Raw genomic sequence first — 125,171 nt, 5'->3', positions numbered from 1 at the left:
TTCTGCTACTTGTTTGTCTGTAGTTTGCATTATCATTTGCTTAATATCTTATTACATATTCTTCTTTACCTCAGTCTGCAGTTTACTAACTTTTGCATGGCTTCCTCTGACATCTCAGGTTTTACAAAAAAGTTACATGGGGCCTGGCTCCCATTCTTAAGTGGGTGCTATCCCTCATATGGCTACTGTCTTTTTTCAGTCTGGAGATTACTGGCAGAAAAAAATGTGGCTTCTACCTTTCCTTTTTCATATATTATATAAAACACCAAGAAGTTAAATGGCAGTTATGCACGAATATGACGCAACAGCTGCAATATAAAAGTTACACAATTCTGATTTTTGGCTGTTATCCTGGAAAATGTTAACCCCCCCACCCCACCCCCGCGCACACGCACACTGTCCAGCTGTATTGTATCTCATCTCTGCTCCTGAATGAAAGAAAATGTACACTCAAAGTATGAGAAACAAATCAGACGTCCATTTCTTTTTTTATCAGTGCTGCTCAGTTGCTTAGTGGGGGGCTGCTGTCCTAAAATGGAGTCAGTGTCTCTGTTCTAGGGTTACATTTAGCTCTCCTTGCGTTCTAAATTCTCAGTACAAAATTACATTAAAAGAATGCTAGGGTTGGGAGTCCAACCAACAAATACAAAAGAAGTGGCAAGTAACCAAGCTAAGCAAAGTAAGCTTACATTGAGATCCGTGCTTAATTTGTGTCAGGGCTTGTCAGGGCTGAGCTCTGGCACGTCTAGGCTTGGCAGTTCATAGCCTTGGCACCTCTGGGCTGGCTGCATCAGTTATGAATGTAAAAAAATTGCTTGAGTTCCAGTACATAATTGCTTGATCCATGGCACCTCTTTCATTACAAATGAAGCACTGATTGAGGTGGCATGTCATTGGTCTAGTTCCTGGAAATTCCATCCTGATCTGACTCAAGTATTTTCTATGGTGTTTGGGTTATGCGGACACCTGACTCCTTCTGTACCAGGCAGAATTTATCTAATATGGATGCAGTTTTTATGTAAGGTGTTAAGCAATTTATCTCCTTAATAAACCCTGAACCTTGCTTCACCTTACTCCAGCTCCAGATTAGAACACTTCTCCATCAATGATTACTTTTATCTCTGGTTCATAAAAATCCGTCCAAAGAACAATGTTATTTATTTATTTTATTTATTTTTCCTGTGAAGTGAGCCAGATTGCACTAGACGGCGGATGTTTAAAATATTTCTCAATCTATTCCCCTAGACCCTCCTAAAAAGAATTTATTTTTGCCACATCTTCCTACTACTTCAAATTACTAATTTCAAATACTGTTTAACTTTCTCTTAATGTGGAATTTGTTTTATTTGTTTTTTGTTGTGTTTTGATGTTAAGTAACTTTTAATCATTGGATCTATACATACAGAAACCCTATCTAATAATGTAGTGATAACATAGATTTATACAGTTAAGAATTGTTAGATAATCACATCACATCATTCTGTAAATATGTTGTGTAGTGATATCATAACAATTCCGGGTAAGCTGCATGAGACGTTGTATTGCACACGCATGACATATGATTATTTTGTATACACTGGATGGATGCTCTTTATACTTCTACATCTCAGCCATTAGAGAATTTCCTTCCTCCCCTACCCTCCATGTTCCAAAATGTTAAATTAACAGAATAGACTCATCCTGCAAAAAAAATGTTGTTAATCTTTGATTTTTTTTTTGTAAACATTTTTGGGTGAAAATGTGTATTCGTAAATAATGTTTTCTGTTCATGTAAATGAAGGTACAGTAGAAATAGCTCAACCCAGACACAAAGTAGACAGATGCTTTGCAATATTCACACATACACAGCTCTAAAAGGCTCCTTAGATAGCACTTCCATATACTATTCTAGTCCTCCACCTGACTACCAATGCATGTCAGTCCTGACCTGCCACTTCCCACACCAAGCATGCCTACTACAAGAGCTAACAGGAAGATGTTTCTTTCTGCAAGAGCAATGAGACTTTGGTATTCAATTCAAGTAATTGCTTAATTTTAAAAAAGAAACAAACAATCTGAGATCCCAGGACAGACTGTATGTTTAAAATACACCTCCTAATCTGTAGTAGATCTGTACAGTTATATTCCTGTTATAGAGAGAGCAATTCAAAACAATTTAAAAAAAAATTCTTCAGTCCTTATGGGAAGATTTTATAAAAGGGGCAAACTATCAATATAGGTTCAGTTTAAAGCCTACCAACCTGTCAGTGACCTTTTAAGCATCCTACATTGGAGGCAGTTTATGAGAATTGGCTTTGGAGCCAGAGAGACTGTGGTTTTCTTCTGAGCACTGCCACTGAGTCCAAACCCTATTACATGGGTTCATCAAGTCTGTTCCGATGTTGGACTCTTGGGCCGTCAAGCCCTTGGAGCCGCGCAGGAACGGAACAAATGGCAAACGATCGCTGCAGCCAACTGTTTGGCTAAGCATTGAAGAAGAGAAACTGCCACTGAGTGACTATGTGATTTTGGGCAAGTTACTTAATCTTTCTGGGTAAATTTAAAATGGGATTAATAATAATAGTTAAAATGGAATAATAATTGCGGGGTACTGTATGTAAATTCCTTTATAAATTATAAGTATTGTTACTATTATCATGAAAAAGCACTACACTTTACCTCCAAATTTTAGAACTCTAGCTTAATCTAAAACAAACTCTCAAACACCATCATGTTAAAAATCAAATGCAGACATTTGACTTACTTGTGGTAATGGTGATGTCAGTGTTAATTCCAGCCAGTGGAGCAGAAACAGCAGCTGATTTTGTCAACCCTACCAAGCCATTTCTGAATGAATAGTTTCATTCTTCTGTACTCAGTGACCATGACTTTCTGTGTTTTCCTGCTGCAGTACAGGGTTGAAAGCTTTAAACACAACCTAGATAGATTGAAAATGAAAGGTTTGCTTCCATTGTAGCACCAGGAAAAGAATCAGATTGCAACTTGCTGCAAGAGCAGAGGTTTTAACCTCAGTTGCCTGGCTTTGGGTACTTACATTCTGCCTATCGTAATTACCCATGGAGTTTCAAATGGCAAAGTTATTCTCCACTTCCAGATCTAAATGGTTGGTTAGTTCTGTTGTGCACTGTTGTTATAATTCACCCCAGAAGTTTCTTCTTTTTAGTGGTGGGTGAACTGATCCCTGTGCATAGTGTGTATATCAGTTTGGTAAACACATTGGGATCATTCAGGATGAAAGGTGCTCTATGTAAGCTATTATTATTTATTGTGCAATTTACTTGAGCCCCTGAGAAATGAAACAATTTTTAACTTCTGAGATATTTCAGCAGTAGATAGTTTACAACTGTCTTGAAAGGGAATCATTGTTTTATTATTCTTCTGTATTGTGTTATAAATCAAACAGGGCTAGATTCATCCTTCATGCAACTCCATTGATGCCCTAGGGATGAATATGGCTATTGAAATTCATTAATTCTAATCTGAGTTTTGTGACATGTTTAACATAGCAACATATATGAGCTCTATTGATACATTTTCAACATTTCTCAAAAAGAGTTTAATTTCTAATTAATTACATTTTTTGCAAAGCTTTTCTTACCTACCACAGCTGTGCGATGGCAAGTATGACACAGGCAGACAGACACCTACACAGCTGGCTATGTTTTTTCTTTCTTTCTCTACACCTTGCATCAGAGAAGTGTGCCTTCCCACCCTGACAGAAGTATTGTACTGTGATAAACTGACACAGTGCCACCATGGTGCAGCAATTTACAAAACAATTCCTATTCCGTTAACAATGCTTTCTACAACTGCTGGACTTGTATAAAAATGTAATGAGGCCATGGCTAACGTTAAAAAACAATTGCCAATGTGTTTCTCTTGGGTGATCATTGAAGCTAAAGAAAAAGGGTGCAATTCATATTCTAAGCAAAAAGGTTTTTGCCAGAATATTTTCAGGGAGAAGAAGGTTTCATTTCATTTTGATTTTACAACCTGGTATGTAATGGTGTGTGAACCAGGGCAGTAGGGGCTCCTTGCCATATCGGTAACATATGCTATGAGGTCAGGTACTAATGCTGTTACAGAGCTACACATGCAGATTTCTGCTTTCATAGTATGGGACTTCCATTTATTTATTTTGTGAGGGGAGACTTCATCTCTGTCTCATTTACCTTGTTATTAATCTAGATGCCAGACCCACATAGCCCAGCTCCACTAGATATCTGCAACCCCCTCTCTTTGATCCTGGTTTGCTCCACCTATTTCTTCATTTGAAAGTCTCAAATTCTACTGAAAACCCAGGAATCACCAATGGTGTTTTGGCTGGACTCATGCTGAAAAGTGAAAAGTGGTGAACTTTGGACTTTCACTTACTGGAACACTTGGAAAAAAGCAAAGCTATATCCTACATTCCTTAGTCGCATCAAACAGACAGCTCTAGGAGTTATACCCGAGTTAGGAGTAAAAGGACTGGCTGTAAAAAAAGCTTCTGACTAGAGCATCCGATGAAGTGAGCTGTAGCTCATGAAAGCTTATGCTCAAATAAATTTGTTAGTCTCTAAGGTGCCACAAGTACTCCTTTTCTTTTTGCGAATACAGACTAACATGGCTGCTACTCTGAAACCTGTCATTATGGGAACCAGAATTTTAATTCTGTGGGAAATTCTGCAATTTCAAAATTTGTTTTAGTTCCAAATTGGAACAAAGCAAAAATTTCTTAATGATAAGTTGTTTCAAAATGAAAAATTGAAATGGTCCATTCTGATAAGGTCCTTATTGAAATGTTTTGTTCTGAGGTTTTTTAAATGAAATTTTGTTGAAATTGACATGTTCAGGCAGAAAATTTCAATTTTGATGTGCAGTGAGGCAGTGTGGTTCCCCGCTGCCCCGGAGAGGGACGAGCCCCTCCGGACCCCAAAGTGGGCGGAGCCAGTGGAGCCTGCGCCTGCCCCCCACAGGTCAAGGCGCAGGACAGGAAGTACAAAAGCCCAACCCCAGAGCTCTCTAGAGACCCAGCCACTGGAGAAGCCAGATGCTTGTGACCTAGCTCCCGGTTGGGAGATTCTTGCAATTGGCGACCGACCCGAGGACTGGCCAGACCCCGGAGAAGCTGTTAAGCCTGCCCGTGGCAAGTTACCAAGAGGAGCTGCCAAGCCTACCGCTCGCCGGGTACCCTGAGGAGCTTGATTCCTTGGAGGACACCGTCCAGACTCAGGTACCTCTAGAGGGGGAGGTAGGAAGTAGCCCAGGGGCAGCTAACCCTAGTCTGGCTGCTGCACTCCCAGAGCCAATGTCAGTGTGTGGTGGCCAGGATCCCCACTGACACAGCAGTAGGCCATCTGCCGCTGCTAGGGCCCCGGGCTGGGATGCAGTGGAGTGAGTGGGCCTGCGTCCCCCCTGACACCCAACATGCAGATGGCCGTCTCCCCCTCTCCCAGGCCCTTCAGAGCCAGGGGCTGGGCCTCCTGAACTTATTTGTTCGCTCAGCCCCTGCCTGAGGGCCTGAGCCACAGACTCTTTGCCGCCCACCCTAACACAGGGCCTGGGCTTATTGCTTAATGGTTTGCCCATTCCCTATCCAAGGACCGGAGCGTGGGACTTGCTACTGCCTGCCAACTGGGTGTGAGTAACTGTTGTTTTGCCTCTACCGCTGCCGGGGCATGAGACCTCGCAGCCAGACTAGTTCCCTGGACGTAGGAAGACGGTGTGGTTCTCCTCCGCCCCGGAGAGGGACGAGCTCCGGCCAAACCCTTCTGCATGATGCAACAGCCTTTTCCTACAGAGAAACCTTCTGTTGTAAAATTTTCAACCAGCTCTACTCCTGATGAGGCACACAACTGCACCTTGAACACTAAAGGAACTGAGTCACTTACTTTTCAGGAAGAAACCTTCCCAAAGCGTTGTGTTGACAAAAGCATTGAATTGAATCCAGCAGCTAGTGTCAGGAGGGCAAGGATTCAAAATTAAAGAGGAAAGGAACTTGGTGATGTTAGGTTTCAAAGTAACAGCCATGTTAGTCTGTATTTGCAAAAAGAAAAGGAGTACTTGTGGCACCTTAGAGACTAACCAATTTATTTGAGCATAAGCTTTCGTGAGCTACAGCTCACTTCATCGGATGCATACTATGTAAAGTACAGAAGACGTTTTTATACACACAAACCATGAAAAAATGGGTGATTATCACTACAAAAGGTTTTCTCTCCCCCCACCCCACTCTCCTGCTGGTAATAGCTTATGTAAAGTGATCACTCTGATGAAGTGAGCTGTAGCTCACGAAAGCTCATGCTCAAATAAATTGGTTAGTCTCTAAGGTGCCACAAGTACTCCTTTTCTTTTTGCGAATACAGACTAACACGGCTGTTCCTCTGAAACCTCTCCTTACAATGTGTATGATAATCAAGGTGGGCCATTTCCAGCACAAATCCAGATTTTCTCCCCACCCCACCCCCCCAACACACACACAAACCCACTCTCCTGTTGGTAATAGCTTATCTAAAGTGATGACTCTCCTTACAATGTGTATGATAATCAAGGTGGGCCATTTCCAGCACAAATCCAGAGTTTAACGAGAACGTCTGAGGAAGGGGGTGGGGAGGAAAAAACAAGGGGAAATAGGTTACCTTGCATAATGACTTAGCCACTCCCAGTCTCTATTCAAGCCTAAGTTAATTGTATCCAATTTGTAAATGAATTCCAATTCAGCAGTCTCTCGCTGGAGTCTGGATTTGAAGTTTTTCTGTTGTAATATCGCAACTTTCATGTCCTTAATCGCGTGACCAGAGAGATTGAAGTGTTCTCCGACGGATTTATGAATGTTACAATTCTTGACATCTGATTTGTGTCCATTTATTCTTTTACGTAGAGACTGTCCAGTTTGACCAATGTACATGGCAGAGGGGCATTGCTGGCACATGATGGCATATATTATATTGGTAGATATGCAGGTGAACGAGCCTCTGATAGTGTGGCTGATGTTATTAGGCCCTGTGATGGTGTCCCCTGAATAGATGATGATGTTAGATGGTGATGTTAATTATTTAACAGCTGTAAAGTGCTTTGAAAATATGAAGCTCAGTAAGAGCTCTGTGTAAGCTTGAAAGCTTCTTTCTCTCACCAACAGAAGTTGGTCTGATAAAAGATAATGGCAAAGTTCTTGGTTCAGGCTTGCAGCAGTGATAAAATAAACTGCAGGTTCAAATCAAGTCTCTGGAGTACATCCATAGCTGGGATGGGTATTTCAGTCCTTGGTTCAAAGCTTCAGTGTAGCAAAGTCCCTCCAGAGGTATGAAGCAGGATTGAAGACAAGATGGAGGAGCTGCAGCAGCTTTTTATAGTCTCTTGCTATGTGGTCTTTCTTTCTTTGTTCCAAAGACAGGCATTCCATCACATGGCCTGGAAAAACCTCAGAGTTCTGTCCATAGGCATGTCCCTGCATATCTTGCTGAGTCACAAGGCATGCCTGCCTTCTCTCAATGGGTCAATTGAATATCTGATGGTCCTTAATGGGCCATCAAGCAGGCTAGGCAGAGCTGACACCAACTTGTCTGCAATGTCACCCAGAAGCAGCGCATAAGTTTGAAATACAGACAGTATAGAGCCAATATTCATAACTTCAACTACAAAAATGATACACGCATATAGACAACATAGTCATAACCAGCAAACCATAACCTTGTCTTGGACACCTTATTTGACCCCCTTTATACAAGATTTGGTGCCACTACAAAACCTTGGTTGCAACCATGTTCTATATGGTCCAGTTCAAGTCAATAACGTGACAGTCATACAGACCTGTGCTACTTCCTTAATGATGCATGAGAGCATAACTGTAGTGTTGAGGTTTTAAGCTAAGGTAGGAATACATTGGTCTCAAAGACAAACTTTTAATGATTTGGTTCATGGGGAATTTGGAGTCAGTTTGGGTTGTATGGTTTTGTATGCCTGGAGTTTGCCTTTGAGATTCAGTTTTATCCAAATCCAGTATGATATGGAGACCCAAATTAAAATTGGAGTTGCCTTAAAAGCTGTCATTACATGAGCGCTGTCAGGCTTTGTGAGGTTCATGAGGGTTCATTTGACCCAGAAGCTCTGCCATGTGAGAAACTAATTTCATTACAGAAACAAAACCATGATGGTGGAGAGGGGCAAAGAGTAAGCAAAGCCATGGTTTCATCCCCTTATGCACTGGCCAGGGGGGATGGCTGGCCATGCAGGGGTGGAGAAAGTATATACTAACTTCCTCACTTTTCCCCAGAATAACCCTGAATCTCCTTAGGCCAAGCACATTTGATTTGAACTAATGATCTAGAAAAGCAATGGACACAATAATAATAGACACAGGAATATATTGAGGTATTCATAGACATGGGGGGAAACGAATAGAGGAGACAGCTAGATACGGGGAGCTCATACTACTTCTCCTGCCCTTCAAGGGAGACCATTTGAAAGCAATTTGCTGTATGTATCCGAGGGTAGAGTTAAAAAGCTAGCCAATGCTGAGAGAGAGAGAATGCCAAAATCTGTTCTTAGTTATTTCACAGACTTCAGTGGAGCTGCACCATTAACTGAGAGAATTCAGTGGATTTGCATCTGCTTACCCAGAAGTAAAATTGGTCCATATTTGTTCATACCATTATTTACTATCAATGTCTATTGATTGCATAGGCATAAATATGGACACAATTTGGCCCACATACTGTACAGCAATGAAAGAAATAGAATTGAGAATAAGCTATTACACCAATAAGGAGGAACAAAATAAAAACTAGCTACAGAAGAAAATTCCTACAGAAACCACAAAACTGAAATGGCAAAACAGTGGCGGAAAAGCTCAGCGACTTAAAATAGAAAAGAAGGAAATGCCAAACAATTAGTCATTTCAGAGTAATTCAAAGGTATAAAAGAGTGAAAAAAATAAATGATTAACTCTTGCAGAAGTAACTTCCAAGTTTACTATTTCTAAATAGTTCCTGAAATATCATGTGGTTCTTCCTCGTTGCTTAGCAGTATATATATACAGTACATATATGCACAAAATCACCGGGAGAAAAAGAAAAAGACAAGGACAGAAGACGAGAGACAGAGTTTCAACAAACATCAAATTTCAATATATTTTTACTTTTTTCATTAATGATTTTTAACAGCAGCAAGTTAATAACTACAACTATCTCCAAGCTTTTATTAATTTAGGCTAATTTTCCTTTTATGTTAACTAATAATGAGTGTGTTAATGGCAATGAGAATCCTATATTGCTCCACAGATGTCAACAATGGTCAAGTTTTCTGTAGCTAGCCTTTTGGATCACTTGTATTATAACAAGGAAAGGGAGGAATAAGTATCCCATGTTAACAACAGGTTACACCCGAACACTTTCACCTAGAAACTGTATGTTTAATGTGGAGTAAGCAATACTGTGTTATTAATATTGGATATCTGTGTTATGGCCATACAGCTGTTATTATTGGCATTAGACCTGGTGCCATCAGGGGCATTGAGTGATGTTAGTACATATTCAGAAAACCTCACTCCAAATGGAATTAACTAAATAATGAAACATAGTTCTCCAAACTATACTAATACTTCGCACTTCTATATCATCTTTCATTCTAGGATCTCAAAGCACTTTATAAATATTAAATAAGTTTCCCAACACCTCATCAAAGAAATATTTTATCCTTGTTTTATAATTGGGTAAACTGTTCTGCAGAGAGTTTAAGTAACTTTTGTTTCAGAGTAGCAGCCATGTTAGTCTGTATCCGCAAAAAGAACAGTACTTGTGGCATCTTAGAGACTAACAAATTTATTTGAGCATAAGCTTTCGTAGGCTACAGCCCACTTCATCGGATGCATAGAATGGAACATATAGGAAGAAGATATATATATATACATACAGAGAACATGAAAAAGTGGAGTAAGAGGCTAATTAATTAAGATGACTGACATACAGCAAGTATGTCGCTAAGCTGGGGTAGAACAGCTCATCTGATCCTAGTTTTGTACTTTAACCACAAATCCATCTTTCTTCCCTACCATGAGCAAAGTATAATTTAGTATCAGCATTACTTAGTCTTAGGTAAAATTATAACAGATCCTCTGTTGTTTCCAGGGCCACAGCCTACAATCATTTTTCATATGGAACATCCACTGACTTTGGTAGGAATTACGTGTGCATGAGGAATGGAAGCTCAAGCGCTACTTTTGCAGCACACCAGTAACAATTTCCCAACAGGAGGGGCATTTGGATGTGAATGTGATTTTTTCTTATACCTCAGTGGGGCTATCTTCCTACTGCTGTTCTGGTGTGTGGACTTTGAGCAACATAAAATTTGTGTCCAAACAAATCAGATCCCTTTGAGTAAGAAAATGCAGACATATCATCAAAGACCATTAAAAAATCCTACAAAACCAAAGAAAAGGGAGGTGGGGAAAAGCTGCTTTTTGCAAGAAGATCCATCATGCTTATTAGTCTCTATTGTGCAGAAGATCACAGAGGCCTTCAGAAATCTTGAGACCCAGATATCTTAGGGTCTACTTCTCTTTCTGGCCCCCATCGGCAAATAGGATGCTTCAGCTGAGAAAGACTGCTTTTGGCACCTCAGGTTCAGAGTGTTGTCAGTAGAGGAGCTCTGGCTAAGGAATTCACTGCTGCTAGAGATCAGGCTAAGCCCTAATTTTACAACTTCAAGAGTGTGATGGAAGACTCACCTATTCACACAGATTTTTCGGCATTGATCAAGTTGTAAGTGTCCCTGACAATGCTTTGCTGGAAGTCAACTAATAGGATATGGTCATTATAAGGGACTGCTATAACAGAGGGAGGTGAATAGTGGTCTCATTTAGGATAGAAAGAGGTTTCTCTTAAATTTGAGGGCACATAGATATTATGGTAAGGAAATTATGAGAAATTAATAATCACAATGTTAGCTCAAAAGACAGTTTAAAGCTTATTCCCATGATTGAAAAAAGCTGTGAAACTGAAAAATTGCAGATGCACTGCTCAGTAGTTAACAGCATCAAGATCTGTACAGAAGCAGAACAGGCATCTCCTGAAGGTTAAAGTGCCTAAAATGTCATTGTCTAATTTTGTCTTGTTTTCACAAGCTTTGATACAGTTTTCCAAAGGAAAACAGCGTCTCCTCTACAGCCAAGAGATTTCCTTCCTGAGTCAAAGAACTACTGCCGGCAAATATCACAGGTCCTTCATGAAGTGTCAGGACATGCCAAGAAGATAGCTAATCTAAATAACATGTATGAGCTAAATAATATTCTGTAATGTTTTATAATCAGTAGATGGTGCTGTTGTTTAAATGGTAACTTCAGCTACTCCTGGTGGGAGAGACAAGTCATCCATGACGCTAGGTCTGTGTGTGCAGGTTTTCCTAGCAGATTGAGTGTAACCTGCACTGGGTGAAAAGAACAGGGTGAGGTGAGGGAGACAGGATCAACCTTAAGCACAAACAATAGCTTAAGGTCCTGTGCTTTGGGGTGCCACAGCATACACTAACAGTCCCTGGGCCAGTGAAACTGGAAGAGAAGGCATCTCTGCTGACCAATCCTTTGGCCATCTTGCGACCTGTCTCTTACTTGGGGCCTGCAAACTATAAGGTCACCCCTGGTGGGAGGACTCATATGCATGTGGACAAGTCTTAGTAGAATGGTGAGTTAAACTCTGCAGACAAATTGTTCCTATTTACCGGTTTCTCATGGCCTTCCTACTCCATGTTTCCATGTAGTCAAAAGGAGTGTCCCCCTAATTTTCCCCCCTGGTTATCTGTTTTTGTTGCTTTCGAATGGTAGCAAGTTTATGAAAACTGTAGTGTTGAGGTTTTAGGCTAAGGTAGGAATGGAAACCTTTAAGCTAAGGTAGAAATGGAAACCTGAGTTGCAATGGAAACCAGGATGCACACCAGCCCTCCTGGAGCTCTGCTGCTACCTCTGAAACACATGCAGCCTTGACTACACATAACCAACAGCACAAATGAGGCAGATTTTCAGATTTATGCCTCTATTCAAAGTGTCATTTCCTTGTACGCTACAGAACTATTGGCAGGAGGGCAAAAGGACAAACATATTTCAAAACCAAGTGTACGTTATTTGTTTTGTAGGATAGTCTTTCCTCCCTCCCGACCCTAAGCTGATGTGTAATTCTGTTGTGTACCCTTAATCAGTAGCTGCTTTTCATGACAGAGGTGGCTGCACTTCAGTAGTGGGTGACATCATTTCTGTACGTATGGTTAGTAAATTTTGTAAAGCACTTGGGGATCATTTTGGATAGAAAATATTGTCAAAATGCATAATATTATTGTTATTATTTTTGTTGTAATCCAGCATACTCTATAATGTGGCACCAGAATGACTGGAAAAAATGCGTGGAGCAACCTGTCATGTTAGCATCTGAAAGCTTGGCAGTTGCTCCAGTCTTTGCTAACCATTCAGAAATTAATGCTAATCCCTGTTGGGTTCAGTCCAAGAAATATTTTCAATGAACTGAACAATCTTTTTTATGTTGCTTAGTGCTTGTCTCTTTCAGGAAGTGTAATGTATCAAATAGATGAGTGGCCATCTTGAATTCAGCTCAATGCACACTATAACTTTGTTAAAATAGTAAAGGACAGTGGTGCCAAAGGAAAAGAAATACCATCTGAACATCAATGTTCCTATTGCCTACATATTTCCTAGGACAGGGTACAAGAGCAACAATTAATAAAACAATAAAAATATCCTCAAATTAACTAATTAATCCTTACAAAACTCTTGTGAGGTAGATAACTAAGTGTTATTCCCATTTTCACATGAATAAACTGAATCTTCAAGAGGATATGCAAAAACTACAAGAAGCTGAGATCATCCTTTCATGTATTTTAGCCAGCCTGAATATATTTCTCAATCTCTTGTGAAATCATTGTAATTTTTGGGTCTATTCTGAGCTTGGGTTACATTTCCTTTTGTGTGAGTGTCTCTCCTATGAACATTTTCCTAATATTATAAAGCAAAAACCAACAACTGTTGCTTTTATTCTACTAATAGCATACTGGGTAGCAAAGGGGCTGTGTAGTTTGGACTCCCAGGTTTTATTTGTGACTCTTCCATTGATTTGCTGTATGACCTTGGGCAAATCATTTGACTCCTCTGCGTTTTACTCTGTTCATCTTCATAACAGATATAAAATTACCTCCCTATTTCACAGGGGTTTTGTGAGGCTTAACTAGTTACTGTGTGTAAAGCTCCTTGAACTTCTTAGGTGAAAAGTGTTATAGAAGTTCACAGTATTATTCTGATTGTTTTTGCTGTTTTCTCTATGCAAAGGTAATTAAATAAGGCAACCAACCACTGACTGAGATTTGACTACATCTATTTGAAGGACCTGTTTACCAATGCGGGAGGCGGGAGAGTATTGCTGGTGGCTAGAACAGGGAGCTACGAGTCAGGAATCCTGGGTCCAACTCCCCGATCTGTCACTGGTTTTCTTTGTGTCTTTGTGTCACTTAATTTCTCTGTGCTCTCTACAGAAGGGGATTAATTAATGCTTCCTCGTTTCACAGGGATGTTGTAAGGATTACATCATGTTTTAAAAGCACTTTGAGATCCCTGAATGTGTCTAGCTATAACATATATTATAATTACAGAGGGCTACGTTAACTGTGGTGTAAAGCAGAAAAATATAATCACCTTTTTCTGAACTAAGGTGTAAATAAAATAATTGCTGTTACATTTTCAGAGAGATCAAAGCACGATACCTCAGCAAGTGAAAGAGGAACTCAGGGAACTGAACGCCTTGCAGGATTAAAATTAAATATTGTTGGTTGGTTGTATCATTAGCAATGTGACAGTCAGCAGAGCTCAGCAGAAAGGATTTAGTTGTTTGGCTTATTTGAAAGCCTTTTGTTCCAAGGGGTCATTAAATATTGCTCTTGGGGGTTGGTATAAAACAGACATTGTGGTTCTCTTCTGTCTTGGAAGCCTGCAGCATCTATTTCCTGAAGAACTAAGGGATATGGTTGATCAAGCAGTTTATTTGGCAGTGCAATTGTTTTAAATTCTATTTATATTTAAATCCAATGTGGAATGCTGGCCATCTCTCACAATTTCCATTTGCATGCTCCCTTATTCTTTAGCAGAAAGAACGCTCTGAGCTAGCCTTCAAGAATAGCACTGAAAAAAGGCATGGCCTTTCTCACATCTCATCAGGAGTAAGTGTGTGAAATATGCACGGCATTGCATCTCCTCTAGCTACAGAAGGTGGACTTCTGCACCTACTAGGGTCAACTGCATGGACTCAAAGGACTGAACTTTGCTCTCAGTAGCATCCAGGCAATCCTTCTGCCTTTCACTGGGTTGAATTGGTATCATTGACAGCAGAATTTGGCAAGGATTGAATAAACTACAGAAAGTAAACTACTCTCTCTTCAGTGGGGTAGTCCTTCTGTTTGGGGTTCAGGCACAGTAACATGGCAGTGTGAGGAAGGTTTCCCGTGCCTCTTCCCTTGTTGTAAATGTTCTTTGGATAAGTAGAGATCTTCAGTCTCCACAAGTTTCTATGTCACATCTTTCACAAATCCTGGCACATACAGTACTTTAAATAGTCATTCATTCAAAAAATATACAGTCAACATGAATTTTACAACAGAGAAACAAGTAATATACATATATTTGAAATAAAGCCCTCTACCAACTGTACAAATATAAGGCTGCATTTTTCTTGGGGTTAGTGGTGAGAAAATAAAGAGAGCAATGCGTATGTAACTAGAGCCCTGAGTTTAAAATAGAGCTTTGTTATATGTACAGTTTAGATGTGGTTCTCTCTTTATAGCAACGTCAGAAACATAAAAAGAAAAGGAGTACTTGTGGCACCTTAGAGACTAACCAATTTATTTGAGCATGAGCTTTCGTGAGCTACAGCTCACTTCATTGGATGCATACCGTGGAAACTGCAGCAGACTTTATACACACAGAGAATATGAAACAATACCTCCTCCCACCCCACTGTCCTGCTGGTAATAGCTTATCTAAAGATCACTATTTGGCGTAGATCACTTTAGATAAGCTATTACCAGCAGGACAGTGGGGTGGGAAGAGGTATTGTTTTATATTCTCTGTGTGTATATAAAGTCTGCTGCAGTTTCCACGGTATGCATCCGATGAAGTGAGCTGTAGCTCACGAAAGCTCATGCTCAAATAAATTGGTTAGTCTCTAAGGTGCCACAAGTACTCCTTTTCTTTTTGCGAATACAGACTAACACGGCTGTTACTCTGAAACCTGTCAGAAACATAGACACACAGGACAAGATTTTCAAAAGCACTCAGTGTTGACCTAACTGAAAATCTCACCCATACAGCAGAATTCCCTGTGAGTCAGGTGCCCCCCATCTCCCCTTCTCCCCCACCCAAGAATGGTTCCGGCAAAGGAAGCCCTTTGCTTGAGCCACAGATTTGACTCTATTGGCTCTATAGCTCCAAATAGTTAACACTCAGCCAGTTAGCACATGCCAAAGTACAACTTGTCTTGTTTACACTAGACATTTAGAACCTTTAGTTAGAATGTGGTAGCTAAAATATTCTAAAAACAACAAACAAACAAACAAAGCCCCATCTTGTATCCTAGTTTAGACATATCCTGGCATCATCTTCTGCAACAATATATCATAAATATGGTGCTGACTGTAGTATTTTTTAACAATAGGTTATAAGTTACTAGACATTTGCATTTAAAGTATTTTTCTCAGAAAAGTGTTACTAATTCCTGAAAATGTTTTGCTTAATATATTACAAGTAATTATATTAATAACCATACTTGGATAGTTGGTTAAATTCACTTTACTGTTAGAGTTAATTATGTTTATTATATCATTATTGCTGTGGAAATTAAAATTAAAAATTAAAATTAAAATTAAAAAGAAAAATTTGAAACATTAAATATGAGTCATATAAGAGTATCTGCATTTTTGTTGTATTAACATGCAAATACAGTGGTAGAACTACAAAATATGTCTCCCTCTCCCTCCCACCACAAGAAAAAAATGTAATCAGTTCTGTAAGCAAACTTAAACCTATTATTTAAAAGTAACTTTTCCATAGTTATTATCAAAGTATTCTGAAGGTATGAACTAGAAACTTACATAAACTAAACAAAGTGTCCAAAAGAATGACGTCATTTCCCTTGGCCTACATATGTATGATGGGTAAAGAACTAATATTTGGCGTAGTCTGTACTTTCAGATTTCTGTTATCTTTACAGGACAATATATTTTTTAAACAATGCAGTAGTTACATAAAGCAGGACACATAATTTAACAGTCTCTGCTTGCTACCGTGAACTCTGTTTCTGATACGTTGAATTCCTTGCACTGCCTGTTAAAATAGTTTGCACCATCCAAGCCACTAAATTCTGCCTTTTGCCCTCTTTGTAACTTGAAAGTGATGAAACACTTAAGACAAGACTTTGTTACATTTCAACTTTTAGCTGTTCTGTTGTAGTATATAGCATTTCCTTCTGGATAGTCAAATTACAAGTTTCCTGTTGCAATATGCAATCCACAGAGAAGGGTAGAGCAACATACTCTGTGGGTGGGTTTTAATTATTGTTGTTAGGTTTGTCCCAGATGTCCAGAATGAGTAGGCTGAAGTCAGCCTTTTCTGAAAACTTCAGTTAACAAGACTTGTACAGGTTTTCAAGAATATACTAGAATAAACAGGTCAAAAGAAAAATAATACATACCATTTTTCAATCTTTGGGGTGTTTTAAATGTGTTTTGTGTGCTTTAAATACTGGATAAAAGTTCACAAAAATAATGTCTAATTCAAATCCACAAACACAAGGAAAGTGAAATGTAAAGCTAATCTATACTGTTCCTCATCTCATTTGACAATATGTTGTAAATAAGGTCATGTCTACACTATAAACTTCAGGTTTCAGAGGAGCAGCTGTGTTAGTCTGTATTCGCAAAAAGAAAAGGAGTACTTGTGGCACCTTAGAGACTAACACATTTATTTGAGCATAAGCTTTCGTGAGTTACAGCTCACTTCATCGGATGCATTCAGTGGAAAATACAGTGGGGAGATTTATATACATAGAGAACATGAAACAATGGATGTTACCATACACACTGTAATGAGAGTAATCACTTAAAGTAAGATATTACCAGCAGGAGAGCAGGGGGGTGGTGCGGAAAAACCTTTTGCAGTGATAATCAAGGTGGGCCATTTCACATTTGGGGACAATGTATACCTTCAGATCAGCGGCACTGCTATGGGTACCCGCATGGCCCCACAGTATGCCAACATTTTTATGGCTGACTTAGAACGCTTCCTCAGCTCTCGTCCCCTAATGCCCCTACTCTACTTGCGCTACATTGATGACATCTTCATCATCTGGACCCACGGAAAAGAAGCCCTTGAGGAATTCCACCATGATTTCAACAATTTCCACCCCACCATCAACCTCAGCCTGGACCAGTCCACACAAGAGATCCACTTCCTGGACACTATGGTGCTAATAAGCGATGGTCACATAAACACCACCCTATACCGGAAACCTACTGACCGCTATTCCTACCTGCATGCCTCCAGCTTTCATCCAGACTACACCACACGATCCATTGGCTACAGCCAAGCTCTACGATACAACCGCATTTGCTCCAAGCCCTCAGACAGAGAAACACCTACAAGATCTCTATCAAGCATTCTTACAACTACAGTACCCACCTGCTGAAGTGAAGAAACAGACTGACAGAGCCAGAAGTCTCCTACTACAGGACAGGCCCAACAAAGAAAATAACAGAACACCACTAGCCATCACCTTCAGCCCCCAACTAAAACCTCTCCAACGCATCATCAAGGATCTACAACCTATCCTGAAGGACGACCCATCACTCTCACATATCTTGGGAGACAGGCCAGTCCTTGTTTACAGACAGCCCCCCAACCTGAAGCAAATACTCACCAGCAACCACGCACCACACAACAGAACCACTAACCCAGGAACCTATCCTTGCAACAAAGCCCATTGCCAACTGTGTCCACATATCTATTCAGGGGACACCATCATAGGGCCTAATCACATCAGCCACACTATCAGAGGCTCGTTCACCTGCACATCTACCAATGTGATATATGCCATCATGTGCCAGCAATGCCCCTCTGCCATGTACATTGGTCAAACTGGACATTCTCTACGTAAAAGAATAACTTATAACTGTGAGCAACACAGGGGTCAAAGCCCTCAGAGAGAAAGCAAAGTGCAGGCACTGGCTTATTAGGCAGTCTGGTTTGCTGAGGATATCACAGTGTAAGGCAGAAACGTATATAGCCTTAAAATCCTCGATCAGAAGGGAGTGAGATGCAGATCTCTGTCCAAAAGACAGAATGGCTTGGAGCTGGAAGCTTAACTGGGAATACAGAGAGGGAATACAGGTGCAGTTGCTTTGAAACTGTGACAGTACTCACCAGGAGTGCTTGAGTCGATGTAAAGCGTGGTGCACCATGGGTAGCTATCCCAGTGAGCTGCATGCCGTGGTCCAGTACAATGTCCTTTGTTTTATGGGACAGTAATGATTCACCCAAGGATTTCTGGGAGCTAGGAGTCAAGTTCCCAGAATGCAATTTTTTCCATCCCATACTACCTTCCACAACCCATAATTTTCAGTTTTTTAATATCCCACAACCCTGTGCAGCACTTTTCAGTCTCAGCAAGTATAATGTGCAGTTAATTGTAAAAGAGGCTGGTCTGCAGGGCAACACCAGATGTTTCGTTGCCCTCCCTCACCGGGTAGTAACCCTGGAGAAGTTCCTTCACTTTCATGCTGCACTGCTGCTGATCTCTGTCATGCCCCTTGCCTGTGTCCTCCATGCCTCCGTCTGCTCATAGATGTCCACATTTCTTGGCTGTTCCATAGCTATGCTTGTAAAGCCTCTTCTCCCCACAGGCCCAGGAGATCCAATACTTCTTGCCTGCTCTGAGCAGGAGCATGTCTAGTACCTCTGTGTGCATGGAGCCACGGTTGGCTGGAAGCAAGCAACAAAGGTGAGCTGCTAGGTGTGCTCATCAAGGTGGGGAACCAGGAAAGGGCATTTAAAAAACACACAGGGTTTTTTAAAGGCAGGGGGAGCTTCCTGTCTCTGCAGCCCCTTGGCAGTGGAGTTTAAAATTGTGAGCAAAGCAGTTACTGCTGCAGGGACTGAGACAGTGGCTGGAGGACTGTTAGTGTCAACACAAGTCATGCAGTGTTTACACTCACACCGTGTACCAAAGTAGTTGACTGTAGTTCTATGCTGTTCAGGGAAGTTGTTTTACTGTGTCTCTGTAATGGGGTGCTTACATCAGCCAGAGACAAATTTGACTGTAGACACATGCCTAAATAGGTTGATGCAAGGTGATGTACATCAACAGTTAACATAACTTTGCAGTGCAGACCAAGGTGCGTGTGGGGATTGGATGGGAAGTAATCACAAAGGTTTGAAGAATGAGGAGTACTCTAACACAGCTACCACTCTGAAACCTGTCACAAAGGTTTGAGTTACAAATAAAATACCTGATCTTGCTCCCACTGAAAGAAATGGTTCTGATTTTCCCCTTTGCTGAAAAAGAGTAACTAATAATTTTATCCTAGAAATAGTTTCCATACTCAGGATTAGAATATGCCTTTCAGACACAAGCCCATGGGTTAGCAGGTGTTGGAGACACATTGGCCTAGTGAGTGCTCCTGAAGTTAATGTGCCTGAGCAGGGGAAACAGGGTCACTGCTACAGCCATTGCATGGATGAAAAGATATGCTGTCTCAGTGGTGCACCAACTCTTCTGCTCTGTGCAAAGGCCTTGTTTTCTTCCTTTTGGACAGCCAGTATCACCCTGTGCACTATTCTCAAGCAGGCCTTGTTCTGCCAGAATTAAGAACTGGGGTTGCGTTTGGCCTCTGCACTGGGGCACAAGATAAGGCAAATCATCTAGACTATTCAGATTCTCTCTCCCATAGTATATCCATGGAATCTGAACTCGTCACAGGCTATACCTAAAATGAGGACAGCTACCCCTGAGGCCCCTTTTATACACAACACATGTTGCCTTAGGTATATGTATTGTCATTGCAGCCTTCAGAAGGGCAAAATCTGGATGCCCTATATCTTGCATCTCAAGTGCTGTAGTATTACTTAAATGAATGATTAATCATTTAAAGTACAGAGTCAACAAAACATAATACAATTTACAAAGCAAGCAGCTGTGAACTATTAACTGTGATTTCTGTCTTTTAGTTCTGTGTCAGAGGCTGAACTTTTCATTCACGTTATCTGTAAATATAGGCAACATTGTATTCATATTCCTTGGTTATTATTTCTAACTTGCTGAGCATGACAATACAAAGTGCTGATGCACTTTGCAAAACTCATATTTAGTTTTAACAGGTTTCAGAGTAACAGCCGTGTTAGTCTGTATTCACAAAAAGAAAAGGAGGATTTGTGGCACCTTAGAGACTAACCAATTTATTTGAGCATAAGCTTTCGTGAGCTACAGCTCACTTCATTGGATGCATACTGCTCACTTCATCGTATGCATCCGATGAAGTGAGCTGTAGCTCACGAAAGCTTATGCTCAAATAAATTGGTTAGTCTCTAAGGTGCCACAAGTACTCCTTTTCTATTTAGTTTTAAATGATAATTAACTCTTTTTTCCACAGAAGACAGACAAGGATGTTGCTTCAGAACTAGAATTTTATGCTCAAATATTTACAGTCTGAGCCTGACCTTATCGTATTTGCTTGAGTCACTGAGAGTTTGCCTGTCAGGCCAACTGAGTAGCCAGACCCCACAATTTAGAGATTTTAGTCTTCATCAGAACTTCTTTCTTCTCTGAATTTCCTAAGACCAAATCTTCTACTCTTTATTCAAGCAATATCCCCTTCATCTTCAAGAATTTGGCCTCTGTTTAGGAGGAATCAGTCAAGGGCAGTTCCCTCTCCCCTAAGAGGTCTCAGGCTCTCCTGGGAGGGTTTTTTTCCTTTATTCTTTTCAGCCAGTGTCATGCACCTGAACCTTCATTTTTATGTTATGTGTAAACTTAATAATGAACATTTAACAAAGAATGAATAATTAATAATGCTACATACCTGCTTTCCCTACCAAGCAATGTGGCAGAGTGGGGTCAGTTAGAAAGTTTTTTCCTTTATTCTTCATTAGCTGATGTTCCTGACCAAGACCAGCAAAGATCAGGAGGAATCAGCTGTTCTGGGAAGGATAACCAAACTGTATAAAATAGAAATATTCTGGCAGTCCTGTTTTTTGTTTGTTTGTTCCCCCCCCTCAGTTGTGATGTAATGGTTGAAGGTGTAATCAAGACTTGTGCTGAATTCAACACACAAAGTTGTTAAATAAATCACACACATATGCCTCAGAAGTTAGGATTAGACCCTTGAAACTTCAAATCTAAAAGCACAGTCTGCTGCTGCTTGAACTAAAGGAGGTTAATTAAACTTGTAAAAGGCCCTTTAACATATCTGTGGGTCCAATCACTAGCAAGCAGTATGGTCTCTCTCTCATAGACACACACATCTAAATGTCCTATATAAGTGCAAAGTATTATTGTTCTGTGCCTGAGTGAACAGTTGGAGCATAAGACTTTGTCATTTTTTGAAGTTATAATTCTTAGTGACCTAATGTTGCTTTTAAATTAGCCTTGTCTGCTCAAGCACTGTCTTTACTTATACCACCGGTGACTCATTTTAAAAAGAAAAAGCATATACGTCTTTGTGCATTGTAAAAATGAAACAGAAGGACAAAGACTATATAGGAGCAAATTCCTGATGCAAACAGGAACAATATTCGCTACCCACACTTCAATCTCTTAGACAAAGGAGGTCTTATTCTCTTATCAGGATGACATACAACTGAAACTTGCCTTTCATCTCAATTAATTCATAAAAGTGAAAACTATTTTTTTCAGTTTAAAAAGAAAATATATTTTTGGCAACCCTTACTCACAGGCTGATATGTTAATATGTACAGGAGCAAATAAAATCATGTTTGAAGTCCGGTAGCTTTACTGTGTACCCAGTTACTTGAAAATGCATTTTTTACCAAGACATTACTTTCAGTGTTTGCAATAACAATTGCTTTTTCAACCCCAGAATACCAATGGGCCGCAGCTGGTTCTGTGGCCTAGTTGTAATTTTTCATTAATGATTTGTTTGATGATTAATACTGATTTTTTAAATCATTATTAATGATGTTGACAAGAACGTGTGATCCCTTGTTTTCATGTTCCCAGGGTGCCCCAAATAAGCATGGGCTTTCCAATGCTACCCCTTTTAAGCCAACCTGTGGAAAATCCGCACTCCCGAGCGATGTAGCTATAGTGACCTAACCTGTGGTGTAGACAGTGCTATGTTGGCAGGAGAGCTTCTCCCATTGACATAGCTCCGGCGTCTCGCACAGGTGGATTAACTACGCCGACGGGAGATGCTCTCCCATTGGCGTAGCAGCATCTTCACTAAAGCGCTACAATGGCACAGTTGCACTGGTTCAGCTGCAGCACTATAGGTGAAGACAAGCCCTAAATTTGAAAGCTTGTCTCTCTCACCAACAGAAGTTGTTCTAATAAAATATATGACCTCATCCACTGTATCTCTTTAAGAGCTTTGAGTCATTTTCTCTGAGAAATACCCTCTTGTGGAAATTCTTCCTTGTGTTTTGTTTTCAATTATATTTCTAGTAAAACTGGTTCCATATACAGTACTGCAACATTGGAATTTTTTTCTGTTGCACCTGTGTTATCTGTTTAAAGTTATTCTTTATGTATGTTTTTATACTGTACTCATCACCATAGTATTTGAAGTACCATAGTTAGGGCTTTGACTGTAACAGCTGTGAAGAAAACAAATTGATGGACGTCAGTAATACAAGTTTAATAGACTACCTATCTATCCTTTTCTAATGTACCTATCACAGTGGTATCTGGTTTATATTGTTCATACATATTTTGTATTTATTTTTGCTATAGATGTAAAAAACAAATAAACTTATTATTTTTCATGTAGTTATTTTCAGACTCATGCCATAACCTCTGCCCACATATTCTTGGCAATGGAATTCCAGTGCCTGCACAATGAGAGGCTGAATTCAGAGCAGGGACTCACTGTTTCACAGCTGATAGAGGTCAGTTCATTTTGGGGAGGATTTCCTACACAGCTGTACACTGAGGAAAAGGAATTCATAGGGTCAAAGTAGTTAAAAATGGAAAATACTCAATAGATCTCCTGGAAGGATAGGATATTGCCATGGGATCTTTACTATTAATCTGGATGGGCAGCCAGGATCTCAAATTAATGTTTTATGGGAAAGCTGGATTTGTATCTTATTTATGGTGTGCACCATCATATCTTAAAAATATGCTACTGTACAGGAACCATCATCACAGTGTGTTGATTTATAAGAATACACGTTGGTGTGGTTCTGTATGTCTGAGATCAGAATTAAGCCCTTATGCTTCAATAATTTGGTAGGAATAAAAATTACAGAATCTAGATTTAGTATCAAATGTATGTTCTAACATGCAGAACCATTAGCTCTTTCCAAACTCACTTAAAACCTAGTGAACTTTTAATCCTAAAACTAGTAAATGGAATCTCTTCGCTTGCCTTAATTGAGGCTTTTGCTAAGCAGTCTGTTCATTCTTAGAATCATAAATCATGCACTGAAACCTTGCCACATGGCTGCCCTCTAGCAGCTATTGTAAAAATCTCTCTCTCTCAGTAGAGATGTCACTATTCTTAACAGGTTTCAGAGTGGCAGCCGTGTTAGTCTGTATCAGCAAAAAAAAAACAACAAAAAACCAAGGAGTATTTGTGGTACCTTAGAGACTAACAAAATTATTTGAGCATAAGCTTTCGTGGGCTAAAACCCACTTAATCGGATGCATGCAGTGGAAAATACAGTAGGAAGATATATATACACAGAGAACATGAAAAACTGGGTGTTGCCATACCTGTTACAGTTGGCACAATTGGTTAGGAAAATGAAAGCTCATTATATTAATGTAGATGAAAATGTTACATTGTGTAAATCTGCATGTAGAATCTTTTATATTGTATAATCTGCACTCAGACCATTAAACTATAGGGGGTATTATTGACCCAACATATAGACCCAACACACTGGTCTAACTTGTGTATCCATAGCATTTAGAGCAATCTGAAATCATATTATTAACTCTTGAGGTGCGAATACACTTATTTTACTCCTTCCCATAATACAAGGACCAGGGGTCACCCAATTAAATTAATAGGCAACAGGTTTAAAACAAACAAGAGAAAGTACTTCTTCACACAATGCACAGTCAACCTGTGGAACTCATTGCCAGGGGTTATTGTGAAGGCCAAAAGTATAACAGTGTTCAAAAAAATATTAAATTCATGGAGGATAGGTCCATCAATGGCTAATAGCCAAGATGATCAGGGACACAACACCACACTCCTAATGTCCCTAAACCTCTGAATGCCAGAAGCTGGGACTGGACAACAGGGGATGAACCACACAATACATTTCCCTGTTCTGTGTATTCATTCTGAAGCATCTGGCACTGGCTACTGTTGAAAGACAGGATACTGGGCTAGATGGACCATTGGTCTGACCCAGTATGTCCATTCTTAAGTTCTCAAATTCTTAAGTACTTTTTCAGTGTGCACATATTTGTAATAAGTTTTAAAAATGTATTATTCAGCCATTTAAAAAAGCTTTAAATAACCAAAACCCTTACTAAGGACTAAATATATGTACAATTTCCTCTTAAAAGACAAAAAAGCTTGGGAATAGCAGCAAAAATATTAATAAATTAGAAAACTTCCATTTCTCCCACCCTACAACAGACAAAGAGTGTGGTGGGTAACAAAGCAATCAGAAGACAACCCAGTGCATGTGGAAACATCTCCCGCATCTTTCAGAACTCATATACTAACTCTACTTAGGACGGATGAATGCCTGATGATGGTAAACATTACTCTGATTCAAATTATACTTTTTACTGAAGTAATAATACCGATAATGTATTGCATTCATATAACAGCACTATTGGAATTCTGAAGGAAGGTGGGAAACATGATGTGTTTCTAAGTCATTAATGGCCTTCTAGGTCATGGCTATTTTGAATGCCATAGGTAATTTTCTTTACAGTTTTGTTTGTTTATGCTTTACATTATTGTTACAATAAAATGACACCATTAAGGTTTATTAGACTCAAAATTTCAACTATCAGCTGGATTTTGGGTGTGTGCATATTACAAACACTTTCTCTTTGCTTTATTTCTAGGCACATAAAAATGCTGTTCTTGGTCCTGTGTGATTGAAGGACTGGAGGTTACAGATATAGTGGAGTTGGAGATCTTCAAGCTATGTGCACAGCCTGTTTTCTTAGGGAGAAAGTCCACTTGGTTTATCTTTGTAGGCTCACTCAGAAGAATAATTTTAATTTAAAGTCTGGTTGCAGTAATTGTTTTCTGAAGGGGAAAATCCCATAATTTCTGTAACCAGGAGGGCACTGTGAATGCAAATATAGTTCCCTTTTCACTGGGGGATTCCAGCAGCATCACCATACCTGCCTACAATGGAAAAATGAAAAGTCTAAGATTTTCCTCTTGGCTAACACCTCCTCATTCATCCCCTCTGTACTATTTGAACTTGAGCATTATTTTTATTGTAGTCTGCATGGATAGTCTATCTCTCCACTCAGTCTCTATTTTATTCAGTTTCTTTTTACTCCGTGTAGCACCCACATCCTTGGTGCTGCCAAAATTCCAGAGATTTTCCAGGCAGCACTGATGGCCTGAGAAATCTGCCGCAAAAGCTGAGGTCTGAGTGTCACCCATTGGGACCAGCAAAATGCTATGTTGTGATGCTGCATTATGACATGCTGATTTTTTTAGACATAGTATCATAATTTAATCTCATCATATTGCTGGCATCTTTATGGGACACCATGTTTATGAGTGTTACTCATGGGTCACTTTTAGGGCACAACAGCAAATCATAGTCCCTTTGTGAAACTTCTTGATGTACTAGTGTCTCTATGAAACAATGTATTTGTGTGTTTTTCTTGTGTCCTCTGATTAATTTGTGTGTGTAGGGGAGGGGCAGGGGGAGAAGGGTGAGAAGGTCACACTTTAAGACCCTGGAAGCCATCAGCAAACTATCATTGTAGCATTATGGCCCACTGCCATCTGGCAGGCTGTATTGTTGCTACCTCCTATTGTGAGAGGCTGGTGTCTTTCCATGAGCTGTTTGTGTGGGTTTCCTTGTGTCCTTTCATTATTGTGCAGATGGGACATTTGCTCCCCGCTACCCCAGGGGCCAACAAATGGTCATAAAACACAGCACCTGTCCTCATTGCCATGTGGCCCCTTGTGTCTGTGCTAGTGTTTGCCTCCTGACCCCTTGTTAATTTGTCAGGGTCACTTTGTGTCACACCCCTGAGGCAGTCCACAGATTGCCATGACATTGTGAGGCGGGGTCAGGGCAGGCTGAGGTGGTTTATACCAGATCCCCTCGCTACGGAGCCAGGTAGGGTGACCAGACAGCAAATATGAAAAATCGGGACAGGGGGTGGGAGGTAATAGGAGCCTATATAAGAAAAAGACCCCAAAATCTGGACTGTCCCTATAAAATCGGGACATCTGATCACCCTAGTGTGAGGGCATTGTGTCTCTGTGTGCCACGTATGTGCCTTCAGCCATTTCTTGCCCGGGCACCTCAGGGTCTCCAGCCTCCTCTCTGCACCACAGTAGACATGGAACCGGCACTGCGCTGCTTGAGGCTGCACCGCCAACTCTGTGTGGGTGACGAGCAGCTGTGTCGGGGACACTCTCCCTTGGTGTTTAGATGAGTCCCCGCTAGGGGCCGGAGCCACTGGCTGAGGAGGGGCACCGGGATGGGGGGTGTGGCACGAAGGAGGAGCAGCCGCGCCTGTGGGCCGGGCGGGGATGATTGGCGGCTCACTGACCCAGGCGGAGACTTTTCCCGCCCGCCCACTCGGCGCGCGCCCCAGGCGGCGCGCGCGACTCAGGACGCGCCCGGAGGCAAGAGGGAGCGCGTGACCCGGCGCGCGCACCCCTGCCCAGCACGAGCGCGCGCGCGCTCGCCGTCGCCTGCTTTGGGCACGGCCCGCCGCGTGCGGTTAGGAGTGCCCCGTGATTGGCCCGAGCTCTGAATCCTGCGTGCCGCTTTGTGCGGCCGGGGCCCGTTGAGAGTGGGCGGGGAAACCCCGTGTACAGGACACCGCCATCTTGGATAAGGGAGGGATGGGGGCGCAGTAAAGCCGTCAGAGCTGAGCCTGTGGGAGCCCCGGAGAGAGGCGGAGACCCAGCCCGGCCGCCGCTGCCCAGCCCGAAGCAGAGCCGTACAGCGCCCAGAGGGGACCGGGCTGCCGCCGCCGCCGCCAGCGAGAGAGCCAAGCTGCACAGCCACCAGCTCCCCGAGCCCAGGTAATAAGGAAGCGGCGGCACCTCCTCCACAACGCCGGGCCCAGAGAGCCAGCCCCCGCCCGGTCTCGGCCCGGCCCGGCCGGCCTCCTCCTGAACCCGGCCGGAACCCCTCCTTGCCTGGCGAGTCATCCCAGGACTGCACTCGGAACCCATCTCCTGGCCCCCTTGCCCCGGGAGCCTTTCAGCCCCCGCAGCGGTGCCCTCCTTCCCCTCCCCACAGCCACCCGCGGCCTAGCCTGGTGATCACTCCGTGCCCAGGCCTCGCTGGGACGTCTGCTCCTCCTCCTCCTCCCTTGCGCCGCTCCCCTTGCTGGGAGGTCCGAGGCGGATGCAGCCTGCACCCCGCATCAGGGGGCCCGAAGCCCCCTGTCCCCCGCCTGCTGCCCTGCCACCAGCCGCCTCCCCGTCTGTAACGATGAGGCACAATGGAAGGGGACAGAGCCAGAGCCCTGGGGGCTGGGCCTGCCAGGTAGGGTGAGGCTGGCTGGGCAGGAGCTAGGCCTCTGCTGCGCTGGTTCTCTGGCCTCCGCCTCCTCTGCGCTGCTGCACACTCGCATTCCCCTCATGTATGTGTGCAGTATGTGCCCCTGCGTAGTACGTGTGACTGCACGTGTGTGTGTATCGTATGTGCACTCAGGGTTTGTATACAGTAGGGTATGTGTTTGCGATGTAGGATGTTTGTTTCTGCTGTCCCTAACTTCAATATTTAAAATTTACCTTGCATGAAACTATGATAAAGAATCTTTCATGTAGGAATAATAACAAATCCTCCAAATCTTTGTCTGAGAGTCCCCCAAAACATTCTGTAGTTCACTCTTTTAGGCAAAATTATTCTAGATGCTGCACAGGAAAATGGATTAAAAGACTCATTGTTGTTTTCTGTTTCCATCACATTTCTGAATTGTCTTTTAACGATGATATTCTGGAGTGGGTGGATGGCTTATTTTGGAAACAAGTTTGTGACAACAAAAACACTGGCTTCATCAATTCTGTGAAGCAAGGAAAGGTGTGTGTTAGGCTCTGTCTACAGTTATTTTGCTTTCAAGACTATACTGTTGTGGCCTTTCTTGCTACACAGTTTCTTTCTAATAGTCTTAAATTGAGTGGCTACATGAGGGGTGGAGGGGACACAAATATAGATACAAGATCTTAGAAGGATTTTTAATTGACTATGCTGACAACATGAAAATGGCATTTGTCTACACTAAAAATTGACAGATAATCTAAAATATTATCTTAGTATTGGGTTTTGAACTAGAAACTGATTCTGTAGTGGATGTGTCTTGTGTATTATAAATGTTAACTGAAACATCTTGCATAAAACTACTAGAGACTTTCTAACCACAAAAAAAGTAAACATTTAAATTATAGTGACAGGTTTCAGAGTAACAGCGTGTTAGTTTGTATTCGCAAAAAGAAAAGGAGTACTTGTGGCACCTTAGAGACTAACCAATTTATTTGAGCATAAGCTTTCGTGAGCTACAGCTTACTTCAAAAGATCTTCTACACTTCCCACAGTATGCATCCGATGAAGTGAGCTGTAGCTCACGAAAGCTTATGCTCAAATAAATTGGTTAGTCTCTAAGGTGCCACAAGTACTCCTTTTCTTTTTATTTAAATTATAGTATTACTTAAAGTCTTGGGTTGGGATTTGGTCTATGTTATGCTGAGCAATTTACAAACATAAGTGAGAGAGTTTCTGCCCTGGGGGAGTTAACATCTAAAAGTGTAACTAACTGCATATGAATTAAAAGGAAAATTACTAACTCCTGTGAAGGATTGGGGAAACCACTTAAACCAGAGCTGTGGTAAGAAACTCCAGTCTCCAGGTTTTTATGACTTGTTGGTGATCTTGAAATTGGGGGAACATGGTATTTACAAGTGAATTGGATACGTTTGTCCTGAATGAAGCCATCATTAAAGGAAAAAAGATGGAATTGTTTAACATTAAAATTAGAAGTTTTGAAATTATGTTTAGAAACCTAGTTATAAGTTTTTTATTTCCATACTTCAGTGTATCCAGTGGGCTCTCAAGACTCCCCTCCCATCTTTCTGAACCAATGAAATCGGCACTTTCCCTACTGATCAAGAGTGTATCAAGCTGGTGACTTAAACAGCCCAGTAACTAATTGCTAGAGAATCCTAGGTAACTTTCCATTATCTGTCTAGTTGTTACCAAAACTTTTGGTGTTGTATGTAATTTGCCTGTTCAGGCTTACCTTGCAGTAGATATCTGTGGGAGAATGTGGCTTTGCTGCTAAACAAGCAGTGAAAGGAAATGCCTCATACACAGTTGAATGAATATAAAATTTTCTTTTGCTTCAAGGTAGTTGCTAAAAATGTAGCTTTCTGAAGGTGGTATGGAGTGTTTTTAAGTGACTTGTGTTTTACCTTGGGCATTATCTCTGGTTTTGGTTGAGTGGTCATACTCATAAGCACAAGATTAATTCTCCTAGCTATTGAGACTTCTGTACACAGAGAGGACATCCAGTGCACCTTCTCTCTTTCCTCTTCCCCCCCACCCCCCACTCCCTCCGCATCTGTAGAGTAATATTCTGTTCCATTATTTCAGCGCAATGGGCAATAAAGGCTTGGTTGTTGTGTCCAACACAGCTTTTAGTTAAAGGGATTGCAGGGTTTATTAATTGTTGGTGAATCTGAACAATTTTGATACAATGTAAATGTTAGAAACATTTTTCCTAACTCTACAGTCTCGGCCTGGGTTCTTGCTATATAATGCATATCCATACATACTAAGGTCCTGTAAGCCAACATTGTCTTCAGTGACACCTGTGCATGCAAGTCATAGTCTTTGGGTTGGTTGCAAAGGTATAACTGATACCAGGAAGGAAGAACATTAGTTGCTGTGGCTCTGCAGTGTTAAAGGGGTAAACATAATTGAATTATTTGTCAATAAAATAAACAGATTGAAATCAGAAAAGAAAAACTGCTGTTTCAAGAGTGCTGTCATATGGTCACAGAAGAACTGCACTCTTAATAAACAGGGTTTAACTGTGAAACTTAGACACTGCTTAAATCTTACCAAAAAGCAGCTTCTTGTGGTAGGTCAAGTTATGTGCCTACCAGACTTATTTCTTTATATGCTGCTTTCCCAAAAAGCCTCAAACTTTCTTTATTAAGGAACACATAAGTGCCATCAGTTCAGTACTCATGTACAACTCTACCAGATGAAACCAATTTCTCACTGGGAAGAGAGAACAAACCTTAAACTACTGCTATATCAAATAGTTCATAAGTGCTTGCAGTTTGAGTCCCACTATCGTTTGATGGAGTAGGAGGGGGATGGTGGGTAGAGGCACGTATATAACTAGTAGGCTGGTGGTGGTGGGGGAACAACCTTAAAGAACAGTCTCATAAATACATTTCCTCTTCTAGTTAAGAATTTAAACAAAAATAGCATGAAACAAGAAAAGGAGGACTTGTGGCACCTTGGAGACTAACCAATTTATTTGAGCATGAGCTTTCATGAGCTACAGCTCACTTCATCGGATGCATACCGTGGAAACTGCAGCAGACTTTATATACACACAGAGAATATGAAACAATACCTCCTCCCACCCCACTGTCCTGCTGGTAATAGCTTATCTAAAGTGATCATCAAGTTGGGCCATTTCCAGCACAAATCCAGGTTTTCTCACCCTCTACCCCCCCACACAAATTCACTCTCCTGCTGGTGATAGCCCATCCAAAGTGACAACTCTCTACACAATGTGCATGATGATCAAGTTGGGCCATTTCCTGCACAAATCCAGGTTCTCTCACCCCCCTCCCAAAAATCTCACACACAAACTCACTATCCTGCTGGAGAGTGAATTTGTGTGGGGGGGTGGAGGGTGAGAGAACCTGGATTTGTGCTGGAAATGGCCCAACTTGATGTTCACTTTAGATAAGCTATTACCAGCAGGACAGTGGGGTGGGAGGAGGTATTGTTTCATATTCTCTGTGTGTATATAAAGTCTGCTGCAGTTTCCACGGTATGCATCCGATGAAGTGAGCTGTAGCTCATGAAAGCTCATGCTCAAATAAATTGGTTAGTCTCTAAGGTGCCACAAGTCCTCCTTTTCTTTTTGCGAATACAGACTAACACGGCTGTTACTCTGAAACCTAGCATGAAACAAAACTTAGTGACCATAAATGGCACCTGATCATTAGTAACATAGACTAAGCTGTCATTCTGTATTTTTTTTAAATTTTTTTCTTTAAACAGTCACTCCTGCTTTGGTGCATCCTGCTGACTATTTAATGGGGATTTGATGAATGCAGATCAGGTGACCTGACATACTTTCTGCTGTTTAAGTATAAGACTCACTTTCTCTTTATGGAGGAATGTCTGACAGCAGAAATATAAAATCCTTAGTAGTAGTGAGACATTCCCGTCAATAGAAAAACTAATAGTGATGTTGCTGGAAAATTAAGGGCAATGAAATGTTTTCTGATAAAACTAAGAACTTGGGAGTTGATTCTGATGGCTCTAGGCACTATTCATATGCCACTGTGTAATAATGTGGCATGACCTTGATACTTCCTCTTTGCTCTGAGTAGAACTAGTAAGATTGCAGAGGCAATGTATTTAAAGCTGTTATCTTTTTGCACCTGGCTGTTCCAGTACCACCTCCTGTAAGGATGAGGGGGACGGGAATAAAAAGTGCTTTAGAAACCTCGGACTACTCACATAGTCCCTGGGTAGAGTCAAGGTTAAAAACTGGCACCTTGGTCATCATATCTGTTCCTCTTGTAGTCTCACATTTGCTGACTCCAGTGACAAAGTTACTGCTTGCATTTTACTCTTGTTGGCTGCTTTGGCTTTCAATACTGAGAGCAAGTGTTCTTTTGTTCAATCATGCACATAAGCAGAGTTGTTCACAATGTACCAGTTACTCCCATGCAAACCCATTCAGGGCAGTGGAGTTGTGCAGTTATAAATAAGGGCCTAGTTTGGCCTGCAGAAAGTATTACTAATGGTAGTACACATGATGGGAAAATAATCTTGACACTTTGCGCTCAGGATGAGTTTCCATGACTGCCTGTTTAGCTTCTTGTTTTGTTTTAAACAGATCAAACTCTGCTTGGAGATCAAGAAACACACATGCAAACCCATGATGCCATTTTATGTCACTTTTCAGAGTAGAAGTGCATTATCGTGCTATAGTCATAGTTGGAGGGTATAGTTTCTTTCTGGAGCTTATATGGGTGTGTGAAGCAGGTGTGTTTATGTGACTCTGATGGGAACCTGTACCCCTAGTAGGCACATAATTACTGAGACGACATTATGTCTAATGCACATCAGTTATAACTACTGTTCAGATATACTGCTTCAATTATAGCTCGCCGTAACCTGATTTTATCTAGGGGCTGCTCTACACTGGCAGTGCTTTAACATGGCTTGTGTAGGCATGGCACGGTGCTGCGGGAGAGCTCTCCCCAGCGCTCTTACACCCATCTTAACAAGGGGCATAGCTACCAGCGCTGGGAGCCCGGTTCCAAGCGCTGGTGCACTGTCTGCACTGGTGCTTTACAGCGCTGAAATTTGCTGCACTCAGGGGTGTGTTTTTTCACACCCCTAAGCGAGAAAGTTGTAGCACTGTAAGGTGCCAGTGTAGACAAGTCCTAACATGAGTAACGACTAGGCCACTTTCAGAGTGTAGGAGATGTAAGTAGTAACTACATGTTGCTACACTTATGTAGGTAAAAGGGGTTGGAGTAGCACTAAGTTGTATGAAGACAGGAAGGCATATTTGAGGTTGCTTTAGAGTAGTTTTGTGGGAGCAGGAGAAACAGACTTTACATTGAACTGTGTCCATGTAAAACTACTGTTGATAAATTGAGGTGGTGGAGAGTGTAAATCATCTGTAGACCACTTTTTCCTTGAGGATTTAATATAGAAGATAGTACTCAGATAAGTCATTAAATACATTACTGTTCACTTCTATCCTAGGACTTAGTAAACACTTTACAACTCTCAAATTAAACTTCTCACAGGATTGTAAGAAAAAGCCTTTATGGGTACTTAGTCTTGGATTTTTAATTTTTTTTTTTTTTTAACCATGTTACTGCTCCTGCAGCAGCGCTTTGAAGTACGAGTGTGGTCACGTGCAAGCGCTGGGAGAGAGCTCTCCCAGTGCTCCTGGTAATTGGGGGGGCTCCGATCTCCTGGTGCGCTGAGAGCCTGTTTTCAGAGCACTTTAAAGTGCTAGTGTATTGCTGTGCTCAGGGGGGTGATTTTTCACACCCCTGAGCCAGCAAGCTAGAGCGCTATAAAATGTAAATGTAGCTAAGCCCTATGTCTGTACAGTGAAGTCCTGACCTGCTTATGGCCTTTAGTTACTAATGCCATGTATATGGTGGTGGAACACTGCTACTAACAAAATGTAGGTTAAATAAACTAAATCTTTTTTAGATAAGGGCCAAAGATCTAAATCATGTCACCTTTTAAAAATATTGATTATGCTTTTTCAGTTATAGATAATTATGAATTATAAACATTTTTAAATGCCATTACTTAGTGGGCTATCTTATTTGAATCATACAGTACTGCTATATGCAAAAAACAAAATACTGAAATTAAGGCACTGATCCAGTAAACATTTAAGCAGGTACATAACTTGACTTCAGTGGAACTAATCTTGTGTTTATAGATCAGCACATGCATAAGTGACTGCAGGATCAAGGCTAAAATTGTTTTTTTTTTTTTTGGTCTTAGGGCATAACTATAGCTGAACCCCTTGGTAACAGTGACTATAATATAATTAATCTTGGCATCCAAAATAATACAAAAAAAAATCCACCACGGTAATATTTAGCTTTTAAAAAGGGGAACTACATAAAAATGAGGATGTTTGTTACGTGGAAAGTAAAAGGAACTATCAGAAGGGTTAAATGCCTGCAGGCAGCATGGGGACAACTTAAAAAAAACATAATAGAGGCTCAGACTAAATGGATACCCTAAATCAGAAAGTACAGTAAAAGGATCAAGAGTACCACTATGGCTAAACAGCAGAGTAATGGAGACCATTATAGGCAAAAAAGCATCCTTTAAAAATTGAAAGTCAGATCCTAGCGAGGTTAATTGGAAGGTGCACAAGAACTTGAGAAACAACTTGCTTAAGAAAAATTCTTAATGTGGTTTTTTTTAATAAGTACAAATGGAGTATGTCTACACTTTAATTAAACACCTGCAGCTGGCCCATGTCAACTGAATTGGGCTTTCAGGAACAATTGGGAAAGGGACAAAGTATTATAATGCCTCTATAAATCCATGGTGCAGTCACACCTTGAATACTGTCAAGTTCTGATCACCCCATCTCAAAAAGGATATAGTAGAACTGGAAAAGGTTCTGAGGAGGGCAACAAAGATGATCAAGGGTACGGAATGGCTTTGATCTGAGGAGAGACTAAAAAGATTAGGGTTGCTCAGCTTAGAAAAGACAACTCGGGGAATATGATAGAGGTCTATAAAATCATGATGTGGAAAAAGTGAATAGAGAAGTTATATCTAGGAATGTAAAATATTAAGCAGTTAACTGGTAAGTATTACTCTTACCATTAACCCACTGTAACAGTTAACTGCCTGGTCGTGGGTCTCGAACAGGTTCTCCTGCAGCAGAGAGGCCATTTTGGGATGCTGGTAAGACGTGACTGGCAACCAGGAAGGAGTGGGCATCACGAGAGGTCACTGGGAGCCCTGCCTCTTCTTCCAGGGGCCAGATCAATGATAATGCTCTAGCCCAGCTGCGGGGGGCAGCTAACCAGGCCGGGGGAGCGTGTTTAGATCTGTGGGGGCCCCGTCAGGGGGTAAAGTCATCTCCAGTCTCCCCCATGCCACTGAAAGGGGTTCGGCTGTGGAGGCGGACAGCTTGCTGGTCAGGGAAGGGAAGCTGCTGCTGGGGTGGCATGGAGTGTCTGTGGAGGCTGCACTGGAACAAACTAGGTACCTGGGGCCCCTCTCCCTTTCCTTGGGTACTGAGGATGCAAAGGGGGTACTGGACCCTCTCAACTCCCCCGGGCTCTCCTGGCTAGGCCTGTTGTGTCACCTGCTCACCCCCCCCCCCCGAGCTCAGCTGCTCTTCCCCATCTATCTGGGGCAATGGGGGAGAAGAGATGCAGCATCCTAGGAACAAGGATCCTGCCTGAAATGGAGAGAGAGAGAGAGAGATGCCTGAATTGGTTAACAGATATTCCCACAATACAAAATCCAGGGGTCACCTGGTGACCCTAATATACATCAGGTTTAATACAAGAGGAGCTACTTTGTCACACAATCCACAGTTAACTTGTGGACTATATTGCCATTGGAAGTTGTGATGGCCAGAAGTATAACTGGGTTCAAAAAAGAATTAGATAAGTTCATGGAGAATAGGTCCATTAGTGGCTATTGTCAAGGACGCTACACTATGCTCAGAGTATCCCTAAACCTCCAGCTGCAAGAGGGTGGGACTGGATGACAGTACATGGATCACTCAAAATTGCCCTGTTCTGTTCATTACCTCTGAAGCATCTGGCACTGGCCAAAGTCAAAAGAGAGGATGCTGGGCTGGATAGTCAATTGGTCTAACCCAATACATCTGTTTTTATGTTCCCCTTAATATCTTGCTCTTTTGCCATTATTATGCACAATGACATCTAGGTCTCTCTGTGTATGATTAGTTCACACTGTTCTTTCCAGTGTACACTGATATCTTCATACTACTTACAGAGCAGTCAAGTATGACAATCAGCTAGTCTTGATGAGGCAATCTAATTATATAAATTTGTTCCTTTAAAAAAAAAATAAAAAAATTCTGCCTTAAACTAGTGGTTTTCAACCTTTTTTCATTTGCAGACCCCTAAAATTTCAAATGGAGGTGCAGACCTCTTTGGAAATTCAACTTGTGGTGTGCGGACCCCTAACACAGGAATCTTAGAAAACTGACTGAACAGAATTCAGCTATAAATGTTGCATGTGCTTGGCATGGCATTTGATGTAGCGTGGAAAAGGGTGCTGAACTGTGGACTTCTATGGTGATGACGACAATTCCGTGTTTTGACCTCTAAGTGGGGATATTCACGTACTCTTGATCAGAAAAACAGAGTGCTTCTTTTGGGATCTGAAACTTCATTTTCATAGTCAACTTTCACAGATTCTTTAGACATAGTCTTTGAACCCCCAGATTAAATACCACTGCCTTACACAATGCAAACTTTAAAGAGACCCAATTAAATGTAGAGTCTGACTTGCATGTTGCTCATTCTTTAGAGATTTAAGACAATAAAATGAGAAGGAAGTAAAATGGATGTTTTGTACTTGTTTGTTTAATTCCTTAATTGTTAGTAAAGTTTCAGATTTAATAGATTCTTTACAAAAACAAGTTTCACATAGAATTCTCATCTATGCTGAAGAAAGTTTAGGGCCTTACTGATATCCTGTCTGTTGCATCAATTTTGTGTTGAACAACTTTTCATTGTTAACACTGACATTTCCAAACAAAATTGCTTCAAGAACTGCCATACTGGGTCAGACCATTGGTCTCTCTATCCCAATATCCTGTCTTGTGCAGTGGTCATTACTAGCGCTTCAGGGGGATCATACAAAACAGGGCAGTTGGAAAAATTCTCTCCCCCCCCCACTTTCCCTCCCAGCTTTTGGCAGTCAGAGCTTTAGGGCCACATTCCTGAGCATCTTGGCTAATAGCCATTGATGGACATAATCCTCTCTGAACTTATCTAATTGTTTTTGAACACAGTTGCACTTTTGCCTTGGCATCATCCCATGGAAATGAGTTCCACAAGTTAACTGTATGTTGTTAAGAAGTACTTGTTAGTTCTAGATCTGTTGCCTATTAATTTAATTGAATGACACCCCCCCCCAACCCTGTTCTTGTTATGTTTAGGGGTAAATAACAGTTCCTTATTCACTTTCTCCATACCATGACAGAGGTTTATAGAATCATGATTATCTGCCCTCCTCCCCTTAGCCTCCAGTGGATTGTTTTCTAAGCTGGAAGAGAATATTGAAATCATGCTGCTATTCTATAAAATTGCTGGTACGCTTAGTCCTTTGGTAGTCTGAAGTCTAGTGTACACCTTCCCAAAGAACATAGTAGTAATAGAAAAGGTCCTGGGAATGGCAATGAAAATCTTTTTGAATGGCATTAAAAAGACTAATACTAACTAAACAGTGGACATAAGGCATAACGCATGATAAAGCTGATAAAAGAAAACTAATCTATGGAATGCTGTCTTCATTCCTACTACACTCTTTGCCAACCAACATAAAGGATTAGACATTATGATCGATAGTAGTAGTTAATCTTAGGATAAAAAACTTATGGCCTGACAAATCTTTTGGTATACTTAAAATAGCTTAATTGCTTGGGGTTAAGATTTCCCCTCGCCCATGTTTTATCCACATTCATTATAGGGACTTTTACAGCTTCTGAAGTATCTGATAGTCCACTGTTGGAGATAAGATAGTGGCCTAGTAGGGCACTCTTTTGTGTTCTAAGTAGCGATCTAACTTTTAGTTGTATAAAAGTGACTATATAACTCATCAACAAATTAGATGCTAATTTCAAATTGGAGTTACCTGTATTGGACCAAAACGCTTTCAGACATCTGGAAATGGTTAACTGAACCTGGCTTGATCTTAAATTTGATCTGATAGGCTCTTGAGTGGTCATTAAGATCTTTAACTTAGTATCTCAATTGTACATTCAGAAGTATTAATTGGAATGGCAATTCTTTAGCTACTTTATGTAGTGTACTATTTCAGTATTGATTAGACACTTGTAGTGTTACTGATGTGTAAATGGTGATTCACAGTATGCATCTGAAAGTTTTGTGGCTTCATAATTTATCCATTGATATATTTGGGAATTGGCCCTGCTTTGAGTAGGGGGTTGGACTAGATAATCTCCTGAGGTCCCTTCCAACCCTGATATTCTGTGATAGACTTTTTTGAAGTGATTTTATAGCACAAATGTAAATTGATAAATGCTTTTATGTGTGTGTTAAATCTTAAGGTATATTTTGATCAAGAAATATTTGACTTAGGCTTTGTTTCTGAAATATCTATTCTTGATGAATGCTCCAAATATTTAAAGATTTAAAAATTAGAAGGAGTTATAACTTTATCTCTGGTCTAGTCTACACTTAATGGTTTTGGTGGCATGGTTAGAAGTGTGCATGGGGGGTGGTAATTGCACCACAAATTGATATCACTATGCTGGCAAAAGCCTGATGCCTGATCTACACTTAAATTAGATCAACCTAGTGAAGTTGCTCAGAGCTGTAAAATTTCATGCCCTAACACCCAATATAGACGCGTCTAGGTTGATAGAGAATTCTTTATGTTGTCCCTATATACTATAGTGGGAGAAAAAGCAGTAGCCAAACTTAAATTTATTCTGATCTTGTTAGTTCAACAAACCTGTTAAGATTTTTCTGACACTGAATGGTATTGCTCTTGGGACTCATTCTGCTTCCTTTCCAGCATATAAAACCTGGAAGATGCAGTCAGAAAATCTGCAGCATCAGGGTGTGTCCACACTGGAAAAGCTGCACTGACATTGAACTCTTTATGTACTTGGAGCATTAACATTCATCTGACAGTGAAGTAATCTTTTTCTAAATATGATGATCTTCAGTATCACTGCACATCCAGCAACTGGTGGTGTAAGCCTGAAAGAACTTGAGCCTTTTATGTGAAAGGACAAAGCTTGATGCTGAAGTTATAGCCCTACATCAGTGGGTTGTTTGACTCCCACAATTGCTCTTCTACCCAGTACAACAACAAGAAGTACTGTCCTTGCAAAACTACTGCCTTGCACTGCTTTCAGACAGTCTCTGGAGGGGGATCTAAAGTCTTGTTCTGAGAACTATAGTCTGGGGTGGAAGGGGAAGAAAACTATTGTCCTGACCATCATTTCCTCTCCAGTTCTCTCTCTCTCTCCTCTCCCCTCTTTCCCCCTCCAACCAAAATAGTGCCAAAGGTGCTCTGAGCTACTGCAGAGCATCTCATCGTGGAAACTTGCCTTGCTATTACATTACCAGAATAACTTTGTGCAAAAACTCCTTTGGGCTATCTAGGCTTAGTTTAGGCCTAATAGAATTTAACTTATGATGTTTTAGATAGTTTGCTTAGCTGCTTGGGGTACATGGAGTGGAAGTTGCCTAATTCAAGAGACCTGAGAAAGGTAGAGAAGTGCTGTCTGGTTGGACAGAGGGGAAAGGGGAACTTCCTCTGAATAAAACAGCTGGGGAAGGGGAAAGTCCCTGGTACTACCATATCTTGCCTTGCACACATTAAGACCTTTAAGCTATTCTTACCCCACCCCTTCCCCCCAAAAGTCCCTGCTGGAGTCTCTTCCTTCTGTCCTTCCTGCTGTGCTCTAAACTATTGTCCACACCATCTTTTTGGATTCACACTGTATGCAGTTCCTGTTAGACAGTCAACTCAGGCTTTTTCCTTACCTTGAGTGGTCATTAGTTTGGATTAGTTTCCTTTTTTAGGTGAGTAAGAAGAAGTGTTTACTATGGTATATATCAAAATGCCGTTGAACTGTCAGCATTTCTGTAGTGTTCCCCACTGATTTTACTTGACTGATTCTTTTAATATATAAACACACTTGTCCTATCTCCATGAGTTGAAGTTGCACTAACTTGTAATATGACTTAAGTGGGCTAGAGATCCAAAACCACTAGTTACATAGAGGGATATCTGACATGCGGGGGGTAGGAAAATGAGTAAGTGCAGAAGATGTTGAACCAATGAATACTTAACATTTAGTCATATGGGTGAGCAGCACTATCCTCATTTTAAACGGGTGGCTGGGGTGGGTAGGAAATAAGATGTATGAGAAGTGCCACTAAGGGAATTAATGAAGGGACAAGGCTGCCAAGGAAACATCTGAGCAGGACTAGAACTCCGACATAGCTGTACTTTGAAGTAGTAAAAGGAGTCTTCAGTGAGGCAGAGGAGTCATTCATAAATGTTAAACTCACAAGAACTATAGTTCCAGTTTTTAAGCAGATATTTGAAATTGTTTAGATCCAAAAATTGCATATATTAAAGGTAAATAATGGCAATCTAGACAGAACTAAGCATTCCTTATTCCTATGTATTTAAACTTCCCAGAATAATTCACCTTATCTTACTTAGTATACCATTTATAGTAAAGTTTAAGTAAAAGTTAATTAACAGGTTGATATGATATAAAATGATCAGTTCATGTAAAAGTAGTCAAATTACTGAGGCTTGTTCACTGCTGTCTGGCTGACAAAGCAACAATTATTGCCCAATTTCCTGAACATCTGACCTGTGGCTTAAGCTCTCTCAATGACTGGGTGTAGGAAATCTAGACTTCTTACTCAACAGAGCATGGGGCCTGAAGTAGCCTTCTCTATAAACTAGAGTGAGCAGGTTTAGCTGACTTAAAATATGCAAATCTGTAGTGTTTATCTTTGGAAAACATTCTGTGGTATACTGTAATTTAAGTTATTTGTAATGGCAAAATGGTGGTTATGGCTTTGGTTCAAATCTTAAAGTGCACTTTTTTTTAGAAAAGCTTTTGGGACTTCAAAGGAGGTGTTCTAAATTGTAACTAGCACTGTATTGTCAAACTGAGACTTCTCCACAAATGTGGAAGTTGGAATGTCCTATTTTCTGTCAAACCATCTGCACTAAAGAATCTGATTACACCTCTACCCCAATATAATGCAACCTGATATAACATGAATTTGGATATAATGTGGTAAAGCAGTGCTGCGAGGGAGGGCGGCTGCGCATGCTGGTGGATCAAAGCAAGTCCACTATAACGAGTAAGAGATTTTTTTTGGCTCCCAAGGACAGCGTTATATCAGGGTAGAGGTGTATATTATACACTCCCATTAGTGCCAGAAGCTGCTTGAGCCTTCTGTATGGAGCGGCTAGACTAGTATTTGCACTAGTTAAAATTTGTTCATGGAAGTCCCTGGTGCAGATAGTGCTTCGTAATACATGACATGGAAGGGCCTGTTACTGGATGTCTTGTGTTCTGAGTATTTGCATCTCTTAATCCATTGGCTGCATGGAAATGCAGTAGAAGTCTGAGATTGGAATAAAAGGATAGCTCAAGAAAAAAATGCACTCATTTTATACCCTTCAGGGAGAAGGGATGTATCTAAATCAGCAATACAGCTTAACCATTTAAAACCACTGATCTATTTCTTTTCTTTTTTTTATAGTGCCACAATGGCAACTGCACCTTACAACTACTCTTACATATTTAAGTACATCATTATTGGTAAGTATGAAATTGAAAAATGTTTTTACTTTAAAAACACATGTTGGGATAAATACTTGCTTACAGACATTCTAAAGTGTATCTGAACTTTGGGTGAGTTCCTACTGAAAGGAAATCTTCCTGTTAAGTGTGTATCTAGAGCAATGTTTTTCATTATGTACACTTCACCTTGCATCTCCTATTGTTTCTACTCTTTCTCCAGCCCCACAAAACTTCATCTAATGGAATATTGTGTTTTAAAGTTAAAGTGGTAAATATGCGCTATTTACTGAAATCCACCTTCCTTTGCTTTCTGAGCACCGCTTACCAGGCGTAGTTCTAATTGGATTTCATTGTACCTCCCCCTCAAATTCTTATTTCTAAGGCCACAACACTTAGCTCTAGTTTTCTGGTGCTTGTTAAAAGTTGTGCTGCAAATCACATGAAGTTTAACTGCTTATGGGATGGAGGGGGGAATCTGGGAAACATGCAAACTCATTTCTATAGAGAACATTGAGCCAGTCTGCTGCTTGCTCTGCTTTAAAATTAATGAAGATAATATTACTACAGTACTGGTATAATTGTAGTTATCTGCTTTATTTTTTGTAGCTGGATTATCCTGCTACTGTTTGTTGATATGCACAGTGGTTGCTTTCTAAGGCTAGAAAAGAGAACAGTCCAAACAAGGCCATTGAAACAAAAGCATACTCGGTAGAGTGTAATTGTCTCAGCAGAAAGCACTACACTGAAGACACACTCTTCCCAGCGAAGACCTGTTTGTGAGCTGGTAGTGAGTGCAAGTTCAGTATTCGTTCCCTTAGCAGGGTGGGCTGTATTCTGGTGCAATCTTACAATACAGAAATGTTTGTCAATCCCAAAGGGTTAGTGACTGTAGCCCCCATTTTTGGCTATTCTTGGTCTCCAGTATACGCTTTCACAGTGTAAAGGGCTTGAAGGTAGCCAGATTCTTTGCTTTTTTTCCCCCCCCTCTTACCATGTGTAGGTGGCTGAAGGGTAGAATGACTTAAATCACCAATTTTAATCCTGAATTAAATCAGTGTTTCTTCCTAGATGATTTAAATTGATTTTAATCTTGTTTTGCATCTCTACTGTCAGTTTTCCTAGAGAGGGTTGATTCTCATTGGTTGGCATAATTTGGTGGTTCTCTTGTTGACCAGAAGGATAAACTATAATTGCTTGATAAGTATACAGATGTAGTATAACATGCTTCTCAGATGCTTAGTTTTTAGTATTTTAGAAACTAGAATGATACATTTTTTTCAGTAGATAAATTTTTTAATTTTAATCTAGTGTTGCTGCATTTGGTGAAAATTGGAATTCAATTAAATACAGACATTTTAAAACTGTTTTTATTAAATTACCTTACATATGCTGGTTACCTACTTTTTTTTCTTGTCAACACATTTTACATTTTAAAGCTGCTTTTATTAAAAAAAAAAAAGTGAATTGAATGTTTCTGGTAACTATGGCCTTCAAGATTTTATAACTAGTAAATCTTATCCTCACACCTCATTTTTATTCATAGATGGGAAGAGAGAAAACAAGCTTTCCTGCTTTCTCAACTACAATTGGTTTCTCAACTTAAAACTGAACTAGTTGAATAGACAGAAATGAAGAAAACATTCTCTCTGCACCTGCAGAAGAGGCTAATGCTGCCAAAAGTTGGTTTAGCACTTCAGCAAACTCTGGCTCCAGATTCTTGGCCAGTGACTTCTACCAGTTCAGTGGTTTGACTCTCTTTAAAGCTTTGGAGCAATTGGGTACTGCTTTAACATTGTTTTTATTTAAATGATTTTAATAGAGCATAGTAAGCTTAGGACTTAATCTAGGTTGTCATTTAAAACCCCCCCTCCCCCCATTTTTAAAAGTGTTTAATTTAAATAAAATTAAAATGTTGGGTCTTCTGAAAAATACTTCTTCTTCTTCTTTTTTTTTTTTTTAAAGCCATCCTGGGTGGATGTGGAAAGATGCTGTAAATCAGCTCCCGCAACTGCTCTAACTTGTATTGCAGACAACAAATCTACAGACAGCCCAGAATTTGGGAGGCACAAAGGTGTATCTCCACTTTTAGATGAAAATTTCAGAATTTGGGCCATTGTCTTTTATTCTGATGTAGCTTATCTTTATTAGGAAATTGGTGTTCATCTCAGCCTGGGAGAAAGCTTTTGTGTACTCTGTACTTTTGAGTTCCAATTAAAAAACAAAACTAAAAACTAATCCACAGTCACAGTCTGACTAAGAAATAACTGAAGTGAACGTATGTACCTGCAATGGGAGACTTCCTGTTCACATTTACAATACGACCTATGAAACTTTTTTGTAACAAATACATGTTAGGTACGTTGTACTGCTGAGTTTCACTGAGTGGCATAGTTCCAGGATTGCACAGGCAAACTTATGCAAGTGCATGGTTAAATCAGAATAATGATTTCTATAACCCTCTCTAAAATATGCCGCTGCTTTTAAATGTCCCTGTCTTAAAACTGCAACTTTGTATTTTAAAAAAAAAATAAAAATAAACAGATTACTGCGGGTACCAATGCCTGCAGTGCAATTTATGGGGAAGAGAGGCTACAGTGGCTTTAAGTCTCCTCCTTCATTCTCTCAAATGCTAGTGACCTGGTTCAGTCCTTGGTGCAATTTGGGCAGCTCTGGAGGTTCTGCTCACCCTAATGCCAAAACCTACAACATTCTGCCTATGCTGGGGAAATCCTCCCTTGGCTAAATGGCTCTTCCAATACTTTATGCTGCTGCAGCTGCATAAAAGGGGCACAGTTATGTGTGGGGTATGGCGGGGAGGAAAATCCTTAATGTTTGTCAGTTGAACTTGGAACCCACAGCATCAAAAAACAAATTTTGTTTCTTTTCATTTATAAAAAACGTAACTGAGAGATTAAGCTGCATAGTCGCTGGGGCCAGCTGCTTGAGGACATATGATTGCAGGTACTAGGCCCGTACACTCCTAGGGTGTCTTTTGACTGTAGAGTGTCAAAATTAAGTTTACTACGAGCACCTTATCTTGACCACAAGAGATGTGTGGAGTATTGTGGGTTATCTATACTGTCGCATTTAAAATTATAAGCAAACTAGGGAAATATCTAAATGAAATGACAATGAGGCAGGTGCACAGCTGGATGAAAGACCATATTCAGAATAGTTACCAATGGTTTGCTGCCAGACTGGAAGGACATATCCATGGGGTCCTGCAAGGGTGTCTCTGATCCAGTACTATTCAGTTTCATTAACAACTTGGATGATGGAGAGTAGGCCTATAAAAGTTGTAGACAACACCACACTGGGAGGGGTTGCAAGCACCTTGGAGGACAGAATTAGAATTCAGAATGATCTTGATAAATTGGAGAATTTGGTCTGAACTAGAGATGAAATTCAGTAATGACAATTGCAAAGCACTACACTTAGGAAGAAGAAAGTCAAACACACACACACAACCAGTTTTCCCCTTTGTAGGCAGCAGTACTGTAGAAGAGGATCTGGGAATTACAGTGGAACATAAATATGAATCAGCAACATGATGTAGTTGTGAAAAAGGCAAATCTCATGCTGGAGTTTGTTAATAAGAGTGTTGTGAGACACAGAATGTAATTGTTCTGCTTTACTCTGGACTGTGAGGCCTCAGCTTGCATAATGTGTCCAGTTTTTGGGCATCATACTTTTAAGAAAGCTAGTCTAGAAGAGAGCAATGAAAATATGAGGCTTGGAAAAGATGACCTTCAAAGAAAAGTTGAAAGAGTTGTGTATGTTTAGTCTAGAAGAGAAAAGGCTGAGCAGGGACTGAAGTCTTCAAATAACTGTCCTCTAGCAACTTTTAAGTTATTCATTGTTCTACCCTCGCTAGACGTGGGGAACAAGAGGTAATCCTCTCAATTTGCAGCAAGGGAGATTTAGGTTGGATATTAGAAAAAACTTCCTAACTGTGAGGATAGGTAAATGCTGGAACAGGTTATCAAGGGAGGCTGTGGAATCCGTTATTAGAGGTGTTTTAAAAACAGGTTAGAGACAAAAGCTTATTGGGGATGGCCGAGGTTTACTTAATCCTGCCTCAGTGCAGGAGAATGGACGAGATCAGGGGTTCACAAACTGGGGGTCGTGACCCCTCAGAGGGTCAGGAGGTTTACAGAGGATGGTCATGAGCTGTCAGCCTCCACCCAAAACATACTTCACTCCAGCATGTATAATACTTTTAAATATTAAAGGTTTTTTTTAAAAAAAAATTCATAAGGGGGGCGACCACACGCAGAGGGTTGCTGTGTGAAATGGGTCACCAATACAAAAGTTTGAGAACCACTGGACTAGATGATCTCCTGATGCTTCTTCCTGACCTGTTTCTTTTTATGATTATCACAGTAGGATTGGGCTCGCTGTGTTGCTTATACAACTCTAAAGGGTTTTGTGTAGATGACTCTGGGGGCAGTTTTGCCTTAAAGGTGTGCAAATCAAGGTTGCTATGAGATCCTTGATTGTTTCTTTGTTCTCTTTAAAACAATTGATCATTTAGTTCTGTATGTGAAGCACACTGCAATGATTGGGCTGAAGCCTAATACAGGACTAACATGACAGTGTAGCAGCTGCCTCACACTTGCTCAGCTACTGGAAGATGCCTAACTTCTGGTGTAAAATGTTTATAATTAAAGGTCTCTGCTCTGTCTGTCAGTATGGAATTTAAAATTTCTGTTGCCCTTCTGAAAGTTGCAAATAACCTTGGTATCTCTCCCACTCAGTGTCTAACGGGTCAGCTTTCTGTATGACCTTGCAAACCTCAAATAGTGATATCGCATGAGGCTGTAACCTGAATTCCTTTCCTTTTGTTTATTCCTTGGACGCCTTTACTACCCTATGCCTGTGAACAAAGCTATAGGGAAAAGTACTGTTACCAGGTGCACTGTGAAGCATCTTGTGCATACAGGCATAGCAAAGCATGGTCCAGCAAGGCACTTGCGTATTCAATGTAAAGTTTGTCAGATGTTTTTAAATTGAAGCCATTGTTACCAGTACAGTAACTGTGTTTTCTGTAACAGGGGACATGGGTGTAGGAAAGTCCTGCTTACTTCACCAATTCACAGAAAAGAAATGTGAGTATCTTCATTTGGAGCCTCTGTTTGAACTGATGGTATGCTTTCTCCTTCTTTTTCCTGCTTCCCTAGTTCTGAAAGCTATTTTCCAGCATGCATGAGTTCCTTCGGGTGCTTCACCCATTACAAATAGGTAGACTAATCATAGTCAGAATGATGAAGATAGAAGCAAATAGTTATTTAGCATAGTCTGCTGCCTGTCAGGTCATTTGTCTGTCCACATGTCTGGAGAGTGAGTTCTGTGAAGTAAAGGCTATAGCATTCCCAAAACATAGACGGGTATCTGTAACAGGCATGGTGCTGGGAAAGGTCGTGCTACATGATGGCTTCTGAAAGTGTGCTACTAAACTTCAATCACAAACTCCACTTGAAAAATATTCCTACACTTCTTTGCATTGGTATTTGGTGAGAGTAGAGCCTCTGTTGGAATGCAAAAGCTCACTTTGAGAGGAGTTATACTTTTGACATTCAAAGTGGGATACAACTGCTAAAAATCAAAGGCAGCCTCTTACAGGTTTAAGTAACACTGGAGTTAATTTTATAGCTTGATTGTCATGAGTCACAGCTGCTGCATCTGCACGATACATGCTCCTTAAGGAGTGTATATGTATCTGTTTTATAACTGCAATGTCCTTTTTCTCTTCTGTGTTAGAGATGTGGTATATGAGCATTGACTCAAGTGTTGCTTCTCAGTTCTGAAGTTTTGCTAGTTTCGTTTCTTCAGTGGTGGTGAAAGTTTGTTGTGGCTCTTAATACTGTCTTATCCTTTCCATGCAGTTTTCTTATCGTGGATAAAGTAGCTTAGTTTTCATGTCCTTAAGCTTGCAAAGTAGTTACACAGCTTTAAAGTGTGCTTGTGTGGTGAGAACTAGGGCTCTGAAAGTGACTTTCCAGTGTGAATAGGGTAATCAAAGGTAATACCAAATCTCTTGCATGTGGCCTGACTTTTGAAGAGACCATCAGATTTTTTGAGAGAATGCTTTAAGTATTTTTAATTCATCAAAAGTTCTGTAAACTTGAAGCAATAGAACTTAAATTTTGAGCACAAAGACAGGGCATAAACTGATCTCTAGCGGGGATTAGGAAGATGATTTTCCTTTTGACAGGTTATCCTAGAACTGTCTTCTGACATGTTTCTTAAACCTTCCTCAAACAACAGTTACAGGCAAGTCTTCAAAATGTGATACTAAACTGGATGGATCTCTGGTGTGATCCGGCATGATCACTCCTATAGTCATGTGCAGAGTTTTTAACCGTCTGTTGGAAATTTATAAACTTCATTGAATTATTTCAAGTCATGGTTAGTCTCTCTAAGCCTTCAAGTTAAAGTTGTTTCCACAAGGGTTGGTTCTGCAGCCACCTAAACTGACTCAGTTACTCAACTTGTAGTGCCAAACACCTTAATGTTGCATACTTTTGCAACTTCCATTAGGAATTTTCTGATTTATGAATTGACCATTCTTAAATGTTTGGCAGTGCATTAAAACTATCATTGGTTATTTCCTGAACACAATCATTCAGTGCTGTTTAAATTAAAAACAATTTACTGTTATAAAGCGGGTTGATTTAGATTAGTGTTCTCTTCTCCCTCTTCCCCCCCCCCCCCATATGAAAGATGGCATTACTAACTCTTCCTCTGTCAGAGGGAGAAGACTTCTAGTAGAAAGATGTGAACCTCTGATTTATCTTTCTATAACAGTTATGGCTGACTGTCCCCACACAATTGGGGTCGAATTTGGTACAAGAATAATTGAAGTTAGTGGCCAAAAAATTAAACTGCAGATCTGGGACACAGCAGGACAAGAGCGATTTAGGGCTGTAACACGAAGCTACTACAGAGGAGCAGCAGGAGCGCTCATGGTCTATGATATTACTAGGTAAGATATTGTCTGAGTTTTGTCAACTGTAGTTATAGCTAAAATAGAACATGTGGTATGACTACCAATTTATTTCCAAGCCTATTTGGGACACTGCTGTACAATGTCACTACATAGTATATGACTACTTTCTCTGGGTCTCAGTCCTCTTGGTTTTCTAAACTAGTCAGGTATCTGGATAGTGGATTTTCACCCTTCTTATGCAGCCTCTCCTTTATTTCCCTCCCTTCTACAAATGGCTGTTTAAAAAGTAAAGCACTGGTAGTTTACTTTCAAATTGACTTTGGTTAATAAATGTGAGACTTCAGAATCTGAGTTCTGCATAAACAAGCTTCTCCTTGGAAACGTCTGTTATTGACTCTCCCCCTTCAGGCATTGTGGTGTTACTGCATTCTGCCAACTTATTTAAACTATCTTACCTGAAAGGTGGTTCTGTGTCTCTTAATATTTCAGGGTATGGAAGTTAGTTTTTTTTTTATTTTTATTTTTCATGATGGGGATATGGGAATATTCCCAGACTCAAGTTGTCTACCCTGGAGATAGTATGTAGTAGAATTCTGGGATACGGCATTCTGTTACACAGATCTATTAAAAAGCTGCTGGCCCAGGGGTGGGCAAACTTTTTGGGCCGAGGGCCACATCTGGGTGGGGAAATTGTATGCGGGGCAGGGGGTTGGGGTGCAGGAGGGGCTGCAGTGTGCAGGAACAGGCTCAGGGCAAGGGATTGGGGCAGAGGAGGGATGTGGAATATATGAGGGGGCTTAGGGAAGGGGGTTGGGGTCCAGGAGGGGTGCAGGGTGCAGCTGGGGGCTCAGGGCCGGGGGTTGGGGTGCACTGGGATGCAGGGTGCAGCATGTGGCTCAGGGCAGGGGGTGTTGGGGTGCAGGGTACAGGACGGGTTTGGGCTCCTGCCCGGTGCCGCTTACTTAAAGCGGCTTCGGGGTGGCAGCGGTGCGCCCTGGGGACAGGGCAGACTCCCTGCGTGCCTGCTCTGGCCCCACGCCGCGCCGCTCCGGGAAGCAGCCGGCACCATGACTGCACTGCCTTTGCCATGCCTCCAGGTTCCCGGGCCAATGGGAGCTGCAGGGGGGCGGTCCCTGGAGGCAAGGGCTATGCATGGAGCCCTCTGCCATACCCCCAGCCCCCCCAACATGGTGCCGGTTGCTTCTGAGAGTGGCGCAGGCCCTGCGGCACCACAGGGGGTAATTCCGCAGGCCGGATCCAAAGCCCCGAGGGCTGGATCCGGGCCACGGGCCGTAGTTTGCCCACCCCTGTCCTGACCTGTTCTTGAACTCTCCCATTTATCGGTAGTCTTTCAAACAGAGGTGGCCTAGCTTTCCCTAAATGGGAAGGAATACAATAAATAGTGAGTAGCTAGCTGCTTGTACACACTCAAACTCTGTGTAGTCATTTTTTTTATAGCAAAGACTTGGTATTTTGAAGATGTAGTAATTTCCCTGTCACTGAAACAGTTTCAGAGTAAAACTAAATATCTTCAGGGTCTTAACTAATAGTCATAAATTACATTCCCAACTGCAGCTACCTTTCTTTTTGCTGTATAATCTGTAATTGACTTGCATGTAGGTATACCAACGATATACATTTTATCAGCACGTTATATTCAGTATAAGGAAAAACTACTGAATATTCATGGTCAGGTTGCAGATGAATGAATGTCTTGTACTCTACATGCTTCTCTAAGTGGTGGTGGTTTAGAATCACCTATTTAATACCTTGTTACACATCCCTTATCTGTGTGTATTTAGAGAACTGAATTTTTTTTTGTTATCCATTAAGAAATGAATGGTGGGTTAAAAATTTAGAACAATGAATAAAATGATGCAATGCATGGAGAAGCTGTGTTTTGAAACTTAAGTTGCATTGCCATGTAGAAATGATTAGAGGGTACTCAGCACGTGTCTGATATAGCTCCGTTTAGAGGCTGGGAATGCAAGGTGTTTCTTTTAGAAAATGGTTAATAGGCTGTTCGCAGGGTAAGAAGAACTTTGTGAGTTCTTTCCAAAATAAGGAGCAAAGCATACAAAAATCTTCTTCTTCCCTGCAGGGATGCAGGCATACACCAATTAGGCTCCCTCAGAGGAGGTCATTGTCATTTCATGGCTTTGATTCCACGGGCAATCCAAATTCCTCACAGACCAGGGCATACCAACTCAAAGCAGCACCAGACCCTGCCAGAAAAGATGCAAAACTTGCAGACATATCTCTGCTGTTACAATGATCACCCACCCCCACTTTTCAAGATCCATAGATCCTATGCCTGCCCATTACAACATGTGGTGTACTACATTTAGTGCGCTAAATGCCCCAATAATTATGTGGGTGAAAATAGACAATCACTATGCTCTTGAATTAACTCTCACAGGAAAAGAATACAAAAACACCATATCCCCTGTGGATGAACACTTTGTTCACAAAGCAGTCACTCTGACCTATCAGTCTTCATCCTCAAAGGAGGCCTGCACAACACTTTCAAAAGATGAGCCTGGGAGCTTAAATTCATAACTGTTCAGTCCATGATTTTTAGTGTCTCAGACACTGAATTTATGGCTTACTACAACAATCTGTAACCCATTTAGCGCTCTCCCCCCCTTGTCCTATGCAGAGGTGTTAACAAGCCGCTTCACCTTGAACAGCCGCTTAGAATATAAGAAAAGGAGTACTTGTGGCACCTTAGAGACTAACCAATTTATTTGAGCATAAGCTTTCGTGAGCTACAGCTCACTTCATCGGATGCATACTGTGGAAACTGCAGAAGACATTATATACACAGAGACCATGAAACAATACCTCCTCCCACCCCACTCTCCTGCTGGTAATAGCTTATCTAAAGTGACCACTCTCCCTACAATGTGCATGATAATCAAGGTGGGCCATTTCCAGCATAAATCCAAGTTTAACCAGAACGGGGGGGGGGGGTAGGGGAAATAGGCTACCTTGCATAATGACTTAGCCACTCCCAGTCTCTATTTAAGCTTAAATTAATAGTATCCAATTTGCAAATGAATTCCAATTCAGCAGTTTCTTGCTGGAGTCTGGATTTGAAGTTTTTTGTTGTAGGATAGCAACCTTCATGTCTGTAATTGCGTGACCAGAGAGATTGAAGTGTTCTCCGACTGGTTTATGAATGTTACAGTTCTTGACATCTGATTTGTGTCCATTTATTCTTTTACGTAGAGACTGTCCAGTTTGACCAATGTACATGGCAGAGGGGCATTGCTGGCACATGATGGCATATATCACATTGGTGGATGTGCAGGTGAACGAGCCTCTGATAGTGTGGCTGATGTTATTAGGCCCTGTGATGGTGTCCCCTGAATAGATATGTGGGCACAGTTGGCAACGGGCTTTGTTGCAAGAATAGGTTCCTGGGTTAGTGGTTCTGTTGTGTGGTATGTGGTTGTTGGTGAGTATTTGCTTCAGGTTGGGGGGCTGTCTGTAGGCAAAGACTGGCCTGTCTCCCAAGATTTGTGAGAGTGTTGGGTCATCCTTCAGGATAGGTTGTAGATCCTTAATAATGCGTTGGAGGGGTTTTAGTTGGGGGCTGAAGGTGACGGCTAGTGGCGTTCTGTTATTTTCTTTGTTGGGCCATGTCCTGTAGTAGGTGACTTCTGGGAACTCTTCTGGCTCTATCAATCTGTTTCTTCACTTCCGCAGGTGGGTATTGTATCAATGCCTGATAGAGATCTTGTAGGTTTGTCTCTGTCTGAGGGGTTGGAGCAAATGCGGTTGTATTGCAGAACTTGGCTGTAGACGATGGATCGTGTGGTGTGGTCAGGGTGAAAGCTGGAGGCATGTAAGTAGGAATAGCGGTCAGTAGGTTTCCGGTATAGGGTGGTGTTTGTGACCATTGTTTATTAGCACTGTAGTGCCAGGAAATGGATCTCTTGTGTGGACTGGACCAGGCTGAGGTTGATGGTGGGATGGAAATTGTTGAAATCATGGTGGAATTCCTCAAGGGCTTCTTTTTCATGGGTCTAGATGATGTCATCAATATAGCGCAAGTAGAGTAGGGGCGTTGGGGACGAGAGCTGAGGAAGCGTTGTTCTAAATCAGCCATAAAAATGTTGGCATGCTGTGGGGCCATGCGGGTACCCATAGCAGTGCCGCTTGATCTGAAGGTATACATTGTCCCCAAATGTAAAATAGTTATGGGTGAGGACAAAGTCACAAAGTTCAGCCACCAGGTTAGCCGTGACATTATCGGGGATAGTGTTCTTGTCGGCTTGTAGTCCATCTTTGTGTGGAATGTTGGTGTAGAGGGCTTCTACATCCATAGTGGCCAGGATGGTGTTATCAGGAAGATCACCGATGGATTGTAGTTTCCTCAGGAAGTCAGTGGTGTCTCGAAGGTAGCTGGGAGTGCTGGTAGCGTAGGGCCTGAGGAGGGAGTCTACATAGCCAGACAATCCTGCTGTCAGGGTGCCAATGCCTGAGATGATGGGGCGCCCAGGATTTCCAGGTTTATGGATCTTGGGTAGTAGATAGAATATCCCAGGTCGGGGTTCCAGGGGTGTGTCTGTGTGGATTTGATCTTGTGCTTTTTCAGGAAGTTTCTTGAGCAAATGTTGTAGTTGCTTCCACAGTATGCATCCGATGAAGTGAGCTGTAGCTCACGGAAGCTTATGCTCAAATAAATTGGTTAGTCTCTAAGGTGCCACAAGTACTCCTTTTTCTTTTTGTGAATACAGACTAACACGGCTGTTACTCTGAAACCCGCTTAGAATATGTTTCAGAGTAGCAGCCATGTTAGTCTGTATCCGCAAAAAGAAAAGGAAGACTTGTGGCACCTTTAGAGACTAACAAATGTATTTGAGCATAAGCTTTCGTGAGCTACAGCTCACTGCATCGGATGCATTCGGTGGAGAATACAGTGGGGAGACTTATATACACAGAGACCATGAAACAATGGGTGTTACCATACACACTCTAAAGAGAGGTTTCAGAGTAACAGCCGTGTTAGTCTGTATTCGCAAAAAGAAAAGGAGTACTTGTGGCACCTTAGAGACTAACCGATTTATTAGAGCATAAGCTTTCGTGAGCTACAGCTCACTTCATCAGATGCATATCGTGGAGTGATCGCTTAAGGTGAGCTATTATCAGCAGGAGGGAGGGGGAGGGAGACACTTTTTGTAGTGATAATCAAGGTGGGCCATTTCCAGCAGTTGACCAGAATGTCTGAAGAACAGTGGGGGGTGGGGTATAAACATGGGGAAATAGAATATGTGCTAATTACTTATGCTAAACAATCTGTTGCACCTTGGGTTTAGTGGTGCTCCTGGGAGTACCTTTCCCAGACCTGAAGAAGAGCTCTCTGTGGCCTTAAAGTTTAAGCTTCTCTCTCACCAACAGAAGTTGGTCCAATTAAAGAGATTCCCTCACCCATCTTGTCAGTCCAAATTCCCTTCATTTGAGCAAGCTCAGCTATTGATCTGCTGAAGAATATACAGTCCGATAAGAGTAAATATTTTAATTGTTTTTAAAGGAATAGTTAATACAGAACGATCAATGAGACTTAATGGTTTAGAGAAAAAAAGCAACCTGAAGGTATTGCCTGTCTTCTAAGCAAAGAACAAACTTAATGGGCATTGCCCAAGATAAATCCTCATACATTTGGGGCACAGTTGAAGGCACATCCTTGTCCTTAAGTGTGTGGTTTCATGTCCAGTTTTTCTGCCGCCTTATACTTTCTCTCCATCTCATGCATCCTAATTCACTGAAAATAAGTCTTACTTAAAGAACGCAATCTTATGCAGTGTTACCTAAGCAGTATTCTACAGTGCAGTATTCTTTGAGTATTAGATAGGAAATCCTTTAATGAGTTTAATACAGCACTGTGTCTTAACATGTTGCCCTCATGGAAAGCAGTAATACTGCATCTGATGTAGCTGGCCTATGCTCCAGAGTTCGTGCTGCTTCATGGGTTAGCTGAGTTGCTTAAGTTCTGTTCTGAATTCAGAACAGAACTTATCACTTCATCTCTGGGACAAACCTATCTTAAACACTAAAATTCTGAAAAGTGTACTATTGGGAGTAACTACATACTATAGTTAAATCCTCCTCACTTGGCTCTTCACAGAAGAAGCACATATAACCATTTAAGCAGCTGGTTGACAGATGCAAGGAACCTCACCAATCCAAATACTGTAAGTTGGACTGCTTTTTATGTTTTTTAAAAACTTATTATCCCAAAGCAAGAAATACATTTGTTTCAACCTTGGATTTCCTTGATACATGGTGGTAATCTTTTAAATAAACTTACAGTGTGCTGTCCTTGATATATGGCTGCTATGAGTTTATTCCAGGTTTTCTACTCCTAGCTTTAGATCTTAATATTGAACATACATTTGACTTTGTTCTGCCCCTCTTCTCACCACAACTTGTTGCTTTTAAACTGAAAGTTTAACTTGTCCTTTACTTAGTAATAACTTATTTTGTTCTTCTCAATTTGATTGTGGGTTTAAATCTTATCCAAAGGAACTACCCAGTATCTTTCTTCCAGGGTTCTCTTTTCCCCTCTTGGAGGCCAAAAGACTTTCCAGCTCCTGTAGTGTGGTTCTAATCTTATGTCTCTCTAATTAAAATGCTTTGTAAGGGTTGGCCTACACTACAGGGAGGGGAATCGATCTAAGTTACGCAACTTCAGCTGCGTGAATAACGTAGCTGAAGTAGACGTACTTAGATCTACTTAACGTGGTGTCTTCACTACGGTGTGTCGACAGGAGAGCATCTTGCGCTTCTCATTGAGGTGGACTACTGGAGTCGATGCTAGAGCGATCAATGGTTGATTTATCATGTTCATACTAGACATGATAAATCAACCCCCGCTGGATCGATCGCTGCCCGTCGATCCAGCTGGTAGTGTAGACAAGACCTAAGACTTCATATTTGTTTGACTCTGAAAGTCAAGCTGTATTCTTTCAGTTAGAGCATTTCTGATTGCAGAACTATCCCTTTCCTACTCTTGTGTTGCCTCTGCAATATTTGTGGGTTTTTTTTAATGTGCATTCAAATCAGCAGATGACTCTGAATACACACGAGGTAGTTATGAGATAGGACTGCTTCAACATAGTCATGTTTTAGAATAAAACTGTATTTTTCACAAGCCCTCAGGCCATGGGAATCCTATAGTGGAGAAGGGTTGAATGTGGCATCTGGAGTTCCTATCATTCCTGTCTTTATGGTGGAGATGTCGCTAGAGAAACAAGATACTATCACTAGTCTGCCCTACTTGCTAGAGTAAGGGACTGTGCGTGGGTGACCTGTCCCTTAAACTTTTTGGGCAGTGTCTTCAGTTTTACTGAGTCTTGCCTATCAAACGTAGGGTGACCAGATGTCCTGATTTTTATAGGGACAGTCCCAGTTTTTTTGGGTCTTTTTCTTGTATATAGGCTCTATTAACCCCCTCTCCCCCAACCCCCGTCCCGATTTTTCACATTTCCTGTCTAGTCACCCTGATCAAATAAATGGGTCTGCCTGTTTTTTGGGGGAGGGAATGCTCCTAGTTTAGGGACAGACAGCGGTAGCAATGCTGTATGAAAGCTTGCCGAGGTCCTGGACATCTGCAGACCCTCTGATCTGGGACAGTTTGTATCAACTTCCTCTTCCTGGGCAGAGGAGGGGAGGAGGTGCACTTCCTACTGCTTAGCTGGCTATCTTAGGGCTTGTCTACGCTGGCACTTTACAGTGCTGCAGCTTTCTCGCTCAGGGGTGTGAAACACCCCCCGAGTGCTGCACGTGTCAGGGCTGCAAAGTGCCAGTGTAGACTGAGCACTAGCACCAGAGCTATTCCCCTCGTGGCGGCAGGTTGTTTTAGAGCGCTGGGAGAGACCCTGTGAGTGCCAAAGCACCTCTCCTATTTCTCCCGGGCAGGGGTGCGTGAGAGAGCTGCCATTATTCTAATGTCGCGCCTTGTGGAGGAACCCTTTGCTTAATAGTAACTTGTTTTGGAGTTGGGATTAAAAGGCAATTGAACTGTTTTCCAGGCTAATATTTTTCTGTTCTGAACCAGGTGATAATCCTCATAGGGAATAAAGCGGATCTGGAAGCACAGAGAGACGTTACATATGAAGAAGCCAAACAATTTGCAGAAGAAAATGGTGTGTTTTGTTTTTCTTTTGTGGTGTTACGTTTCAATGAGGTTAGAGGTTTTAAAGTGAACCTTCTGCATTCGTAACTGGAAGCTGTTTAAAGCACACTTTTCAAAGTAACTTAGTTGTATATAGAACTTCTACTTTGCCTCAAATAGTCTAACTTGGTTTAGCTTAGTACTAGGAATGAAGTTTGCGTATTGATGTTGTACTTAAAAAAAGAACCTTAAATACTTTCAAAAGTATTATTTAGTATGAAACTTCAGTGGGCCCTCACGTGTTTATCTCAGGATTCAAACTTCAGTGACGACAATATGGTTCTCTTGAGGTATTTCATGTACCCTAACAATTTCAATTTTGTTTCTAAATAGGGTTGTTGTTCCTTGAAGCAAGTGCAAAAACGTAAGTGATAGGCCTACTATCTGATACTAAAATGTTTAGGTTCCCTGGACTTCATCTCTTTGAGCAAAAAAACCACACTTCCCAGAGAGACATTCTTAAGTTTAGTATACATTTTCATAGAGGGACTTAATCTGTGGTTTTGTGGGTGAAAGTGAACTTGATTTTCTCAGGTTAGATTGCAGTAAAAATATCATCAGGAGATGGGGGAATAGAGCATGCCTAGCTTCATCTTAACCTTAACTTGCAATAACCATCTTGTTACTCTGCTTTTGGGCCATCTTCCAAGCAAACAGTTGCTGAATTGTGATGGGCTGGCATTTAAAAAAACAAAACAATGTCCAACTGGAAACTGAAACTACTAAACTAATTTCACTTAAGACCTCACGCAACCTTCCTCCATCAGAGTTGCACTGATAAAATGGCGCACTTTATTGTGTGTGCTTTAGGCTGCAAGCTGACTTTAACTGATTAAATTACACTGGTCTAATTGTGCAGCTTCCTCATTTTAATGACCCTGCAGTTCTGTAGTGGTCGGAGTTCAGACTTGAAGTGTGAAACTTCTCCTGTATGGAGTGTGCAGTGCACTTGCATCTGTACAAGGCTATGCAGCTGCATGACGTGCTATTGCTGGATTGGGGTGATGCGATGCCAGAAGCTGCTGTAGGGAGTTTCCTTTTGACCTCCCCAAAAGAAGAGGGTGACAAATTCTTCCCCTTAACCACCGAGGACAGGACAAGAAGCAATGGCCTTAAATTGCAGCCAGGGAGATTTAGGTTAAATATTAGGAAAAACTGCCTGTCAGGGTAGTTAAGCTCTGGAACAAATTACCTAGAGAGGTTGTGGAATCTCCCTTATTGAAGGCTTTTAAGAAAAGGTCGTCAAACACCTGTCAGAGATGGTCTAGAAGAGAACACTTAACCTTGCCTCAGTGCAGGGGACTGAACTAGATAACTTAGCCAGGTCCAGTTCTACATATCTGGGATTTCTATAATTTATTTTTATAGGAATTGAGAGATCCAGTTGACCTATATATTTGTGTTCTCACAGTGCGGTAAGCCTATATGGCTTGGCAAGTCTAGCAACACTCTTAATAGAAACCAGGCCTACCATAGCACCTTGCAGAACTAACAAGGATAGGTTTGTTTTTTTTAAATTCAGGGGCTTCACTAATAGCATGTCACTGTACAGATTATAAGGGCTTCATGCTCTACTGTGCTCACGCTGGCAAAACTTCTCTAGCAGTTGCTAATGGAGCTGGTTGGAAAACTTAAAAAAAAAATTCATTGCAACTTGCTGATTTGTCAGAACCGTAACGTTTTGTGGGTCTTGTCTGTTTTGACAGAATTCAGCTGGGAATCTGCCTGCTGGGGAGAACAGCTTCAGGCTCGCAGCTTGGCAACCTGGGCTACCAGAGTGCCCTGCTCCAGTGTAGGCCATCAGGCACGCTGCTCCAGTGCCAGGTCTGCTGGTAGAACTGGGCAGAGAACAATAATTCTCTTTTTTGCTGAGAATTTTAAAACTTTTTTCTTTCAAATTAGAATGAAACCAAATTCTGAAATCTCAAAACCCTCCAAACCAGAACTACAGTTCTTTGCTCACGTGTAGCTGCTAGCAGTGAGACCTTGGAGAGGATATCACAGCTGATCAGTGCTATGCGACAGGTGCTATGGTAGATGATGCAAACTCAAAAAGCAAGTAAACCCTGACTTAGAAAGATTTACAGAAACTAATAGATCAGTTGATTGTGCCTTTTATTATAACTGTCAAAATCATTATATGAAAATGCTCGGGGGGGCAGGGGTGAAAAAGCCCATCTCTGTTGTGCAGCCTATTTTAAAACTGATGTATTTTTGAAGTCCAACAGTACTAATGGCTAATCTACTTCAAGGGTGAACTGACAGATTTGATTCTTTCCCCCTAAAGCTGGAGATAGCATCTGAAAACTGTCCCCATTGCCTGGTAATCTGTAAAAGACTTCATTAGACAGTTTACTTTTTCAGAATCTTCTGAGGGGATAGCTGCTTTAGGTTGGGAACATTGGACTGTACCCAGCTTTTTCTGTCATCTTAGCTGTTCTTACAGAACATAAAATCAATGCATAATTGTTACTATTAGAAAATCTCAGCTAGTGACTGAAAGAGGTGGATGGTAGGCCAAGCACATTCATGACTTCTCCTTCAATCTAGAATGTAATGTAGTGCACAACTCGAATTAATTTTGCTTCTTTTTAAGAGGAGAGAATGTTGAAGATGCATTCCTGGAGGCTGCCAAGAAAATCTATCAGAATATCCAAGATGGAAGCCTGGATCTGAATGCTGCAGAGTCAGGTGTACAACACAAACCTTCAGCTCCGCAGGGGGGTCGACTAACCAGTGAACCCCAGCCTCAGAGAGAAGGCTGTGGTTGCTAGTGACCTCTATTCCATGGCTCCATTTTTGACCTTTCACCTCTGTTGGAAGCAGTACTTTTGACTGCTTCACTGTCTTCTGTACATCTTACTGGGTTTAATTAAACTCCGAGACAACAGTTTAACACAATACTAAACTGCTAAACAACTTTAGATGTAATCAGGTTATCAAAGGCAAGTAGAGTAATAACCTCTCCTGCATGGTAAATCTAGAAGTTTTTTTCCAGTTGTCTGTGTGATAGTGTCACCAATACATGATTTAAATTGAGCACTGATGCTGGACTCATGATTTTACACTTTTGCAGGGCCTTTTCTTGTACGGTTTAATTTTATGGTTCTTCAGCCTTCCTTCCCCATCTGTAACTGTTCTAAATCTGTCCATAGTAACTGATGTTTATTTGCTGTGAAATGACTTGATGGTAGAAAAGGGGCTCTATAACAATGTGCTTTTGTTGGAGGAATTCCCTGTGGCGGGTGTGTGTTGGTGGGCTAGCTTGTTGCAGGAGTATACAACTTACTTCTGTCTTAGCCTAGCACAGGGAAAACAGTCCACTCTTTCTTCTTGTGCTCAGTAGCTTTACATCATTTTTTGCCATTTTATCCTTTACATTTGTTAACAGAGCGTAAATATGTATAAAATTTGAAGGAACTGAGCTAACAGTTAAATACATTCTGTGTATATGATTTTAATGAAGAAAATAAATTGATTACTGGCATTAGAACAGTATATAAGAAAATATCAGTTTGTACAGTATGATCTATATGTGACCACACTTTTCCCCATTTAGTCAAAGATAGATGTAACTGCAGTTCACTAACATAAGCTTAACTCCTTGGTGTCAACAGTGGGCGTTGTGCTTGGGAACTCTACTCCCGATGCAACAATATTAACACTAGTGGAATATCTGTCTTTGTTCCATCTTTGCACTGTGGTATATCTAGGCCTCTTTATTAACCCTGTTTGTGTGCAATCAACAGTGTGCTAACCTGCTTCTCTCTTTCTGTAAGCATTTTGCATTGGGCTTAATTTCCTGCCTTGCATTGTATAGAATGGTTCTATTACACATTTTATGCTTTTATACCTTTTTGGGAGTGGTCAGATTCTGAACTGGACAGTCAGAACTCTCTAGGGATTTTTAACTACTTTTGCATTTTTATTTACACTACAGTGAAACTTTTTTTTAAACAATTAGGGTCCCCTCTTACTAAAAGCATTTAGAACACTGCCTTCATAAAATTACACATGTTGAAAATGGGAGAGTTCAAATCGTATCCGGGCATATGCAGACTTTGTTAAAGTACATGTGGTATTTTCTATTTGGTTAGACCAGTGTATTTAAATCTCTATACACAGTACCATGCTTCACATGAAATCGAATTTTCATTTCTGAAACTTCAAATTTGATTTAGAGGTGGCGGGGGAAAGAATAAGTGGCTAAGAAAGAGAGAACATGCTTTTGTTATACCTACCATTCATTCATTGACACCAGTCAAACTGCAGTATTTAAAATACAAAGTAGTCTTAAAATCCCTCTCTACAGACACTAAGAGAAACTATCCAATGTTCAGACTTATAAGCAAAGAGTGGTACCGGAGTATTGTACAGTCAATGTTAAATAAAAGCCAAAACTGAAATGTGCAGACAATAGGATTTGGGTAACTTGTGCACTGTCCCTTGTTTTTTGTCTGGTTGGTCTTTTTTAAACCTAAGATTATTAAAGTAGATTGGTATAATGTTAAAAATTTATGGCTGATGCATTTTGCTAAAACAAAGTTGCACCGCATAGGGGTTGCCCAGGGACCATGACCTGCTGATGAAACAAAATTTGGGTGAAGTAAACAGCATTCTAATGACTACAGCTAGTTGAGGTGCAATGCCCTTATTCTCAAAGTAACTTACAGTAGGTCTCATTGTTTCTGTGACAGAAAGGACTTGTTTGGACTGCTGTACTCTTCATTTGGTGTAACAATGCTATTAATCTAAATATTTGTAAATAAAGTACCTGTATCTAGATAAATTATAGTGGGTTGCCTTATTTGAGACTTTCATGAGTTTGGTTTAGTCATCCCATGGACTTTTAGAATCTAAAATACTCTGCCTATCTGTCTTGCTGCTTCTGACAGGACTTGGTTTATGTAAGTAATGCTTCACTCCATTTCTTGCTTCGCACTCTTATCTCGGTAGCCAGACAAACTGATTACACATGGATCTCCTCTCAGAGAACTTGATTTGTTCAGAATTACCAAAACTTGAATTTCTCAGTACCTATAACTTTGCTAGCAAAGAAGGGCCCTCTGCCTTTAGCTGTTGTGCAATGGTGGGGTATGCCACAGGTTATTGCTGGGCACCAGCTAATTTTCAACTGCTTGGAAGTGCAAGAACTTCTTGAAGCCTTAAACCACTTGCTTGATGGTTCCCTTTAAGTTAAACATGAAGGCAAACAATCTTCCAACCTCTAACTAGATCCAAATACTGGAAGTAGAGAACACTCACCTCTGTAATAAGTTATTGGAGTGACAAAATGTGCTTGAAGGTGAAATGAATCTGGGCAGTAACACTTAACAGCTGCTGATTGTACAGCTGTCTGTGTAAAAAAAAAAAAAAAAAAAAAAAAAAAAAGTCCTAACTCTAGTGCATTGAGTGGGATTTATGTCAACTACATATACTGTCCAGCTGCACTATAAAGCTTGAAAGTAGGTCTCGAACACCTAGTGGATTTAGTCCTGTTGGTGACTTGCTCTGTAAACTAGTTCTAGGTTATGCTCCTAAAACAGTTCCTATAAAAGCGATTGTGTTGGTGGAAAGCTTTCTATATAATGCACGTTTTTTTTTATTAGTTGTTGCTGCTTCCACTTCCCTTGGTGCTTAGTTAGAACAAGGTATGTCTTATCCATGTGTGCACTCCTCCAGTTGTTACTGGAATCTCCCACAACTCTTAAAGCTCTGGTAAGAGTTCTAAAGTGTCCCTCTGCCTTCAAAAACATCATTGTATGGCCAAACAAGCAGAATTTTGCTGTTATGTATGTACATCTAATCAAATACTTTGTTTTGGAAAGTGATGTAACCTGGGTGAAGATTCTTTAACTACTTAGTGTTAAGGTTGCAGAAAGGGCCTTTGGGTTAATGACCATTCGTTAGCTAGTCAACTGGAAATGGAAGGGTTGACCCCCAAGCCTTTAATTTCACAAAAGCAGTATTAGTCTTCTAAGCAGAGTTCAAATGCAACATGGCTTTCATGAAATGCTTTCAACAGATAAATATTTTGTCTTAATTTTTATGCTTCAAGCCACATTCAGTCTAAAACACTGTGTGTGTGTGTGTGTGTGTGTATATATATATATATGTGCTAGAAATGTTCATCTACCTCGCTTACACAACCTGTACATAAATACATTTGCCAGCACTTGCCTTGCTAAGTGGGACACCTACTGTCTGAGGACTTAAGATTCATAGTGTGGATTTAAAATTGTACAATGACCTGAAAGGAGACTTGGCTGAATTACTTAAGTGGCACTTCCACTTATCACAAGTTTAACAGCCTGGACCATGCAAGTAGGTGAAGATTAACTAGTACACAATGTCTCTAGAATCTTGCTTGGGGAAAGTTAGGTGTACACCTCTATATTCATTTAATATGAGGAAGAGATTCCTAGAAAACTTTGTATATATTGAGTTTATAATCTAAGACAGCTGTAGGGTAGGCCCCTTGCTATTGTACTAGACTTTGTCAGGGTTTCCTCTCCATCTGAATACAGAAATGAGCATTACAAACTCAGGAAACTGAGTTAAGATCAAGATACTTTAATGTTTGGATCCTCTCATTAAATATGTATTTATTATTTCGTATCTCTATAGAGTAGACTTGAGGTTGCCTGGGTGCCTAATTATTTCCATAACATGTTTGGTTTTATTACATCTGAATTTCCTGCCCCTGTAATGCTGGTTTACATAATTAATCTAGGAATCTCCTTGTCATAGAAAAAACTTAAAGGATACTATGTCACTTCTAATCATTGCCTGAGCAATGCAAAGCAGCTGCTGTGTAGTGGTGAATATGACCATTGTGTATGAGTAAATATAAGTTACAAATTAAGCTTCCAGCATCTGAAAGTGCAATCTTCCAGCTGACATAAATATCTCAAAGCTATGAGGTATGAGAACAGGGTTGTGCAGGTATCATGAAGGGATAACAGCGAAGACCTTTCCAGAGAGGTCAAAGATTTGGGTGGGGGGCCTGAAAGAAGGGCTGTTAGAGATCACTCCCAATGTTTCTGTTTTAAAGACTCTCCTAGCAGTGCTATCTCAGTGCACTTCTCAAGACTTCTCTCTTCCCATTAAACTTAACATCTGTCTGGTCTCTCTTCCTACTATTTACAACCAACAGAGCTTGAACATGCAAATTCCCTGTAAAGGAAGGGTTGCGACTGCCTGAGTTACTTAAACTATTGACCCAATCCTATTTAGACTAAACAAGATGCAATTCAATGGCAATTTAATTTCTTCAAATGTAGCCTATATGCAAGATTAAGTTAAACTGTTTGGCATCAAATCATTCAGGACTGACCACAAGTGATGTGTGGTGGTGTGTGTTCTTTTGTTTTTTAAAGAACTCCATGTTAAATCCTAGCTCATCTAATTAGTGAGTACAGAATTGAGAATGCACATTATCAAGTGCTTTTGTTGGCGAGAGAACCCTGAAAGCCAGTTTTAAGTAGAAAACCCAACCGTTAGAGAGAGGTGGTCTCCATACCACCTCTGAATTCACTCGAGGCCTCTCTGACCTGCAGCTACCTGTTGAACACTTGTTGCATGCTTACTGAACTGCATAAATAAAGGTTTGGATTTCAGTCAATTTGGGTGATGTGAATTGGTCAGACAGATTCTGGCACACTTTCTAGATGGGAACAGTGGCAGACATTTTTGAATGTAACTAGAAGTCATGGACTCCATGACTTTTTTGCAGCAGCCGGCGTGGCTGGCTCATGGGCTGCCCAAGCCAGGCAGTCACTGGGCCAGCAGCAGTTTTGGGGTGCCTTCAGCTCCTAGACTGAGGGCCCAGGGTGCTCTGTGCAGTTTCCCTGCCTGCAGGCACTACCCATTGGCTGTGGGCCCTCCCCCTAGGAGCTGCAGGGACATGCCAGCTGCTTCCAGGAAGCTGCATAGGAAGCTTGCCAACTCCATCAACCCACCCTCCCCCCGCTAGGGGTCCTACTGCACACCGCATCTCTCCTGTCCTCCCCCAGCACCAGCAGAGGTCCCAGGCTCTCCCCCAGCCTAGCAGGGGGTCCTGGGCCATGTGCTGCTACCTGCCCCCCCCCACTAGTGGGGGGCCCAGGCCACCCCACTAGCACAGCCTATTTAATGGCCAGTACCCATATTCTGTTTAGATCAGTGTGTACTGCACGGTAGCCTGGGAATTTTAAATAGACCAGAGAGCTGCACAACCAGAGAGATTTTTGTGCTTTTCTTTCTGTATCAAATCTGAGGTGAAAGGAGTTTGGGGCCTGTAGCTCTAGACACTGCCTTAATAGCAACCTCTCACCCTGCTGGTATTTAAGTGTGACAAACATGGCGTTGAGAACTCTTAGTACAGCTCTGATTATGATCTCTATGAAAAGTTAAATACCAAATTCATGGAAAATGGTAATTTTCATGTAATGGTGCACATAACATCTTAGAATCAGTACAAACTTTATTTTGTGTAAGAAATATTCCATTCAAAGTAATGTGCATCAAGGCAGAGGAATAATGGCATTTGTTTGACAGCAGATGAAGGAACTATTACCAGATGTGTGTCAATACCACAGAAGTTCAAATTTGTGGTGGTGTTTCTTTAAATTAAATTTGTTAAAGATTTGAGATAATTGTTGCAACCTTTGTGCCCCAGAATAAAAGTTCCTCTTATATTAACACCAGGCTTTAACATAAATATTGCCATTATCTCTTGCTTAAGTAACTTAAGTTACAGTGCCATACAAAACTTTACAGTACTGTCAGAGGCTTACAGCCAGTATTTACATGGAAAAAATATTCAGGAATGGTAGACCACACTGCCTTGACAGGTGCCTGTATGGTGTGTCTGGTTATCCAGACTTCCAAGCTAATGAGGTAGCACTCTTCAGGTTGTATATTTGGACCAGGCTAGAAAGAGTCATTTCTAGCCATACAGCTGTTAGCGTTGTTAAATGTCAGCATTCTTCTACTACAAAAAAAAAAAATTTGGAGAAAGTTAGTGATTCTGTTAGAACACCAGCAAGCTATTTTGTTCTGGATGCAAGATGATGCTCTCTAAGAGTGAAGAGAGCCAGGGCAGCCATAGGATCACATCCTGCCAGTTTTTTTTTAAAATGCCCTTGTGTAGTGTTGTTCTTGATGTACATATTTCCAGTTTCACTCTATAGAAAAACTGGCTACCTCTTGGCAGATGAAAACTGGCCAGCATGAATTTGCTCCAGTGGAGATATACAAAGAACTCCTTTACAGCAGTCTATTAGAGACTACTGCATGAAGTGATAGCTCCTACCTGAGTAAGAATGGTTGGCTCAAATCAAAGTACCTCATTAAAATAGCACCATTAATGTTCTGAAGGATCTGCATTCAATATAAGCCAGAATTTGACAGCGTAGAACCTACCACTGAAGTTGTCTTGAAAAACATAGCACACAGGTTTACAGCTAGACCTTAGCCCCTGCCAGATTGAACTGTTGGCAAGCTTAAAGATAAAATGCCCCTGTGCAAAGTACAACCCCCTCTGCTTCCTATAAAAATGTACAACCTGTTAAACTGGAGGGTTAAGGGGTACTCCCACACAGAAGGCAAGAGTATTTTCACCAAACATATGACCCAAAACAATTTTAAATTGGAGATGAATTTAAAACAATGGTGGAGATTTCCTTGGGGAGTCTGTTTTAGGTCCATAAAGCACCTATTATGTGGAACCAAGAAGAGGTAGCATGTCTCGGTATAGTAGAAAGCTCTATTAGCTACCTACTATGTTTCTGAGAAGATGCAGTATGTGCTGTGCCCTACTACACACAAGTCTTCAAGGAGAAGTTCTGCTTAACCTTGTCTGTAGGGATCTATGTGATTTAATGTAACAGCTGGCTCAAATCTCTTACCTCCATGGTTTAGTGGGATTATTTCTTGTGTATGATATTGGTGGAATCGTTGAGAGCGAGATGAAAAGCCTGCTGGCCTCCTGTCAGAGCAACCTAGAAAGAAGAGTAAAATGGTTTGAAAAACGAAGCGTGAAAGCTAATGCACATAATGAGCAATTCAAATTAATCTCCGAAATACTCATTTACTCTGGGATTTAAACTTCAAGGTTATGGTAACCTTCCACCTCCAAAAGGTTGGTTTGTTTTAAATGAAATGTCACTTACTTGTGGAAAAACACTTACACAAAAGAGTCCCATACATACAAATCTGTTTGCTATCGCAGAATTTAGCATGAAGTTTATAAATACATAAAGTTTAAGCTGCCACCCCCCACATCCTCCTTATACTAGTACACTGATTCAGTCAATAGTCAGAAAATAGATCCACATCTCTTGACAGGCAAATTCTTTCCCACAGACTATTCATCTTATGTTGCTATTCTCATTTGTCAGTTTAGAGGGCCATCTTTGCATTAAGGCTAAGAACCAGGAAGTGAGTATATAAAAGGTAGGTAGCCCCTATTTACAGAAGAAATAGATGTAACTTTCGTGATGGGGTACTCTGATGTTGTAGACTTTAGGTACAAGAGAGAAATGGGGGAGATGTAGTTTTTACTACTGATTCAGACAGGACTTAATTTGACCTTGAGTAGATAATGTAAACTGTCTCTTTGCTTCCTCATCTGTAAAAAGGTAAATATCCAGGCTTCCAATTTTACAGGGGGTACAGTTGGTTAAGTCACTGTTTGCCATGTAGCTTTGTATTGCAATAGTACAAACTTCCTGAACTCTGTAAAACTGGTATACACAGTTTAAGCTAATAGTGTCTCTTTATCTAGTAACTTTTTAAAAAAAGTTAAAGCTATTTCAGTTACTATTGCCAACTTGTGGATTTAGAGTCACTTTCCTGTTTTCTACTATACAGGGAAAAACTGATAATGCACAAACTGCACAAATGGGAAAAAACCAGACCCCTTCCTCTCTAGTGTTTTGGCTACAATTATCTTAAGAGTTTACTTGTAACCAATTTAGGTAGGAAATGTTCAGGCAGAAACTTTTAAGATGGTATTCCTTTAAGAGCTCCCCAGTTCCTGTTCTACACAAATTGCTTTTAATATTAAGTCCAAGAAACAGTAAAGTGATTTAAAACTAATTCAGTTTCAGGACCAGCCATTTCAGAGTTGGGATAAATCAAAAGGAGTTAAAGAGTACCTGGAGACTACCATTTTTGTATGCATGTGTTTGTATGCAAAACACTGTCATATTTGTATTAAACTGTCCAGGACAATTCTACAGCAGCATAAGATTATGAAAACAAAGTACATTAGTGCATGTTTGGCTACAGCAGGGTGGCCATCAGAGTTAATAGACCACAATGATTTGGAAATGTGGTACTGCAAAATGCTCTGAAGTGTTACCTGGTTCTGCGTAACATTAAGATCATCATGAAGGGAGGACGTTAGCCTGGATGAGCTCTGAGACAGAAGGAGTGAATCTACAGTGGTGCTGCTAACCAGTTCATCTAGTGCGTCGACTTGCCTCTTCAAGCTGTGCAGGGTGCCCTCCGTTTGCCGTTTCCCTCTAATCAATACTTCCACTTGCTGGGACATGCATTGTCGAAGTTGAGCCTTAATAAAACAGAACTAAATTATTTCCTTATATCCAATTTCTGCTTCAGTTCCAGGTGTTTAATTGAAAGTGAAGGTCAGACTATTTTAAAAAAAACAAATTAACACAATATGATGGAAGCTGTTTTGCCTATCAGTTCTAATAATCTGCCTGTTCTGACCATTCAGAAAAGCAATATTTGTATGGTATCTTCTAACATCATAAAACATTACTTAAAGAGCAGCAGATGTGCGCTAACCAAAGTCTGGTTCCATTTGTGATTGTGGCTAGACTTGTATTAGAGGCTATCACATTGTTAACTTACACAATGCACTGCATTACCAAAGAATTATGACAACATTCACACACAAAAGCCTTTCTGGAAAAGTAGTGTTACGGGAAGCATGTTTAAACAACATGAACTTTGAGCAATAAATTATTAATTTACATTGAAAATATACAGTGCCTTCCTCTCCTTCCTTTTCATCCCAATGGAAAGAGCTACGATGTTGCAAGACATATTGTATGTTTATTTAAAAGGTATAAAATTATGGTTCAAGAACCACAGGAAAAAAGAATTCTTCAACGGCGCCCTGCTACGCAAAATAAATAAATAAATGCGTTATATAGTGTGTGAGATACAACCTTGAGCCGATCTTCATGGTGACGCAGCTTTTCTCTGAGTGCTTCTCCACGCCACTGTTCATCCTTTAGGAAAGAGAATCATATTCAATGGCCAAAATCCAAGGTTTTAAATCGGTTTAAAAAAAAAATAAAAAAAAATCTTTACCCTGCCATATAAACCACAAAAACTTAAATATGTACTGGGACCAATCTTCCATTCCTTTCACATGCACATCTTCCATTAAAATCAGTGGAGTTTGGGGAAGGGTGTGTGTGTAAAAGGAATGAAGGATTGAGTTGATTATTAGTAACCAAAAAGATCTACCAGAAAAATGTAGTTTAGCTCAGCTAAGCAATCCAGTTTTAATAAGAGAGAGGTTACTAGGAGTATCCAGTTATGCATGGGAGATTGAGAATGGTGAAATGAAGTACACAGAATACACAATCAAGTGGCCAATTTAAACAAATAGGGCCAAATTTAATCCTGGTGTAGACAGATGCAGTGTTTTGATTGTATATATAAAGTGTTTTTTTAAGTAATTTTACCATTAAGTGGACTTTGGACAAATCCCTCTTCTCTTCAAATGACAGCGGTCTTTCCTCATTAGTTGAAAATGGAAAGTTCTCTTTTAAGTTTTCTAGTTCACACTCCAGACATTCGTTTGCTTCAAAAACAGCTTCCAGATCATCCAACAGCTCTGGAGGAGATTGGCTTACGTCTTTAAGGCCAGTTCTAATTTCATCTTTCACCTCCAATTTTAGCATCTTCACTGCATCTTTTATCTCCTTTTGTCTCTTTTCCAAATCTTCCTGAGTTTTAATCTAAATAGCAGTAAAAAGACAGATTTATGCTTTAAAGAGGGGTGACAACTCAATGTTGCCATCAAATTATTGTTAAAAGTTAAAGCATCAACCTATGGTCTTTGCATTTACAACCACACTTACTTCTAAAACAAACATTCTAATTGAACAGTTATGCATGGTTGTAGACTGCTCTCATTACTGCTGTTAAAAATGAACAGTAGTAGCTTTCTAAACATTTCAGAATTTGGCCCGCAAGACCAAGCTAAGAAGTTTTATCCTGATGTATGTATGAGGCATCTGTAATTCAAACAGAAATTCTGTCATAGCTGTAAACTAATTTTGAAGGTCCCTTGAGGTCAGACTGGCAATATTAAAACACGAACATTCCATTTCCTATCTTCTCTCAGTCCTCCTGGATTGCTGTATAGGTACTGATAGCATTCCTCTCTCAGGCACTCTCAAGTCAAAATTAGTGGACTAGGATAGTTAAACCACTACAGCAATTTTATTGGCTGAACATTACAGTTTAATCTAAACTAAGAGGGAGACTGCATTTTTGTGGGATTACTGCACACTTCAAATCTGTGAAGTACAAAAAAGACAGTATATCTATGACCTGAAAACTGCAATCATTCTTTAGAAACTGACAAAAAGTTCTATAGAGATTGTGAAAATTATATCTAAAAATAAAAAGTCACATGCATGTATTTAATGGGAATTACTAAAATATGTGAGGTGACTGACAGTTAATGAGGCTTCAGTTTTTCCAGAGTTGTAAAGTAATTTCATGGTTATACTCAAAATATACTCTAAAACCTAGCCATGCATCAGTAATTGAAGCTGGGCATCAAGAGCACACTCCATTTCAGGTATGCTATAAGCATTTCACTGAATAGTTTACTTTCAACAGATGGCTCTATTTAATCTTTAATGTGTTAGAGTTTTTAACCAAACCAGTCAAAAAGTGTGCTTGATAATGTTACTAGTGCTTGCATGACTGAAAGACAGAGATACTAGGATTTACACTGATGTGTACGTAATAAATAAAAGCAGGTTCACAAATTACATCAATTTAATTTCCAAAAACACTGATTATTCTTGAGGGCAATTAGTGCCTAATCCTGTAGTCCATGATTTGCATAAGTAAGGACTGCAGTATTAGGCCCTCAATAGATTGTGTTGTTTGGAAGTTTTAAATGCATTTATTTATGCTAATAACAGAAGTGAACACAGGCAGATTAAAAATGAAAATGAATTTGTTTAGAAAATACATAAATTTCCAGGCAAAAACTTCCCATTGAAAAAATGGAATTATGGTTAGGTACTAGACCATACCTGTGACTTGAGATCCAAGTAATCCTGTTGGATCTCGCCCAGCTCCTTAATCAGGCGTTTTGCTCGTTCATGATTATCGTGTGCCACTCGTTCTACTGATGCCATTTCTTTCTGCAAAAAACTGTTTTCATTCTCTTTTTCCTAAGATATAAATGTGAAAATTGCTGAAACTTTACTTGTTTCCCCTATGGACAAACTCATTTCAGAAAAAACAAACATACATACATACATACATACATGTAAATATAAAACCATTTCTCTGACTTAAAATAGTATTGTTGTGAACAGTCAGTACACTAACTAGGATCAAGTAAGAGAGTGTTTGCAAGGCATCATAGGAACAGCAGAGTGTGGGTGGGTGACTTGTGAGCTGATTGCCTGAATTGTATCCTGTAGGCTCAAAAGGACATACAGGATTTTTCTCTCTAAAGAAAAATGCAAAGTAATTAAAATTGATTTTTTTACAGCAACATAATGAAAACATACATTAAGTGCTCTCTCAAGCTGGGTCCTTTGCGTTTTGATTGCTTCCTTCAGACTTGTGATTTGCTTTTCTGCTTTCTTCCTCTCTAACAGGATCTGATCTTGGAGGTGGTTTAACTCAGCCTTTGAGAGTTCCAGTTCTTTCTGGAGGGATAAAAACTCTTGGTTTTTTTCTTGTAACTGTGTTTCTTTTTCTGAGAGCTGATGTCCTGGAATTAAATTTAAAAAACACTTTAATCAGCAGAAAGTCAATGTATCCACTCACATTGGGTGTATGGCACTCATTGCAAAATCATTGTGTGTGTGTGTGGGGGGGGGGGGGAACATGCAACAAAAGCTCTAGAAGCCCTTAAAGTTTCTATACACAAAACCCATAGTTTCTTCAGTTTTCAGGGACCCACAACTTCTCCATACTGCTGTGCTAACTGGTTCTTTTATGGTAGAGAAACGGAGCAAGACTGAAACGGATGATACTAACTTCTGTTTTATCTTAAAAAAATAAAACAACAACAAACCCTCATATTACACACTTGCCAATAAAAAACTGCAAGAGGGCACTGAAATGAAATTCCATTGGTCTTTATGGTTGAAATCGTATTCAGATGGTGATAACTGGAGAATAATCTAAGTCCCTTTACGAGATCATGAAATTCCTTTTTCAATCCTATTTAGTTTTACAGTTCTTCACACTTGTCTTGCTGGTTAACAGAGTAGAGCAGGAATTGCTTTTTCCTTCTGTTATAGTCATGCTGTCAAGATCAAATCCTATGAAAATTACTACCATGCAATTTTTCTCATTTTCATGAACACTGGTCTTCTAAACAAACAGTAAAACAACTGGGTCTAGCGAAATCAATCTGGGAACTCTCCATCCCCAAGTAGGGAAGCTCAATCAATATTTATTAAGAATCTGCTTCAGTGGCCTGCTCCAAACCCTAGCAAAGTCAATAGAAAGACTCCCATTGACTTCAACAGGGTTTGGATCAGCCCTCATATATCATAGTTTTATGAACATAAGTAGTATCTTACTGGTTTTTCTCACTGTTTCTTCCAGTGCTGTATACCAGGTCTCCTCCTTTTCCAGTTTCTCAACCCTTTCTTCTGCCAATCTTACTTTAGCAATTGCCTGCTCAAATTTTCTTTGTTGGTCTGTCAGCTCCTGTTCCAAGAGTTGTTTCTGATCTTTCAATTTAGCTGTATACTCTTCTAATTTTTTTTCTTCACATTCAGTGTCTGCCTTGAGGTGCTGAAGAATCTACAAAGAGAGGATGTCAAGTGTTAACTTTTGTTGAGACAGTTGGGTAGTATCAGCTCAATAATAGTAAATACCATCACCACAGATTATATTAGAAAAATAATACAGGGGGGCAAAGTCAGAACTGATGTCAATTCAATTCCATTGTCTTCACACTAGCAATCAACCTGAGAAACACAGAAAATTATTTTCTTTATGAATATGAGCTAGTGTCTTAGCTTTTCTTTTTCTTGTTCCTAACATTTAAAGGATATTTAGACAAACACATTTCTCCATCCTTTAATCCTGCTTTTAATTATGGTGCAAAAGTAACTTCTAATTATTAAGAAAATGGGTAATCCCCTTTTTTCTATTTTTTTTTATTTTAAAATTTCCCAAGAAATGGTTTGTTTTAGATTTCTCTTTATATAAAATCTTTAACAAGAGTTCAGTTTCTCCCCAAACTGTACTACTGTTCATTAGGCTAGATATTACAAAGCTGGATGTTTGTACATGATACTAATGTTCAGAGTTCTCTTCTACAGATGTTGAATCTCTCAGATGCATCCAGCCACTCCCATTATCAATGTGTGACATAGCACTGCAATAAGCTGTTGACTCATCAGACCAACACTAATAGCATTCTCCCAGATACAAAACTGCTGTCCATGAAACACAACTGTTATAAGTATGATGGTTTATTTCAGTAAGATTGTGGCTCCTACACATGGAAAAAAATAACCACTATGAGAAATTGGTTTTAGTTATCTACTATTATTGTAACACACAGAGGCCCAGATCTTCAAATGCAGCTGATGAGCACACACAACACTGTGGTGTGGGAGAGGCGTGTAAAATATGGCATTGAATAGAACTGATGTCAAAAGAAAAATTCACAATTAAAAAAACCTGATTTTTCAACATGTATCAAATTCCAAGTAGCTTTATAGCCCATCAAAACATGAAAGGGAATCATAGACTTTAAGGTCAGAAGGGACCATTATGATCGTCTAGTCTGACCTCCTGCACAACACAGGCAACGGAATCTCACCCACCAACTCCTGTAACAAACCTCTCATCTATGTCTGAGCTACTGAAGTCCTCAAATCGTGGTTTAAAGACTTCAAGGTGCAGAGAATCTTCCAGCAAGTGACCCATGCCCTAGGCTGCAGAGGAAGGCGAAAACCCCCCAGGGCCTCTGCCAATCTGCCCTGGGGGAAAATTCCTTCCTGACCCCAAATATGGCAATCAGCTAAACCCTGAGCATGTGGGCAAGACTCACCAGCCAGACACCCAGGAAATAATTCTCTGTAGTAACTCAGATCCCAGCCCACCTAACATCCCATCACAGGTCATTGGGCATATCTACCACTAATAGTCGAAGATCAATTAATTGCCAAAATTAGGCTATCCCATCATATCATCTTCTCCATAAACTATAGCTCAGTGGTTTGAGCACTGGCCTGCTAAACCCAGGGTTGTGAGTTCAATCCTTGAAGGGGCCATTTAGGGATCTGGGGCAAAAATTGGGGATTGGTCCTGCTTTGAGCAGGGGGTTGGACTAGATGATCTCCTGAGGTCCCTTCCAACCCTGATAGTCTATGATTCTATGAAGCCAGATAGGTCTTTTGCCCCCACTGCTTCCCTTGGAAGGCTGTTCCAGAACTTCACTCCTCTGATGGTTAGAAACCTTTGTCTAATTTCAAGTCTAAACTTCCTGATGGCCAGTTTATATCCTTTTGTTCTTGTATCCACATTGGTACAGAGTTCAAATAATTCTTCTCTCACCGTGGTATTTATCCCTCTGATATATTTATAAATAGCAATCATATCTCCTCTCAGCCTTCTTTTGGTTAGGCTAAACAAGCCAAGCTCTTTGAGTCTCCTTTCATAAGACAGGTTTTCCATTCCTCGGGTCATCATAGTAGCCCTTTTCTGTATCTGTTCCAGTTTGAATTCATCCTTCTTAAACATGGAAGACCAGAACTGCACCCAATATTCCAGATGAGGTCTCACCAGTGCCTTGTATAACGGTACTAATACCTCCTTATCTCTACTGGAAATACCTCGCCTGATGGATCCCAAGACCACATTAGCTTTTTTTTTTTTTCCTTCAATTTCATTAACATTTGTCCTGGTTTATTTTTAAAATTTTTAAATTGATGTTGAAACTCAAAATTCTGATCATGTCTCAATTTATCCCACCTTTATGCTCCCACGATCCTAAATCGACAATATGCTTGCTCAATTCTCTGGTGAAGGTCAGAACAGCTTAAGAGCTGCTTTATGCTAGCTCTCAACAGCTGAGGATAAAAGGGTGCAGAGAAACTTCATCAATGATCCATTTTCTCTTGAGATACCATCTACACCTGCAGCCAGAAGGGTAGGTGTGGGGTGGGTGGAATAGATATCATGTGCCAACTTTCTTCTGCAAAAAGATCTCCTTACACTGGGATGATCTTCCCATGGTTTTAAGAAAGCTTTGTGCTGCATTTCAGCACAAAGTGGTCACACCACAGGGGAGAATCTGGCTCTTTGTTATTAATAATGGATTGCCATTGTTTTGTAGTGTTAAAGTTTCTGTTCCAGAATGTGAAATCTCATGCTCTATTGCTATTTCTCTCCAAATGAAATTAAAAAAAATTAGATAGAAGTATTATATTAAAATTGCAAACTCACACCTATACCCTTTTCGCCAAAATAATTTTAGAAGCACAGAAGCTGTGTCTCCACCAGTCATGCAAAGACAAGAAAGAGATAATCTGAGTCTCATTACCATTTCTTGTTTGGCTAGTTCTAGTTTCCTCTCTTCGATTTCTCTCTGAAGCTGCTGCAGTTGGTTCTCCTTCCTTTTCTGTCTCTCCTGGCAATCCTTATACTTGTTTAAACATTCACTGATGTCTTCTTTTAGGGTTGCCTGCTCTCTAAGCAACTCATCCTGATGCTTTGTGGTATTTTTCAGATCCTGCATTATAGATCAAATACAAAATCAAGTGAATAGTGGCTCAAAATAAATTCTCTAAGGATCCTACACAAAACAATCCTCTCATTGGGCCATATTCTGCCAACCTTATGTTACCTTATTGCTTATGTCCAAACTTAACTATTGAGAATTGCAGGATTGGGAAAATTACTACAGAGTTGCAAGAGGACATATCTTAAACTGTGAAATTTATACTTTGGACATGAACATTGTCACAGATCAACCTTCCTTCCATGTTTTAACACCACCACCACAACATCTTGGATCCTAGTTAAAATGGTATTGTGCTCCAAGTGACTTGAGCTCATTTAGGATTTTTTCCTCTTGATGGAAGTCTAAAATATCTAAACAATCTGTAAGGCCCACACCCTTGAGCTAATATGCACAGATCCAGAAAATGGCTGTACTACAATACATACGTGAAAAAATATGAACCTTGGGGGACAACGAAAAATCATCCTTTGGTTTATGCTTCGGTGTTCGCATTGTTGTAACATAGTTTTTAATTTTTGATTAAGCATATATTTAATCTTTAAGCAAAGCTAACCTGTTCTACCAGCTGAAGTTGTTGCCTGGAGTCACTCAGTTCACCCGTCAGTGTGTCTAGCTCTTCCTTTTTCTCTGCAGAAAACAAAATATGTTTGGTAAAAGAAAAGAAAATAATCTGAATTGACAATCCATGAATTTAAGTGTGTGTGTGTGTGTGTGTGATGCACACACAGAAGGAACTTTCTATAATATTTGAAGAATGAGTCTAATAGAAAACTGTAATTTAACCCATGATACATCACTCAGCATGCTACATTGGATAACTTATGAACATACATTGTGGCTTTAAGTAAAAATATGAAGCTATACATTGTCACTTAAAATTCACAACTTTTCTTTACCTTGGAGATGCTGCTGTATTACTGCAATGTCTCCATTTAGTGATTTTTTGTGTCTGTTTAGTTGGTCAATTTCCTGTTTCAGTTTTCTGACATTTAAGTCCATTTTCTCTACATTAGACAGTGCAGCTTTGCTACTATCTTCAATAGCAGTTAAATTTCTGTAAAATGTGAAGAAAAAACAACACATTCTTGGTCTGTTTAAAATATTTGGCAAGGATTTAAAAAAAAAAAAAAAGCTATACTACTACAGGCAGTTTTATGGGAAGTAACATCTTCTGTCCCATTTCAAGACTGAACATGTTGCTTTCAAATGGTCTCTTACTACACTGCCGCAGTATCGCAGATGTAGCAAGTGTTCAACTGAAGTTTTAAACACAGGCACAAGCCAAAGTAGGAATGATTAAAAGACACCTCCACAGTAATGGACAGTATAGTCATTTATCCTTTTTTTTTTTTTTTTAAAAGGAACAAATTGTTCATGACAAATGCAAAAAGTAATTCTAGAGAACAAAAGCTTTCCAATCACTGATCTTTGAAAAAGTTTATTTCACCCACTTTTTAGTTTGTGACAATTTTCTCTCCAAACTCTGATAGTTTTCTTCAAGTTGTTGCTTTTCTTTTCTCAAAGATTCAGTGTTGTTTTGCAGAGTGCGCATTTGAGAAGCCAGCATCTCCTTTTCTTGCTGGTCTTTCTCAAGGAGCTGTCTCTGCCACTCCATTTCCCCTCTCTGATGCTGGGACAGTTGCTGGAGATTCTCTAACTCTAGTTTCTCCTATGAAATACGACACAAATACAGTATGTGTGTAACAGATGCAGATATTAAAGAAAATAAAACCAAGCTAACACCACCTTTCTGTACATCTGCACAGGACCTTTTATCCACAAAGTTCCCAGAGTTCATTGCAGCCTGCATATACAGCACTTACTACTCCTTTTACTAAACTATACACAAAGGCAAACAGCCTGTGATTTTACAAGTTATCATGAAATATAAACTGCACACTGGAACTTTCTATTGCATTGTGTCAGATTTAATTGAGATTCTTTGAGAGGAAGAATAGTGCAGTGGTTAGGGCACAAACCTGGGACTTGGGAGACTAGAGTTCAGTTACCTACTCCACCACACACCTACCTTTAGTACTGCAACTTGAGTCTTTTCTAATTCATTAACTTTTTGGCTATGTTGTAGTTTTAGACCTTGTAGTTCATTATTTTCAAGTTGCAACATTTCTAGAATGCGCTTCAGTTCTAATTGAAAGAAATAAAATCAAGTCAGTTATAGGAAAACCAAAATATGATGGTTGCAAAAATGCATTAAAAACAGGATTCACCTAAATGAACTTTGTTGCCAAGAGTGTCCCATTCACTAAAGGATCCACTTTAGAATTTTTAAGAATTCACAGTGTTAATGACTTCTGAAAACATCAATGGGCACACTTCCTCTGCACTGAGTGAAGTAGAGAAAATACAATATTTGACAATGTAATGAAAGACTGTATTACAATGTATATGCACAAGAGTTTTCTAATTTTTGAGTGCTTAATTTTGCAATTAGTGTTCTTTAAATGGAGATTTTTATATGTAATTTCAAATATATTGTACCACATCCTCATTGTAACAGTGGCTGGCCCTTTAAGGCGAGTCAGGGCCTAGTCTACTTATGCTGGAATTCATTATGGAGAACGAGCCCATCTTGGTCTACCTGGCTGACTGCCAGCTAGCTGACTAATGAGCACCCAAGCCTGATAAAAGGCTATCAAAGTCAGTTGAATAAGGGTCTCTAAAGGAGAGGAGGTTTTAGAGATGCTAGTGGGATGATGATGTATGATGATGACTTCCTTCTTAATCTCTCCAAGCTGCCAGGTGAAAGGAGTGAGTAAAAAGAGAATACCTGCGGAAAAGCTGGCTGAGGGCTACAACTGGTCTGAAGTATAACCCAGCTTCAGGAGAGCTGAGGACTCCTGATTTAAGGAGAGAAGCCCCAATCCGCAAAAGGTACTTAAGCTCCTAAATACACATTTAGGTTCTGCTGTGAACCAAAAAACACTCCTGCAAACTCTGTAGGTGCCTAAACTGACTTGGCATGTAAGTTTTTGGAGTAGAAGTGCCCTTAGAGCCTATATTTGTGCCTCAGGCTGGTGTCTGGATGTCTGTCTCCCACCTAGGCTGCACAGTGGCTTACAAACTGGAGAAGATAGGTGGATGAACCTTGTGTGCAGGGTCTGATCCAGCAGGTGTACTCATAGAATAGTCAAAGGGCCAGACAGTGGGAGGGGGAGGGAATAAGTCTGTAGCCTGGTGGTTAGGGAGATGGGAGACCCAGGGTTCAAGTCTCCCTGCTCCAGTCATTCTTTCATTATTTATCCACAGTGGCACAGTTTCAACAGGAGACACTGAAGGAGCCCCACATCAAAATATTTCATAGCTGAGTGGTTAGAGCACAGACCTGAGAGGTGGGAGACCCCTGTTCAAATACTTTCTCCCCCTCTGACAGAGAAGGGGGAATTGAACAGGAGTCTCCCATATTCTAATCAAGTGCTCTGACCACAGGGCTAATAGTTATGAACTAGGCACCACCACCACTTCATCTCACTGCCCCTCCTCCATTTTGTGTGGCATGAGGCAGGTACCTAACTCATTCCTGCAAGGAACCACTTAGGTGCCTAAGCTGCCTGAGGTTCCGGTTCAGGGATCATTAAGCAGAGAAAGGCACCTCTCTGAAGCCCAGACTTAGGCCTTTCTGTGAGAACGGTGAGGCCTATGATACATCCTTCTTGTTGGCATCTTCCATTGGCTAGCTTAAGGCAGCTCCACGCCTAGCATGTTGGTTTTTGTGGATTGTGTTCTAAGGTGCCTATTTCTCCCCAATCACTGTACACTGAGCCTAAGTGCCTTACTCACGCTTTGTGGATCGGTGTGGTTCCTGTGATTTTTCTAGGTGCTGCAACGCTCAGTGCTCTAACGCCTAAGTCCCTTTGTGGATCTGGGCCAGTGAGACTCTTTGAATGATAAGCCAGCTCTGGGAGGAGAGCTGGGGACTCTTGAACTTGGGAGAGAATGCTTGTCATTATTAGCACCAGGGTCAAAAGAAGTGTTGGACTTGAGGAGGGGGTTTTGTGCACTATAAAAAGGAGTTAATGAGACCCTGAACATGGTGAATCTTGGTCTCAGAACCCATGTCTGAGTAAATGATTTCAACTGCCAAGAGGGTGCTGTGGGCTGTGTAAGTGTAGGGCCACAAGGGGAGGAGATGTGCTTGAGGGCAGTGCCCCATCACACACATGTTTAGTGAAAACCCATTCTTAATTGAAGGGGGGAAAAGAAGGACTTTCACTTCTGAAACTTCTAAAGATATTTAACCCATGACAGGTTTTCAATAAAACTTTCATTCAAATTTTGACTTCATTCCAGAAAAGAAATGTAAAGCAGTATGTTTTAAGCAACTTCTTTGACAAGTGTCTGATAATGCTAATAACTTGAAACAGTTTAAAAATCATTAGGAGCTGGCAAAGAAAAAAAGCAGAACTTGAAATGTTCTTAAAAAAAATCTATGTACATGCCAAGCCTGTACAAATAATGTATCATGGCATCAGAGACATACCTGTCTTATGTTTAGTTATTTGCCCTAGTACTCCCTGCAGATTTTCTTCTTCTTTTCCAATGTCCTGCTTTATGAGGGAAAGGTGTGTTCTTTTTTCATTTATCTGGGCGTTCAGCTCTCCTCTCTGAGCATTCAGCTGTTCCAGAAATGACCTTACTTCCTATATCAATATGCCAGGGTTAAAATCATATTTTAAAAAAATCCTTAGCTGTATTGCTAACAAGAGATTAATTCACTTCGAGTTATTTTTTTAAAATCACCATTCTTGCTGTGTTTACTTTTTGCATTTAATTTAGTTTGGATAATAAAAATAGACTAGTCAGTTTCACTTTAGCACGTGTTTTAGCACAATGCTGCAGTGTTTGGGTTGCAAACATGAAAGAACGTTGTCATTGCAGATCTTTTTTGAAGAAATATTTTAACTGAAAACATTTCTATTGCTCTTGAAGTCTGTAAACTTTTGATTTCACAGACCTACATGACTCTAACTATCTCTTAAATAAACTTAAAGAAAAAGCTTTACAATATCAGTCTTGGTGCTGAATTTTAATTTCACAATACCAGGGCAGAACTGACAGCCTGGGCCACTAAGATTTCTTTCTTTCTACCAGAAATGTATACATCTAGTATCACCAATTTTCTTCCAGAAAACAGGATAAAAGACTGATTTGTTTGTTGTTGTGTACGGGATATATTACACAGACTGGCCAGATTAGTTTTTCTTCACCAACCATTTGTCCTAACAGAAATTGTAGCTACATTTATCCAAACCAATGGTTCTCAACCAGTGGCTGTGGGGCACGTGCAGCCCAATCAGCACACAGCTGCAGCCCATGTGATCTCCTCAGGGCCATATTGGTAGTGTATATATTGTGTGGATGCGGCCCACAATGGTAAATAGATTGAGAACCACTGATCCTGACATTTCCGTTTGATAACAAACACACCCACTACCAAAAAGTAACCAAGGGACTGATTCTGTACTTTAACTGATCCAGATCAGGCCTTTATGCATTAGTATTATCAAAACTGCAAATTTTTTTTTTTAGGGGGTGGAGAAATTTTTTGAAAACTTCATGAAATATTTTAACTTTTTTCCTTTCACTGAACTAAACTACACAGATAAACAGTTAAGAACTGTTAAGACGTTTGAAAATTTACTTTTATTTGTCGTCGTTTATCAGTAACTTCAATCTCCCCTTCTTGAAGAGCTTCTTTGAGGTTTGCTTTCTTATGAGCAATGTCGTCTTGAAGCAGGTGCAGCTCTTCTTTTTTTTGACCCAATAATCGGTCCAAGAGCAGCAGCTCTTGCTGGTTAGCGGCTATCTACAGTACAAAAATAAATTAACAATCTTCTGCCTAAACCACTTTCATATCTACATTAAAATATGTCAGGCTGTCAAATTATTGCTAAAGAAGGTGTCTTTCTTGGAAAGTTCAAAATATAATTTTTGTGACAGCACTGAGCAGCACAGCATGGGGAGGAGGTGACCAGTCCTCTGTGGAGAAAGAAGTGGTTTGGGACAATTTAGAAAAGCTGGACAAGCACAAGTCCATGGGGCCGGATGCACTGCATCCGAGAGTGCTAAAGGAGTAGGCGGATGCGATTGCAGAGCCATTGGCCATTATCTTTGAATACTCATGGCGATTGGGAGAGGTCCCGAACGACTGGAAAAAGGCTAATGTAGTGCCCCATCTTTAAAAAAGGGAAGGAGGAGGATCCTGGGAACTACAGGCCAGTCAGTCTCCCCTCAGTCCCTGAAAAAATCATGGATCAGGTCCTCAAGGAATCAATTCTGAAGCACTTAGAGGAGAGGAAAGTGATCAGGAACAGTCAGCATGGATTCCCCAAGGGCAAGTCATGCCTGACTAATCTAATTGCCTTCTAGAACGAGATAACTGGCTCTGTGGATGAGGGGAAAGCAGTGGACTTGTTGTTCCTTGACTTTAGCAAAGCTTTTGACACGGTCTCCCACAGTATTCTTGCCAGCAAGTTAAAGAAGTATGGGCTGGATGAATGGACTATAAGGTGGCTAGAAAGCTTGCTAGACTGTCGGGCTCAACGGGTAGTGATCAATGGCTCCATGTCTAGTTGGCAGCCGGTATCAAGTGGAGTGCCCCAAGGGTTGGTCCTCGGGCCGGTTTTGTTCAATATCTTCATTAATGATCTGGAGGATGGTATGGATTGCACTCTCAGCAAGTTTGCAGATGACACTAAACTGGGAGGAGAGGTAGATACGCTGGAGGGTAGGGATAGGAAACAGAGGGACCTAGACAAATTAGAGGATTGGGCCAAAAGAAATCTGATGAGGTTCAACAAGAACAAGTGCAGAGTCCTGCACTTAGGACGGAAGAATCCCATGCACCACTACAGACTAGGGACCAAATGGCTCGGCAGCAGTTCTGCAGAAAAGGACCTAGGGGTTACAGTGGACGAGAAGCTGGGTATGAGTCAACAGTGTGCCGTTGTTGCCAAGAAGGCCAATGGCATTTTGGGCTGTATAAGTAGGGGCATTGTCAGCAGATCGAGGGACGTGATCGTTCCCCTCTATTTGACATTGGTGAGGCCTCATCTGGAGTACTGTGCCCAGTTTTGGGCCCCACACTACAAGAAGGATGTGGAAAAATTGGAAAACGTCCAGCGGAGGGCAACAAAAATGATTAGGGGACTGGAACACATGACTTATGAGGAGAGGCTGAGGGAACTGGGATTGTTTAGTCTGCGGAAGAGAAGAATGAGGGGGGGGATTTGATAGCTGCTTTCAACTACCTGAAAGGGGGGTTCCAAAGAGAATGGATCTAGACTGTTCTCAGTGGTAGCAGATGACAGAACGAGGAGTAATGGTCTCAAGTTGCAGTGGGGGAGGTTTAGGTTGGATATTAGGAAAAACTTTTTCACTAGGAGGGTGGTGAAACACTGGAATGGGTTACCTAGAGAGGTGGTGGAATCTCCTTCCTTAGAAGTTTTTAAGGTCAGGCTTGACAAAGCCCTGGCTGGGATGATTTAGTTGGGGATTGGTCCTGCTTTGAGCAGGGGGTCGGACTAGATGACCTCCTGCGGTCCCTTCCAACCCTGATATTCTATGATCTAGCAGAACCTGTTGAAGCTCTGATCCTCATTGTGCTAGGCACAGTATAGACACACAGATTAAAAAAAATAAAAAAGTCTCTGACCCAAGAAGCTTACAATCTACAGCCCCAATCCAGCAAATGTTTATGCCCATGAGTAACTTTTATGCATATGTGTTGTCCCATGAAGCTCACCAAGATTACTTATGTGCACAAGTGTTTGTGGGATGGGCCTTAGTTATTACTAGAAGCAACAGGTGGAAGAGAAGGAAGTAGTAATATATTCAAACTATCAAATTAAACTTGATGTCTATACAGCATATTTTCTGCAAAAACTCCATACAGTAATGTGGAAGGCCTACCTACTAAGTATTACAGTAACTTTGTGGATTTTTTGGTACAAAAATGGAACAGCTCTTCAATTTTAATGTATTCAAATTTGAGATTAAAGGAAACTTGGACTATAACATTATTTCTACTGGTAAGTTTTATATACTGTTCAGCCCTGATTTCTTGACAAGTACTTGACAACAAGTGACAACAAAGAGTGCAGAATAAATGGGCATGTCATCTGCACGTCAAGAAGGTTTTGGCTGGTGTGAAAATGCATTTATCAATGCACAGGTGTATATAGTATTTAATTTGTAATATGTATGGACTAGCTATTTAAAAATAGTAAAACTTCATGTTGAGAAGATACTGACACTAAAATAAACCTAAAAATTAGGCGATTCTGACCGCAAAAAAATCAGAACATAATGGATTCTACTTCCAGTGCATGGAGTGGGTATATTTTTTTTTCTTTAAACTTACCTGATCTTTCAATCTTTCCAGCTCAGTTTTTTTGCCTTGAAGAATATTTTCTGCTTCTTTAAGAATTTGAAGATGATGATCTTCATTACCTTCTGCAACCTGAATATCTTCCTGCAGCTTCTGAAGACTGATTATTAAATTTAGGATTAAAATATGTTCAAGAACACCACTTAGGTAGTCCCTTCACTTTGCCATTAGGTGAACTAAACAGATGTTTAAAATAAATTAAATTAAATACTTACCTTTCAGTCAATATTTCTATCTTCTGGCTTAAGGACTGGAACTCAGAATCTCTTGCTGATACAACTTTATTGATTTCTTTCAAGATACCTTCTTGTTTAGTCTTGTGCTGTTCTAAATCCCTCGTATCTGCCTGAAGCAACCTGAAATACATTCATTATTTCTCATAATATCACAGCATTAGGTCTCCGAAAACAACATGAAACACACCTTCTTTTGTTCCTTCCATTTCATGAATCTACATTACATAGCACCAAAAATATTAAACATAAACCAAATGTACCTTAACTGCTGATCTGCTTTCACAAGCTTAACAGCCATCTCCTGAGCTCTTCGCTCTAGCTCCTCTGCATCAGTCTCAGTACGAGACAAGTGTTGCTTGGCATGACTGTACTTCTGAATAGTTTCTTTGGTCTAGAAAAGAAATGGATTTTTTTTTAAGTTACTGAAACGAGATTCACAGCAATTCCATTTGGTGGTGTCACTTAAATATAGGTTGACCAGATAGCAAGTGTGAAAAAATCAGGATTGGGGCGGCGGGGAATAGATGCCTATATAAGACAAAGCCTTGAATATCAGGACTGTCCCTATAAAATCAGGACATATGGCCTCCCTACTTAAATAAAAAGGCTTATTATCTGAGTATGGCAAATTGGCACACTTGGTTTGAAGGAAGTTTATTAGTAATGAGGAGGGAGGGGTGATTGATTGATATACAAAAATGAAGTCATAAAATGAAAAATTTCCCCTGGCTTTTTAAAGTTAGTCACAGAAACCCAGACAGCTGCCATTTATACATTTATAAAATAATGAATAAGAACTTGCCTTCACATCTCCCTCTCATCAAAGCAAATGAACAAATTTAGATTCAGATCTAACCATCCTTAGCTGCATCTGCCTTGCACCATGAAAATGAATATTCTACCCACTTTAACACAAATATCTTCCTTAAACCAAACAGATAAAATACAGAACAATTTACTTTTCCCCGGGTACTTTCAAGTTCAGTTTCAGCTTCCGCAAGAAGTCGATCTGCCTCCCGGAGCTCTGCCCGTCGTTTTCGAAGAGTCTTTTCTATACATTCAATTTCATCTACAATGTCTTCGTGATGTTTGAGAGATTTTTCTAATTCTAGCTCCATAATAAGACTGTCAACATGTCCTTCAATGAAGTCCCTAAAAGAAAGGGAGGGAGGAAACAAACAAACCAATTAATTCAAAAGTCAAATGCAAAAGATCTGACCAATCTTTCAAAAGGTATACTCTCTTACAGAAAGACTACAGAAACAGAAGTTGTGCATAGTAATACAGTGGACCCATCTTCACCAATAGATTTTGAAAAGTCTATTAATCTTTTAACAGGCATACTTTTAAATCCATATAACATACTACTCTTACTTGCGTTTACTGCGTTTCTGGGCTGTCTTACGTAGCTCTGCTACTTCATGCTCCAGCTCTTCTCTTTCATGCAAGAGATCTTCAATGTTTTGATGCAATTTTCCCATCTCTTTATTATGTTTATGCTCAGATACTCCTGTCCACTTATATTCACATCTCTGAGACCTTAAACGATACACAGTATCTTCTAGTCTTGATATTTCCTTTTCCTAATGCATGCAAATACAAAGGACAAGACTGACTCTCCACAACAATCCTCCATAACAAATATGTTCCAAGGCAAAGCTAATGTTCTTTGAAACTAGAGGAGCTGCTGTATTCCTATGCTGTGGGACTATATAAAACTTTTAATCTGAAGATCTCAGAACACATGGAAAAATGGAGGCACTGAGGATCAAGAGATTTACCCAAGATATAACGGTGATCTAGCTGCAGGGTTATGAATAAAAGTCACATCTTATTACTTCCAGGCCTGTGCCTTTATCTGCGGCGCCATATAATCTCCACCTGGATAACTCCAACTGTATATCTTCTGTTCAACAGACACCAGACAACATATCCCTTTGAAAAACATATCCCTAGGAACTGTCTTCCAGTAAACTTTTAAAGTCAGATGATACTCTGCAGGAATATATGGATTTAGTGAAACCTTTTTATGTTCGTCAAATCTGTAATCCATGAAATGATTAGATGGAATAATGAATACTATGTTAGCTAGAGAAAAAACATTGAGGGGGAAAGTTAGAGATGTTTAGAAGTAGAGTCAGTAATATTTGTGTAGTTTTTAGTTTTACAAATTTATTTTCAAACCCAACAGGTGATGATACTAAAAAAACACCACCACCTATATTGAGTCAAGTGTATACAGCTGGGCCTGCGCCATACACGTACCAAGTCATGATGTTCAGGCACATTGCAGTGAAGCACTCCAATAGGAATGAGAGGGACAGAAAAGTTAGCAGGTACAGGGCCATAAACAATCTGAGCTCCAGTAGGAGGTGGTCCAAAGATAACTGTTCCAGGAGCAACTGGTCTACCATTGGTTGGTATAGGAGGAGGTCCATAAACTACAGTCCCCTGAGGTACAGGGGCACCATCTGGAAGGACAGTATAAATAACTGAACCAGGAGGTGCTACAAAGGGAGAGTCACTGGGAGCATTCATTTCACCATCGCCTCCATTATCTTCTCCATGTTCACCATCTTTAGAGAGAAAAAAATCAAAATTGTAATTTCTTTTTTAGTTAACAATATTATTTATTATGCATCTCCAAAAGAAAGGCCCTAAATCAGCAGTTATGTTTGTTCAGTCTGAATACTTAAAAGCTCAACACTAATAAAATATTTTTGAAAAATTCAGTCACTGATGCTCAGAAAATTCACTCTGAACTTTAAATAAATAAGCAGTTTGTATTTCCCTAAACATCTTAGTATGATCAAACTAACATACGTTTATTGGAATGTGATTTGGACAACCCACTCCTGACTGGGGAATAAACCCAGCATCCTCTTGCAGTGGGTGAGACATAGTCTTCCTTCCTGATTTGCCTGCCCTGGCAATGCCAGGATGAGACAGGATACTGTAAGCCAACTCCAGAGTCTTTTGTGCTGGGAGAACCAGGAGTTGAGACCTAAAAACCCAAAGAGCAATGCAAGTTTAAATTCTAGAAGTAACAAATATGGAAAAATAAACATCTGATTACAAATGTTTGCAAACTGGTCTTCAGAGAACTGGTTGATCACATTGTGCTTTTTACTGGTTGCAGCTGCTACACTGCAGTAAAAGATAGGAACTTATTTAAGGCATATTTAGTTATGTCCATGTAAACAACTGGTGTGGCTGCCATAGGGTTGTTATGAGATCACAAGTTAGAAGGCAGATGACAAACAAGACAATCTTTGTACAAAAATTATCTGCACTATGAAAAAGTCTGAGAACTTATTAGATATGGCTCCTTTTGGACTATTACAATAGCATTCCTATCATCAATAGTTAGGGCAGGAACAGTAATTTAAAAACTAGATTTGGAGGTCTGCAATTTTTTTAAAAAAATAAATCCCCACACAACTTATTTTTTGTTTTAAGCTTTTTGTTGATGTTTCTCCACTACTCCAGTTAGTGAAGTTGACATTGAGTAGATGGGGATTTAAATGGGCTATCAGGTTAGCAATAAAGGAGGTGTGCTCTGCTTGGAATGTTCAGTAGCTTTCAAAACAGTTAATTAAATCATTAAAATGAATTTTGAATACAAAATTGAAAAGGACGCAGTCAGTAGCTATTTTGAGAACTGTCCTAGCTTTAAATAAGTGTATAGTTTAGATTCTGTGCTAATCTGAGATTCTTCAAAATTTTGTTTTAAATAAAGTCTTGACAGTTGACCTTTAAAGTTACATGTTCCTTGTTGTCTCAGGTGTGGCTTAAATTAAACGATGAAACACTATAACATGCACTGGAATGCTGCTAATTTGTATGACTAAGTGGAAAGCCCTTTGCAAAGTACTGAATTTTGCAAAGAGCTGACTTTTAAGAGACAAGACTGTGCATGACTGTACATACTTCAGTGTAGTGTAAGGACTAGTCCACATGTGTGGTGTAGAGAGAACATGCCAATATAAATATGCAAACATCGACTATCATGTGCTGAAAAGCTAAAAATCCAAATTAACAAAGTTCTAAGAAGCTGTATTATGGAACATATATTTTGTACAGAATATGAGGTATGAAAAATTAATGTTGGTATTCCAACATTTGTCTATTTTACACCCATCAACTTTCCCTCTAGTTCCTCTTCCAAATATTAATGAGGTTCATAATAGAATTTTTCCATATCAAACTACTTTCCACAAAATCCCATGTTAGTTTTCATACTTGTGATAATGATGGCATATAATACCAATATCCCCTTCTTTTGAATGGATCTGCTATACCGGTGATGTAATCATTCTGGTAAGAAAGGGCATGTCTGAGTGCTGCAATTTCATCCAGTAAATTGTCTATTTCATCCTTGTTACCTGTAAAAGAATAACATGGTTACATAACCATAGAATGTACTTCAGTAAAGCTGAATGCTCTATTATAGTTATGGAGGTACCCAGAGGTCTATATATTTGAGATAATTAAAATGCAAATTTAAAGTCCGCCACACCCCAATACATTTTCTTTCTGCATTTTTTCGTACCAGTAGCACAATAGTTATTACCCAGCACTTCAGATAAACACCAGACACAATAAATTCATCTTTAGATGAAGGAAATTTAGTACTTAAGTACAGAGGAAACTTTAAGACTTCTGAAATTACTTAAAATGCTTCTAAATTCATTCATTCTTTTTTATTAAACTTGGTCATGAACAGACCTCTGAAATCAGTTGTGAAATGAGATTTCCATGCTTCCCCCTCCCCCACCCAGCTACAAGGTAGGTTTCTGAAATATCTACTGAATGTGTAACACCGATAATGTGGTTTGGTCATTAAAGTTGGGCATCAGTACTCCTAGACTGTTTTTTAGGTCTGCCACTTATGTGCTGTGAGACCTTAGTCAAGGTTGCAGAGGTTAAGTAATGCTTCCTCATCTGTGGGTGTGATGATAATATGCACCTATATCACACGCAGCGTGTGTGGTTTAATTCAATAATATTTGCAAAATACCATAAGAACCAAGATCCTTCATCCTGGATGAAAGAAGCTACATAACTGCATTATATGCATGATAAGCACATTATGGAAGCGTAAACTTACTAGATCCTGCTCACTTCATTTCCATACACCCATACCCTTTGCCCCCACCCCTCGGAAGTAAAAAACAAACGAACAAAAACCTATCTAGGAACAAAGTGTGCATCTTAGAAACCCGCGTTCAGAAGCCTCACAGAATGGACTATTAGAGTTTTGAATACACCCCCAGGTATATGAAGCAAGCAGGTGGTGAGAAACATGGGGTAGAAATTTATTTCTCTAAGCCTGTGCTGGAATGCAAGGTGCAGAGACAAAAGAAGAAAGTATTACCTGCTCTGGCATTGTCTAATAAGCTTTTTAGTCGGTCAATTTCTGCTCTCTGATGTTTCAGAGTCTGGTTTAATTTATCAATCTCAAACTTCTGAAAACTTGATGCAACAGCTCCGGCATCAGGTTCTTCCATTTCATACTGAAACGATTTATAAAAAAAAAAAGTTTAAAATCAAAACTGTCTAATTTATAAAGCCTATTCTAGAAACACCTCTCATTAAATAAAAAATTCACAAACTCAGCCTGTGAATTTGCTGTAAGAAAGATTTCCCCTTCTCCTCCCAAATGATTGTGACTATGCAATTACCTACATAAAGACATTTTACCAAATGATAGTCATAGGAGAAAATCAGCTGGACTAACAGAAATGAGTATGTGGAAAAGTCCAGTACTAAATTTAAAAAGAAACCCAGCCCTAAAAACCTAAAACTGTAATTAGGAAGTCAGTAATTTAAAAAGTTATCATTTAATCATAGAACTGGAAGGGATCTCGAAAGGTCATCCAGTTCAGTCCCCTGCAGACGTGGCAGGACTAATTAATTATGTTAGGCTGTTTCAGATACTCATTTAACCATGCGCCTATGTTCAAATTGATCTCTGCATATTTCACTCTTTCCCCTTTAGCATTCATATCTTGATGTACAGCAAAACCTACTACAATTTACCTGTCCTTCTTTTTCTTTTAAAAGTCTCTGCAACAATTCTATTTCTGCTTCTGCTTGGGCAAGATCCTGAGCTGCACGAGCTGCCTGCATACAGAACTTCTCTGCTTCCTGAAATTCCTACAACAATAAACAGAGTAAACCTTTAATTTTAAAACCTTATTTTACAGAGCAGCTGATGCCTCATATAGCATTGAGAAAAGTATAGTAATAATCATGCTGGTCTGCTTTCTGTATTTCCTTTTTCACCTTTTTTTTCATTCCTAATATCTGCATGAAAAAACAGTTTTTTGTGTGGGTTTTTTTTACACATTATATAAATACCCACACTTGTAGGTACTTTATAAATATGGAGACAAAGTTCCTGACCTGAATAACTTGAAGTCTTAAGAATTTACTTACTTTGTATCTGTTCCTGTTAATTTATTTTGACCTTAAGTCACAATAGTATTACTGCAATCTGTTTTTCATTTGTTAAGTGGCTATTATTCAAATCTTTGTAAAAATTACGTATTCAAAAGCTTTCAGAATGTAATGAGACAAGTTATCCAACCCGGAAATTACCTACTCTGCCTTCCCAGACTACATCAACTATTTATATATTTTACAATAAATAAAACTGGCCCCCAGACTGAGACCTTATGTGCCAAGTTTCAGTCCAGTGTGAGGATTTGTGGCTGAGCCTTAAACTCCACATGATAAAGGAAACATCAAGAACCCTCCAATTATAACAGCATTAGTAAACATTACATAAATGTATTATTTCTATGTTGAATCACCTCGGCTCGCTCTTGGTTAATTTTGAGAACAGTTCCATGGAGAGACTTTAGCTGATCTTTGGCGATGGAGAGCTCTGTGGTTGCCAGTTTATCCGAAGTGGCTATTGCTCTTTTTAATTCCTTCAATTCTTTATCTAGGCCAAGAATTTGCTTTTGTGCCCTGGCATCGTCTAAGTTTTTCTGAAATAGGGGAAATATACGTATATTGTTATAAGAGTTTTTATCTTATACTGTTTTTACATTGTTAATATTTTATAGCTTTCTTCTGGTGTCGCTTTATCTTACAGCCTTTAGGAGACACTATGCCCCATTTTGTATAGTGTTCTCATATTATTTTTCATTTAAAAGTATTTTTGAGATGCTTTGCATCAATTGATATATATATAATTTTTTAATTAAAGCCAGAATCAAACTAACATCACTGGTAACAATCAACATCTACATTTGAGGTCCCAGGTAACATACTGTAAGTCCTAGAAATCAAAACTGCCAAAACAATTAAAGTTTTTTTTTTCTTCTTCAGGCAACTGAGTTCAGTGTGTGTGTGCTTATTCTTGCTTATCTACCTCCCACCTTATTCTCTAAATCTTCCAGTTGGGCAAGAATTTTCTCCTTCTCCTCATCAGCTTCTTGAAGTTGTTGATCTGCAAGGCCCTGTATTTCTTCCATACTCTTTATTTTTGCATGCAAGTGCTGGATTTCATTCTCTAGCTGATGAACTCTAGTCTCATTCTGCCTCTTCTCAGATCTAATCTGCAGTTTAAATAAAATTATAATGAACAACATGAAAGAGAAGCACACACAGTGCATGTTTTGATTCACAATCTTGCTGAACTTTAAAAATATCTGTTTTGCAAAACATGCAATTAGTAGAATGCTATTTCTCAAAGAGAGAGATATCATGGTTTCAATAGAGTAAAATTTTAAAAGAACTTAAGTGACTTTTGAAAATGGGACTTCAGAGCTTTTGAAATTCTTACCCATAATCTTTACTTTTTCTACCTATATTTATTTTTCTTTGTTCCCCATATATTCTATAGTCTGAACATTGGCTAGGCATATAATCAAGTACACTTCATAAAGACAGCACACAATCGACTTCACAGCTGTTGCACGCACACACCAGAAAATGGCTATCCCTATTAATTTTTGGAAGCATGAGAAAATTCTTCTGAGACATTTATGCAAAAATGAAAACCTTCTGCACACTCTATGCAATAAAGGATCTCAGAAGAGTACAATGGGGCACACAGCATATCAGTGCAGATGCCTATATTAAGCCATTGTCTCTAGATTCAGCATCTCCATACATTTGCATCATATTTTTGATGCAAACAAAATTAATAAGGAGTCTGTGAGTAAGGTAAGTCTACTGTAAGACATGAGAACAAAAGGAGTGTTCATATGCATCCATTTTTCCCTACAGTAGCCAGAATCTATTTAAAGTGTGAAAAACTGTCAAATTACTTCTCAAAATTTTTTATTCTCAACTGTTTTTGTCATTTCCCTTTAATGGATAGTTACCACTTAAGAGAAATATGCACTGCTGCAATCAGGTGAAAACCAGAACCATTCTACACATTAAAAAGGAAAAAAACAAATCCATCTTATCAGATCTGAAATGGAATAATAATGTCTCGCTCTACATTTCAGTTGTCCCAAACCTGCTCCAGACAAACTAATATTTCACCTATATAACCAAGAACTTTTAAAAAGTGCTATAGTGCTATGTAGGGAGTGAAATTTGATCCTTGTGCGGACAGTTCAATTTTCTCCATTTTCTAACTTGTAATTCTCTTACTCTTGCTTCTGCAGCTTTGTTACAGGCCTGTCTATATTTTTCCTGTGCATCTCTCAGTTTCTCTTGTTGAGATGCCATCTCTTCTTGTAACTGTCTCTGTCTAGCCCATGCCTCCTCTTTTTCTTGCTGTGAATGAGCAAGGATTTCATTAAATTGTTTTTGCAGGTCTGCAAGGCTTTTCCCTACAACATCAGTTGAATTATGGCATCTGAAAGAAAGACAATGCAAAGCATAAAAAAGCAAGCAATCATTTTAGTTCTTGGTGTTAGATGCTGGGATTTTTCCAACCTAATATGCTAGTGCAAGACTTTAAGGTGACTGACACAAGTGGGTACAGTTCAATAGCAGCCCTGCCCTATGGCTGAGATGGTATGGAGAGGTGTCCCCTTATCTCCATCTCTCCCCTTCCCATTCTGTGTGGCTAGAGGCAAAGCAGCAGGTCTTGCTCACCTACACCCCACCCAGCTGGGTCTCACTAGATCTAGGGGCAAGTGGTCCAACTGGCGCACTCAACTGGTGGTGCCTTTTTGATTGGTCCCATGGTTCCTGAGCCAACACAGGATATTTAAGCAGATGTGGAACAAAGGATTGCTCTCTCACTTCCTGCTCTGTGGCAGGATACCCCACCAATAATATTTAACAGTACTGATGTAGGGTATGTAACTTGAGGATGGAATGCAGGACATGGCAACAGGGTTATGTATGGGCCAGTGTCAGAGCTGCACTCTGAAGCAAAGGTGGAGAAAGAGTGGTTATCTTGTTACTCTTATATACTTAGATCTGTGCATACTAACTCACTTAATGACGTTACTATTGAGTTTATTTTACCCACCTAATTTCTCCAATTCCTGTCTGCAGTTTTCTCTTGAGCTCACTTACACGAGCTGTGACTTCTTCAGGATCAATTGTGTTGTCAACTGCATGGTTTAGCTGATTCTGAAGATCTTTAAGCTGTTGTTTCAAAAGGTTATGGTCTCCCTGTAAAACCAAATGTAAGGGTCAAATTCCAGTACTTTAGAGTCTGACAAATATTTCCCCAATATAAAATGCATCTTTCCTTGCAATTACTCCTAAATGTTGAAAATATTCTGATGCCAGTTCAAGAATGGGCTTGTTTGTATTGCATCTCCTTCTTAGCAGTCTAATGAAGTAATAAATACATCTTTGTGTAAGTTAACCCTATCGCCATAAAGGAGCTGATAACACAAGCAAACTATAGAATTCTCATTTCATTCAAGGACTTAACATTGAGAAACTTCTCAGAAAAAACAAACAGCCACAAATTTCAACAATTAGAACTGTACGAAGATAATACACAGAGCAAAATTACTCAGTTAAGCCAACATAACTAATTTTCAGCAAGAATCAGGAGCAGTCTGCACTTTACAAAACTGGACCTTTCCTTTTGTATCCCTGTTGTCTGCCTGAAGCTCTGAGTTGCTGACTATTTACTTTGGAGAGCAGAGACTTCTTTTTGTATCTGTGGTGCTGCCCCTAAGGAATACCTGTTCAGACAACAGAAGGACAAATACACATATCCACATTATCCCTAATGCAGAAAACAAGAAGTGTAAGGTAGTAAGACAACCTCCAATTTAATTTAATTTCTGCTTTGACTAGAACCTACTCCAACAGACTCTTGATATTCAGTTTCTCTCTTGCAGGATATTTCTCTTCAACTTTAATGGGAACCAAGTGTGCTCAGCAGTTCTGAAACCTGGAATAAACTAAGCCTCTTTCTCATTCACATGCACTGAACTGTAAGGAAGGACATGTTAACATAAAACAATAACCAATCCCTCTGGAATATCATGGAGCAGTCTTGATAGCCCAATTCAGACCGCAACAACAGAAGGATGATGACTGCAACATGGGGCTTTTGGGTTAGGAGTATTAGCATTAGGGAGAAAAGAAGAGTCAGAGATGCTACTTAAGATTTCCAAACAGATGCAGAATACATAGAGGAGGAAAATCCATATTAATTTTCCTTTAGGGGGGAAAAAAACCCATTCCAGATATCAGGTGAATTTTGAGACAAAAAATGAATAAGTATTTAACCTGCAATTGTTTGAGCTGGGAGAGTAGCTTATGGTTTTCCTGTTCCTTCTCTTCTGATATTTGTGCTTTGGTAAGAGCATTTTCTAATGCCAGCCTTTCTTTTTCAAGTTCAGCTTGCAGGGCTGAGTGTTCCATCTATAATAACAACGTTTTCAGATTTAAAACCCAGAAAAATTGTACTTTTCGAAACAACAAAATTAACTGAATTATAAAAGGTGCTAAACTAGATCTGGTCCAAAATCCCATTCCGCCTCCTTGTTGAAATTTCTAATGAAATTTTAAAAATAAATCAACATGTTCCAAGGGAGTTTTACAGTTTTTAGCAAAAACTCAAAATTTTTGTCTAAAAATAGGAACTGTATTTGGCTTCTTGTGTTCCCATTCTCTATGGGCCAGGATGCCCAGCTAGGGAAATTTTTGAAAAGCCAATTTTCAGACAAGCCCTATGCTAAAATTTCAGAAGACTGTGGTAATGACACTTTTTTTTTTTTAATGTTTGGGCAACCAATATTCTTCCAACTGTATTTCTGGAAAGCCACAATTGCTAGTCTGTTTTTATTCAGAGTATATTCTCCATGGAGAGCCCAAAAATATTCTGTATCTTGCTTTCCGGATAAAGTATAAATCATATCAAAAAGGCAACTACCAACCATACTGGTTACATTGCCTTATGAAACATAATTGCTACTTTAGCATAAGGAACATTTCCTTACTAAACTTGAAGTTACTGAATGCAAAAATAAGACCCATCATTAACAAAGGAATTATTCATATTTGTTTAAGTTCCTTGCTACATACATTACTTTAAACCATTAAAAGGGGATCTCCTTAAAAGAAAGGGATTTCTGACTATTACAAAGGAAACTTCCATCATAGTAACAAAGAAGGAGATGGAAAAGTTTTCTAATTTGTGTAATATACTAACAGAACTCTTAAAATGGATATCTGAAAGCAGGATTAACTGGATTTTGAAGTGTGTGTTATAAATAGCCAAAAATGTCTTCATCAAAAATATGGATATTAGAATTTTCATCATGAACTCACAGGCCTTTAAAAAACACCTGATAAGAACAGCTTTCCTGGAATTTTCATTCTCCCCAGACTCAGAAGGGAAAAAAGTATTTCTAGATCTAAAAACAAAAAACATAAACTAAGTGAAGTCCATTTATGTTTTTCAAGCTAGATTACCCTTTTTTTTTTAAAAAAGGAGAACTATTTTCATTTGATGTCACACTAATTCTATTCTCACCTGACTAAGTCGTTTTAGTCTCTCCAATTCTTCCTTCTGTTGATTGGCTTCAACGTCTTTGACTTTAAGTTGGGCCTCCAATTCAGCCTCATATGCACTGAGATCCCCTTGTGCCTCTCTAAGAGATTCATTTACTTCTCGTTGCTCTTGGAGTGCACATTCAAGCTCTGCAATTTCCTGAAATTGCACATTCAACTTAGAAATATACATATTATTTATGATTCTGTTCATATTTCTAGTTAATTTCTTGAGCTAGCAAATGCAGAATATTCAACTGTCAGACAGGCAACGTGCTCCAGTAAACTCTCTCCTGGCTTCCAGGGATTAACAATTATTACCACATCTAGAAGAGCAGATTAAGGGTACTATTCATGACCACTATAGTCAGGGACAGTTAAAGCTAGTTGTAGCTGACATTCAAATATAACTATAGATACAAATATATAAGAGTCTAGGGTGCTGTTGTGCTAAGCACTGTACAAAGCCCACACAATACAAATAAGGGAGCTTCCAGGTTAGAGCCACAGCCATTTGTTTCTCTTAAGTTTAACTTTACACCTAGCAGGACAATAACATTGGTCTTTAACAACTGTATGACATACCCATTAGCTTGGTGGTAACTATCTGGTGTGGAAAACCTGAGTATGGGAATTATCAGTTAGTTCAGGTTCTGGGCTGAGGAAGCTCAGCTGTGGTGGTTATTTATCTTTGGTTTTGAGAATGATGGTTTAGCACTTATTGTTCCAAGAGCATCTCCTGTGGGGTGGTTTCACTGAGGAGCTTTGATACCTGCCTCAGAGGTACTTAATTGCACACTCCACTGGGAGAGTGAGAGAGAGAGAGAGTAGTGCAAAGTGCAATTTAAAAAGGGGAGGGTTCCTTAGGTGCGAAGAGAGAGAGCACAAGCAGGAAAGGTGGTTGCTAGAATAAATCAGTAGAGTATTCTCAATCTAAGACTTTGTCTACACTTCTTTGTTTGCTTTGCAATAGTGTAGCCATATAGATGCAAACCCTAGTGTAGATGTGCCACACTGGTGTTGGAGCAACTTGTGCTAGTGTAGTGTAAATCAGCCTTTGGTCCAAGGAGCAAAAGTCTAAGTCTGGATTTCTGGGAGAGTTCCACCATAAGAAAAATATACATTGACTTCCCCATAAAATCTCCATTTGCTGTATGCTATTTATGTTTTAATAATTACAGGCCAAATTCTGTTCTCAGTTTACAGTTTCAACTCCCACTGAAGTTACCCTAAAAGAGAGCAGAATTTGTCCTAGGGAAATTTTGTTTTCCAGTTCAGAATTCAGTTTCTATTTTTATTCCTAGGGATCTGGCTTTGGGAAGACACAGGTATTCCTAAATCTTACTTTTCTCATGTTTTCGGCATCCATGGCAACTATTTCCAGCTGATTTCTTTCCTCCTCCAGTTCAGCCAATCTTTGCAGCAAAGCCTCCTTATCCTTCCGCAACTCCCTACATTCGTCACTGGCCTGCTTGGCCTGATCCTTAACACTCTCAAGGTATTCCTGTAATCCAGTGATAATACCTTCTAAATCCCTCTTCAGTGCTTCATTTGCTGCTATTTGACCTGCACAAAGATACAAAATGGAATTAGAGTATGCAAGAGAACTCTTTATTTCAAATATATTGGGCCAGGAATACAAGATGAACAGAATAGACATTCCTAATCTTCCAGTGCAGTTTCTCAATACTGTTACTCTTCTGAATACAAGACATCAAAAATGTCACAAAGGAGATGTTCAATCACAAACTGTCAAGTTTTGAAGATCGGAACATAGTTAATTTAGCTGAATCTAAGTTTTTTCCACTTTAATTTTTTTAAACTAGTTTTCTCTCTCTCAAAAAAAAGTCACCCACATTTTACAGTGTTAGATTTTTGGTACAACTCAAGCCATTATTACTTAGTGGCTCAATTGTACTTACTACTTGAACCAACTTGTGTCTGTTACCTAGTTTAGAGTAACTTCTCATGCACTTGAAATAGCTAATTCTAGAGAAACAACAATTAAGGTTTCAAAAAATTTCTTCTCTAAAATGTGTCCTTTTAGATGTGACATTATACTAGGTTAATATGCAGCCATTTAAGACACATACTTCTATTCTATATTGTTCCCTCTTTGACCTCCTTCAACTTTGTGCACTAAATATCTTCCTGATTTGGAACAGCTTAAAATATGAAGTGTACACTTTCTAGTTTACTGCAACAAGGATTTCCTTTTATTAGAGTTAGATTTTCCCTTTTTCTTTTAGGGAAGAAAACATCCCACTAGAACGAATTACTACTGCTGTTCAGTAATAGCCAACAAGGAATTCTGAGAGATGTTTAGGATGCAATATTCTCCAGGGACAAAGGACATTGCCTTCAAGATATTATGCGTGTACAACTCCAGAGGAGAAGTACTTTAGCTCACTATGCATTATGTGGCTGCACAACCTCACCTTTCAATTCACTTAAACTGTAATGATAAGATTTATTAAGCATTTGAAAATATTTAGAGCGAGGCATTTGCTTTCACACAACAGTGATTTATAGTATCTCGTACATAGGAATACCAAAGAATGGGATTTCTTAAATCAGTTTTCAAAACTGAAGTGATCAAATCAATACATACGATAGAGCCTTTCCATGCAGATGGTGATATTAGAGGATCCCTTAAAAGTCAGCAGAGACTGTAGCTTTTCTACCATGTAATAGTTTTCTAGAAGTTCTGACTCCGACAACAGTTTCAATCAACATGTAGAAGACTGCATAATACCACTTAGACTATCAAGATGTCACCTATTCATATAAGGAGAAGACGGATCACCTCATTTTTACAGCTGAAGGCCACTAATTTATGGCATATCCATGATGCTCCTTTATTGGCTGCAAAAGATGCTGTCAAGTGATAAAATACACTCACCTTGTTAAGCAAGAGATCTGAATCTTCCATGCAACAGGGAAGAGTGTTGCTTCTGGCTCTCCCCATCAAGATCTGATCATTGAGGTCTTACATATTGTGTCTGCAACACCTCCTTATCAATGCAATATTCCTTTACCAATGAAAGCCGTGGTGGGAAATACATAATGTTTTGGTGACATGTGTTTTCCAGCTCTTTTCCTCTAAAGTGGACACACTTGAGAATTATCCCATTTGTTCCTTTCAGATCAGTTAGGAATAATTTTCAATCCTTTCCTACTAGAGCTGTTGATTAATCGCAGTTAACTCATGTGATTAAAAAATTAATCGCGATTAATCACACTGTTAATCACCGTTAAGTTTTTTGAGTTAAACAATAGACTACCAATTGAAATTTATTAAATATTTTTGGATGTTTTTCTATATTTTCAAATATATTGATTTCTATTACAACACCAAATACTAAGTGTACAGTACTCACTTTGTTAGTTTTTATTATAAATATTTGCCTGTAAAAATAATAGTATTTTTCAATTAACCTCATACAAGTACTCTAGTGCAATCTCTTTATTGTGAAAGTGTAACTTACGAATGTAGATTTTTTTGTTGTTACATAACTGAACTCAAAAACAAAACAATGTAAAACTTTACAGCTTACAAGTCTACTCAGTCCTACTTCTTGTTCAGCCAATCACTAAAGACAAACAAATTTGTTTACATTTACAGGAGATACTGCTGCCTTCTTATTTACAAGGTCACCTGAAAGTGAGAACAGGCATTTTACATGGCACTTCTGTAGCTGGCATTGCAAGTATTTACGTACAGATATGTTAAACAATCATATGCCCCTTCATGCTTCAGTCACCAGTCCAGAGGACATGCTTCCATGCTGGTGATGTTCGTTAAAAAAATAGCATGTTAATTAAATTTGTGACTGAACTCCTTGGTGGAGAATTGTATGTCTCCTGTTCTGTTTTACCTGCATTCTGCCATATATTTCATGTTATAGCAGTCTCGGATGATAACCCAGCACATGTTGTTTGATTTATGAACACTGTCACTGCAGATTTGACAAAACGCGAAGAAGGTACCAATGTGAGATTTCTAAAAAGTAGCTACAGCACTCAATCCAAGGTTTAAGAATCTGAAGTGCCTTCCAAAATCTGAGAGGGACGAGGTGTGTAGCATGCTTTCAGAAGTCTTAAAAGAGCAACATTTCGATGCAGAAACTACAGAACCCGAACCACCAAAAAAGAAAATCATCCTTCTGCTGGTGGCATCTGACTCAGATGAAAATGAACATGCATCGGTCTGCTCTGCTTTGGATTGTTATCGAGCAGAACCCATCATCAGCATGGATGCATGTCCTCTGGAATGGTGGCTGAAGCATGAAGGGACATATGAATCTTTAGCACATCTGGGACATAAATATCTTGTGATGCCGGTTACAACAGTGCCATGCGAACGCCTGTTCTCACTTTCAGGTGACGTTGTAAACAAGAAGCAGGCAGCATTATCTCCTGCAAATGTAACCAAACTTGTTTGTCTGAGCGACTGGCTGAAGTAGGACTGAGTGGACTTGTAGGCTCTAAAGTTTTACGTTTTGTTTTTGAATGCAGTTTTTTTTGTACATAATTCTACATTTGTAAGTTTAGCTTTCATGATAAAGAGATTGCACTACAGTACTTATATTAGGTGAATTGAAATATACTATTTCTTTTGTTTTTCACAGTGCAAATATTTGTAATAAAAATAAATATAAAGTGAGAACTGTACACTTTGTATTCTGTGTTGTAATTGAAATCAATATATTTGAAAATGTAGAAAACATCCACAAATATTTAAATACATGGTATTCTATTATTGTTTAACAGTGCGATTAATTGCGATTAATTTTTTTTTTAATCGCTTGACAGCCCTATTTTTTCCTACATCTCTTGTGTCTCGGTTATGTTAGAATACAGATTCAATGCTCCAAGGAAACAAAGTTTAACAACAACAACACCACCACCACCACCGTGCTCTTTACCATCTGTAAGCTGTTGCTCCAGATCCTTAATTTCCTCTGTTTCCCTAGCAATCCTAGAAAGCATCTCATCCAGGCGACTTTCAAGTTGTTTGTAATGTTTGTTCATCATGTCAAGCTGCTGTTCTTTACTTGCTTTCTGAGCCATCATGTGAGCCTGTGGATTACAGATAAATGGATACATTTTGCATATTTATCAGTAAGAATTTAAAAAATAACTTCTTTAGTTTAACAATATATCTGGCTCATTGCTCCTGAAATATCCCATTACTGGAAATGAGCTGCACCAACAATTTGTACCTTCCATTTATTATTTACCTACTTTTATTACTTCCTGTTTATTGCCCCAAAAGGCACAGTCTTTGGACACTCGTCTCAGACAGATGAAGTCTCTATAGCAAACAGTTTAAAAAACAAACAAACACCAAACTACCCTCAAACACCACATTCCTGCCCAGAGTGGGAAGGTCCTATGTATCCCTTACAGCTCCAAAAACTGCCCTTTTCCCAACTTTAACTCTCAACACTTCATTACCCCTTTCAGCCAAGAAAGTACAAACAAGACCCCCTTCAAAACCCATGAACACTGCTCTTCAGTAATTGAGGACACAAGGAATTCATTCATTCATACATTCTCTATCTCCCCTAGGGCTGAGCAGCTACCCCCACAGCCCTATCTGTCTATGGCCTGGGAAGAAATCAGCTAATGCACCAAGATATTCTACATAACAGTGCAGAAAACAACGAGCAAGCCAGCCAAGCTTTACGTAGTCTAATAATTTTGGCTTCACCGCTGAATAGCTTTATTTTTTTTTTTTAAGAGATAAGGTGGGTGAGGTAATATCTTTTATTAGACAAACTTCTGTTAATTAAAAGAGACAACCTTTCAAGCTCAATAGAGCTCTTAATATGTTTTCTAAATCTACACGATACGTTCACTTAAGCTGTGGTGGCCCAATATCAACTAAGAACACTGACAGAAGTCTCTCTCTAACTTGAGCGGTGTAAACTATTTGCAGAGTTGAATGCAGTCAGTTACAATAGGATACTTTACTGTAGTTGTTCGAATGCTGGCCTCTGTTCAAATAGTAAGTTTATATCTGACAGTCTGATTTACAAACATGGGGCCAAATCCTGAGGAGTATTCAGCACCTGCAGTCTCCATTGACTTCAACCAAAGTTTCCTCTGTTCAGTATCTCTTAGAATTTGGTCATAATGTACTAATGAAACACTTTCTGGCAGCATAGTGACAAACAAAAAAGGAGTACTTGTGGCACCTTAGAGACTAACCAATTTATTTGAGCATGAGCTTTCGTGAGCTACAGCTGTAGCTCACGAAAGCTCATGCTCAAATAAATTGGTTAGTCTCTAAGGTGCCACAAGTACTCCCTTTCTTTTTGTGAATACAGACTAACACGGCTGTTACTCTAAAACCAAACAAAAGACCATAACAATTCTTATGTTTCAATACCAATGTTACACTGTACATTGGTACTGAAACATTTACAAAACACAATTCTTACAATGTCAAAAGCCTCCAATAATACATAGTTTGTTTTATTATTAAAAAAAATTTCTCTTATGCCGTTGCCCCAAACATACACATTTCACTTTTATCTAGCTATTGTATGAAAGTCTTAAAATTTTGCTAACATTTCAGAATAATTTTTTGAAAGCTGTTTTACTGCAAGTCATTTTAATTGATAATTAAAGCAATATAAGATTTAACACATATCTGCTTTACTTTTAAACAAAATTGCAGTCTGTAAGGAATATGTCACTCAATATATTTTTAAAAGTATGCAAATAAAAAGTTACAATTCTCAGTATTCATATTACTGAAACTAAACATTGTCACCCATTTAAAAAATCCAGTCTAAGTTAATTTCTAACTTCCAAAGTACAGTTCCAATTAATAAGATTAAGCACAGCTGCTGTTCTTGAATGATTATTTTGCTACAACTGTTGAATGTCACAAGAGGATTGTTAAAAATAAACACTTACAGCTTTGTCTTTTCTTCCTTTGAAGTCATGTGCAAACAGCTCCACCCCTAATTTAGAATCCATTTTAATGATGAACTGAAGTCTAAATGATGGAAAGCAGCAGCTTAAAATGAAACATGGTTTCTCTTCTGTCTTCTCTTTCCTCCAAACTTTTCTATTTGACGATTACACTTTGGTAAGCATGTGGTTTGAAACTATGGGAAGTTGCAGAGGCTGAGAGCTTTTGACATGTCATGCTCTCCGATCTCTGCTTGTCTCCACAAGCTGTACTCTGCCCTGTTTGCTTTAAATCACAACACAGGAAGCTGTGTATGTAGCCAATCGACTACGGAGTTAGTAACAGTCAGTCTACTCCCCAAGAGGCTGGGCTTGTCCTCTTGAGAAAGCAGTTTCCTCCCTGAAACACACAGACTGTTACAATCCTCCTATTTTATTTTCTTAACTGCAGATTTGAAATCTATTTCAAAAAAATAAAAAGGAGTCTGGGTCTCAGATGAAAGCAGAGGCCAGGCATGGGAATACTTTTTCTGTGTATTCATATAAATGGAAAATAGATATTGAATGCACATCTGAAAAGCTTTTATTTTATAATAGATTTGATTTTAGGACACATTTTAAAAAACTCACTGTAGTCTAATTTAAACCTGCTGTACATAATATTCATGTAAGTTATACACCACAAGTATGTTAAAGATCAACTTTTAAATACTGCTTGTATAGATAAAAGAAACAGGCCCATTCACATAGTTTCCTTGGAATGTCAGTGTTTGCATCCTAGGCATTCAGGAACTGAAATTTCTTCTACAATAATGCAGATCCCTATGCTCTCCTTGCTGAAGGACGGAAGCTAAAGAACACTAATCTTGCACAGACATGGTCTAAGCAGGGGTATAGGAAATGGAAAGGCAATTGTGCATTAACCTCTCTGTTGCATAATGTTCCTATTGTACAGCCACCACAAGCATTGCTGTAGGAAAGCAGAAGCATGCATAAATAAAGGGCAGAGAGGAAAAAAGTCAAGACACTTTGTTTTTACTCATCTTGTTTCCCTCTCCAGCCAGCTGTAGCAAAGGACATTTGTCAGTTGTATTATCCCTGCAAATGGGAGGAAAATGTCCTGATTCTGCCCTTCTGGAACAGCATTAAAGGAGCCATAGACAGGTCTGGAGTCTGTCCCAACTGTAAGGGTCTGATCCAGTGCCCACTGAAGTCAATGGTTGTTTTTTCTGACCATGCTAGTGAAGGAATACGCTCTTAGTTTAAAAATATTCAGGCCTAAAGTTCTTCAAATATTTCAGAACAATAATCGAATACAAGTGTCTGATAGATAGTTGCACTGTTTTTTTGTTTTTAGTCTGTCTCCCTCCCATTATCACAAAACCCTTAATGACACCTGTCAGGGTTCCTTCCCCACTCTGAACTCTAGGGTACAGATGTGGGGACCCACATAAAAGACCCCCTAAGCTTATTCTTACCACCTTAGGTTAAAAACTTCCCCAAGGTACAAACTTTGCCTTGGCCTTGAACAGTATGCTGCCACCACCAAACGTTTTAAACAAAGAACAGGGAAAGAGACCACTTGGAGATGTCTTTCCCCTAAATATCCCCCCCAAGCCCTACGCCCCCTTTCCTGGAAAAGGCTTAATAATAATCCTCACCAATTTGTACAGGTGAACACAGACCCAAACCCTTGGATCTTAAGAACAATAAAAAAATCAATCAGGTTCTTAGAAGAATTTTAATTAAAGAAAAGGTAAAAGAATCACCTCTGTAAAATCAGGATGGAAAACACTTTACAGAGTAATCAGATTCAAAACACAGAGGATCCCCCTCTGGGCAAAATCTTAAAGTTACAGAAAACAGGAATAAACCTCCCTCTTAACACAGGGAAAATTCACATAAAACAAAAGATAAAACTAATCCGCCTTGCCTGGCTTACCTATACTGGTTACAGTATTGGAGACTTGGATTAGGATGGGGTGGAGAAGATGGATTTCTGTCTGGCCTCTCTCAGTCCCAAGAGAGAACAAACCCATAAACAAAGAGCACAAACAAAAGCCTCCCCCCCCCAAGATTTGAAAGTATCTTGTTCCCTTATTGGTCCTTTGGGTCAGGTGCCAGCCAGGTTAGCTGAGCTTCTTAACCCTTCACAGGTAACAGGATGTTGCCTCTGGCCAGGAGGGATTTTATAGCACTGTATACAGAAAGGTGGTTACCCTTCCCTTTATATTTATGACAACACCTGACCGTTGTAGTAACATGTTGAAAATATTTTCATTTAAGGGAGGGTAGAAGCGGGGAGAGAAATATAGTCCTCCCGAAGACGAACTGGACAAACCTCACTCTTGTCAAAATTACAGCTTTTAACAGAAGCCTGGTTCCAGCTTTGGTCCCCAGTCCTGCAAGATGTTCCGCAAAGGCAGACCCCACCATGCCAGTGTGCAAAGCTCATTGCAGGGTCCGGGCCTTAACTATGGAGCTGCAACAGTTATCTCCTATTTAACAGATTAGTTCAGTGGCTTAACCACTTGGGCCCTGATCCTGCAAAGAGATGCACGCAGGTAGACCCTTGCACCTGCAGGGAACCTCTTTGCCTTCAAGGGTCTCCCTGAATACATCTGTTTGCCGAACTGGGGCTTTAGGATCTAGATACAATGTAGCACATAGTAAAAATGAACACAATGCCATAACTTCTATGACTTTTTAGTAACTTGTCTTGAATACTTAAATTTTCACAGATGCAAACAGTTACATCTTATAAACTTAATGTTTATGTGGTTTACCTCAACAAAGTAAACATTTTTAGTTGAATAGTTAGGCCTAGATCCTCAAAAGATGCCTAGTTTCCATTAATTTCACTGGGAGTTAGGTGCCTAAATACCTTTCAGAATCTGGACTCTACTTCCATAAATATATTTGATAAAGGTGGAAGCCAATTTTAAATTCTGTGGTAATAACACATCTTTAATACCAAGCAACTAAAGGAAACAATTATCTTATAAGTAGCTCATGAGCTAAAAATATTGCTAAAATAATATGAAAAGCAGATTGTTTTATAAAATTAGGTGTAACGAGATTCTAGTTAAATATTTATTCAGAATTTTAACTAACAAAAAGTATACCTTAATCCAAAACCTGACATAGAAAAACTAGGTTTCCATATTTACTTTTTAGTACTTTACTTACATATCTTGGATCTTTTGGATCTACGGAATCTATAAAACTCTGCAAGTCTTCAATCTCCTTTTGCTTATTCCCTATTTCTCGCTTCTGTTTTTCCATGTGTTTTTCTAGTTCCAAAGCTTCCTCTCGTAGTTGATTTAGGAGAAGTATCTTGCCACTCAGTTGCTGTTGAAGACTTTCCTTTTCTGCTTCTGAAATCTGGAGTTGAGGTATGGAAAAACAGCTGATTCAGAATCTTTTTGAAAGATATAGTTGATAAACATGGAGTTATTATAGTCTGCATTAACCTAAATTAGATACAAACTAGGAACTCCAGCTTGCTGACATCTTGTTTCTGGTTATTTTGCTCAGGTGACAAGTGCTCACAAATTAGCTATGAAAATAGGAATATGTTGTTCACTCTTTGACAACAAACAGTTTAGAATCTCCAAATTGTGTAACGTTGGCCCAATGAGCCAGGAAACCTCCGAGACCTGGTGCCTGAATAATTATTTTAAAACCCTCATTTAAGTGTATTTTAAAAATTCCAAGGGAAAGTAAATAAAGGGGGAAAAAAAAATCTTGTCTTAATTGGACTTCTTGACAAAACTGGGAGGAGCATATTATTACATTTTCTATGTCTACATTGCTTCAAAACATTTTTATTCTTTATCTTCACATTGTTATTAGCTTTTACATACTTTTTTCTGAGCCACAGTGTCTTGCAGTTGTTTAAGTTCCTCCTTTGCTTTTAAAACGTGTTGCTCTGCACTTACTATTTCATTTTGTAGTTCTGCTAATCTTCCTTCGGCTGTAAAATTAATAAATAATTAAAAAATCAAAACACACTTTAATAATTTCTGTATAACACTGATAATATATTATCTGTTTCCTCCATATCCTCTCTAGACTATGTCCCCCTGAGGATATGAATGCCCCCTGAGTACTATCCTGCCTGAGCCCATGGGTATGTACGGTGCTTGGGAGACTAGCCTGAGCCGCCACCCATGCTGTCACAGCCGCACTGCTATTTTAAGTGTGCTAGCTCAAGCAGAGCTAGTGCATGTCAGTCTACTGTAGTGGGAAGCCCTCTCCGAGCTGCTAGGTAGACATACTCTAAGTGAAACCCTGATGAACAAAGTTGTTATATCACAAAGCATCACATAAATAAGATCTTTCACAATTACTTTTTGCCATATACTTAATTGTAAAAATTTTCTTAATTTGATTTCTCCCTAGTATGTTTGATAAATATACAATATATTGCTTTACTTGATTATCCTAATTAACTCTACAACGGACTCAGATTGGCTCAGCCAACTCAGGCAGAACTCCTTGAGGACGTGGAAGTGGGAAAGAAAAAAAAAAAAAAAAAGTCACCTCCTGGCATTATCTCTTCACCCTAGAGAAACTACTCAGAGTGCCCTGTGGGGAAAATTTGACTCCAATGTGTTTTCAGGATAAGGATGGGAGTTGAACTCGGGACTGGCTATTTAACTTGGCATCATTCCTGGCTGGTATTCCAGTTGTACCATTGGGAACCAATGCTACCTCAAGCAGTGTCCGTTTCTCTGCCGTCCCCACAGCTGTTACTGCACAGCTGTGAGGGGCTTGGGCAGTGGCAGCCACACCCTTGCTGAAACCATGCTGATACTGGTAAAAGGAAAAGCAACAGTGCAAAGATGTAAACTCTTGTAGCCCCTGCAAATCTGGAGGTTTCATGTGGTTGGGTGGACTTCTACTAATCCCCCAAAACCTGTTGTGATTGAACAGTTGTGAGGTAACTCACAAATGTGAAACTCACTAAGTGTTGTAGCTTCTCTGCCCACCCCTGCTCTCAGCCAATGGGTTGCCCATGGAAGGAGACAATCCAGCATTTTATCTGCCAATACACAGGCATTAACCTATTTCCAACTTCAATTTTACTCACCTTACATTACTTAGTTGAGATGGGGGGATAAGAGAGGGAGAAATCTGCTCTCTAGTGCATTTGAAATCTGCATATGAATCTTGCCCTTAACACTACATTTTTGTAAGTTAAACATCAAAGAATAATATTTTATTATCAAGTCCCTTCATGCTAAATTCTCAAAGCAATTTATTGCAGTCCTCATTTTTTGTTTGTCATTTGACGGTAATTTTGAAATGTAGCTACATTGACTAAAAATACACAATCAAATGCTAAATGTAGATATCACATTAATTCTAAAGTTTGAGCAGTTTGTTGGGAAATTCAGCATAAATCAAAATGTTCCACTGACATCAGATAAAGGGAACTGGTTTCATATTTTTGCTTGAGAAAATTTAAAACTTTACCAGCTTGAATCTTTTTTTCTTTATCTTCTAGCTGAACATCTAGAGTTTGATGAAGTTTCAATTTAAGCTGCTGGTTCCTCTGTAGATCTTCATCTAGTTCAATTTTTCCAACTTGTATTTGTTGAGCTTTATTAGCTATGTAACCTTTTTTGGCATACATATTTCTCTTGTACCTGGCTTTACCAATGTAAGGGCTTTCACCAGGTACATCATCAAGTTCAACATCCTGAGACATGACAAGAACAAATATCTTATATTATTTTCATACACAGTAAATGTTTTATGAGGCTTCAAAAGTAATTCATGATTTTTTACATTTAAACTTGAATTTAACATACATGTTAAGGGCCACCAACTTGAAATCCAGACAGTTTAAAAATATATGAAGAGTTCTTCATTGACACCCACACAAACAACATGGAAAAAAATGATTATGGCTACAGTCCTGCAGACACATTGGTGAAACTGACCATATAAAAACTTCTGTCAAATGAACTGAAGGAATTGTTTACTGCTAATCTCTTATAGTTATAGTAATTTAGATTATATTTGTAACACTAAAAATGTAAATTCAGGCAGAAGTGTGATTTTAATTGATGGTGCCCTTTAACTTTACTCATACTGTACTCTTCCGAATATTTCAAAAACTATATATTAGTAGTTCACCAGGAGTATTGAACATTCTCATTGATCTTTTTATACTTCTGTTGTGATGTCTCTTTCCACTCTAAAGGAGGAGGTCCAAACTCTACAATCCAAAAAGGGGTTATTCCTGTAAGTAAAATAGTGAATAGAAATCCTGCTCCCATTGAAGTCAATGGGAGTTTTACTATTGACTTCAGTAGGGTCAGATTTTCACCCAGAGTGAGTACAGGCTAAAGAATCAGGCCCAAAGTGGGGAAAATCCATTGCATAATTATCAGTAAGAATGAATGATCTATTCACTAGCTTTACTCAGCCAAAACAAATTTACAGCTATTAACATTAATATTTAAATATTAAATGCCACTTAATAGTAACATTAGAAAATATTGACTTTAAGCCTTTCGAGAAAACATGCAGAGAAAAGTATATAACTTCCAATTTCAAACAAAGTTTAATTTGCACAAATGACAAGCAGTAACTATTTAGAAAGCAAATTCTATTTAAAATTACAGTAAATAACATGTCCTGCCTCATTTTTAGTTTTATTAGAATGCAAAGCAATAGAGGGGACAAACACAAAAAAATCATTATTTTTTAAATAATTACCTCTGGTGGAAAATAACTTAATGGCTCAAATTTGGCATCAATCTTATAAAAAGCCAGTTCCTGCTCCAATTCGTATTGCTTCTGGCATGCTCGGGTTAACTCCATTGTCTTCTGCTTTAGCTAATGCCAGTATAAAACACAATGAGTCACTTTCACCAGCAAAGTACCATATTGAATTACTACATACATTAGCACTTATCACTGTATGCATTAACTGTATAGTGATGCAAAGCCTCTATACAAGAAAACAGTTATGAGAAGGTTTGGTAACAAAGGACATAACATTAAATTACTATAAACAAGACTCAGACAAAAATCAAACCTGCTGTAACACAAATGATCACATGAAGGTCCTTTGAATCTATATTTCATTTTCCTCACAAAAAAGACAACCCAAATATAGCTACTCAATGTACTAAAGGTTTCAAGAAACAGGCATGTCAATAACTAACTTAGTCAAACATCTAATCAATCAACTATGTAAATTTTCTGTAAGTAATGGTTTAACAAGCCAGAATAAGAAACTTTGTTTCAGGTGCATCTTGTTAAACTACTTTAGGTTTTAGAGAGGGCTAACTAGTGAACAACGATAAGGCTACTAATACAATACACCACTCTTCTTACATTTTTCTTTTTATGTTTTTGTGCTGAGAGGAACTTAAATTGTGCTATCAAATGGTGATACATTTAGCAAGAAATACACCACCCATAGTTTCCTAACGTTAAACTGAGTTATGAAGATATTTACAGTATTGTTAAAGCCAACTTCAATGTAATACATTGTATATCAACCCTATGTTGTTACTTAAACTTTTAGCAAAGGTCCATCATGTGATTTTTATTTATTTTTTGGTCAGCTTTTCATGCTGAATACCTGAGGAAGAGCATGCAGCAAGGCTCCAATAGACAGCAGAATGTAGGACTAATGGAGGAAAAGAAGAGAAATATAGAATAGACTGGAATAAGGGAAAGGCTTAATGAAAGGTTTAGAGATCTAAATAGTTGGTATCATGCAAAACTTCAATCACATTCAGAATAGAAAATATTTGAGGAAGAAGAATTATAGCAGATTAAGCAAATGACTAGTCTCATTGTAACTTTTTTATTTAAGATGTTTTGACACTATGACATCATGCAAGCATATCCTATGCAAAAATACAAAATTGTGCAATCCAGCTGTACATGGGGACTACCTTTAGTGAGGAATAAAGGCTCAGTGGAAAGGGAACTGTGACAAACCAAGATACCAGCTAAAGGAAGAAAGAAGCAAGCAAAGTTTGTCATCCAAAGGATAACAGTGGGTTAAGTTGTAAAATATATGCTGCTAAACTCTCACTATACTGAGAACTACATTTTAGAAATATGCTGCTGTTTGGTAGAAAATATACTGGGTATACTTATACAAATGTATAGCTCTACTCATCTCTTAGCTGAAAGGAAATATTAAATAATAAGATTTCACAGACATACCTAATGAAAGTATATAAATCAAATGATAAGTTTAATTATTTATAATTTTACATTTTACACCCAGCAATGAAAGATAATCTTCAAATACAGGCTCTTAGAATGATATGAGCAAAATAGAAGCAAACAATGGACATGACCTACAATAACAGTAATGAAGAAGAACCCAGTGGCAAACACCTTTTACTATCACAAGGTAAGTGTGGATTATTTTTCTTCACTACAGCAGCAATTTAAAAATTAAACAATGAAGAATCATCAGTACACTAGAAATTTAGCAGCCATGAGTAACTTAACCTCTTACTAATACACAAAGTTTTAAACAAAAAATGACTAGAGGCAAACAGCCATTAGCTTTTTTAAAATACTAAGGTGATAGGAAACATACAATTTTATAACTTGAAAGCCTTAATTCAGGAGAAATGTGTATATTACACACTGCCTATTTCCAGGCAAACTAAATGAAAAGACAACTAAGCAAATGTCCATGTGTTTCTTGGTATTCAATGGGCCACTCAACTTGCACACAGGATAAAAAGTTACAGGAGCAGAAAAGGGGGCAAAGAATGTAAGTGAGGAGGGAAAGAGATACAGAATGTGGTTCTTTAATGAAAAATCTGTACATTTTGAAATGTGGGTGTACAAATTAAAGGTGTTTAGCAAATTTACTTGGGCATGTGGGAGGAATCCATGCAGATGCTGGATAGAATTACAAAGGTAATATTTTTAGAGAATTTAGAGCTAAAATTTTCAAAAGTGGCTACTCATTTTGGATGCCTCAATTTGTGTGTCCAATATTAGATACCCTGGGCTCAATTTTCAGATGAGATGAGCACACACAGGTTCCAGTGAAGTCAGTGAAAGTTCAGTGCCCAAAACCTACAGAGGTGAGATCTGCCAGGGGCCAGAGCAGTCTGTGCAAAGGCCATGTTTCTTCTCAGGCTTCCTAGCATTACAATGCCAATATAGTCATGTCGCCAGAGAAACTTCTGCTGTCCATGGACAAAATCCTCAAACCACAACCATCCTGTGCTTACCAATGGTTCTATAACACAGAAGGAATGCATACAAAAGTGTAATAAAGCCACAGGATGTATTAAGTTTTGTTCTTATTCTTTGTGAAGTTGGTAAGGATACAGCATATATTACTCTGCTTGCCTACTCCCAAGCCACAAAATCTTCAATCCCAGGGAGGATTTTCTGGGAAATGGAGAGATAGATAATGGTGAAAAGGCAGAACCCCCTGCTGTGTCAGCAAGGGAAGATATACACATGGCGCATTCAAGTTATAACTCATCAAGTTTTCATCTGCAGGCTTCTGTAACTATTGGCCATTTAAACAAGATTTGTTTATGGGCGTTTATGCTGCATTGACTGTCCTTCTGCAGTATAACGCTTTTCTAGGGCTTGTTTGACTCGGAAGGCCACAAGTATATTGTGCTGGATTGGATCAGTTTCAGTTATTATTCCTGCTTCTTCCCCAGCTGGAGGTGCTTTAAAATTTAGATGGCAATTTCTTCTCAGAGATACCACTATGGTAACTCCTAGTCAGACACCTCTAAATATGTAAATTGCTCTAGGTTCTCGGTCTAACAAAATACCATTTACATAAGTCTTAAGCAATCTGAGCAGACGGTTGACTTTATGAATGTAGTGCTACACTGAGTATAGTGTATGTGAAAGGTGCCAGATTTAACAACCCTGGAGACTAAAGTCCTGGTTTTATCCACAATATAGATACAGCACAGGCAGTGGAAGTGTAAACTTCTCCTGGCAACTTCACCATTGTGCCTCATCCAGGTAGAGTGAAATTAATTACAGTGAGTTAATTCTCTCTGCCCCATTCCATCTTTGGCCTCCACCCCAAGATTACCAAAGCCACCACTGTCACAACTGGTAATGTGGATCTTTCCCTCAAGGAACTGGTCCAAGAACATTAACTCACTACACACAAAATACCAGAGACCTGCTGAATGTGGATTGGTCACTACCAGTCTGCCTGGAGTTGAAGCATCGCCCTGTACCAGAAAAGCTTCATATCCCACTTACAATCCACTGAGCCATCTAAATACAAATTTAAACATAAATCCCCAAGCATTTAAACATATATTATATTGCATTTATTGTTAGTGAAACAAAATGATTCTCAAAAATATTTCTTCAGTATTTATTTTTAACCCAAATGATTAATTTACCAATTCATTTTTGGTGTCCAGGTCCCTCTCAAGTTCTTTGTAGATTTGTTTCTGTTGAAGGGTTTTTTGTTTTAATGATCTATTCACCTCATCTTGATGCTGAAGTTGTTCAAGCACTTCAAACTGTTTAATTTTAAGGTCCTCCATCTCTTTTATTGTTTTCTCTAAATCTTTTTCTAATTTTTCTATTTCTTCTGCAAAACAAAATAATCCAAACACTCAAACATTTTTCCAGTTGCTTCTTCAATCTGAAACTTGGAAGCAATGGTGCTTCTCCACTTTAAGGCAATTAGTATATTTACACAATTTTTTAAAATCTGTACTGAAATAAATACTTAAGAGAACTTCCTGAAATAATTCTTGTTTTACTTATATTGTGCTTTACATGTAAGTCTTGTTCTTTAGATGTATATCAGAATTATGTCTGATATACAAACTTTGAAATCTTTTGTTTTTAAACAGGCATCTTCAATTAAACCAAAATTTCAAACCTTTCCAGCTTCTTGTTTTGGTTAGCTATCTCTATGTGCATATACAGAGAATGAGAAGTTATACTAAGGCTCCTTTATACCACTCTGGCAGTGTAAGAGGATCACAATGTGGGTGGAAATGGTGCCCTGAAAATATCCTTTATGCAGGGTATCTTTAGCCAGGGAAGAGCTGGTATAAGGGCTATATACTGGCCTTCTCACAACCTCCAAAGTTAGGAGCACGGCAGGGGTGTAGCTAGAGTGCACTGCACTTCAGTTTTTAAGGGAAGCAAAGCTTAAGTTATACCATTCTTGCCCACCCAATCCCTGTCCCAAGCACAGGAACGGAGTTACTAAGAATCAAGCCCACTATGCTGTGATTTTCCATACGTGACATAATTTAAAGTGAGATGAGAAGTAAAACATAGCTTGTGACCTTATGATACATAAAGTCAGCCTTCTTAAATATGAATTTAAATAAAAGATAATTCTTCTTGTGTCTACAATAGAATTGGACACTGAGTAGGCTAAAATCCTCCTTTTTTTCTTGGAGGACCTTTAAACAGTTTTTAAGAGGACATAGCTGGTCACATCATAAGTTGGCAGTAAACTTTAACAGTGTACTTAAATCTTAATTTTAATAATCCATATCAAATCATGACATCAGGAATTACAAAGCTTTTAAATATAACCTTCTAAATTTGGTATAGTTCACAGTAGCTCTAACATATCATCATGATTACCTAAATTAAACCTCTCAAGAGCCTCCTTCCTGTCATGATTTGTCACTGGCTGTCCGTCAAGGTTTTCCAGTGAGCGTAGGTGGAATATGGTATATAGGCGGTAATGAGGCAGATTTACAACTGGATTGTCTGCCAGGAACAAAGAAGTCAAGTCTTTTAAGGGCTTCAGCTTAGCTATGTCATGGAGCTAAACCAAAGAGAAAGGTACAATGATTAGACATCTTTCCAAAGACAATCACTCCCCTACCATCCATTTTCTACTTTTTAAATAAAATACATTGTTAATGTAAGTGAAGGCTACATTTCACTGTTTATATAACAATGTAATTTCTAAAACTGATGCCCCCACCAAAATTATATAGCAATATCAGAGCTCAAATTGTGAACTAAATTTATGGAGTTAAAGTGTTCTCTGTGGGAGAAACCCATGGGAAGTGGAGAGAAAGTTATGGAATCTTGACCTTGGAAATTCCAAGTAGATGTCACCTCAGGTGGAGGGGCACTTTGGGGGAGGGGGAGAAATACCAGCTTTCCAATCCCAGACACCCTTGGGGTTCATGGGGAAATGGAACACCAACCCTGTGAAGCTGTCTTCAAAGAGGGCTGGACCATCTTGGCTCCTACAGCATGGTTTCTTCAGGAGCTTTACTACCACTAAAATGAGCCCTACTCACAGCCATATTCTTGCAGAGTACACAAAAGGGACCACAAACATTAATCTAATCATGTCTCAGTTAAGAAGTTTTTTTGAAATGCCAATCATTTCTATTCTTTGCACAAAGCACATATGTAACTAACTTATGCTAATTAGAGTTGGGCACACAGCATGAAGAATTGAAATGGAACCCACAATTTGGGAGAAGCTTGTCAACTTCCATGAAGTCTTTCCTGAGCTTGCAAAGCCTTACATTGCCCTGACTAATAATAGTTTGTATGATGTGAGTGCTTTGTGACAGAGGGAGAATTTTCCTGATAAACAGTGAGTAGCCTTGTTATGTAGACAGCAAATCTATATTATTATATCTTTTCCCCAGAGAGCCTGTAATTTTCATGTTGCTGATTAATTGAGAAGTTAAATATGAAAGTTTTTTAAAAATAAAATATTTCTAACAATTATTTCTCCTAGTTAAAGTCACTTACTGATGATATTTTATTTTGCCTCAAAATAAGGATGCGCAGGGACCTTAATTTCTTGCCTACCCACACAGGAATGTGCTCAATCTCATTTCCTGCAAGGTTCAACTTTTGTAGATTCTGCATATGCTCTAGACCTTCAATTTTACTGGAAACAAGAAGAGAAATAGAATTTAGACATCATGAAGCAAATCATATATACAGTGTAGCTATGGCCTCAGGGATACTGTACACTGAAACCTGTCTTAACTGGTCACCGAAAAAAACAGTAAAAATGGATGCACAGTGAAGGTGATCAAACAAAACTATACTGAAAACCTGGATATATTTTAAAGTGGTTAGATAAGACAGACGTTGCCTATTGTAGCTGGACTTCATTGCAGATTTCTCTGTAATATGCATTAAGTATCTTACATCTCCTTATTTTAACACTATAATTAAAATGATGAAAACACCTTCAGAGTTTCATTTTAATAAATTCACTTTCCCCTCTCTCACATTTTGGAATCAGCCCTAGGAAACATGAATCAAGCAAAGGCAAAAAACCAGACACCATAATTTTGATTATAAAGGTGTGGCTAGTCTGTAGCCTCTCAAATGTGGAAGATGTACAGTATAAAGAAAAAAATCAATAGAATGTTTCTCTTTTGGAAAGAAATCAGCTTCAGAAAATATATAACTAAATTACCTTTGTTCGCAAGTACTTTTCAATTGACCTTAATACACATAACTGCCATTTTTTCCACAGTGGAGTTTCACTTTCTTGTCAGAATCGTGGTCAGAAAGCATTTCTATATTTTGCAAATCCAAGTATGTATGTGATGTATGTAGTGTAAAAAGACACTAAAAAAGACTTTTCTTATCAACAAAAGTAAGAGAGGAAGAAGAGGCCCAACAGTACCTCCCATACATAGTGGAGCTTTACGGACAATGCTGTTATCCCTTTACATTAACCAATCATGCTGCACAAGGGGTGGAATGGTTTGTAATACACATTCATTTCTGGTAAATTTTATATTTAGACTCTTTGTATAATTTGTGTAATATTTGGTGTTTAAGTGATCATATGGCATACTCAAAGGTCTGTCAGTGAGCACAGTCGTTTGTCAAACCAGTGAAAGCAAAGAAATGTGTGAGATGAGATGACACTAATGTACCTGTCACCTGGTTTTTAATGGTGTAAATACAAATATCTTCCATACGTATTTTGGGAACACAGCAAGTTGGTTGTCTGCACTACCTGAAGACATTATGGTGTGAAGAACACATTTTTATGAAGCTACTGAACAACTTCAAATAGGTAGACCATACAAGAGGTTTTGTTTTTTATAGTGCCATAGACATAAAAGAAAAATGTATGCCGCCACATCACTGCTGTTGACTGCCTACACTGGTTACTATTGCAGTGCCTATTCTTTTGGCTACCATACGTTAGGAATGGCCACCAATAGAGAAGTGCCTCAATAGCCCAAACAATCATTTTTGTAATTAACCTTAATTCTGCAATATATGTTTCAAATACATAGTAACAGTACAAAACAAGTCATAACCAAGGTGTCATTTAAGCTATGTATATTATAATCAAGCAAAAACGGAAAGTAATCTTATAGGTATATATCACTTTACTAGTATGGTATTATTTCATTTTGTTTTCTAACCCTCTTGAAAGAGGAAGTTGCATCACTGCAGCATGTAGAAATACTATTTAGTCAGTCTTCTGCACACTTCCTTTATTAACCTCTTTACTGCTATTGTGGTTACTGCACTTGCAAAGAAAACCTCCTATAGAAAGAATTAATAAGCCTACTTTATCAGTGGTAAAACTAATGGGAGCACGGAGAAGTTGCTCTTTCATCCCATCCACTGTCCCCTCAGCATTTTTTCAATCGAGTAACTTCCTCCCAAAACACTGAAAGCTGCCCTTTTGTGGCAAATAAAATAGGAGTTTAATGAGTGCACTGACTGCATGAGCAGGCCCTTTCAGTTTAATCTTTCAGTTCTCTTTTCTGAAGGTGAATCTTTTCCATTCTCATATAACAAACAGCAAGAACATTTTGTAATATTAATGCATGAAATATTTTAAATATATCTAACTTTTATACCACACTCCTGACCATAGAATCTGAACAACTTAAATTTTTAAAAATAAGTAACATTCTCCACCCACACCAAAAACAGAGTGTCCGCTTACCTGATTTTATTGTAGGACAAATTGAGTTCGTGTAGCTTTAACTGTTTATCCAACTTCTCAATCTTCTCTATTTGATTGTTACTGAGATTTAATACCTCTAGTTTAGAGCACTCTTCTAATTTTTCTATGTACTAAAAAACAAATTATATGTAGTAGTTTGTTAATACAAGATGGTACCTATATTTGCATTCAGAACAGCAGGTTTATGTTTTTAAGAATCATGTCTCCATAAAAGCTACTACAAATCATTATTATCCCCTTTACCATAGAATTGCAAATCTGAGCTCTGAAATTTTGCATCGGGACACACCTGCAGCTGAACACACCTGCAACTTTCCATACTGCAAAAGAGTGGAAAACTACAGGTGCTACTAGCTCTGCAGTAGACCAGCCTCATCTACAGAAAGGACTACTTTCCACACAAAAAATTAAAATAAAATAAATCCATAAGAGGCACCACTACCCAGAAGTTGAGAAATTACACAAACATGTACCCATGTTTTAGCTTTGTTCCACATGTGAAACTCTCATTGGTATCGATGGTAATTTGTACCATGATGAGGCTTGATTCTGTAATTCTTACTTTCATAAGTAGCGGTTGCAGAATTGGGCCCAGAGAGGTAGACTGGCTCTTCTCATCTACTTAAAGTGTTTTCCTAACCATTATTTCCAATGTTTTAAAATATTATTGAACTTTAATACTATTGTGAATTATAGTTAATAAGAAATTGCATGCAGTAACCCACCTTAAATTTCTTGCCCCCATCCTTAGCAAGAGAAAGATTCAGTGATTTTACGTATGTCAAATTTTCCTGTTTGGACAGGTTTTTAATAAGAGATTCTGTAATGTATTTAACTCCTGGACTAATACTGTCTTCATCTGCAAATTATAGAAAAAGTGTGATTCAACTAGCACTGAAAGAAAAAAAGTGTAATACTTTTGCTTAGTTAGTACAACAAAACAAGGGAAACCTGCATAGAGGCTGAGAAGGAGATACACATTGACAGCAGCTCCAAGAAGCGTTGTGCCTGAGGAAAATACAATGCCTCTGGGAGTGTTGAGGAGGGGCACCTGGTAAATCCTTTAACAAGATGCAGTGTGCATTATCCCTGTGCCAGTCCACCTCCACTGTCTAGTGCAGGAAGATGAAAGGAGTCAGGGCCTCATTTTGCTACCCCTGTACAGTTTCTAGTGCCACTGTTGCTATCAGAGTGCCCCGGTCCTTGTGTGCCAAGAACTTGATTAAGTGAGATTTCTAGCTTCCCTCACCTTTCCCATCATCATCAATTCCTGTTTGGATTATAAAATCTGGGGGCATGGATCATGTGACTTTTATTCCTGTAGCTCTTCAGGGAAAGAATTGTCTCTTTGTTATATATTGGTAGCCCTTGCTACTTTAATACAAATCATAATAAAGCACCATGCAAATTTATGAAGCAAAATAAATATTAATCCAAATCTTTTTTCATCTAGTCTTTCAGCTGAAATATTAATATTACATATAATATGTGATAAAATGTTTTCATTGACTTATTACATATGTATTTTTAATATATCAGTGTCCCTTTAATTTAATCTTGTGTATGTAGTAAATACTGACTTTCTCCAGCTGTTTGATTTCCAATTGAACTTGAAACAAAGATGTCTTGTTTACGGTTATATTTGTACATCACCTTTCACTGATGATAATGTACAGGTCTAGGATTAGGGGCAATCGGTTAATTTATGCCCCCTCTGCTGCCTGAGGGGGTATGCTCTGTATAAAACAGTTCTTAGGGGTTTAAAATCAGAAATATATAATGTCGATATTTGGAATCTGGATGATGCCTAAGCAATTTAAGACAATTTATTATAGGGTAGGCTAAATATGGGGTCTAAAATATGTGACAATGACCCTTTAATACACCTTATAATAGATGGACATGTAGCTAATTTTATTCTGCCAATATTAAATGCATTCAGGGTTGATTCTTATTATTTACACAATACCTTTGTCAATCTGATATTCAAAAGAAGCTCCTACATCACTTTCTACTGTAACATCAAGCTGTTGATACCTCTGTCCCCTTCTTTTGGAAGTTGCAGGTGTGCCCTGCCTGCTAAGAGGAGATGGTGACCTGCTACTTGAAGTGACAGTCAACATTGGACTAGGCGTACGAGAGGGTGATATCTGTCTTTTTCTGGGTGATGTTCTTTGTAATGACCCTTTCTTCATTGCACAGAACGCAGTCAGTCATCTGGCAAAAATCTGTAAAACTAAAAATATATATATATTCAAGATTGTCATGGACTGTACATGTATATAAATCTTACTGAAACTGTTTAGATGTAAACTGAAATACTGTATATTTGTTTTATTTAATGATGTTTATGCACACATTGTCTTGGCATCTGTGTTTGATATAAATTCCCAAAATGCCATATTTAGATGGCACACAATAAAGAGTAAAAAAACCCTCATCTCCTCTCTGCCATCCTACCCTAAGAAAAAGCTCTTCAGCAACAATCCTTGAAAAAAAGATGTATCTTACCCCATTCTCTAATAGTTAGTAAAGTTGGGTCCTGATGAACCACAATGCAGGAAGAGGAAATTCCTCAAATGGAGACCCTCCACTAAACACACACTACTTCCATTGGGGGGGAGGGATATCTTAGTGGTTTGAACATTGGCCTGGTAAACCCAGGGTTCTGAGTTCAATCCTTGAGGGGGCCATTTAGGGATTTGGAGCAAAAATTGGGGATTGGTCCTGCTTTGAGCAGGGGGTTGGACTAGATGACCTCCTGAGGTCCCTTCCAATCCTGATATTCTATGATACTTCTACTTCCACTGACTTTAATGCATCTGGAAGTAGATTGCAAGCCAATGCAGTTAATATTCATAATAGGCTGAGGGCATTTGATTATCTGGTACCTAAATAAAATGCCTTACATAATAAAATATACTTACTCTAGGTTAATTCTACTCATCAACTAAAGGTTCAATGTATTCTTTCTGTTTGTGGAAGCCCATAAACCCACATCCTCACTGTGGAATGATTTTTACAAAATCAAGCCAGGAGGCAAAAGCACATTTTGGTCCACACTTTATAAAGCCAAGATGAGAGCATCTGCCTTTTGAAGATTAATGGTCTTTATCGTGGGGTTTTCTTACTAGACACAATGTAATCACTCATGTGGCACAAAGCTTTGGAGACTTCTTCATTCAAAAGGGGATGATAACTGCCATGATTGTATAAAAGTCACTCTTCTGGTCCACCTCAAGGCTCCAAAACAGCCAGAAGCTCATTCTTCATAGACGATAGGAATTAAGAGGTTTATTTGTTTTATTTTATGAACTAACACAACATGCACATGTGATTTTACACTGCACATCCACATGTCGCCACACTAAAACAACATCAGTGTAACTCCACACCCCATCACCAGGACTTCATAATCAGCACATTGCTGCACCCTGGCAGCAATACAACTTCTATACAACACAACTTCACAGTAAACAACAGTTCCCAGAAGTGGCACTTCACAGGGCACTTTGACATGACAACTGCACATCAATTCTGCTACCCTCTGACTGACGCACTACGCGCACCAGCACCCCTTCCTGTGGCTCTGAGACCCAGCCAGGACATGGGGGGGGGCAGTCCCCAGTTACCTGAGGCGCTGGGGACATGTGGATGGGGGGTCGGGCCCCTCTCACCTGAGGCGCTGGTGGGGGGGGGAGGGATGGGGGTCGGGCCCCTCTCACCTGAGGCGCTGGTGGGGGGGGGAAGGGATGGGGGTCGGGCCCCTCTCACCTGAGGCGCTGGTGGGGGGGGGAAGGGATGGGGGTCGGGCCCCTCTCACCTGAGGCGCTGGTGGGGGGGGGAAGGGATGGGGGTCGGGCCCCTCTCACCTGAGGCGCTGGTGGGGGGGGGAAGGGATGGGGGTCGGGCCCCTCTCACCTGAGGCGCTGGTGGGGGGGGGAAGGGATGGGGGTCGGGCCCCTCTCACCTGAGGCGCTGGTGGGGGGGGGAAGGGATGGGGGTCGGGCCCCTCTCACCTGAGGCGCTGGTGGGGGGGGGAAGGGATGGGGGTCGGGCCCCTCTCACCTGAGGCGCTGGTGGGGGGGGGAAGGGATGGGGGTCGGGCCCCTCTCACCTGAGGCGCTGGTGGGGGGGGGAAGGGATGGGGGTCGGGCCCCTCTCACCTGAGGCGCTGGTGGGGGGGGGAAGGGATGGGGGTCGGGCCCCTCTCACCTGAGGCGCTGGTGGGGGGGGGAAGGGATGGGGGTCGGGCCCCTCTCACCTGAGGCGCTGGTGGGGGGGGGAAGGGATGGGGGTCGGGCCCCTCTCACCTGAGGCGCTGGTGGGGGGGGGGGAGGGATGGGGGTCGGGCCCCTCTCACCTGAGGCGCTGGTGGGGGGGGGGGGAGGGATGGGGGTCGGGCCCCTCTCACCTGAGGCGCTGGTGGGGGGGGGGGGGAAGGGATGGGGGTCGGGCCCCTCTCACCTGAGGCGCTGGTGGGGGGGGGGGGGAAGGGATGGGGGTCGGGCCCCTCTCACCTGAGGCGCTGGTGGGGGGGGGGGAGGGATGGGGGTCGGGCCCCTCTCACCTGAGGCGCTGGTGGGGGGGGGGGAGGGATGGGGGTCGGGCCCCTCTCACCTGAGGCGCTGGTGGGGGGGGGGAGGGATGGGGGTCGGGCCCCTCTCACCTGAGGCGCTGGTGGGGGGGGGGGAAGGGATGGGGGTCGGGCCCCTCTCACCTGAGGCGCTGGTGGGGGGGGGGGAGGGATGGGGGTCGGGCCCCTCTCACCTGAGGCGCTGGTGGGGGGGGGAGGGATGGGGGGAGGGCCCCTCTCACCTGAGGCGCTGGTGGGGGGGGGAAGGGATGGGGGTCGGGCCCCTCTCACCTGAGGCGCTGGTGGGGGGGGGGTCGGGATGGGGGTCGGGCCCCTCTCACCTGAGGCGCTGGTGGGGGGGGGAGGGATGGGGGTCGGGCCCCTCTCATCTCAGGCGCGAGGGGGTCGGTCTCGTCTCGGAGATTGGGGATCCCGGTCCCCGCCCCAGGGAGTTCCCCACGGCTCCGCGTTGATTACCTGGGTTGACATGGTAACGCCTTGCCGCCGCCGCCGCCTATTTCCCCGGCGTTCTGGGCCTGGGCAAGCCTGGAGCCCTCTTGTGGCCAAACCGGCCTCCCGCCGGGCGCTACGACGGCTGCCGCCCCGCCGGCGCGACACTTACGGCGCAGCGGCTCCTTTAAGAGCCCGGCGCCGGCAGCCGAGCCGCCGCCATTTCGGTTTGGTGCTGACGGGAAAGGGGCGGTGCCCGTCGTGGCCGCGCCCCTTCCTAACGGCCACCGGCTCCCCCTTCCATCGCGGGCCCCTCCCGGCGCAGGGGGAGCCGGAGCCGGGCCCTGCCTCAGGGGGGCGGGCTCTTCAGGGGGGGGCGGGGCTTAGGGACCACCCGCACCAGGGGCTCTGACTGAGGCGGCTCCCCGCAGGGCTCTGTGTCGGACCCCGGTGTCCGGCCCGGCCTGTCACCCTGCCTGGGCTGACGCGGGCGAACTGAGCGGTCCCTGCCTGGATCTCTCAGAGGAGGCCGCAGATCCCAAGGCCCTGTCCGCTCCGGCGCCCTGTGGAGGAGCCGGGCCGGGGGTGGGTCACCGCTTGGCCCGTGGCTCGGGCTGGCCAGTGTGCGGCGCTCCCGCCCCGGGTGTCCCCCGGGGCGGGGGGGGGGGATCAGGGGAGCCGCCCGGCCGCGTTAGCGTGGTGGAGTTGCTGGAGGTTTGATCTCAGGCGGGGGCGGCGTGTCAGACGCGGGGCTTTGGCTGCTGGGAGCCGCGAGTGCGGAGCGAGGGTCACCGATCAGGGCCTGGGCGTGAGGACCCGTCTCCCGCCAGCTGAGGGCAGACGCAGCGATGTGGCTCGAGTGCCTCTCTGCGGGGTTGGGCCCCAGTTTAGGCTGAGTTATTCCCACGTTGCCTTTTGAAATGGCAGGTGTCACTCAAGCTTTGGCCAACCTGTCCCCTCTCAACTGTATCCTGAGCAGAGTTGTTGAGGCCCTCCCCAGGGGTGGATGCGTGTGGGCCATGACTGCAGGAATTGCCAGCCCCCATCATTCAAAAACCAGGCGATGACCATGAGATCTTTCAAACATAATACACCTTGTACTCCTGGGGGAATTGTGCGCCACAGCGCATGTGAAGAATTTATGTCCCCTGGCAGATTTCTTTGCTTCCCCATAGAAAAATGACTTTCTGAAGGGGGAGAAAAGGGAAGCCACAAAGGCGGTCATGCAGTCCTCCACAGCAGTATTTCTTGAATGCCCAGGGCAGCCAGCAGAGAGGTAAATCACTGGGGCAAGGGGTGGGACTGGGGAAGACTTGGCTGGTGGTTCCTACCCTGTGCCAGGATAAGCATCTAGTCCTGGCTCAACAAGGGAGGATGGGACTTCCTCTTCCCCTGCATGGTATCTGGGACTGGGTCAGACCCACCCCACATTTCTCCCCCAGCTGCAAGAAGCTCTGCAAACTCCCCCTGCTGCCACTCGCTTCCTGCACCCATTGCTCCTCAGCTGCAGGGGGAGGGATACCTATACAGGGAGTGGCTCCTCCATCCACCCAACCCCCATGCATCCAGAGTCTGTCATACCTCACTCCCTGACAGTCAGAACCCCCTCCCCATGAGCCCCATTCCCCCTGTACCTGGACCACCCTGGTGAGACACTTGCTCATGGATCCCCGCCCCGCTGAGCCCCAACCAGCTGCATGGATCCCCGCCCCAATGAGCCCCACTCTCCCAGCATCTGGATGGCCCCACTGATGCCCCCCACAGACCTCCCTGCTGAGATCTATACCCCCACAGACCCCACTTAGCCCCAACCACCTTCACCTGGACACCCTGCAGA

At 40.1% G+C, this 125,171-nt stretch overlaps 2 protein-coding genes across 18 annotated transcripts; one reads left to right on the top strand and one right to left on the bottom strand.

Moving 5' to 3' along the window:
* Positions 1–27,202: 27,202 nt before the first annotated feature.
* On the top strand, positions 27,203–61,637 carry RAB14 (RAB14, member RAS oncogene family). Of its 6 annotated transcripts, XM_073314974.1 has the most exons (9): positions 27,203–27,456; positions 29,471–29,602; positions 41,677–41,735; positions 46,772–46,825; positions 48,525–48,702; positions 54,800–54,866; positions 56,732–56,819; positions 57,182–57,212; positions 59,445–61,637. In XM_073314974.1, exons 3-9 carry the CDS (start codon positions 41,684–41,686, stop codon positions 59,620–59,622), a joined length of 648 nt encoding a protein of 215 aa, XP_073171075.1. In that variant the 5' UTR covers positions 27,203–27,456; positions 29,471–29,602; positions 41,677–41,683; the 3' UTR covers positions 59,623–61,637. The 6 variants fall into 6 exon arrangements, with proteins under 6 accessions (XP_073171075.1, XP_073171074.1, XP_073171073.1 ...); XM_073314973.1 differs by lacking the exon at positions 29,471–29,602 and having other exon boundaries at positions 27,206–27,456; XM_073314972.1 differs by lacking the exons at positions 27,203–27,456; positions 29,471–29,602; positions 41,677–41,735 and adding an exon at positions 43,266–43,454.
* Positions 61,638–65,076: 3,439 nt separating this feature from the next.
* On the bottom strand, positions 65,077–123,605 carry CNTRL (centriolin). Of its 12 annotated transcripts, none has more exons than XM_073314954.1 (45): positions 123,362–123,601; positions 120,278–120,544; positions 119,034–119,167; positions 118,288–118,418; positions 116,103–116,244; positions 114,963–115,149; positions 113,750–113,943; positions 111,281–111,337; positions 110,088–110,207; positions 108,837–109,062; positions 107,222–107,331; positions 106,545–106,739; positions 101,357–101,510; positions 97,774–97,994; positions 96,412–96,588; positions 95,163–95,297; positions 93,937–94,082; positions 93,105–93,312; positions 91,877–92,056; positions 91,304–91,483; positions 90,528–90,644; positions 89,863–90,001; positions 88,728–88,870; positions 87,309–87,489; positions 86,751–87,061; positions 85,860–86,068; positions 85,445–85,637; positions 84,746–84,876; positions 84,465–84,605; positions 84,223–84,349; positions 81,502–81,666; positions 80,341–80,500; positions 77,872–77,987; positions 77,294–77,511; positions 76,739–76,896; positions 76,396–76,469; positions 75,642–75,830; positions 72,661–72,886; positions 71,635–71,840; positions 71,149–71,289; positions 69,556–69,831; positions 69,031–69,093; positions 68,196–68,405; positions 66,739–66,831; positions 65,077–65,822 (listed from the first exon to the last, which is right to left on the bottom strand). In XM_073314954.1, the coding sequence occupies exons 2-44, from the start codon at positions 120,501–120,503 to the stop codon at positions 66,757–66,759; spliced, it is 7,092 nt and encodes a 2,363-aa protein (XP_073171055.1). In that variant the 5' UTR covers positions 120,504–120,544; positions 123,362–123,601; the 3' UTR covers positions 65,077–65,822; positions 66,739–66,756. The 12 variants fall into 12 exon arrangements, with proteins under 12 accessions (XP_073171055.1, XP_073171062.1, XP_073171050.1 ...); XM_073314961.1 differs by lacking the exon at positions 111,281–111,337 and adding an exon at positions 110,962–111,009; XM_073314949.1 differs by lacking the exons at positions 65,077–65,822; positions 66,739–66,831 and having other exon boundaries at positions 68,022–68,405; positions 123,362–123,602.
* Between the last annotated feature and the right edge of the window lie 1,566 nt (positions 123,606–125,171).

Source organism: Lepidochelys kempii, chromosome 16, assembly GCF_965140265.1.
Source record: "Lepidochelys kempii isolate rLepKem1 chromosome 16, rLepKem1.hap2, whole genome shotgun sequence".
Lineage (NCBI taxonomy): Eukaryota > Metazoa > Chordata > Testudines > Cheloniidae > Lepidochelys > Lepidochelys kempii.
Note: the sequence above shows the minus strand (reverse complement) of the source record. Positions and strands in the feature narration are given on the sequence as shown.

What these genes read in the sequence shown, in the direction of transcription:
- RAB14 (XM_073314972.1), top strand. Translation starts at nt 43,346, where the DNA reads ATGAAGAAAACATTCTCTCTGCACCTGCAGAAGAGGCTAATGCTGCCA. An exon ending in TTGGCCAGTGACTTCTACCA is followed by an intron (nt 43,455 to 46,771) that starts GTTCAGTGGTTT and finishes TTTCTGTAACAG; the next exon opens with GGGACATGGGTGTAGGAAAG. An exon ending in ATGGTCTATGATATTACTAG is followed by an intron (nt 48,703 to 54,799) that starts GTAAGATATTGT and finishes GGCTCTTCACAG; the next exon opens with AAGAAGCACATATAACCATT.
- CNTRL (XM_073314949.1), bottom strand. Translation starts at nt 120,503, where the DNA reads ATGAAGAAAGGGTCATTACAAAGAACATCACCCAGAAAAAGACAGATA. An exon ending in ACAGGAATTGGAGAAATTAG is followed by an intron (nt 93,313 to 93,936) that starts GTGGGTAAAATA and finishes TCTTTCTTTCAG; the next exon opens with ATGCCATAATTCAACTGATG. An exon ending in AACTTCAGCTGGTAGAACAG is followed by an intron (nt 75,831 to 76,395) that starts GTTAGCTTTGCT and finishes TCTATAATGCAG; the next exon opens with GATCTGAAAAATACCACAAA.